The 144,179-nt window shown below is 40.8% G+C and overlaps 2 protein-coding genes and 1 pseudogene across 5 annotated transcripts; 2 read left to right on the forward strand and 1 right to left on the reverse strand.

The window, feature by feature from the left end:
- The first annotated feature begins 3,392 nt into the window (after positions 1 to 3,392).
- On the forward strand, positions 3,393 to 10,446 carry LOC117531899 (annotated as a pseudogene).
- Positions 10,447 to 13,976: 3,530 nt separating this feature from the next.
- On the reverse strand, positions 13,977 to 113,792 carry stag1a (stromal antigen 1a). 2 transcript variants are annotated; one of them, XM_034194860.1, is made up of 32 exons: positions 113,614 to 113,792; positions 37,296 to 37,495; positions 36,638 to 36,758; positions 36,362 to 36,517; positions 35,773 to 35,869; positions 34,751 to 34,827; positions 34,407 to 34,611; positions 33,539 to 33,690; positions 33,326 to 33,399; positions 32,860 to 32,983; positions 32,551 to 32,649; positions 32,261 to 32,340; positions 31,374 to 31,481; positions 31,027 to 31,141; positions 30,492 to 30,609; positions 28,616 to 28,719; positions 27,738 to 27,830; positions 27,031 to 27,324; positions 24,682 to 24,752; positions 24,334 to 24,502; positions 23,403 to 23,495; positions 21,838 to 22,012; positions 21,318 to 21,457; positions 20,910 to 21,011; positions 19,183 to 19,331; positions 17,433 to 17,561; positions 16,260 to 16,462; positions 16,018 to 16,186; positions 15,815 to 15,931; positions 15,471 to 15,585; positions 15,138 to 15,218; positions 13,990 to 14,013 (listed from the first exon to the last, which is right to left on the reverse strand). In XM_034194860.1, the coding sequence occupies exons 2-32, from the start codon at positions 37,322 to 37,324 to the stop codon at positions 13,990 to 13,992; spliced, it is 3,783 nt and encodes a 1,260-aa protein (XP_034050751.1). In that variant the 5' UTR covers positions 37,325 to 37,495; positions 113,614 to 113,792. The 2 variants fall into 2 exon arrangements, with proteins under 2 accessions (XP_034050749.1, XP_034050751.1); XM_034194858.1 differs by lacking the exon at positions 113,614 to 113,792 and having other exon boundaries at positions 13,977 to 14,013; positions 37,296 to 37,324.
- A 23,631-nt stretch (positions 113,793 to 137,423) lies between these two features.
- Positions 137,424 to 142,949, forward strand: slc35g2a (solute carrier family 35 member G2a). 3 transcript variants are annotated; one of them, XM_034195224.1, is made up of 3 exons: positions 137,424 to 137,506; positions 141,273 to 142,703; positions 142,810 to 142,949. In XM_034195224.1, the coding sequence occupies exon 2, from the start codon at positions 141,288 to 141,290 to the stop codon at positions 142,647 to 142,649; it is 1,362 nt and encodes a 453-aa protein (XP_034051115.1). In that variant the 5' UTR covers positions 137,424 to 137,506; positions 141,273 to 141,287; the 3' UTR covers positions 142,650 to 142,703; positions 142,810 to 142,949. The 3 variants fall into 3 exon arrangements, with proteins under 3 accessions (XP_034051115.1, XP_034051116.1, XP_034051114.1); XM_034195225.1 differs by lacking the exon at positions 137,424 to 137,506 and adding an exon at positions 137,771 to 137,847; XM_034195223.1 differs by lacking the exon at positions 137,424 to 137,506 and adding an exon at positions 139,154 to 139,266.
- Positions 142,950 to 144,179: the final 1,230 nt, after the last annotated feature.

A 144,179-nucleotide genomic window follows, 5' to 3' on the forward strand; every position in this document is an offset into this window, starting at 1 on the left:
CCAGGAGTTTTGCGCAAATAAAACATGGCGCAATCACTGCTGCTGTGGTCCAGACGAGCCCGCAGCGGGACTGCCGCTGGTACTGCATCAGTCACTTGTCTGTGAAGGAGAGAATCGATAGGAAACGGAAGGCGGCGCTCGCCGGCGGAGGTCAGAGGAGAATTGATGCCCAATACAAAAAGGTAATAATGTTAACGCCAACTTATCCCACCACTTCTAACTATACATGTGGTTGAAGGGAGTGAAACATGTCTTAAAGTTTCTGCGGGAATAGCTGGAGTGGCCTTGAGAATGACACTGCAAACAGGTTGCAAACCACACAACTTGCATACACACCCACTTAAGAAAAATGCACAAAGTCACAATATATAGAATAACAATATACAACGATTATTACACCAGTAATGTATGATTTGATTTATATTCGGATAAAATGTAAACATGTCAGATAATACAGTATAAAATGTATTAAATAAACATGGATACATAAATATAAAGGGTAACACAAAAAAGCGTAAAGCGCTTGTTTGCATTGTGGCCCAACTTGCAATAAAGATCTGAATTGTAAACTTAATATTATCTTGAGATATTCCTGGATTAATTCAGTTTTAGTTTATACAAAATGTATTGGTTGTTGCAAATATAGTATGCAAATAATGAATGTTTATGAGTTCAGTGGAACAAATATTTAATTCGGTGAAAGATGAAATGTTCCATTCAACGAGGCGAATTCGTGCCATTGAAGGAATGAAAAAACATTCATTTGTTAAGTAACGGTTAAAATAGATCCTTGTAATTTGATATTTTATTCATAAAAACAGAAAAGGGACTTACCTTTTGGTGTTCCACTGGTGCTTAACAGTAAACAGTAACAGTTAACAGTAAATTGGAGTCCGAAATTGCGATGATGTAATCTGTGATGCTGTGCATTGACTTGTGTACTCCCCCCCCCCCCCCCCCCAAAAAAAAAGACTTCATGTAGTTCTCAGTCCAATAAAAAAAATTCATGTCAGAAACTTGTCCAGCTTCTCATCCTAACAGCTCTTCATGCCGGTCACATGATCACAACTCTATACCACTTCAGTCTGAAGCTGTATAACTGGGGATACAAAATGCAAAAGGTGCACTATGCATAATTTCTCTAATCATAGCCAGAGAAGCCTATACGTTTTTCTGGGTGTCTTGGTGTCTTCTCCTACTATTCTTCACTATTCTGTGGAGTCTTTACTGAAATCTTGGAATGGAGTTATGCAAACTAGAAGAATTGTCTAGAATCAGGTGTGCTTATAATTCAGAGAAATAAAAGTTGTGTATCAAAGGGACTTACTACATACTACTCTTTCATCCACAAGGGGGCATTCATGAGTTTTGAATTACTCACAGAGCCCTATATAACAGAATAAATATGGATTAGGTCAGAGGTCTCAAACCTGTTCCAGAAAGGGCTAAGACAGTGCATGTTGTCTTTGCAACCACCCACTCCACCAGGTGATTTCACTGATTAACATCACTTTGAGCAGGAGGAATCAGTTAAGTGAAATTACCTGGTGGGGTGGGTGGTTGCAAAGAAAACCTGCACCTTCTCAGCTCTTTCTGGAATGAGTTTGAGACCTCTGGATTAGGTCAAGATGATTTCTATAGATATCTGCAGATTAGACACTATTCTGATCACAAGATAAAAGTAGCTTGGGGGAAAAATGACTTGGGGTTATTACAGACTTATCTGACGTTGATTAAATCTGTCACACACAATAAATTAATATCTAGATTGTACAAAGCCATTCAACTAAATAAGCAGGCCAACACAGAATATATTAAAAGGAGATGGGAAATGGAAGGTAATATGCAGATTTCAAACATAAGATGGGAGATGTTGGCTGCAATGGTCCATTACAGGATCGAACTGATGGTGTGAGTTTGGTTGGAAAAATATGGTCTTTTTTTTTTTTTTAATCACACCGATTCAGAAGAGACATCAAGGCAGTGGAGACTCGTTCTGGAGATCCTTCAGGTGCCGATCATTTCCACATTTTTTCGGACTGATCCGTTTTAAGACCTTATTGGTTACAGATATGTGAACATATTAATAATGCATTTGGATGTAAAATACCTTTATAATTGTGAAAATGTTTATTTGGGAAAGGTTAATGTTACAAACTGGGGTAAAGAGGATAAGCGATTGCTCTGGATGCGTTTGGCAGCGAGTAAGAAAGCCATAACCAGGAAGTGGCTTAAACCAGACCCTCCAACTATCAATGAGTAGATCAACATTACAAAAGAAATTTATATTATGGAAAGACTCTCATTCAAGGTTAGAATTCAAATGGACAAGTTCAACAAAACCTGGTGAAAGTGGACTGAGTATGTAAAGTCTATAAGGAGTAAGGACAGGTTTTTTTTTAATTGGATGGAAAAATAATCTCGTATGATGATTCGTTTTCCCTTTTTGAATAGAATTTAAAATTCTTCTTCTTACTTATAAGGTTTTGAATAATCAGGTCCCATCTTATCTTAGGGACCTCATAGTACCATATCACCCCAATAGAGCGCTTCGCTCTCAGACTGCAGGCTTACTTGTACGTAGTTCCTAGGGTTTTTAAGAGTAGAATGGGAGGCAGAGCCTTCAGCTTTCAGGCTCCTCTCCTGTGGAACCAGCTCCCAATTCGGATCAGGGAGACAGACACCCTCTCTACTTTTAAGATTAGGGTTAAAACTTTCCTTTTTGCTAAAGCGTATAGTTAGGGCTGGATCAGGTGACCCTGAACCATCCCTTAGTTATGCTGCTATAGACTTAGACTGCTGGGGGCTGCTATAGACTTAGACTGCTGGGGGGGTTCCCATGATGCACTGAGTGTTTCTTTCTCTTTTTGCTCTGTATGCACCACTCTGCATTTAATCATTAGTGATTGATCTCTGCTTTCTTCCACAGCATGTCTTTTTCCTGATTCTCTCCCCTCAGCCCCAACCAGTCCCAGCAGAAGACTGCCCCTCCCTGAGCCTGGTTCTGCTGGAGGTTTCTTCCTGTTAAAAGGGAGTTTTTCCTTCCCACTGTCGCCAAGTGCTTGCTCACAGGGGGTCCTTTTGACTGTTGGGGTTTTTCTGTAATTATTGTATGGCTTTTGCCTTACAATATAAAGCGCCTTGGGGCAACTGTTTGTTGTGATTTGGCGCAATATAAATAAAATTGATTTGATTTGTTTTGTTTGTTGTCAATATAATTGGAAATACATGTTAAAAATAAAGAAATACCAAGGGGCCCAATACTTTTGGAGAGCACCTTATGTACTGGCAGATAAATTGTTATATGCAGAAGTTTTGGATATGTGAAGACTTTCTGTTAACAAATTCTTAGCTCTTCTTGCTAGGTGTTGATCAATAAAATGAGTTAGAGTATGGTGGTTTTGTCTAACGTGTGTGTGTGTGTGTGTGTGTGTTTGCAGGGTAAGCTGACAGCCAGAGAGCGAGTGGAGCTGTTGTTGGACCCCAAATCCTTTGTGGAGTCAGACATGTTTGTGGAGCATCGCTGCTCTGATTTTGGAATGGAAAAGGATTCAAACAAGGTCACATACTGTGCACAGCTCAGACAGCGCTTGAGGAATAATAATCATACAAAAAAAAAGTTACTTGCTCGATTAATAAAGTATTTATCGTCCTCCTTCTTACACCTTCTCTTTGCCTCTTAGTTCCCAGGTGACAGTGTGGTGACAGGCCACGGCAGGATCAGCGGCAGACTCGTCTACGTCTTCAGTCAGGTATGACGTGCTGTTTTCATGATTTGGAAATGTGGATACTCGTCATCAATTAGTTTGACTTGTGTAATGTTTTCTGTTTCTCTCAGGACTTCACAGTGTTTGGTGGCAGTCTGTCTGGAGCTCATGCACAGAAGATCTGCAAGGTTGGTTACTTAAAGTAGGAGAAATAATATCGTAGAATTTTCACAGTTTGAAATCAATGCTTGCATGTGGAGTTCGATCCATTTTGCAGGGGCATGTGCAGGAGCTGTGCACATTGTGGGGGGGGGGCTCCCATCATGTTGTTGTCTTATTATGCCAGATTTTTTGCCAGTTACAAGAAAATTATGTCTGAGTGCTGTTTTTGGTGTCATGATTAAAACATCCTGTGCTCAGATCATGGACCAGGCCATGACTGTGGAGCCCCGGTTATTGGGTTGAACGACTGGAGGAGCCCGGATCCAGGAAGGGGTGGAATCTCTAGCTGGATATGCAGATATATTCCTGGTATGGTTTGGCCATTGTATCAAAAAATACTTAAAACTGCTTCTTAATTTGATGATCAGAAATTAAGGTATGGTTACTTATCAGACTAACTCAGTCAGCTTTGACAAAGCTGCAGTCTTTGTACCAACTGCACTGTGCATCACGTTCTATGATCCTGGGTTTTTACCATAATCTGTTTTAACTGGATGTTTGGTCAGAAGGAATCTGTAACCACGCATACTCAGAATATTACATCAGATTTTTGGAGATGCTAAATAAGAAATATTGACAGTGTGTACGCTTATTTCTTTTCCAGAGGAATGTGTGGCTTCTGGTTGTCCCTCAGATCTCCCTCATCATGGGTCCCTGTGCAGGAGGGCCGTCTACTCCCCCGCCTTGACAGACTTTACCTTCATGGTTAAGGTAGACGGCTGCACAGATGTGGTTTAAAACTTTAGTCAGTTTCAGACATGGGGTCAGATACTTTGCATTGTATTTAAATACAAATACTTTAGTTTTTTTAATTACAAATACAAATACTTTGTACTTTTTCAAATACAAATACTTTGTATTTGAGTATTACAATACAAATACTTTCTATGAACTATAACAACAAATCAACACAAAAATGAAACCGGTGACAATTTATTGTGAAAATAGCATGACCAAATACTATTGATAAGGATTGAATGTTTATCACAAATTCATATTATAATTCACAGGCAATAATCAAACTATCACAGTCTATATTCAACACAGTGTCACAGAGATTCCCAAGTTTGAAAAGTATTTGTAGAAGTATTTGGAAATACTTGGGATCGGCGATGTATTTGAAATACAAATACTTTGAATTCAAAATCAGAAAATACAAATACTCCAAAAATGTATTTAAGTATTTTCAAATACAAATACTTTTGTATTTGGCCCATGTCTGGTCAGTTTTGTGATTGTGCATTTTCAAGAGTCAAACTGAAATTGTATATTTAAAAAAAATGAACATTTCCAGTTGTTTTCTGGCGTAGTAAACATTAAAACCAGTGCTATAAACTAAATGTTGCTCCTGACTCATGTCTGCGTGTGCAGGACACATCGTATCTGTTCATCACAGGACCTGATGTTGTGAAGTCTGTCACCAACGAAGATGTGACGCAAGAGGAGCTCGGAGGAGCAAAGACGCACACCACAGTGTCCGGTCAGTTTGTGTGTAAAAGCTTCTTATCAAGTGCAAGTCTGTTTTTGTGTGGGGTCTTAAATGTTTTGCATTTCTGGGCAGGTTGGTTGTAAAACTCGTTGTTTCCTCATCTTCAGACCCAGTAATCAGAGAATGGGGATGGTGTGTATGTGTGGCAGCAGTAACTGTTTTGGCTTTTCATCTGCATTGTTTTGATTTGTTTTCATCAAATCCATTAGGAATTCTGATCCTGGATTACTGGTCATATTGATGTGTCAACCCTTCATTTGGGCCTGAGATTGGCCCTGTATTTTAAAGAGACATCAGATGGTGATATAATGTGTTTCAGGGTTGAAGAATTGTTTGACCTTTTCTTCTTAGGTGTGGCTCACCGGGCCTTTGAGAATGATGTCGAAGCTCTGCTCAATCTGCGGGAATTCTTCAGTTTCTTGCCTCTTAGCAATCAGGACCCTGCCCCTATCAGGGAGTGCCACGACTCCAGGTAACCAATCAGCTTAACCTGCTTTACAGAGCAATTGCTTCACAGCTCATGTGGAACTTTGTTCTTCTTTCAGTGATCGATTGGTACCTGCGTTGGACACCATTGTTCCGTTGGAGTCAACGAAAGCCTACGACATGTTGGATATCATTCATGCGGTAATGCGCACACATCGACTTATGGTTTGTGCAGTCATGTTTCATTTAAATTGCTAAAGTTTCTTTCTGTATCTCCATCGGTTCCAGATTGTGGATGAGAGGGACTTCTTCGAGATCATGCCCAACTTTGCAAAGAACATTGTTGTGGGATTCGCCCGGATGAATGGACGCACCGTAGGCATCGTTGGTAACCAGCCAAAAGTGGCTTCTGGTGAGGAAAAAAGTGATCGAGAATCATGGTTATGTACTTTTATTGTTTTAATTACAGTATTTCTAGTGATACCACCTTTTCATGATTTTTAATGGAGTCTGTATTTTCCCTGTGTAACAGTTGAGGGTTTGAATAGAAAATACTTACAAGTACGACTGTGCAATGTGACACTATTGTGTGGTGATAAAAAACATCTGTCATTTCATATTTTGCTCTTCTGTATTCATGTTGTGAATTACACTTGCAAAGCGCTCTCATTTTAAGCATGGGATACAGCAAGTGCACACCTTGCTTGCAGTCGGTCCCTAAAGAGCCCAAGGCTCGTATCAAGTTTCATCCCATGAAACATTGAGAAATTAAAAGTTTGTAAGTGCTTTCTCACCCTGTCCCTCCAGCGAATAGGCAGTGCTTTCTGTTTGTGTTTTGAGGGTGGCTTGAAGGGAAGCTGACGGAGGCATGGATGCTTTAACTTTTTTTTTTTAATTTTGCCATATTGCACAGTCCTAGATGATTATGTGGGTCAGTCAAACCCAGCAAGCTTGTACAGACAATACTCAAAAAACATAAATGCTGTATCTTGCATGACTCCAAACTTAAAAATGGAATTAAGATTTCACAAACTTGGATGCACTACATTAATTGAAAAAGCAATTTTGTTTCGTTTATGTAATATCTCTAGATGTCATTGACCTGATGGAGCAGCACAATTTAATCAAGTAACTGCCGGGGAAACGGGGTGCTCACTCTATCGCAAATACAGGACGAAATGTACGACGGGAAAGTCAAACCAGGATTAAAACAAGGGCTGGATGGAGATGATAAAACCTTTGTCAGTTTTACATTACTCACCTGAACTTTGTTCAGTAACAAATGGTGTGAAATATGCAACTTTAGCCACTTGAGCAGCCGAGACAGTCAAGTTCGGCATGCTTAAATTTACTTACCTGTAAACCGAAGGCGCTCCACAATCAGAAATCTATTATTTTGGTCAGTATGTTTTCTACAAACCGGGTTTTGGTAAAGTAATTAATGGTACAGTGAAGTTTTTAATGGTCTCATTGTGTGGTTTGTTCTGAGCTGGTACTTTTTCAGTATTTAATGGAAATTATTTATCTGTTTATTTTAATCTTCACAGTGGGTGAAAATAGTGAAGGTTCTTTAATCTGCTGCCTCTGATTTTGGTCTTCAGGTTGTTTGGACATTAAGCTCCTCTGTGAAGGGCGCTCGCTTTGTGCGCTTCTGTGATGCATTCAACATTCCCATCATCACCTTTGTGGATGTTCCAGGTTTTTTACCAGGTAATCCTTGTGTAACGGTCCGCCTCTCCTCCTTACAGGTTACCAGTTTCTGTATTTGACTGCTGTATTGTTTTATCTGTGGCCTGATTTGATAGATTAATATTGTCTTCCCGGGTCCAAAATTTTGGAATGGAGTCAAAATGAACGTGTTGGGGGCCTTGACCATGCTGTAGAACATTGAGTGGCAGATATTCAAACGGCACAGACTTTCTGACATTAATTTTAACTCTTAAAAACTGGTGAAATTTAGGAAATATTAGAGATAATGCAAATAATTGCAAGCAAAGAAGTTTTTTTTTTTATTCATCCACGGATGATGTGGACTGTGGCCACATTCTGGCTCAGATTTAGGACTGTATGTCAAGTGGTCAGACCTGTCAGACTCATGTAATCGCTGTGATGTTCCTGCACAGGTACAGCTCAGGAGTACGGTGGCATCATCAGACACGGCGCCAAAACTGCTGTATGCTTTTGCCGAGGCCACTGTTCCGAAAATAAACCATCATCACCAGGAAGGTGTGTGCGCATGCTTGTACACGATACCAGAATAGACGAGTAAAAGCCTATGAAATGAGGAGACTTAAGATAGACTTAGAGGGAGCTTTAGTTTGTGGTTTGAAATGTGCCAGCAGTGCAGAAAAATTAATGGTTTTGGTGCAGAAGATGTAAAGATGAGATTAAATGTCAGCCCATAGGTATGATGTGTGTTTGCGTCCCAGGCTTACGGGGGAGCCTATGACGTGATGAGCTCCAACACCTGAGAGGAGACGTGAACTACGCCTGGCCCACAGCTGAGGTTGCCGTCATGGGAGCAAAGGTAGAAACACCGTCATCTTTTCACCGACGCCTTGTCGTTGGGTTTAGTCAAAGGGCATGGCTAAAGGTACGAGACATTTCTGCGCAGTGGGGCTCGGAAACTGTGAGCAGCCACCGCAGAACCCAGTGATGTATGCAGTACTACTACTACTACTAACCCAGATAATCATACTACTACTAACCCAGATAATCATTTACACAATTCATTTGTTTTTAAATTATTTCACAGCAGCAATTAAAACCTAAACATCTTAGTCATGAAGAAGAATCAACACCGTAGATGAAGTAAAAAATAAAATTCCTTTCCAGCAAGAAGAATAATTTATGGAAAGTTGAGTGAAACAGAGATATTTCAGTTGTTTAATTTATTGAACCTGCTTCCCCTCATATTTATAGGCAGGCTGTCACAGATTAGGAACATGGATTCCGAACAGCAGCACCTAAATTTCTTTGAAGGGCCATAAATTAATATAGGAAGGACATGTTTATACGAGAACAGCTCATATATGATTTACTTCATACAATTAAATGTGTTAGAGAAAGTAACCATTGTAAAATAATATTTAAAAATAATGAAAACACCTTTTCCTCTTTTTAACAGTATTTTTTTTTTTACCTGAGACCAAAATATGGCCATCGGGTATTCCAAAGGCCTTGTTTCTGTCTGTACTCAGCATAACTCCAGTCCTATTACTACCAGGGTCTTCAAATTCACAGGGAACATTCTTGGGACACAGACCCTGGACAAGTAAACAAACAAAAAAAAAAAGGCTAACTTTGACCTATTTTAAGAGGTCAAAAGGTCACATTCTGTTTCCTGTTGTTATGCTCATACGGTCAAGGGTATTTTAGCATTGCATTATATTTACTTGTAAATAACTAACAAGTAATAATACAATAACATGCTTTTGGAGGGCGGTATGCATTTTCAGAGGCCCGACGTTCACGCCCAGTTGCCCAAAATGACAGATATATAATATCTGTCATTTTGGGCAACTGGGCGTGAACGGAGGGACTCAGAAAATGCACAGCGCACGACAACAGCATGTTATTTGCATTATTATCACTTTTACTGAGATACACAACACGTAACGCGTACATAAAAAGTTGGCTCACTTAACTTTTGACCTGTCGGATGGCATGCGCGCTGCTGTCCAAATTCAGCAGTGCGTCCTCATCAAGCTGGCTGCTTTAGCTGCTGTTCATTGTCGTACTATCCATGAGAAAATCTTCCGAATATCCATATGGGACCAAAAACACACTTCTCGCTTTTTCATCTTTTCCTCTGCGGACAGTCTCTCCCCCCCCCCCCCAAAAGAAAACCGGCACCAGTTACGGTTAAAAGAAAGTGTTATCACCCTGCATTTAGTGTGCAACACACTAAAGGTGGTTAGCAGTCTTAAATACAACCTGTCCCCAGCTCAAACACACCACGTGACGCAGCAGTGTCTGGTGTGTTAATATTCACATCTGGAAGTCTGCTCATTTCTGGGCACCTTTAGCCACTGATGAGTAAGAAGGTTATTTTTTTTTTTTTTTTTGTGCCAGGGCGCTGTTCAGATAATCTTCGGGGAAAGGTAGGGACCAGGCGCAGGCAGAGGGCCGAATATGTAGAGAAGTTTGCAAAACCCGTTTTCCTGCTGCTTCAGAGTAAATTGAATATTTTGGGGATATAACGATGAGCATGTCCGCCTGTCTGTTTTCTTCGCTTGTTAGTGCAATATGCTCAAGAACCAGTTGACTAGATTCATTCATATTTAACATAAGGGTGTACTTGAGCGATCCCCCAACAGTTTGTATTATTGGTCTGTTGGGGGGGTGATATGTCTCTCGTTAAAAAAACACACTTTTAATGAAGTTTCTCCTGGCAAACAGTGGCGTTGCCTTCATTGTTTGAAAATGGCGTTATCTGTATGATGTCAAACTTTCTGACTCGCCGCACCTTCTGCCGCAGGGTTTGTGGACGACATCATCGAACCAGCGAGCACTCGTAAGAAAATCTGCAGAGATCTGGAGGTGCTGGCCAGCAAGAAGCAGATCAACCCCTGGAAGAAACACGCAAACATCCCTCTCTGAACATGCCCACAGTTGAGTCGCCGTGGGCTTCTTGGCATTCGGATCAACAATAGCAATAAATGTGGGCCAACTGTCATAGATCTGAACATTTCTCCTCCCATCTTTTTATTCACCACTCCAGTGTTTGTAGCACTTAAACATACAACTTTTCTGAGCGCAGCCAAGCTCGTGGTTGATGCTTTTGAAACTCAAAACTGTGATCTGTTAAAAGTAGCTGTGAGGAACAGCTGGTGGAGTTGCCGCCAGTTTTAACCGTAATTTATGATGTGTTGAGCTTTACCGCCGATATGTCATCGAACATGGATGTTGAGGAAAACAGCAGGCTCACTGATTTTTCACACAAGTAGTGACCACATTGGACATTATTGTTGTACATTTGGAATGAAGAGGTGTCCAAAGGTGTGAATTGATGGCAGAGAATATAGGTGGCTGTTAAACACGTCTGTCTTCATCATGTGTTTCTGGTTGTTTCCACTCTGCCGTTCTAGGTCAAGGCAAGATGTAGAAGAACAAACAAGCTGTGCCTTTTCCCCCTGGCAGGATCTGTTCTGCTGGATGTAAAATAAAATGTTGAATCTTCTCCTGTGCAAATGTGTTTTAAATTATGCAGTTCTAAAGTTGAAAAGAATAAAGTAACATTCTTTGGTGTGCTAATACAACAGTTTGTTCACCCATTTAAGTTCCCCCTTATCACAGTTTATTGCACTTACACATTTTTCTTTTTATAGGTCAAATATGAGCCCCACCTTCTGAGAACTTTCAGCAGAGGAAAGTACCTGAGGGTTTTAGAGATCTGTCAGATACAGTGGACATGTAAACTACACACCTTTGGGCTTTTTCACATTTTAATATTTCAATGCCATGAGGGAAAACAGGCTTCTTTTAAAACAACCCTTTGAATTCAGTGAAAAAAATCATTACATGACACAAACATCAAAGCCAAAATAATGGAATGCATAAGTATGTGTACGCTTTGGAATAGTGGTTAGTGTACTTGGTTTCAGTGCGGAAGCTTCCTGGTTCAATCCCCACCTCTGCCACATTTCTCCATATAATGTAAAGTTGTGTCGGGAAGGGCTTCTGGTGTAAAACTTGTGACAATTCAACACACAGGATCCACCTTAGATTTGCTGTAGCGACCCTGAGTGCAAACAAGGGAGCAGCCGAAGGGGCTGTTAAATCTTAATATTACTATTAAAATTGAGTTTTCTTCAGACACTGATACATGAACACTTCCAGTTCAGTCAATGTTACAATGATTTTTAAAAAGTACAAATGGTATGGAACCGTTATAAATATGTCTCGGGTAAGTATGAGTAGTTCTCAAAAATGGAGTAGCCCACCCACAATAATTAGTTTATAGGCTTTTGTGGTTGTAGCAGCCTAGGTCTGCCTGCATTAACAGATCTAATCTGTTTCTTAATCACTGATGGAAATCAAGTCCAGGACCTATTCATCAACATGGATCAATGTTAATGTATCCACAAAAGTGATGATTTAGCTATACTAAAGGGTACTTATGCATTCTATTATTTTGGCTTTTTTTTTTTTTTTTTAAACCACAATGCAGCCAGTGAGCTGGATGCCATTATGTGCGAGGAATCAGTCATACAGTATTCCACTTGAGTGAGATTAGATCAGTTATACTTGGCCCAGCGTTGACCAAACCTGGTATATACATTACACATAGCAACCTATTGGTTTGGGGGGGGGGGGGGGGGAATCAAAAGGTCAAGGTCACTGGAGCGTACTTTGTAAAAAAAAAAAAAAAAATCTTGCGAGTGCAGTAACTTAACTACTTGATTGTCACCAAACCTGGTATGCATGTTAGGTAAACTGAGCCCAAGAAGCCTACTGACTTTAGGGTAAAAAAAAACAAACAAAAAAATTGTAGTCTGTATAAACCTTCTATGGAAAGTGTCAATTGTCAATTTGTGCAGGGTGCCGTGGGACAGTGCAGGCTAAGCGTTTTTGTTTTTAAAAATTTCAACGGAGTAACCTTAATTTGTTGTTTTAAAACATGGATGTGACGGGACTGAAATACTTTAAGAATAACTATTAAATATGAGCAAGCAGGTGAAACTGCAGGACACTGTTTTCCATCAGTGTACAGATTTGACAAAAGTTCTGAAACACTGGTCAATAAACGGAGTACAGATTTTATTTTATTAAAAAGATTTTAAAGGTCACAGGAAAAGAAAAAAAAAAAAAAAAACAGGCTTTTAGAGCAACTGATGTCAACTGCACTGCAGAAAGATCCCATTGTCTCTGATATTTACAGGAGGACTGCTAAGCCAGCCAACGGGAAATGTTTAAAAACGATTAAACAGTGGGTGGATTAAAAAGCTGGCTGGACACATTCAAACAAATCCATCAGACTCGTCACTGCACTGGATATGAACACGGATAACGACAAATCGTTTGCTGTGCCTGCTAACGCTTTGCAAGTGTAGAAACTTAGTTTAACCTGGAATATTGAACAAACCACAGCAGGTGACTGAACCTAAAGAGAAAATCTGTCGTAATAATACTTAAACAATTACAATCAGACCATACAGCGCTTAAAAGCTGGTATCCCATAGCAACAATCTGAGCATGGTAACCTTTAGATGTGAGTTACAGGTGGGGTTTGAATATTAGAATTTAGGCCACAATTTGGCAACAAACAAGATACATATTCCAAGAAAAAGCTGTACAAACAGATGAAACCAAAAATCACACTTGATTTAAAACATCAGTACTAAAGCTACAGGATTCAAAATATGTTTCTCTTTTAAACCTTTTATTTCAAAAAGCTGTCATTCGGAGGAGTGTGAAGAATATTTCCAAGAGGGCGGGGTGTTTGTTTGAGGTCAGGGGCGTGGCTCACTGTCACACAATCATCAAATGACAACACTCGTTTGCCTTAACATCACGCACACACACACAAGACGGTTACATCACTTCCTGTTAGTCGGCCTACAGTTGCGGAATTTTGCGTGCATGTGTGACTGTTCAGCCGTGGTCAGAGAGGAGGGAGGTGTCCGAAGATGGTCAGAAGTGCAGAGACGGAGAACATTTAGGTTTCAGGTCCTCTCTGTGCAGGATGGAACCAGACGGGTCGAAGTGCAACAGCAAACCTAAGTGGGCGGGGCTGGACAGCGTTACCAAACAGCTGTACATCTGCAGAACAGGGAATCAGGAAAGCTGGAGCACTCATGGGCCGGCTGCAGGATTACAGACCCACAATGCCCTCAGCTAAACCGGAAGAACAGGAGCAGGATGAAGCTCTGGAATAAGTGGATTGTGGAGAATCTGCATCCTCCGGCCTGCTTCACAGAGTCGAGTGGATCTACATTTAAGGATTCCAAGGAAGCTCCAACATCCACCAGAAGACCATCTTTACAAACATCTTTGCATTGTGTCTTACAGGAAGAGAAAAGTACTTCAATGTTTTTCTTCTTAAGAGTCTGACTGGCAGCTAATCTGGGTCAAATGTCCCCAAAACGCTTCTGTTCATGCCTGTGTTGATCGTGGTCTCAGGGTTTTTGCCTCTTGCACAGATCAGAACATGGGCATGGTGAAACCCTGGAACAACATGAGATACTGTCAGAGACTCCATCTCTTGCACTTAACTTCTATTTATAGCCGGAAAATCTCACATGCAGAAGGACCGCGCCAACTAACAAAGGAGGTCAGAGGTCAAAGCCCCTCATCAGTGTGCACATACATAATAAATCAAGAAAGCAGGAAAAGCATTTAGATAAAATTTTGTGGTGAAATGAACTCTGGGCTAGAGAACAGCTGTTAAGACCAAAAGTGAATTATTACTTGGCACGAAATCCAAAATTTAAAAAATTAGAGATACAGCTGTCTGATTCTTAAAGGTGCCGCCCCTTCAATTTGTTTTTAACCGTTTAAACAAAGATTTTCTTTGGCACAATATAATTTTGTTCTTTCATATTCAAGTCAAGGATTCACAATCTTATATCGCTAATATGATCAAAATTCACGTTGGACAAAAACTATTTTAGAATTTGATCCATGTGGATTAAAATACAGGGACAAGCCGCTGTGACTAACATCTTGCAGCAACGTCAGAAATGATGTAATGGTGGGGGTGGGGCTTCTCTGATCCTCCAATGGAAATCTTGGTCAGTATCATCATCATAGAATTTTGACTTTAATTATGACAGAAAGTGCCCCCCACCCCCCCCAAAAGAAAATGCGTAAAACTGAAGTAGAAATAAAACAATTGACACAGCACAAAAACGCACAGCACTATTATCTTATTCATCATTGGTAGACCAGGATACATATGACATATTCTGTAACTTGCATTTTCACATCATTCCAGAAATTATGTTGGTTAACAGTGGATTAAAATAGATTTTTTTTTTTTTTTTGCTCTTCTAGTTCTTCAATTAAGTGAAATATTTGCCGCTCCCCCACCCCTTTAACACATCAAAGAGGTGTGGCAGTTGAAAAAGATCATTTCAAATTATGACTTCCCACTTCTGAATGTATATGGAATGCAGTATTACATTTTGGGTAAATTTTAACAAGCTTTATGATGTCACAAAGGCCTTAATACTTAAAGCTAAACCCCTCCTTGGCACTCGGAGGAATTTGTGTTCCAACTGTACCTTCGAACTCGATAAATAGTGACTTCTACTGTCAACAGCTCATGACAAAGTGAAAGTTTGACTTACAGACTCGTCTTCGATCATTGCTGCAGAATCAAAGAAGTCTGGTCTTAACTCTGCTCGCTCGCGTCTGTTCCTAGATGGAGGCTAGAAAGGAAAGACAAGAGTATGACAAAAGAAAAACCCATAATCCTTTGTGTTTAAATAGTTGTTTTATCTCATCTACATGTTTTAAATTTTGATTTCTAACTCATTTTATTTATACCTTTATATTTCCTGACATTTGTGTATTAAACTTTGTTTTTATTATTTTTGCATCCTTTGGATGCTTTATTTGCATTTGCGGGCTGTAAAAGTAAAGTGATAATGATCCTGTAGCAACAAAACAATGTCACTCACCAGGTCGATGACCATCGTGTCTTCAAACTCCTCGTTCATGTCCTCCAGCTGACCTCGTGATGACATCATCACATCCTCGAAGATGGGCTCTGCGTCATCCTCCATTAGGCCACGACTGGACAAAAATACATTTAGCAGCTTTTCGGTTATCTGTGGAACATTTCAACGAATTCCTCTTTTCCCCTGTAATCTTTTTTTTTTTCTTTTAAAAAAAAAAACCAATGTGTTCTGTACGGGAAATCTTTCACAAAACATTTGTGAATTCAGCTTCAGCTAATGACATCTGTTAAAATGCCAAACCCTTTTACACAGACTGCTGGTTTAAAGCCCCCCCACAGACTTACACAGTCTGCCGGACCCCCTGATTGCTGCGTGACTTGATGTAGTTCATGCTCGTCCGGTCCTTCCTGTTCACTTCCTCCATCTTCTGCTGGCCGAGCCACGACATCTGCATCTGAGGACTGCAGACAAACACTGGAGGTCAACAAACTCTACCTTCGATTAATTTGCTTTATGAAGTTACTGAGTCCTGTGTGTGCGCACTGACTTGTGCACGTAGTCGTTCTCCGAACCGGGCTCTGAGTCCGGGTCTGGCATGTGTTCTGCCGGTCTGTTTTCTCTGAGCACTGTTGAGGTGAGCTGAGGAGTCTGCAGTGCCCCTGGTGTCTGCAGGGTGTCATTACGCATCATCCATGAGCCCTCGACACTGGTCTCTTCTGAAAACACGTGCACGGGAATGATAAACACAGCGTTTTGCAACCGTAAACACATGCTGGTTTTTGTGCTCACCCTCTATGCGTTTCTTGTGCAGTGGCGGCCGGCCCTTCTTGCTGCGGACTGAGCCAGGTTTGCTGCTGGAGCCCGAGGTGACAGACATGTGGTCTTCATCTCCTCCTGTCAGCAGGCTATTCCTGTAGGAGATCAACGGCAACCACACGTCCTCGCGACGCTCTGACATGGACTCCGACATGAACTTCTCCAGGTACGAGTGGCTGAGACACACAACATGACAGAATTATTAATACTGACAATCCTCACTCGATGAATTATGTGTGTAAATACCGTATTTTCCAAAGCATAAGTCACAGCAGAATATAGGAAGTCGCACCTTTTTTCTGGATGTTTTAAAACAGTGTTTTTCTGGAGACTAGGAACTCAGTGTAGCACCCAACAGCCTGTGCCGTTACTGAACATAAGGACTTTTAAATTACAAAAATAACCCAGAGGGACATATAAACATGCATTGGACAGCATATTGGACGTCATTTAATGTAGTTTGGACAATGTAGATGGAAACGAGTGGAGAAGTGAACAGTGGCTTTACGCAGGAACCCTCAGTGTGTGGTACAGTAATGACAGAGGTACTGCGTTTCTATAGACCTTTCCCATATAGCAGATGCTCAAAGCACTTTACAATGATGCCTCACATTTACTTCAGCAGCCAAGGTTGGTACCCATTTTTAATAACTGTCCAAGAACACAGACAGGCAACATGAACAGGATTTGAACCCAGGTCTATAAATTGACAGGCCAAAAGAACAAAATAAGTAAATTCTGGAAACACTGCAATAAAAACACGAGTACATTCGATGTTTTTTTATCAGCTCTATATTTGTAATTTTTGAGCAGTGTTGTAGTTTATATTAGCATTTATTCTTTATTACTGGTTTATTTTTAGTGCATTGATTCTTGGCAAAACACTATATAAACAGTTACTACTACTATTATCATTATTAATAATAATAAATGTATGTTGGGGGTTTTTTTGTATATAAAGTGCACTGGAATACAAATTGCAGCACCTCCCAATCTAATAAAAACAAAACAACAACAACAAAACAAGCAAATTACTTGGAAATTAAAGTTAAAATGCAAATAACTGAGATGAGAACTGCAACTTGCAGAAATCTCTAAATTACATAAAAATAATAATAAAAAAAACTTATGAAAGGAAGTACTTACACAGTCTTCTTGTCTTGGCGGATTAGTTTGGAAGAGAATTCACTCAGGACCTCCAGGAAAGCCAGATTTATAGGGGGAAACTCAGGTCCTCGAGGATTCTGGTACTTAAATGCAAACTCTATACCATCCCTGACATGAGTACAAGACAGACAAAGAAGTGGAAGACAAAAAGTAGAAAAATGTGACAGAAAATAGGAAAGACAATGAAGTACTTGTGAAAAACCTAATTTCATCTTGAGTGTTTTTGGCATCCTACAGGTCAAATCACAGAAGCAGAAACCTTTTTTCACATCTTTAAGAAGCTCAGTGCATACAATACAATACAGAAAACCATCTGCTGAACAAAGTGCTTTGATATGTACTCTTCGACAAATTATTGAAGTTAATTATGCAGTAAAACGTTTAATACATTTTACATTTTGTTTTGTAGGTAATGAACCTTGTATGATTCATTGATGCGGACAGCTGAATACAACAAATGCTGTTCATGGGCTTTTCAAAGTAGAGTTGTTCCTGTTACTCAGAAGCTTACCATAGCTTATTGTCTCTTTTTTTTTTTAAGTCAGCACAATACTTCTGTATAGAAAATGGTATGGCCCCTGATATTTAGCCAGGGAAGCCCATGCACTAATCCTCTGGGGTCCAAGGGTACTTTCTCAATGTAACCACTTTCAGTAATTTTCACTTTTTAAGGTACTTTCTTTCAGTATAATTCTCATGTGGTGCATATTAAACTGTTCAGAACAATCCCAGCTTTCAGAATACGTGAAACATACCTGTCTGGAACACTGTACAGAGAACTGATATGGCTTGAAATCTAAAAATCTGAAATGTGTTCTTTGAAAATTTTCTGATTTTGAGTGAATACACATTTTTATTCACGGAGACTAACTGTTCTCGTTTTTAAAACACTGTATAAATAAACTACAAAATAATGTGTGGTGCTGTGCAGCAGCTCAAACCACCAGGAAATGTCAATGGCAGACACATTCAAAATCAAATCAAATCAAAACTAAATGTGTTCTGTCTTCACTCTATCCAGAAATAACCCAATTGCAAATTTAAAATTGTATTCTGGCTGATGAAACCATTGTTTTACCATTTCTGAGTATTTAAATGACATCTGAATCTTCTACGGAGAGACACTGCGCTCTGGCTGCAGCCTCTGGCAGGCAGAGAGACACACACGTGTGACCTTCTCTGGCCCCTGAATCAAACATCTACACTAGGGATTGAAACAAGAGGTGAGGTGACACTCGGTAGTTTCGGAAAGTGGTTGAATGAATTCTCTGTAACAGCCTTCCAGGCTGTTTAATACACAAGTTGTCCAACATACTGTTGATTTTAATAAATATTTAACAAAAATTCTTGACACCAAAAATTGGCTACTTAATGAACTAATAACCATCTTAAAAAAATGGCAAGAATGTAGTGACACACAATACCAGCCAGTCTTGCATCTGTACATTTGCCCACCCCTTTCCCAGGCTTTGCACTTCCTTTCAAACATCTGAAACTGACAAAACACAGTGTCTGTGTGCACACACACTGCTGAGGAGCAGCCTGGCAACATGCAGAGGCAGCTGATTTAGAATGAGTTTTACACTTATTTTTTTCTATTAAAAAAAATAACTGAGTAATCCTGAGTACATTTTATTTCAAAGACAGAGTCCAGTTAGTGTCAGTTGCATGTTTTAGTATAGTTGCCCCACTATGCTGCTGATTCATCACGCGAACCCGGTGTACTTACTTGTGCAATGTAGCTACGGCCTCTCTGGTCTTGATCTGATCAAGACCAAAAGTGAGGGCGAAACGCCGAGCCAGCTCCTTGATGCCACTCACATGGGATGAGGTCCGATCCAAATGTGGACCCTGATCCTGCAGCAGCTCGTTGAACAGCTACGACACACACAAGAACCCAGTAGCAAAGTATGTAAGTGTGTGCAAGTACACGATCACACAGAAGAATGTTAAGTAAAACAACACACATGCTGCATGCTAATTTTTAAACATACAACCCCTGGAGAAAATTATGGAATCACCAGCCTCGGAGGATGTTCATTCAGTTGTTTAATTTTGTAGAAAAAAAGCAGATCACAGACATGACACAAAACTAAAGTCATTTCAAATGGCAACTTTCTGGCTTTAAGAAACACTATAAGAAATCAGGAAAAAAATTGTGGCAGTCAGTAACGGTTACTTTTTTTAGAACAAGCAGAGGGAAAAAAATATGGAATCACTCAATTCTGAGGAAAAAATTATGGAATCATGAAAAACAAAAGAACGCTCCAACACATCACTAGTATTTTGTTGCACCACCTCTGGCTTTTATAACAGCTTGCAGTCTCTGAGGCATGGACTTAGCATGTTCCTTTACCTGACATGCAGCCCCATATCATCAATGACTGTGGAAATTGACATGTTCTCTTCAGGCAGTCATCTTTATAAATCTCATTGGAACGGCACCAAACAAAAGTTCCAGCATCATCACCTTGCCCAATGCAGATTCGAGATTCATCACTGAATATGACTTTCATCCAGTCATCCACAGTCCACGACTGCTTTTCCTTAGCCCATTGTAACCTTGTTTTTTCTGTTTAGGTGTTAATGATGGCTTTCATTTAGCTTTTCTGTATGTAAATCCCATTTCCTTTAGTCATTTTCTTACAGTTCGGTCACAGACGTTGACTCCAGTTTCCTCCCATTCGTTCCTCATTTGTTTTGTTGTGCATTTTCGATTTTTGAGACATACTGCTTTAAGTTTTGTCTTGACGCTTTGATGTCTTCCTTGGTCTACCAGTATGTTTGCCTTTAACAACCTTCCCATGTTGTTTGTATTTGGTCCAGAGTTTAGACACAGCTGACTGTGAACAACCAACATCTTTTGCAACATCGCATGATGATTTACCCTCTTTTAAGAGTTTGATAATCCTCTCCTTTGTTTCAATTGACATCTCTCGTGTTGGAACCATGATTCATGTCAGTCCACTTGGTGCAACAGCTCTCCAAAGTGTGATCACTCCTTTTTAGATGCAGACTAATGAGCAGATCTGATTTGATGCAAGTGTTAGTTTTGGGGATGGAAATTTACAGGGTGATTCCTTAATTTTTTCCTCAGAATTGAGTGATTCCATATTTTTTCCCTCTGCTTGGTCTAAAAAAAGTAACCGTTACTGACTGCCACAATTATTTTTCCTGATTTCTTATAGTGTTTCTTATAGCCAGAAAGTTGCCATTTGAAATGACTTTAGTTTTGTGTCATGTCTGTGATCTGCTTTTTTTCCTACAAAATTAAACAACTGAATGAACATCCTCCGAGGCCGGTGATTCCTAAATTTTTGCCAGGGGTTGTATCTGAAGTATTTGTAAGAATCTGAGTTTGTTCGTTTATGAATAATTATGGACCAAAAACTGTTGAAGTATTTCACGGCATACTGTGTGTAACCTGCATATACCGGAAATCCGTAATCACTTCACCTGCTGTAAACTGAGGATCAGAGTCTTTGCACACAGAATCTTGTCCGTCTGCCTGGTTTTACTTAGAGTCTCCTTGATGATGTCACCATAATCATTATAGTACTGAGAAAACACAACAGAAAAAAAAATCTGTTAAAACACAATTTGGGATGATAAAATCCTCTACAGGCTCATCAGGAGATTATTGATAACTGCATTTAAAAGCTGAACTGAAAGAAATTAAACTTCCGCATCTTAAATTTGTCACTTTTTTTCTTGCATGTTGAAATAAAAGCAAAAAGATTTCTGAAACATTTAAAGTCTGCTCCTTAACCTTACGATCTGTTGAAAGCAATCTCAAACTCCTCTACAAACCACTTTGTAATTTCAGGTTAAATGTGTTCACACTAAACTGCGGTCAACAGTCACCTTCATGTAGTGCTTGAAGATGTCAGCAGCAGCTGGCATGTCGACAATGTCATAGATAATGAGTTTGCAGAAAGCTGCCAGCAGATTTCTTCTCTTGTGGAGGGCCTCGATCTTATTGGCCTCATCCTCCTCATCGCCCTCTGCAGACAGACAAAGGATTTGTGCCAAAAAAGTCTGTGGTAAAAATCAAATACACACTTGTTTGATTATATATGTTGCACCTGTAATGCCTTTCAAAAGAGCTGTCATTCAAAGATTTTATTTTCCTGTTTTATATAATGAAAGATTATTTCGTTGGAATCCAATTTTAATAACTTACAAAACACTTTTACAATCAAATTTGACTGCAAACCTCAAACATGTATGTGGTTATCAAGGGGGATTAAAAAAACTTTCTTTTATCTCTACCTGATGACACAGATTCCTGTTTATCAACCCCTCTTGCCCTTTCTAAAACAGGCGATATCGCGACTTCACAACTTCCCCACAAAACTGTAAGTGTTGTACACAAAGCTCTCACCCATGCTCTGGCTCTCGTCATCCTGGTCAATGAAGACATGGTCTAAAACAAAGTTGAGCAGTTCGTTCTGCAGAGTTCCGTCAGGGTTGAAGACTAACGGCTGCAGCCCTTCCCTACTGCCGGAAATCAGCTGGTGACTGAAGATCATCAGCAGGTCACAAAGCAGCATGAATGCCTAAAGCAGAGGCACAAATCATTTCTGTCTGTCTACTCCAGAAACACACAAAATAATCTACATAACGGTCCACAGTGTTGATGTTTGACACAGTTTGGTGGAAGATATATGTTAGTTTTGGGGGTGTTTTTGTGACTTTGCAGGCGTGCACACCCCAGGCCGTTTTGTTACCTGCAGGGCTGTGAAATGAAAATTGTAAAATCCGAGGAAAATTCGCATGGGGTCTGGGGGGTGCAGCTCCCCAGGAGCCGGGGTCTAGGGCCTTGTGGGGCCCCAGAAACCAAATTAAATTTTCATCTACTGATACATTTTCAACATCTCCTGGAAGAACAAATCTCAAAATTAGTGCATATTTAAATGATCCTCGATTCAACCTTTCATTTGAACCATCAATGATCATGTTGAAATAACAATACGACGTGGAAGTAGGACCTGGAATGATTTTCCTTTTAATTGTAAACCAAACTCAGAACAATTAAACTACATGAAATTCATGAAGACTGGAAAGACTGTTAAACCATGTCAAAAACCACAGCTAAAGATTGTAGAATATTTTAAAAATCAGGGTAAAATATCAATAACATACCTTATAGTAAAAAGCCACATATTCTTGTGTAAATTCCTGTAAATCCACTGAAAGCCACAGTGTCTTTTTCCCATGAAAAGTCTACATTAATAAAAAATAATTTACATTGTTGTGTAAATTCATGTAGCCTAAATTCATTCAAATCCACAATGTCTTTTTTTTCAATGAAAGAAAGTCTAGATTAATGAAAGAAAAAAAAAGGTACATAATCTTTTCTGAAATCCAGTTTGAACAGCACGTTTATTTTCCAGAGAGAGAAAAAAATTCTTACCAGTTTGCTTTTCCCGTTTATCTTTCAGGTGTGTTCATGAAGCCAGCAACAATTCCACGGATTCTTGTCCTTATCATACTTTTTCAAACCGTCTTTCTCGCCACCTTCGCTCTGTCTGATGTCGCTCCGTGACACAGACATGCTGCAAAATTCTTCTTTTAAAAACTTGAAAGTTCTAAAAGTGTGCGATGTCCACATGCTACATTAAGCTAAGCTTCACACAGGAGCCACACAGTGTCACCGCAGCAACCAACCAGTCCCACTTTACGACAACTGTCGTAACAGCCAGGCTTTGAGTGGCATTTTTCCTCCGCGAATCTCCGCGGATCCGAGGAAACTGATTTGTATCTGTAACACACAGATCAGTGTCTGCGGACTTATAAAACTTGCATGATGTCGTAAAAAAGAACGCTTTGCGATAAGCATTTTAAAAACTCAGTAACGATCACGATTAAAGAGTACAACACTAACACCCCCCCACCCCGCCCATGATAAAATCCGCGGAATCCCGCGGAATTTTCACAGCCCTGTACCTGTTCTTTGACTGGTGTGTTGACATTGGACAGACACTGCTGGCACACAGCAAGAAAAGACTTCACCACTCTCCTGAGCGCCAGAAGATCATCCTGTACATTGCACAATGCAAACACCATTAGCAGTGTCTCAAACAATGAGGTCTCACAGTAATCTTCATTACATAATGATGTCAGTCTGTTTTAATGTCATGCCCTGGATAATTTCACCACTTCCTCAATTCATTAAAGTGGAAGAAGCAATGTCCCTCTTTTGCCGCTGGTTGACTCACGAGAACAAAATGGGACACAGCTGACTGATTAACATGATACAGACCTGATTTATACTGCATTTTATATTCCAGTATAAACCCCTACTGATGACATAAAAATTAGGGCCTATGAGACCATGAACCAGCAAAGAAAGAAAAAATAAAAAATAAACACGCTTCTGACTGAAAAAGTTACTAGGTTAAAATGATAGAGTGGAGAACCAGTGGTGGCACAAAGGCTTTTTTTCTTGGTGGGGCATAAACATTTTGTGGGTTAAGGTAAATTTCAAGCATCCACTACACATATGTTGTTCATTCACACATACAATACACATGTAACTTTGCCGTGAATGCTGCAATGGTTTGCTAATTGTGGTGTATAGTATGCTAAGATTTGTGTTCCTGTAACAGTGTAATTTATTGAATGAGCACAGTGCATGAGCCACTTAGCACGTGATAATGTAAACAATCACAGCTGGAGTTAGAAAAACACAAAATACATAACTGTATACAGGGTTTTTCAAAGATGTCTTTTGTTTACATTTTGTTAAAGAACCCAAACACAATGCATGACTTTACACCAGACAGTAGTGTAAATAGATGATAAGATCCTGTCCCTCTGAGGTTCAGACATGGCTGTTTTAAAAACACTGGTCTGAGTAAATCATGTTTATGATCACCTTGCTAGGAGCTCCTTCAGTGATTTTGACCAGTTGCCAGAGGATGGAGTAATGGGAACACTGCAGGGCCTGGACAGCGATCTGCTCTGGCATGGAGCCCTGCTCGATACCCGCCTTCAACAGCCGGTAGCAGTTCCCAAACAAATCCCACCTTGTCAAATCATGGGCACTACATAAAAAAAAGCAAACATATTTCACACCGTGCATGCATGTATTCATCTTCAGCTTACTCTCAGTGGGTACATCATTTCTCCTATCAGCTATGATGTTGGTATTCACAGTTCAGATGGTACTGCACAGGAGCATATTCCTGTTTAACAGCTTCGCGGTTTGTTGTTATATTCTTACTTGTGGAAGGCTGTGAGTCTCTTCAGAGTAGATAAAACATTGTAGATATCGTCATCGTCAGCCTCCTCAGCCTGCAATTCATCACAACACTTGTTAGTTCGCAAACACTGAACAATATTTTTTGTGTTGGTCTCAACACAGACATGCAGCAGATTTGTTTCTGGTTTCAAGTTGCAGCAGCAGTGAAGTCTGCTGATTTATGTTCCTCAATGACTTTCACTGTGCCTAAAATGTCAGATGTGGTTTACTACACTTTCTACAAGCTTCACAAGGGATGAGAACATTTTTCTTTCCCCACTGTTTCAAGGGCAGATTGCTCATCTGAATGGGAGAATATTTAGCTTTGGACCATTGGTGGCCAGTTTAAAATGATTCATCCTTTCCTTTTTAACAGTTCGTTATGATGTGTGCTTTATCTCCTTGCCCTGCTGAAAATCCAAAGACTTCTGCCTCAAACCTGGTGTTCTGACATTTCACTCCATTTCTTCTGATTTCATCACTTTAGGTGCAAATTTTTATGATACCTAAACTACGGAATCCTCAGCAAACAGAACTAGTTACTAAGTTGTTGCTCCTCCTCTGGCTTTTATGATAGTCTGAATCCTTTCCACTGACTTTACTAATGAAAAACAAGATTCTCCTTTCCCAGCAACCTGGTTCCAACTTTCTGCTCTACGAGATGAAGGCTTGTCATGAACCAGTTTGCTTTATTTCCACCACAAATTTTTTTTAGGGATGTCCCGATCCAATCACGTGATCGGAAATCAGGCCCGATCACGTGGTTTCAGACTTGATCGAAATCGGACGTTGCATCCCGATCAGGAACCCAATATAGATTTTATCCTCATTATTTTGATCAGCGCTATTTCAGGCTCATTAATGCAGATTAATGGGCCTTTCACGCGTCAGAAGCGTCAGAGGCGTGAGACGCGTTGCTTTTTAGAGGCGTCAGAAGCGTCGCTTTAGCTCGGCTTTTGACGTGACGCTTCTGACGGGAGCGCGCATTGCCGCTTGTCGGCAGGCTTACGCGTCAAAGTTAAACCCAATCTTTTTTTTTTTTTTTTTTTTTGAACAAAAGAAAAACATAAGTTCAACCGGACAGAGGTGGGGGAAGTTACACGCGCAAAGTTTCTTTCGCAGGACTGCTGTTTGTGTGTTCACGCGCTCAGCCTGACGCCTCGATGGAATGACAAGAGCATGATGGACACTTTCCCACCGAAACTCTTGCTCAGTCATCCTTCCGTGCGCAGCAGGACCCGGTGCTGACCAAGATCTCAGGACGACGATCTGCTATCTGAAGTTGACTTTTGAACCTTCGACACTCTGAGCTGTGACATAGCTTCACGCTGTCCAATAGGAACGACGTGTCGGGCCAAAACACGGAAGACTAGTGGCAGAAACCACTGATCTGTACAAATGGTAAATGGACTACATTTATAAAGCGCTTTTCCATCTGCATCAGATGCTCAAAGCGCTTTACAATTATGCCTCACATTCACCCCGATGTCAGGGTGCTGCCATACAAGGCGCTCACTACACACCGGGAACAATAGGGGATTAAAGGCCTTTCCCAAGGGCCCTTAGTGATTTTCCAGTCAGGCGGGGATTTGAACCACAGATCAGTGCAGAAACCACGTCTCTGAAGAAAAATCCTTTGAAATGTTTTTTTGTTGTTGTTTGTTACCTCAAAATTTCTGATTACTGTTTTAAAAAAAGTTTAGAACACTTGTAATTAAAATAGCTAAATCAATAAATGGTTCTTTAGAAACCTTTCATTTGTAAATTAAAACCACCTGTTAATTCAGATTAGATAATTTCTTGTTTAACATAAGGAACCTTGGACATTTATTTTTAGACAAATAAAATAACATGAAAATTTGTACATTTTTTAAGTCTGGTAGATTATTACTTGACTGTTCAAGCTACCTCAAGGAGAAGTGCACTGTTTAAGTGATAAATAATAAAATAAGGTGATTAAAGTGAAATTATTATATATTTAGCATTTGTTCATTGTTCATTCAGTTTTTTAAAGTATCGGATCGGGACTCGGTATCGGCAGATACTCAAAATCAGATGACTTGGAACTGGATCGGGGCCAAAAAAACCTGATCGGGACATCCCTACAAATTTTCAATCACGTCGAGGCTCAGACTGTGCTCTGTGGCAAGATGCATCATCCAGACGTGTATGTGAACAGAAACATTTTCTGCAATGTGCTGACATCTTTTCCAGACTTATCTATGCTGTTGTTATTTCAAAGACGTACCCTGTTACATCACCAGTCATAAATTCACCTGCTATATTTTAAATTCATTTTTTCCAACCCCAAAGACAGCGTGCTTGTCATACCTCCTGCAGCAGCTCTTCGACAGAGTGAGCAAAGCGATCGGTCATCTCGTCGATGAGCTGTGAGCGGGCGATGTCCACGCGGTTCATGATGGTGTACTCTTCTGAACACAGGATGCTGTACGTCTTACTGCAGGCCTCCAACACATCTGTCTCGATGTGTTTCTCCACCACCAGCCGAATCTGCTTCAGCAATGCATCCAGGTGCTTCTCCATACGCCCAGCACTGTACACATCCAGGTCAAAGAATTGGGGGATTTGCAGCAGGTTGGCTACTTTCTCTGAATCCGCCTGATACTGTGGACAAAAGATGGAGAGACAGACGTCAGATGTAGAAAGGAAAATGTGCCAAACCCGAAGCTATCAATCAACAAGCAATGCTTTCTTTCTAAGTCTTAAGTGTTTTCATGGTTGCTCATCAGTCAATATTAATTACATTTTAGGTGTTAAGACAACACACTTATCCAAACTGACACACACACACACACACACACACACACACACACACACACACACACACACACACACACACACACACACACACACAGAGTCAATCACAATTCACATAATCTATCATAAACGACACATGTAACACTCCAATCAATGACTCAGACTTCAGATCAATTACCCAGCTCACTCGGTCATTGCCGCTGGCATTGCTGTTTTCTGGCACTGTGGAGGCTGCAGGCGAGAGCTTAGTAAGGTCTTACCTTGGATAAGAGCATGGGCAGAGCCATGATGAAGTGCTCTGTCAATTTGTTCTTGTCATCTATCTGAGTCTTTCTCTCCTTCGCCGTCAGAACCTGAACACACAAACATACATCTTGAGGCCAAATGCAGTAAGACTGTAATTATGGCTGGAAATTCAGCAGGAAACCAAAGAAGAACAATTCAACCATGATAGCAGACATACATGAAAATGATAGCAACATGTGAGGGGCTGTGAAACTGTACAAATATACATCAGCAGCCATTTAAAAAAGTGCTGTTGCTAAAGAGAAAATTTGTGGTATATGTGGATATGCGTGTATGCTTCATTTGTAAACGTCTGAGTCAAAGGACAGGTAAAATTGCAGCATTGTAGTACATATGAATTGTGTCCCTACTACTCTCTCATTTAAATCTAGGATATAGTACAGTAACAATTAGGTAGTATGCACTAACTGACATTAAGTACATGCCACTCTAATCTCCCTTTATTACCAGGAAGTGTTAAACTCAGTATTTTAAAACGAGTTGCAAAAAGCACCATTTGGCATCAGGGTTCAGGTTTTCATCACAACCACTCCACCACATGATTTCACTGATAACTCCTCCCCTTTAGTAAAAAACAAAAACAAAAACATGGGGAGAGTGAAAGATCATGCAATGACAATGACCTGGATTTGAAACCAGGCTGTTACATTTCCACACAACGTGATGATAGATTCAATGTTTTCCTGCAGAATGCACAGAAAACAATGTTTTCCCCAAGGAAAACAACTGATACAAGATAACAGTCAGCATGTGTTGCCTTGCCTTTGTCCCACTTCAAATTCAACTTGGATGCAACAAAACTGAGTGCTGAAAGAATGAGTTGTGTATTTACCCTTTTGCCGGTGCCTCTGCCCACAGGTGGGTGCGCCTCTGCTGCCTGTCTTATGGTGCAAACTGTCAATTCTATCAGCGCACTCTCCTGTCTGTCTGACAACACTGCAGAGAAGAAAAGAACAGCAGATAGAAAATAGAAACGTTAGGACTCTACAAGAAACAAGGAAGTACAAACAACAACAACAAAAAAAATCTAACGTTTCAAAAACCATCTCATGATATTTATTTAGCCTTTCATTGATGCTTGAGTTGACAATTTATTTTTTTGGCTTTCAGTTACCCCGGTTGCTTGGGGTCACTTCAGCAAGATTTACAGCAGATGCTCTCCTGGACATAACTCCAGTTCTACATGGAGAAACATGTTCACAGCTCTTGGTCTTCCAAATCAGTGGCCCAGCCAAGTACTAATCAGAACTTCCACTTCTGAGATCTGGCAGGATCAGGTATGCGGGGAGCCATATTGTGGCATAATTGACATTAAATATGTTTAAAAAAGTTTCATCATACTATAATTTGAGCAATAACTGTTTGTTTATTTGTTGGTTATCCTACAACTCCCAGGTCCACTGGGCAATTTCTACCAACCTTGGTGTGCAGATGAAGAAGTAAATAAATGATTCTGAAAGTACAGTCTCATGTATGCAGCATGTAGTTGAAGGTGGACCCCAGAATTAGTCTTAAGGTGGGCAAAGATCAAAGATCAATGAGATCAAAGGTCAACATTACACCCCCCGACCGATTTCCACCATACGTGGCACACGTACTTAGATGGTTTCTGTATTTGCGCAAGTGAGGTCAAACTTGCTAAAGATCAATCAGTGGACTAAAGGTCATTTTCTCTGGCTGTTTGGTGGTTTTTTCCCTCTCAGTTCAGTTGGGTGATTTCTACCAAAATTGGTACATGAATGAAGGTCAACCCCTGAATTACCAATAATGTATAGATTAAAGGTCACTGGGGCCACAGGAATTAGATTTTAACCCAATGTGGACCAAATCTGACAAAACATCAATCATTTAGGTGAATTCGAGGTCAATAAACTGTTGTGTACCAATAATTTTATCATAAACAAAGCGGCCAAGTACTTGTTGGTGGTGTACCTATTTAACAAAGCCCTGAGTGTCTTCATTCTCAAAGTACTATTGGCTGGTCGACTAGAAGAGAAAATAAAACACTGTGGTTGTATAAGGTCAGGTCGGTGGAGTTTCCTTGCCTCAAGCGGAGGAGTTTAAGTATCTCGGGGTCTTATTCACGAGTGAGGGACGGATGGAGCGTGAGCTCGATAGACAGATCGGTGCAGTGTCTGCAGTGATGCGGTCGCTGTATCGGACCGTCGTGGTGAAGAGAGAGCTGAGTAGGGGGGCAAAGCTCTCGATTTACCGATCGATCTACGTTCCGATCCTCACCTATGGTCATGAGATTTGGCTCATGACCGAAAGAACGAGATTGCGGGTACAAGCGGCCGAGATGAGTTTCCTCCGCAGGGTGGCTGGGCGCTCCCTTAGAGATAGGGTGAGGAGCTCAGTCACTCAGGAGGAGCTCGGAGTCGAGCCGCTGCTCCTCCACGTCGAAAGGAGTCAGTTGAGGTGGCTCGGGCATCTTTTCCGGATGACCCCTAGACGCCTCGCTGGAGAGGTGTTCCGGGCACGTCCCATTGGGAGGAGGCCCCGGGGAAGACCCAGGACACGCTGGAAGGATTACATCTCTTGGCTGGCTTGGGAACGCCTTGGGGTTCCCCCTGGAGGAGCTGGGGGAGGTGTGTGTGGATCGGGAGGTCTGGGCGGCTTTGCTTGAGCTGCTGCCCCCGCGACCCGACTCCGGATAAAGCGGAAGAAAATGGATGGATGGATGGATGGTTGTATTTTGTGCATCTTACCTTCCTCTCCCTGTACAGGCTCCTCCAGGAGTAGTTCAGTCATACACTCCCAGTCTTTCAGCAGCTCCTGAGAACTTTCCCACAATGAGTCTACCAGATAGGCTGCATGTTCATGAAGCTACATGTGCATACAGAGAAAGCCTTAGACAGTGAGCATATCTATAGAACTTTTCTTTGGCTGAAATCTGTAACCTTTCATACATAACCACCCAAAAACTACACCAGAGACTCAGGAACATTTTATGTAGCAGCTCTTTTCACTTCATCATTGCTTGTGTACAGTACACAGAAAGACAAAATGTTTTCAACAAACCAGACAACTTAAATGTGAAGATGCTTTTATTGGCACAGTCAGACAACACAGGAGCAACATGATGGTCAATATCAACGGTACCTTACATACACAATCACACAAAGTCTTACAGACATTATACACTTACAGACAAGGCTAAGTCAAATTAAGGATTATCATCTGTCCACTATACCTAGATGTCTCTCTGCATCACAGGTGGTAATATGTGTGTCTATGCATTACCTCACTCTCCAGAAAGAAGAGCACCAGCATTCGGATGAGATTTCCATTGGGACTGCTCCTCCCTCTGCGCTTAGCCAGTGCTTCTTCTGCCTGCGGGTCATGACGACTGAACAATCTGGCAAAGACAGAGGAGGAGAGGGAATGACAAAACCAGAGGGAAATGTAAAAACAATTATATACAAGGACAGAAAAAAATACATGGGGAAAGCATACACAGTTATTAAACAGGAAGCAACACAAGGACAGTTAATGTGTGAAATCAGTTCATTCAAAAATGGAATAAGTTCACTAGAGTTCAACACATTTCAGCATGGGCAGACAGAAAAATGGTCAGCAGATAGACTCACTTTCTATGTAGAAACTCTCCAGCGGCGACAGCCACGGGCCGGTGGGCGGAGTAAACCAAGTGGTAAACATTCTCACAGTCCTCATTGGATAAGGCGTCTTCACTGCCCCTGTGAAAGACAATTAGAACAAATTCCAATCAGCAAAAACCTTTAAAAAAATAAACTAAAGTGGATAAAGAGTTATCTACCTCAATTTTGTTGTACTTGTGCAATGACAAAGACATTCTGATTCTGAGTTTAAAGTGCAAACCAAATGTAATGCTGTGCTCAATGGAAAATGTCGCAGTAACTCGGGTCAGTGACACCGACTGTAAATGTCTGCACTACTTGCACCCAATTTATTTGAATTAATTCTGCACAAGGTCAAAGTCAAGTCTGAATTACAATCTAATCTGGTCCAGGTCATGTGGTCTGTTTTACTGTTCCAACTCTGTCAAATTAACACCCAAATGGAACCTTGCTGCCTCACCATCAGTCAGCTGTGGGGCACTGTCATTCTTGAGTCACTCTCAAAGCTAGTTTCAAGTCAAGGCTCAAGTAAGGTTGGTTGTCTTGGCTCAGGGTTCGACTTGCACTGCCAAGACTTAAATGTCACTATGAAGTGATCTTATCACACATCTGCCATCAGGTCTGTTCTCATCACGTGTCATCACAATCGCTAAGGGAAATTGATGCAGCAAGTCTTATTTTCCACAATTTGAGTCTAATGACCACTGGTCACCAAACCTCAAGACCATATGACCCCCATGCATACTAAATTGTAGATTTGCTGACATTTATGTCATTAACACATATTAAACAGTAAGAACCTACAAGAATACTGTAATATCCCAAAGCTTTACGTGTATGCATACAAACAAAGTAGAGCTGGTATCTGAATTACTCACTGCAAGATGAGTGTGACCAGTCTGATGGCCTCTACAGCCACATCATACTCCTTATCAAGAGTCATTGACACTATGCGGTCCTGTCAAAAAAACAACAACAAAAAAACCCCAAATACAATTAATCTCAGGAAGTGTCACTACGCTGCCTGTGAACACCTTTGGGAAATAATGAGTCTTGTGTGATAAACGGCAAATTTAGATAAGATAAAATATATCAGTCGTGGATAGATTATCTTTAAACGCTGGCTGTTTTTAAAAGTAGTTCCACTTCTTCATTCTTGATGTGTTACCTTGAAGCGGTTGGTGAAAAGTTCTAGCTTGGGGAAAAGTTCTCTGTTGGTGTAGAGGTTCTGCAAAGCCTTCAGGCACTTCAGACGGACCTCTCCTTGCTGAGAAAAGGAAATATATTTTATATTAAAACAAGATGCTAAAGATAAGGAGATTCTGCCATTTCTACTTTTGTATACATATAGTCTGGTGTCCTGTCTATATTAATTGGTGCGCCATAATAACAACTACCAAACCTGGACAGAAAGCAAAAAAAAAAAAAAAAATCAGAAATTTCAGCAAAACACAGATGCATATGAGATTCTGCTCACCCTATCGTGTAGTGTCCAACCAACATATTTCAGGTAACTATCATTTAGGAAAGCATCACTGTACATCTTCATCCACACTCCAATTTCCTCAATACATATAGCTCGGATCTCAGCAATCGCATCCCTATGAAACAAAGACAAAAATCAGCCCAATAATTATAAATTAGAAAGATAAACACAGTTCCAAATTGCGCAATAACAAAATATCTGATCATAAATCATTATTGCTGACATATGTGCAATAATAATGCACCACTATTATCATCCTTAAGGCACAGACAGTGAGCCTCAAGCTACACAGGTGAAGAGTCTTACTTTTATATAGTTGCCTGCTTTTAACTGTTTGTAAAAACAACTGCAACATTAACCTCGATGAGAGTCAATTAATCTGTCAGTGATTTTTTTTCCTCCACCGATTAATCGTTGCAGCTGTATCAACAATCATGGTGGCGTTTTAAAGCTGTACCTGTAGCGATGTACAAAGATGCCTTTGAAGATGGAGTTCATCATATTCTCTATCTCGTCTTGGTTTTCCTGCAGCTGCACAGAGAAAACCACCACATTAATAGGCCCAATGGTTTGAGAAAACAAATAGATTCAAGACAAAACAGTACATTAAGACCATTTGCCAATGAATAGTCACACATTAAAATCAACAGGCACATATGAAAAAGCAAACCTCCTTTCTCTTCTGTAGCAATAGTTCCAGCTTCTCATTGGCTCGTTTTCCAGCGATCTTGTTTCTCTCAGCCTCATACTGCCTCTGCGTGTTGTCTTGATGAATGCTCAAGTTCAGTGCCACGTTCACCAGTGCTGTCATGAGCTTCATCGCTATTCAGAGACAAATACACACATATAAGCTTTAGGAATAAATATTTATCATTGGTATTACTACATGCAAACAAGAGTGCTCTGAGAGCACAATATCCCTTGCTGGTAAATGCTGCTTGGGTACAAGAGGTTGGTACATTCTGATAACATTTCAAGGTATGTGATACTTGACTTCAGAATGCAGACACCAACTCATGAAACTGGCAGCGTCTAGGTTTGTTCATCAAGGGCCATAACTCTGCCAAAACATGTCAATCTTGTACAATATTACAATATGTGTATTATCAACCTATAACAAGGAATTATTCCAAGTTTCCCAAAATTCTTACTAAAAATGTGAGGAGTTGATTTCAGAATGCAGGCACCCACTCATGAAACTGACGGAGTCTAGATTTGTTAATCAAGGGCCACTCTGGTAAAATTGGCCCAACTCAAATGATATAATATGTGTATTACCACCCTATAATTAGGACTTGTACCAAGTTTTACAAAATTTCTCCTAAAAGTCACTGTGAGAGGAGTTGATTTCAGACTGCTTATACCCTTTTTGGGACGGACAGACTGACAGACAGAAATTGCCATGACATAATACCCCTTCGGGCTTTCGGCCAGCTAGGGATAATAACAAGGACTTGTGGACAGGTTCAGTAAAGTGCTGTTAACTGCAAAGATAACTGTTTTCAAAAGTTGTCTCCTCATAACGTCAGTGTCATTACCTGCTAATGTGGAAGTGTGCCTGAAGGCTCGAACTTGAGAGTCAGACAGCCCGGTGAGGAGGGAGATTACAGTGTCCATCATGTATTCATCGTAGATAATGCTGTACTGACACTGGCGGATCAAAACGCTGATGAATTCACAAAAGTTATAGCGAAACTTTTTCCACATCGGCCCTGGCATGGTGAGAGGATAATCACCACTATCCTGTTGACAAATATATGGTGACAGTCATCAGAGGGTCTGGCCTTTATGCAAAGAAACTACTAGTCTGAGTTCTAGCCAGCGATCGAAGGAAGACCATCTCTCACAAAAATGTCACACAGTTCAAATGAACAATCATTACCTCATCAAACTCCTCTGTCATTTTGCGGATGATCTCAGCATTCTGCATGTTCCTAAACATCTCAATCCTCACAGTTCCTGGTCACAGAACAAACGCGGTTTTACCAATAAAACAACAGTAAAACAATTACAGTGAAAATACTTCTTTGATTACACTGAACAGACCATTGTTACATGCTCACTGCGCCTGCTCAGTAGTGTGTAAATCTCACGTGACTAAGCGTGAACTCCCACCTCCGCTGTCAGCATGGGGGGGCGCAAAATTGCCTAACTGGTCAAAACATGTACGAGTAGCAGCTCTTGCTGCTTATTCCACAGGGCGCTGTTGTACTATGATCATCCACGATCTAAAAAAAGTGCTAAAACAGAATGAAACGGCTTAATCCAGTTTGCCTCCTAACGGGGTGGTTTATAAAGTGCAGACCTGGCCAGTCACCTCCTGCGCCCTCAGCCAGAAGTTCAGCTGCTTTCAGTACACGTTTTCACGTTTTACTGTTTCTAAATTCTTGAAAAATATTGAGTTATTGATTTCTTTTCATGATGACTGGAGCAGTACACTTTAATAGTTTTGATGAATGAATGGAACGTTGCATTTTTACAGCGTTCTGCAATCTGCCTGACAGCGCTTCCTGATGGAAAAGGCCGCTGTTTTTCCAGCTTTCCTCCCAAACACAGCTGTCATTTGTGCAAAGCATATTTGAATCAACACATTAAACGTAGTTTCACACAAGCTATTTTTACTGTTGTAATACAGAATGATTTTTACAAATAAAGCTGTGACAAAAATTTGTGCACAGGATTAAAGCCGGCCGCGCCAATTTCATCTATTAAATACTCGTATAGTCTTATTGTTCTGATTATCACATTTGGGAGACGTTTAAGAGACTTTGTCCACCGTTATTTGGGCAAGTTACAGGCATTTGTCACAGTGTTCCTCACGGGTTCTACATGAGCGACTTGCAGAAAACTCAGTGCACATGTGCCAAAGAATGTAACAACAGTCTATTGTTGCAGTAGCCGTACCTTTGCATCCCGAACACTGAATGAAAAAATTGATGAGGTCCAACAGGGCCAAGTCTCTGTCCTGTTTGTATGACTCGATCCAGTCATCCACCACAGACTGTACACATGAACACACAAATACAGGTACATTTTTAGGCATTTTCCATGACCATCTCACAATTCTTGCTGTTCAGAATCCCTGTTGTGCCACACTGGAGTGAAAATAGTCTCCAGTAGTTAAGAGTAGGCATGCAAAATAGACAAGTCTCTTGAGGTTGAACTAATCAGAGTTCTTAAATATTGTGTATCTGCTGGTACAGGCTCTGACCTGATATTTCAAGAATTTGTTTGCAAACATGCAAGCACACATTAAAATGATATTACACCCATTCAAACATATTTTTGAATAATTGCAACATTAACAGCCATAATTCACTCTCATGTGGATGTCAATCAAAAGGTTTACTTTAAAAATGCAACAAAATGTAAGGGAAATACAATTTTATTTATTTATTTAAATCAAGATGTTTGTGAAGATGTACAACACAAACAATGCAATAAGCCCATTACCAACTTTCTTCCCACTATATTCTAGTCTACGTGCACCCACCTGCATGGCGCTCTTGCCCATTTTTACCACTTCGAACAGTGTAACGGGGTCGCCTCCTTCTCCGTTATGCTGGGCCACACCATTGGCTTTGCCACGCCCTCTCACAATGCCTAAGGTCTTGTCTGTCTGTGACTTCCGGGGCTTCTTATTGGATGGCTGTGTGAAAAGAGATGTAAATTATACTGAAAGGAACAAAGACCTCAAACTCTTATTTTTTGTATAGGGATACCTGCAGGCCTGAACATAAAAGAAGCAGGTAACCACACAGACTCTTACTTGGACTTGTTTTCCAGGTCTCCCTCTCTTCTTCTTGCCTTTTGCTTCTGGATCTTCCATCTCACTAATGCTCATACTTAGGCCCACTGCTTCTGTTGCTCCAGATTCATTGGATGAGTCCCTGAGAGTGAGAAGAAATACTACTGGGGTGAAAAACTAACCTATGCAGTGAAGCTTTAAATTTAACAAAATATTTTAGCAAAACAGTAAAACACTTTGAATAGTTTGTAATCTGATCATGTGTTTTTCAAAGGCACTTCACGTACAAGGCATTCAAAGACTGCAAGACCATAGGGATCATTAAATATTGCAGTCTTACTGTTAAAAATGTAGCATGTTTGCATTTAGCGATAGAGGTGATCGTGGAGGAGAGGTGACACTCAAGAGGTTTAAGTGCTGGGCTTGTGACCAGAGGATCCTCTGTTCAAACCAGACCAGAAAAATCACTCAGGGCCCTTGGGCAAGGTCTTTAACCCCCAAGTGGCTCCCGATATGTAGTGAGTGTCTTGCATGGCAGCGCCATGACATCGGTGCATGTGAGAGAATGGGTTACTGTGATACATCACTGTAAAGTGCTTTGGCTATTAAAAAACAAAAACAAACACACACTATATAGATGCAGTCCATTTACCATTCAGTGCAGACAAACAATACTCACTGCAGGACGGGGAGCTCTGAGGTAATCATCCTGGCCTGTGTGAGATGTGCAACAGTTCAGGACTGTCAGCACAAGAGTGTCTGAGGTCCAAAGGCAACACTAAAGGCAACAGCTCTTGGAGGGAGAATGTCTGTGACGACAGGGAACAGACACTCCAGGTCCGACTGCACTCAACTCTGGCACTCAACACGCTTCAGCTCCTGCAAAACAGCAAACAGCAACAGAAAAAAGGACAATTGAAACAGGATTTCAAAAAAAAAAAAAAAAAAAAAAAAAACCAACACTTTAATGCTTGATGGAACATTAGCAGCAGATTGTGAAATTACTGAGAGCTTTATTAAGCAGTCACTTGAAATCACTAATAACTTGCAAAATAAAGTCCTGGTAAATATCTACTTGATGCCTCAGCATTAATATTCAAAAGCCAGTGTTGATTATGTCTGAATGTTACATCAAGTGTCACAACTGTAAAATTTCAATAAAAAATAATCAGCTTTTTTATTTTTAGGTCTAGCAGGAAAGGCTGTGGAGGAACAAATGGTGAGAGGAGGACACCAACTGGTCTCTTTAAGAACTACAACAATCAGATATTGTGGGCCATGTGCACCTGTTCCTAATAATAATGATATCAAATTATTTCTATAATCTGAACGTTGACCAAAATTATCAGGTCAGAGTCAGCAAGATTTAAAAATAACATTAATTTTAATTAAGCACAAAATAATCTTAAATGACAAAGTGTTATGATAAAAATTTATGCTTTATGAAAGCAGGCTGATAAATATGACAGATGTGAAACAATTCAGTAACAGTTTGGTTAAAAAAACAAAACAACAATAAAACCACATCTTTAACTGAAATAAATAAAGACTTCCACTAATTTATGGCCAAAGCAACAAGAACAACAAAAAGATCCCAAATGGCTGTGAAAATTCAACCTCAGTTAAACAACCAGCAGACAGTGCAGGTACATTTTCTTTTATAAACCTGGCAAATCAGCTGAATAAAACATTATACGTCCATTTGTTTATATGCTATTCACAGCAGACTGCACATTGTAGTGCAGTACCAAACTTAATCACAGGAGGCAGTATCATCCACAAAGTCCTCTGCCCATGGTCCATCTCCAAACTGCTTAATTAAGTTTTAACTGGGCAAAGTAGTGTTAGAAAAAAATCCCTTAAGACCAACCTAATTCACAGCTCAGTTTCAGTCCAGTTTCTGGTGAATAACAATGTGTTTAACAGGTGTAATTTCTTCAGAATGTGTGTGAGTGTATGTGTGTGTATTTGGAAGTAAGTCTGGGCAACAGTAGGGGGCAGGCTAAGAGAGTGCGTATTTAAATACTCTCTTCCACACTGTTTGGAGGAGGAACAGTATGAGCAGGAGATCCCTGTGTTTTACACACACACACACACACACACACACACACACACACACACACACACACACACACACACACACACACACACACACACACACACACACACACACACACACACACACACACACACACACACACACACACACACACACACACACACACACACAGTCATCTTTGTGTGGCTTCAGTGTTCTCAGACAGGCTGCAGCTACATGTGGGATTTCACCGTACAGGCATATTTTCAAAGTGTACTATGCTGCAGAGTCTTTGCTATCTGGAAAAAAGATAATAAAAAAAATTGAATTTTTCCATCTTAAAATTCCAAGCTAAAACTTCCTGAGGCAGTGTAGAGAGCCTGAAGGCTAAGATTTGATCCATCTGCAGCCAGTTGATTTTGGCACTTGAAATTCCAAACTGCATGTAAGCGCTCAAGGACACGAGGCTGAAATGTGCTGGCAGGGCTGCACATTACAATTGTACAGATGTAAACATTAGATACATCCCCAAACAATGCACAAATATATGAAAAAAAGACATTTTACCCAATAAAGATCATAGGTTAATATTTTTTGTCATGCTACGCATGCTGAGAAATTTTTGTGGGCATGAGCTCTGTCTGGATACAAAATAAAACATAGGTAAAAAGTGTTGTACACAAAAGCTGGAACTCCTTTTTTTTCTTAAATTAACATAATCTTTAATTCTGAATCTGCAAAACCATTTAGATTTTACAACATGATTACAGAAATGTGGATATTATGGTAAATGAATGAAATGGGACATATGTTCACAGACTGAATTAAAACTTCAAATCTCAAGGCATTACACACAAGATGCTAACAGGCTTTCCTTTTAATGAGAATAAAAACAAATAAATACAAAAGAATCAAGTCATGATGGGGGGGGGGGGGGGGAGTGAAAACGAAACCACAGCATGATTGGGTTTGAACTTGACATTTTGAGAAAAAAGACCATAAGAGCAATGCGAGATTTCTGACGTCAGTCAAGCCTGATCCGGATCACCTCCAAAAATTCAGTGGAGTCTTCCATGGCCTAATATCTATCTGTGGTGCAAATCTGGTGAGAATCCGTGAAGTTTTGACATAAGTAGTTTTGATGTAATCCTTCAAAGCCTATATAAAGTGAAATCGTGATCCAAAATCCAGATCCAGATCATCTCCAAAATTTAATGGAGTCTTCCATGGCCTAATATCTATCCGTGGTGAAAACTGTGTTGAAATCCGTGCAGTAGTTTTGACATAATCCAGCTGACAGACAGGCCGATCAACAGAGAGAGACACGCTAATAAATAAATAAACGCCAATGATTTTATTAGGTCCTTGGTGGATGTAATGGTTGAATAACAGAAATCATGCCACCTTATAAGATAAAAATGTTATGCAGTAAATAAAGTTGGAATGGAGATGCATTACTTACAGTGTACAGAATTCCTTTAAGCTGAACGGTTTCCTAACTGCTTCACCTACCAAAATGATACTACTGACCTTGTGATAGACTGTAAGTTTTAATTTGACAGTGGGATGTGATCAGAACTACACCTTCAATGATCAATCAATTATTAAATTAATCATCACTTGTTTTGATAACTGATTTATGATCATGTTAGAATTTTCTGATTTCAGCTTCTTAAGTGTGAATATTTTCCAGTTTTTTTACTCCTTTCTCTGACAGTAAACTGAATATCTTTGGGGTGCGGGGGTGGAGGAGGAGAAAGAAATAGACAATTGAGGACATTATCTTGGGTTTTAGGAAATGCTGCTCAATATTTTTCACCTTATTTATTTATTGAATTTTACTGACAACTAATGAATTAAGCAAAAGGTAATCGACAGATGAATCAATGATTAAACTAATCATTAGTTGCAGCCTAAATCAAAATGCAATACAACACACAAGCAACACTCTTAAAAAGAAAACAGGAAACGCCTGAAGTAAAATCACGTCAAAAAGCAGATATCATGATGGCAGATTAAAAATGTTAAAAGACAAATTCACTGTTTGCAATCATAAATCTCAAGATTTAAAACAGATCTGAGAATATTTAGTCCCATGTGCTTTTTTTTTTGTTAAATAAACATGCTCATATTACAGATCTGATCTGTACCATATCTATTCATTTTCTATACCCGTTTACTCCAATCAAGGGTGACGGGGGGGCTGATGCCCATTCCAGCAGTCATGGGGCGTGAGGTACACTCTGTACAGGACACCGGTCTATCACAGGGCATTTGTACCATATGTGTGCAAAAATAAATAAATACACAAAGTGCAGAGATTTCTGATGTCCGCCAATCTGGATCCGGATCACCTCCAAAATTCAGTGAAGACTTCCACACCCTAATATCTATCTGTGGTACAAATTTGATGAGAATCCGTGAAGAAGTTTTGATGTAATCCTTCAAAGTCTATATAAAGTGAAACTTAATCCAGAATCAGGATCTGGATCACCTCCAAAATTTAATGGAGTCTTCCATGGCCTAATATCTATCTGTGGTGAAAATTTCATAAAAATCTGTGCAGTAGTTTTGATGTAATCCTGCTAACTGACAGACAAACAAATAAATAAATACTGATGATTTTATTATGTCCTTGGCAGATGTATAAAGATGTTATGTTTGTGTTCATCCTCAATCCTGATTTTACACAGTGAGAAACCAGAGTTTGCAAATGTATAAAGATGTTATGTTTGTGTTCATCCTCAATCCTGATTTTACACAGTGAGAAACCAGAGTTTGCAAATCTCAGTATAAGTTGGGCATCTGCCTGACCCATCATCAGCTAACAACTAAATAATCTGTAAAGCACATCAGCTTTCCTCAATGCATTGGCACGCTCGTGTACCCTTTCGCACACAGTCTGGATCTCTCTCCCTCACACTCTCCATATCACCATCTCACACACAGACAGTAGAGAAGCTTTGACTGGAAGCTATGAAATTTGCTGTGTGTGTGTGTGTTCAAAGCCATGTCTCAACTTTAGAGTAAAGCACCGAAGAGGTGTCTTTCCTGTTCTTCCTGTTCTCCAGCAGCTCAATTGGCACGAATGTGAAATTTATTTAAACAAGAGATCTGTCCTGAAGAACCAGCAGCTCCTGCAGAAGTGGCACTGTGGCGTAGAGGGATTTGTGCCAGGAAAAGCAGGTCAAGGTCAACAGCCTCTGAACTCACATAAGATGGTTATGAGATTAAGCAATACTACAAATAATGGCAACAATTTGGTGTTGAATAATGATATGTACAAGGCCACAGACAGACACACACACAGACACATCTTGAAGCTAGTAAAATTAAAAAGAACTAGCAATTTCTACTTCTAAGAATTTGCATCTGTATTCAGTCACTGAGAATCGGAGTTTTTACACTATGTTATGCACTTTGGAGCTTAGCTAAATGGTCCTAATGCAAAAATATTTTACTGAGAGGTAATCAGAGTCATGAAATCATTGAAGAAAGTATGAATGATTTTTTTTCTCTAATGAAGGATTATTTTGCTCATTGCATATAAACTTGGTATGTTATAGGCTTCAAACTAAAATCCCCATTAATAATTTTTGGTTGGAATTTTCTGTTTTTATTATTGAGAATATGCTGAAGCCTGGGTTAATTTACTACAAGGATGCTACTACAGGGACACGTCTTTTTCCTTCGGTTCTTCACTTTGCTGAGAAATATAACCCCCAACCTTAATGTGGCTGTAATACTACTACTACTAATAATAATAAAAACACTACTACTAATAATAATAAATTTAATTTAGAACGCACTTTACATTTACAATAAATCTCAAAGTGCTGTACAGATGACATTGCTTTTATTTGTTCAATAAAAGAAGATTATTTAAGTATGAATTATTACACAAACACTTTTTTTTTAATTAAGAAGTGGTCACACAGTGAGAAAACAAAACCATGTACGAGTATAACAAGAAATTATAAAGCAATGCTAAAATACCCTCGGCCATATGAGCATAAATACAGGAAACGGAATGTCACCATTTGACCTCTTAAAATAGCTCAAGGTTAGCCATCTCTGAACTTTTCCAAGGTCTGTGTCCCAAGAATGTTCCCTGTGAATTTGAAGACCCTGGCAATAATAGGACTGGACTTATGCTGAGCAGCGACAGATGGACAGACAGACAGGCAGACGGACGGATGGGTGCAAGGCTTTCGCAATACCCGATGGCCTTATTTTGGCCTTGGGTAGAAATGCATCAAGACAGCCCTCTGAAATTGTAACTGAATCAAACAGGGAGGTGTTTACAAATTCTCAACCATAATTAAAATGTGACCACATAAAAAAGGGCATATGAATGCGCACCCCTTGGGATTTTATAGTATTGACATTTTTTATGTCTATACAATAATAAAAAAAAAAAGCCTGTCAATCCACATGTAGATTAAAAAAAAAAAAACTTACGTGGTCAAAATTAAATAAATATATTTAATTTATATATATTAAATATACATATTATTTATAGTATTATATATATATATATATATATTTATATATATATTAATATAAATGTACTACCCATTACAACTAAATAGTGTTGGAATCAGTGTGGGACATTAGTGGCCTGTGCTCCTCTCCCCATGAGATTCTGTGACCTCAATCAAATTGACTCTTCCTGCAGTTCGAAAACCTAAAATAGCTTTTCAGTCAGTGGAATAATTTTGATCAACTCTGTCATTTTCTACATTTTCTATATTACATAAAATGGAAATCTGGAGCCCATACAAAGTTAGATGGAGAGGCACGGCTGAATGACCCCTGACTCGGTGTGCTGCAGCCTGCTCACTGAAGTGAGGTGGAAACCATTAGTGACTCATGGAATGAGTTTCTGGAACGTGGCCACAATGTCAAATTTTATGTTCCCTAATTTCAGTCAGGGGCCAGATACACCTCACAGTGGATGTGAATATCCATATTCATAGTCTTAATTTAAAAATAATACAGTTCATGGTTTAAAATTGCACACATATTGTACAGTAAACTCAACTCCAGCTGAGCTCTCATTACGGTCATGAATAGGGATGGGAGATTTTATCGATATCGATGCCATTATCGATTCCGCTTATCGATCCAATTCCTTATCGCTTCCCTTATTGATACCTTTTGTGAATTTTCTGTGTACTAAAAGTAGGCTTTACAGGTTTTCTATGTCAACAACTTTTTATTGAGTCTTAAAGTAAATAAGTGTGAAATTGGTCATTGGATCCTTAAACTCTGGACATAATAAACTCTACATGGTGGATCCTTGATAGAGAGCCGCGCAGTGTTTGGAGCTGTACCACGGAACGGAGGACGAGTCTCGTTTCTTGACTGCAACAAGACAGGAGTCCCAGTCCCAGCGGATCGAAGCATTGCTTCTTTGGTTCACACGTCAAAGTGGAGTCGTGCTGCAGAAATAGTTGATTACAGACCCCCTGCAGGGTCTGTAATCAACGTAGAGGAATGATCATTTTCACCCTCAACCTCACTCCCTCAAAAACAACGGCTGCACTGAAGGACCGATAAGGGAATCGTTAAGCAAAAAGACTACTGATATCGGTGGATCAAATCATTTTTTAACGATACCCAAAAAGAACCGGTTCTCGATACCCAACCCTAGTCATGAATGCAGTACATTTGGAAAGAGTTCTTTTGTATATTCTCTTAATGTTAGAGCTGCAGTAATGATAAATTAATTGATTATTAATCAATTATGAAATTAGGTATTTTGATAATCAATTAATTAGTAATTTAGTAATTTAAAAAACATCCAAATTCACAAACAAGAACCAAAAGCCTGACCAATTAAAATATCATGATAATAAAGTTAAATGGTCAGTGTCGGACTGCAATAATTCATTAGCTTTATGTATGCATTACCTTTATCATTATCTTTATGTACATTAGCATGACACAGGTAATGGCTCAGGCAAAAATGTTTTCAATACAAAAGAGGAAGACAACATTTTTGGGTTGTCGTCCATTGTATGTGTCTTAAAAAGGCTAATCATTAACAAATATATTATGGCAGGCTTCATCTTAACGTTTTTTTGTTTTCATGATGACTGATTCTGTGGTTGGCTTTGCGACAGACTGGTGTCATGTCCAGGGTGTACCCGTTCAATTAAGGACTCTGCTTTTCTTGCAATTCTGTTTTATCTGTTTCTGTTTGTTAAGAAGTGTTTGTAAAATCTGTAAAAACCTTTAACTGTTAGAATGGTCTAAGCAGTGAGTCATCCTATGAGTCTGGTCTCCTTGAGGTTTCTTCCTCATTATCACCAGAGGGAGTTTTTCCTTACCACTGTCGCCTGTGTGCTTGCTCAGGGGGTTGGTAAGGCTAGACCTTACTTGTGTAAAGCATTGTTGTGATTTGGTGTTATAAAAATAAAATAAATTCAATTGAAATAGGCTCCAGCACCCCTGTGACCTTTCATCGGAGTAAGCAGGTATAGAAAATGGATGAATGGATGATTATGTGTTGAGTTTAACTGTCTGCCCCCCCCCCCCCCCTTTTTTTAAATTTTATTTTTAAATTGCAGATACCCATCAGTAGCTAAAGCTGGAGCCATGTGTGGCTGCTTTAAATAGGAAGGGGACTTTCTCCATGAAATATGACACAAAACTGAAATACAGTGGAGGAGCTAGAAGCTCCATGAGTGGGCAGAACAGCAACAAGACACTGGTGTGTTTGACGAGAGCCCTGTGAACCTCCTACAGGTGGCTAATATGCTGTTAGGTCACCTCCCCTCCCCCTCAAGCAAGGTGGCTCTGACTGGGGACAAGAGGTGCCCGAAGCGCAGAAAGTGTGGAACATTTTCGGGAGGGTGAATGAAGCGATATGCGTCAACAAGTCACTGTACGAGGTCTATTAGATAATAAACCGACCCATTTTTTTTTTTTTTTTACTATATGGATTTGAATGACGTGCGATTACACCAATCATGCTTGAACCCTCGTGCGCATGCGTGAGTTTTTTCACGCGTGTCGGTGACGTCATTTCCCTGTGGGCAGGCCTTGAGTGAGATGTGGTCCCGCCCTCTCGGCTGAATTCCTTTGTTTCACACGCTGCTCGAGACGGCACGCGTTGCTTTATCAAAATTTTTTCTGGACCTGTGAGGAATATCCGAGTGGACACTATCCGAGAAATTAAGCTGGTTTTCGGCGAAAAGTTTAACGACTGATGAGAGATTATGGGGTGTTTCTGTCGGTGTAAGGACTTCCCACGCAGCGGGACGTCGTGCAGCGCTTCCAGGCGCCGTCGTCGGCCTGTTTCGACCTGAAAACATCCTAATTTAAGGCTTAATTTACCCAGGACGTCGTGAGAGAACAGAGAAGATTCAGAAGAGGCCGGCATGAGGACTTTATGCGGACATTCCACTGTTTAAGGACATTTTGTAATGAAAGACGTGCGCGCAAATTCGCCGAGTCGTTTCCATGACGACTCGGCAAATCTGTGTGCGCCACGACAGGAAAAACACCTCCGAGTTGAAAACCATTTGTAAAATTCAGGCGGCTTTTGATGGCTTTCAACAAGTGAGTAACTGAGAAATTGTTTAACAGCTTGGGCATGTTCCAACTTGCCCGTTAAGGTTTCCAACAGAGGTGTTTTTCCTGTCACGACCCCCCACGGTCGGGTCCAGCCTGACATGCGACTCTGCCCGCACGTTCTTTCATTACACAATGTCCGTTAACAATGGAATGTCCGAATAAACTCCTCATGCCGACTTCTTCTGAAAGTTCTCTGTTCTCTGACAACTTCCTGGGTCAACAGAGCCTGAAATGTGGAAGTTTTCAACTTGAAATGGCGAGACGCTGCCGCCTCGAAGCGCAGATCGCCGTCAGGTGCCGTGGGCCGTCCTTACGGCGACACTACTAGACCAAAATCTCTCATCAGCCGTTAAAATTTTTACCGAAAACCAGCTGAATTTATCGAATGGTGTCCACTCAGTTGTGCCTTACAGTTTTGAAAAAAATTTGATCAAACAAAGCAGCAGTCTCTGAGCCATTCCTAAACAATGAAAAAATCGACGAGAGGGTGGGCGACTCCTCACTCACGAGTGCCCACAGGCGAATGACGTAACCGACAGGCGTGAAAAAACTCTTGCATGCCCACGAGGGTTCAAGCATGTCTGATGTAATCACACGTGATTCAAATCCATATGGTTTTTGAAAAAAATAATAAGGTCGGATACTTTTCTAATAGACCTCGTATAAACGTACAGGTGTGTACCCACTTGTATCAACATTTTATAGGGGAAACATTTGTGAGTGAATTTATCGATTCTGACAACACTGAGGGCAGTCCTATTTTACATAGATGATCAAGACTGTAAGACTAATTATGCCTCACATTTACCCATTCACACACACACACACACACACACACACACACACACACACACACACACACACACACACACACACACACACACACACACACACACACACACACACACACACACACCACACACACACACACACACACACACACAGAGATGTCAGGGTGCGGGCATGTAAGGCACTTACTACACCCCGGGAACAACTTGGGGATTACGGACCTTTTATTGATTTTCCGGTCAGGGTGGGGTTTGAACCGAGGATCCTCTTGTCTCAAGCCTAACACGGTCAAGGTGGGGTTTGAACCGAGGATCCTCTGGTCTCAAGCCCAACACTTAACCACTAGACCATGACCTCCAGTTCTCACCTATGGAGAAAACTGGACATCGTTGGTACTATGATGCTTCAGAAGATCCTTGGGTGATGCTGGAATGTCTTTATTTTCATTCACTAAACTGGTTCAAGGCCTTGACTGCCACACAAATGCTTACTTATGAAGACTCAGATGAAGACTATTACTTGCACTTTGAGGCAATGTTAGCGCTGACATTTTGCCCATGTAGCACATTTCTCTGGCCATGAATTAAGATGCAGTTGCCTCAGTGTTGTGAACATCAGCAGCTGGAGAAGGCCAAAGGGATGCCCACAATTACCTGGCTGTGGCAGATAGATGGTTACTTTCAAGAGGTGGGTATGAACCAGTTGTCTGGCTTGGTGGTACTATCCAGGACCTGAGGTGGTTTTATGGTGTGGTAGATACTGTGATATGTGGCACCAGCGCATGCTCTCAGACTTTAACCTGATACTCAACTTTATGTGGTAGGATGCTGTGCCATAAGGACTTCATGCAAACTTTTACTGTGATGCATACACACAAAACCTTTATTCACGATTCACGCAAAAAAAAAAAGGTTATTTGGAGGCGATAACAATCAGACTACAATTTACATGGACAACACATATGCATGTGACTATAACCAATAACCACTGGTTAATGAGCAGACAGCCATAAATGCTCAAGACAAAATCCAACAAGCATCTCAACTCTCTGTGGTCTGAGGAATCATTTCTACTTCTCTGTGTGTGTCTGTGTGTGTGTTTGTGCTTCAGAGAGTGAGCGCAAGACAGAAGGAGATGACGGGCAAAATATCTGAGAACCACTTAACATGCATGACATGTTCTCTGGGAGGCAGGCCGCCGTTGCTGTAGCAACCAGCGTGGGTCATAAGCCCAGCAGTGATGCCACATTTGATTGGTTGAGAAGACACCATAGTTTTTTTTTTTAAGGAGAAAGTAGGGTTTGTTATCACACCAATCAAAGCCTTAAAATATTTTATAGAATAAAACTTAAAAAAAATAAAATAAAAAAAAATTCACCCAGTATTGTTATAAAGACCCATGATTTGTAAACTGGCTTCCTCTCTCCCCGACACATCTTTTAACATAGGCTATGTATGCTCATATATGGGGCACTATATGTAAAATCAGAGGACTTTTTAAAAAATAATTTAGCAAAATTTTGGAGGTGGTTGCTTTTTTTTCATTTCCTGAGATTTAAATATAAATGTAAATTTTAAATATGAATGATCAATGTAAATAAATAAATAAAATATAATGCAATGCTAAAATACCCTCGGTCGTATAAGCATTATGTTATTCAGAATTTGCAGATGTTTAATTAATTATTAAGATCCTATTGTCTTACATACAATTTGTACATGTTCAGTAAAGCCCCTCTGTGAATCAATCAAACAATATTTACCTTTTAACGGCATCTGCAGGAGGCCTTGTGTTTGCGTGTACATGAGCTTTTGACAAGAGCTGAAGTTGTGCAAATCAAAGAATATTTGTAGATCACCCTCTGTGCATGTGCAGGTATTAATGAGACAAATTCAACTGCATAGAAAGTTAGCTTTAAGTTAGCAAAAGCTAGCGTGCACATTAATGTCTGCAAAATGTCTTGTAAATGACTCCAGAGGTGTTATCAGATTACAAAAACAGTATTTTCAGTTTTACAAGTGTTTATTTATTTAGGAGATTTTTTTAATGAAAGACGTGCGGACGGGTCCGCGCGTCGGGACGCAGTTGCCGCGACGCTCCGCCACAGGAAAAACACCTCTGTTGAAAGCCTTAAGGACAAGTTGGAACATGTCCTGCCTGTTAAACAATTTCTCATATACTCACTCCACTGAAAGCCATCAAAAGCCGCCTGGATTTTACAAATGGTTATCAACACGGAGGTGTTTTTCCTGTGCCGCTGCACCGCACCGGCTGCGTCCCGACGCGCGGATCCGTCCGCACGTCTTTCATTAAAAAAAATCTCCTTTAACAGTGGAATATCCGGATAAAATGCTGAAACCGACTTCTTCTGAAACTTCTCTGTTCTCTCACGACGTCCTGGATCAATAGAGCCTGAAATGTGGAGGTTTTCAGCTTGAACAGGCTGATGACGCCGCCTGAGAGCGCTGCGCGACGTCTCGCACCGTGGGAAGTCCTTAAAGCGACAGTATCACCTCAAAATCTCTCATCAGCCGTTAAAATTTTCACTGAAAACCAGCTTAATTTTTCGAACCGTGTCCACTTCGATGTGTCTCACAGGTTTAGAAAAAATTTTGATCAAACAACGCGCCAGTCTCTCAGCAACTTCTCAGACAAAGGAATTCCGACGAGGGGCTGGACGACTCCTCCCACAAGGAGTGCTCACAGGCGAATGACGTCACCGACAGGCGTGGAAAAACTCACGCATGCGCACGAGGGTTCAAGCATGTCTGACGTAAAAACATATGAATGAAATCCATATAGTTTTTGAAAAAAATAAAATGGACCGTTACTTTATTGACAGCCCTCGTATGACTTTCATCCAGTCATCCACAGTCCACGATTGCTTTTCCTTAGCCCACTGTAACCTTGTTTTTTTTCTGTTTAGGTGTTAATGACGGCTTTCATTTAGCTTTTCTGTATGTAAATCCCATTTCCTTTAGGCGGTTTCTTACAGTTCAGTCACAGACGTTGACTCCAGTTTCCTCCCATTCGTTCCTCATTTGTTTGGTTGTGCATTTTCGATTTTTGAGACATATTGCTTTAAGTTTTCTGTCTTGACGCTTTGATGTCTTCCTTGGTCTACCAGTATGTTTGCCTTTAACAACCTTCCCATGTTGTTTGTATTTGGTCCAGAGTTTAGACACAGCTGACTGTGAACAACCAACATCTTTTGCAACATTGCGTGATGATTTACTCTCTTTTAAGAGTTTGATAATCCTCCCCTTTGTTTCAATTGACATCTCTCGTGTTGGAGCCATGATTCATGTCAGTCCACTTGGTGCAACAGCTCTCCAAGGTGTGATCACTCCTTTTTAGATGCAGACTAACAAGCAGATCTGATTTGATGCAGGTGTTAGTTTTGGGGATGAATATTTACAGGGTGATTCCATAATTTTTTCCTCAGAATTGAGTGAGTCCATATTTTTTTCCCTCTGCTTGGTCTAAAAAAGTAACCGTTACTGACTGCCACAATTTTTTTTCTTGATTTCTTATAGTGTTTCTTAAAGCCAGAAAGTTGCCATTTGAAATGACTTTAGTTTTGTGTCATGTCTGTGATTCCAGAATTTTTGCCAGGGGTTGTATGTATATATATATATATATATATATATATATATATATATATATATATATATATATATGCATGTAAAACATTTATTAAATATAACTATGTTAAATGCAAGAAAATTTTATTTTTTGTATAGCACCTTTCAAGATAAAATCACAAAGTGCTTTACAGCGAAAAAAAAAATGGAAACACAGAAATTACAACAGCAGCAACATAAAACTAGTTAAAAGCAAGTCTGTACAAGTGGGTTTGGAGCTTCTCTTTAAAAGTTCCAAAAGAGTTCACAGAATGTAGATGCAGTGGCAGTGCGTTCCACAGTTTGGGAGCCACAACCTGAAACACACAGTCTCCTTTGGTCTTCAGCCTTGAACTAGGGACAACCAACAGGTTCTGCTCCGAGGACCAGAGACCTACTTGTTATATAAGGGTGCAAGAGTTGACTGATGAAGAGTGGCATTTGACTTTGCACAGCTCTAAATGACATCACCAATATTTGAAACTGCAGTCTGAAATGAATGGGGAGCCAACACAAAGAGGTCAGAATGGGTGTTATGTGAGACCTCTTAGATGACCTTGTAAGAAGCCTTGCAGCAGCATTCTGGACTGTTTGTAAGTGATCCAGGGAAGATTTACTGAGACTAGGGAACAGCGAATTACCGTAGACAAGATGTGATGAAATGAAAGCATGGATGATCATTTCCAGCTCAGCTTGAGACACAGTGTTTCTAAGGCGGGCAATGTTCCGTAAATGGAAGAAGTAAGATTGCACAAAACTGGTAACGTGTGTCAAAATTGAGAGCCTGGTCAAATATAACACCCGAATTTCTGTCTGCTGATTGAACAGAAGAGGAGAGAGAAACAAGGTTCTTAATCACTGAGGGAACAAACTCATCTGGAGCACAAACAACAACTTCAGTTTTTTTCTGTATTAAGTGACAGATAGTTAGCAGCCATTCTGGGTTGTTTTTTTTTTTTTTTTATGACATTACCACAGTTTTGAAGGACAGATACCTTAGTAACATTTTGAGGTGTAAACAAGATGTACAGCTGGGTGTTATCTGCTTAACAATGATATGGGACATCATCAAAAGAACATAAGATGTGTACAAATGGGAGCAAATACAATTCAAATAAAACAGGTCCCAGAATGGAACCCTGGGGCACACCAAAGGACAGCATGGCAGAAGAGGATGTATATTTAGCTGCAGCAACTGAGAAACTCCTGGTAAAGAGATAGAATGAAAACCAATCTAGTGCTGACCCAGAGATGCCCACCCATGTCCTTAGTCTCTCAATCAAAAAACGAGGCTCAACTGTGTCAAAAGCTGCAGTCACATTCAAAAGTATAAGGACCGAATAGTCACCTGCATCTCTGCACATTAAAATATCATTTGAAACTCTAAGAAGAGCTGCTTACGTAGAGTGCAAGTGCCGGAATCAAGACTGAAATTTATCAAGAATATTGCTGAGCTAAAACCTCATTAAGCTGTTAGGCCACCACTCACTCACCTATCCTCAACCGCTTACTCCAAATGAGGGTCACAGGGGGCTGGAGCCTATCCCAGCAGGGGGGGCTCCGTAAGAAGCATTTCAAGGTCCTGGAGTGGCCTGGCCAGTCTCCAGATATGAACTCAATAGAAAATCTTTGGAGCGAGCTGAAACTCCAAACCTGAAAGATCTAGAGAAGATCTGTATGGAGGAGTGGACCAAAATCCCTGCTGCAGTGTGCAAACCTGGTGAAAACCTACAGGAAACATTTGACCTCTGTAATTGCAAACAAAGGCTACTGTACCAAATATTAACATTGATTTTCACAGGTGTTCAAATACTTATTTGCAGCAGTAACATACAAATAAATTATTTTAAAAAAATCATACATTGTGATTTCTGGATTTCTTTTTTTTTTTAGATTATGTCTCTCACAGTGGATTCCAGATTTTTTTTTTTTTTTTTAGATTATGTCTCTCACAGTGGACATGCACCTAAGATAAAAATTTCAGACCCCTCCATGATTTCTAAGTGGGAGAACTTGCAAAATCGCAGGGTGTTCAAATACTTATTTTCCTCACTGTACATATTTAATCTATGTAAAAATATTTATTAAGCATAAATAGGTAAATATAAATGATAAATGTAAATCCTAAATATAAATTTTTGACTTAAATGGTCAAACCATACGTAAATTACCCATGCCCCGTCACTGTTTTGCATAAAAAGAGGTGGTGACAGTGGCTAGGGCGAAATAGACTAGAAGACCATTTTATGCAAATGCTGAGCAATGCGACACCATGACTGCTAATCAGAGTGAAGACAGCTTGACATCAGTATGACGTACATTAATTGCTCGCTAATCCAAGAAGGTGGAGTCTGCACTTGACTGTTTATTAAATGAAGCATTGTCAATTCTATTCTGAATTGATTCATTTTTTTCTCCACAAAGTACTGACAAGAATACCTTTAAAGTACCAGACCAATGAGCAGTACCTCTACAAATAGAAGTACCATTAAAACCGTGAACGATACCCATCTCTGGTCATGATATTTTGAAAGTTCAAAATTTTTGTGATTGTTGCAACATTCTAAAATGCCACTATGATCACCGGTTGTACACTATGACATGACCCAATTGGATATCAGACTGTTTTTTAAGTCACTGTAGTAACCAGTCAGATCCCAGAAATTGGAGGTCGGCTTAAGATTCACAAATAACAATAAATATATTACAATGCTATTCTAAATCAGAGCATGAAGGTATGGATGAAATGCAATAAACAGGGTTTGTGCATCATTTCCTAGGTCAAAGTCAAGCACTTTTCAAGAACTTTCAACATCCATTTTCAAGCATTTCCAGCACCTTACAGCTACAGTAAATTACTATCTCCATGGGTGCCAGTGGATATTTATTTATGTTTGACTGAACATTTTAGTGGATATCTTGGGGTGGACAAACACAGATGCGAAGCATCTGTCTATTGTGAGGTACTTAAAATATTGTTTTACAAGGACATTTTCATACAAACACAATCGAGACAAACAGTATGTGAGAAGAGACCTTTGAAAGAACGAGAGCCTGACCGATATATCGGCCGGCCGATATTATCGGCCGATATAAGCCCTTTTCAAAGTACTCACTATTGGCCGAAAGTTTGCAGATAGAACGCCGATGATTTCTCATAAACAGAACAGTTACTGAAATAATGTTTGTGTCGGCAATGTAAGATGTCCTTGCACCATTTGTCCAGTAGATGGAGCTCTGACTCCATTCAACTGAGAGCTCCTTACACCCCTGATTAAAATGTGTTCATCATGTGCTTCATTGCGTCAGTCGCGCTTTTTATTAAGCCCACGTTGTGTAGACCTTATTTCTAGCATGAAAAACTTTCATTTACTGCTAAGAGGTTGAAACATTCAGATTCACTGGTCGTCCGGAAGGGTTCTGGGAATTACTGCTGCTCACCATTAACCCTCTGGGGCCGACGCCATCGTATACGATGGCTGGGACCAAGCTTTACTAAATTGTAAATAACTTTTTAATGCCATGAGACAGAAACTTACTTTTTTTTTTTGCTGAAAAGTTAACTCTACAGACTTACCGTTGGCCATCTTGGTACTCCTCACAGAAGATGTGTGATGACGTGCGCAATGTGAGTGTCCAATCGGAATTGGTTCTCCGTCACATGGTTTTCCAAAATCCAATCGTAGGGCAGATTTACCTCACGTGATATGGCAAAGATCATTTTCAGGAGTGACATCTTACTAGTTGGCCAGTCTGAATAGCCCCCTAACTGCTCCAATTGCATTTTTGCATTTTTTGAACTTGAAAATTCTTCTCTGTTATAAAGTTAATCAATATGAGGACAAAGCTTCAGCTTCTAGCTCATACCATTTTTGTTAAGAGTCCAAAAAATAACATTTTATTCATTTAAAAAAATAATAATATCGGCTGATTTATCGGCTATCGGGAAATCAGCCGATTTATCGATTATCGGCATTTTTTCATCCAAATATCGTTATCGGCATCAAAAAATCCATATCGGTCGGGCTCTAGAAAGAACTGGTGATATAACAAAATTGTACTCAACGTCATCATGTAAGACAAAAAAAAAAATCGGAATGATACTAAAATGAAATGGGTTTGTCAACTGCAGTGGACTATATCTGTCCAGGTTTGCTCTCTTCAAATTTGGAAGGATACAGTAACATTTCTTTTATAAGACACTGACGGAGTTGGAGTCAAACAATGTCACCACGATGAAGGATAATCATCATGGTACCATTGTTGACTCCAAATCCTTATTCACCAGTGAGATATTAAAGACATGTCATCTACAGTCTGTGGTGCACAGTCTTCTTTTCTGTCATTTATTATAAATGTTTTAAAACAAGACAAAAGACCTTAGAAATGCCCTGTTAAAGAAAAACAAGTGTTAAAACTGACAGTGCTTAAACTTGAATTTTTACTTTTCTTAAACTACTTGAGGAGTGTTCGAGTTTTAGAGCATGATACTGTTCACATTTAATGTCTCTGAAAAGTGATTCCAGAGCTGGAAGCAGCTTGTTTTTCCACTTTGGAGTTTTCTCATCACCCATTCATTCAAACACATGACGTGATTAAAAATGTGCACTCTGGTTGGCTATAGCCTCTTTTTTATCAGCGCCGCTACATTCAGAATTAGAGCAGCAGCATTTATCGATTATATGTTTGGATTACATCTCAATTTCAACTACTAAAATATCATCTGTCACCCGGCCACACAGCACTGGGATTTAATGAGCCTTTTCAGAAAAATGATGTGTTCAAGCTGCCTCCGCAAATCCAGGAATATTGTGCTCAGAATGGCAAGCTGAGCAGACATTAACAAAGCATACGATTCAAGTAATTAAGGATTTAGTGGCTTTGACACTTAAACGCGACTGATCTGTGACTCATTTTTGGCTAGCATTGATTTTTATTTGCCAACAATAACGTTACATCACAGGCAGTTCTCTTAACTCAACTGCTAGCGAAACAATATGAAACGATCCTCCATAGGACTCAGATCGGCTAATGCAGGGTTCAAGTAGACACGGAGCTATAATTCTGTTTCTGCTGCAGCGTTTTTTCTCATCCTTGAAATTTAACAGCGGCTGTGCCAACACTGCATCCTCAGAAGCAACGGCATTACGGGCAGTAGAAAAACTAGTATCACATTTTCAAAGTTTAGTTTTGGCTTAGTTTAGTTTTCTGGTACAGAAAGCTTCAAGTTCTCGTGACAGCCTTAATCTGAAGACTTAACTTTGGTTGTTCAAAAGGGATTTCCAGACAGAAACACTTGCCACAGTCAGAAACGGGAAATTTGCCGTGACTCATTCAACACTTTCGTATTCTGAGATGAGAAAAGTGTTTTGAGTCCTGCTTGCATTTTTAACCAATCAGAATGCAGCTCTGTCACACCTGCACAAAACAATGGCATAGACTGTGTTGGATACAAGAGAGAAAAAATATATTAATTTGCAAATGGAAATCATATATTTACAAGAATTTATATATTTCACAAGACGGACATGACAGAAAGTAAATATAAATTGGCAAGGTACATTACATTTTCAAGCACTTCATCCAAAATTCAAGCATTTTTCAAACCATGAAAACACAACAAGCATTTTCAAGGTTTTCAAGCACCCGTATGAACCCTGAATAAAAAAATGAACAAAAATTTAAACAACAAACATTACTTTCACTGCATTGCTGGATTATATTGACTTCTAATTCACTGTAGACAGTATAAACCCAAAATATTTCATGTTTTGTGTGGTCACTTCATTTAACTCATTCGATGCCATTGACTCTAAAACGCGTCTTTTCCAATAGTAACGCCCCGCGCCAAAGACGCGTCATCGAGCCACTTCCTTTTCTTCTCTTTTCTTTTCTTGTAGTATGTTTGTTGTTGACATGGACATAGAACTCAATTTTCTATGGGTCTTTAGAAAACACTCAAATGCTGAAGAAATCCTGGCACTGGGATGTTCTGAACTTTGAAAATGGCTGGCACTCAATGAGTTAATTTTAATATATACATGGAAATCGGAAAATCCGTGCTCGCTGAACAGACAGACAATTTGAATCCGAGAGCCGGACAGAAATTTGCCGCTAACCGCAGGCAGAACACTAGAACACCTCTCCCCTCCTCCCGCTCGGCAGTAGACAAAGCAGAGAGCAAACAACAGCAGGTGAGAGGATTGACAGTGGCTCTTCTCCGGTATCGGAAAATGTCACAGGTTGGATCGGTATTTTCTGATACGTGAATTACGTCGGTATCAGAACCAAATACCAATCTGGGATCGGATCAGTCCCATCCTGATTTCAAACCCTTCAGCTAAGTATGCAGGCTGTCAAATATGGCAAACATGAAAGCATTTTTATGGAAAAATTATAAATACAAAGATGGCATAAAAGCAGAGCTATTAAAAATGCATACATTTCTACATTAAAGTGAGGTCACAGTCTATGTATTTATGGGTATGACTGTACAACATCAACTAAAGTGCTCTGAGTCAGACTGCTTTTATTCATGTGATCAGAGCTGATCTCGGAGTGGTGTGAACATCTACAGTTATGTTTGGATGTTTACATACACTCGTCATGGGCCTGAAAGTCATTTTCATTTGTAGATCAGAGAAGATCCAAAATATTTTCTTGTTTTTTAAAGTCATTAATGATGTATGCTCTATAGGCATGGGTATCGAGAACCGGTTCTTTTCGGGTATCGTTAAGAAATGATTCGATCCACTGACATCAATAGCCTTTTTGCTTAACGATTCCCTTATTGGTCCTTCAGAGCAGCCGTTGTTTTTGAGGGCATATGTCAAGAAAATGAGCATTTCTCTAAGTCGATTACAGACCCTGCAGCCGGTCTGTAATCAACTGTTTCTGCAGCGCAGATCTGCTTTGGACCTTAAACCAATGAAGCAATGCTCCAATCCACTGCTTCGCTGGCTCTTTGCTTCACTCCTCTTCAGAAGCAGCAACTCCGCTTCTTAACCCCTCTCAAAGCCATTAAAATATGTCAATCATGAGTCACTTTTGTGCGGCTTAAGGTGACTAACTGGGACTCCTCCGTTCCGTTGCACCAATCTGCCACCCAGAATAAATAACTTCAAAGCGAATCACCGTTTAAATCAAATGACACCTCTTTCCAAACGTTATAATACAAACAATAAACTGCAATTGATCATAATGCTTTTTTTCCTCCCAAAATGAGACATCCTGCGCTGACATGCAGCAGCCAAGGACTGTATGGCTGCAGACCTGCAGACTCCAGCAGCCGTCTGAGTTCAGTTCAAATCATTAATGTCTGAAAGGAAATGCTTTTGACAAAAACTACAGATTTAGTTTATTTCTATTCATGTCCAGAAATCAAGGATCCAGTGACCAATTTTATATTTATTTACTTTAAGATTCAATAAAATGTTGCTGACATAGAAAACCTGTAAAGCTTACTTGTAGTACACAGAAAATTCACAGGAGGTATTGATAAGGGAACTGATAAGGAATCAGATCGATAAGCGGAATCAATAATGATATCAATATCTATAAAATGTTATCAACACCCATCCCTAATGCTGTACAATCATTCCATCCTGGCAAAAGAACAGTTCAAGGACATCATTAAAAGCCCAAAATTACCACGACATTCAGGCCCATGATGAGTGTATGTAAACATGTGGCTACAACAGTCAAATCTATTTTTGGTCAACCTGCATATGTGGTTCTAGACCTGATTCTGATCTGCAGTTACAATTAACCTCTAACAATGTGACTGCAGTGGTTATGTGCATATGTGGCAGAGGCAGGGACAGAATTCAGTGACTTTTACTACTTTTATATACAGTGGTCAAATACTTCCATATTCATTCATTTGTGGTGTAAATTTAAAATGTGACTGTGTATCACTACACATTAAATGCATACTTTTGCTTACACTTACCTTTCTGGGAATGAGTTACACTGTGATTTATAATGTCAATATTTCAATTGCTATAGTGTTTTCACTTATGAAAACCTAAGATGATTACTAGTTTTAGAGACTCATGCTCAGTCTATTTCCAAGTGCTGCTGTTTCAAGTATTTAAAATCTCAGCAAACATACACGCACACCTTCCTGCTGCCGTGGTCCCTTCAGACCGATCTTACCAACAAGTATAATCTGTACTTTATCTGGTATAATTGGCCATTATCTCTAGAGATGGAGTGTTGTGAGCCCACACTGCCAACACAGAAAGCTGGAGAGAAACACAAGAATGGAGCACTAATAACATAAGAAAATAATAAGAAAAAAGACTTTGACAAGGACAGTTTCCCAGGTAGTTACTGTATCTATGGCTGAAGCTTGCTTTCTATTTTAGTTTCTGCAGTTGGTGTTGCAAGATATATGCAGTGGGTCCTTAAACAGATGTGCAGAGATTCCTACAATTCAGACTTCCCAGCAGAGCCACTCATGAGAGGTGCATTTAAAATGACACAGTAATTATATTCAGATAAAAGACAAAGTGTGGTAATAAAAAAAGGGTGACAGTTTAAATCTTAGCTAATGCCATGAAAGAATCCATTGTTCCTCTATGAAAACAGCTTGCAACACTGTAAATATTCAAAACTCTAAAGACGTGACAGATTTATGTGACCTTGGTTCGCACCAGTCTATTCAGTGATAATAATGTAAAAAATGTGGTGTTGGTGTGAAAAAGAAAGTTGGGAAGCCAGCATCAAGCAGGGCTGGGTAAGATGGGGAAAAAATCTTAACACCATAGCTTTTTTCCCCCCTATCAGTCGATACTGATATATATTATGACATAAATCAAAGCACTATTTCTAAAAAAAGATTCCTTCGAAATGTGAAGATATAAGGTTAATTTTAGGGCTGAAACGATTAGTCAAGTAACTCGAATAATTCGATTACAAAAAATGTTTGAGGCAATTTCTGTGCCTCAAAGCTTCGCTTACTGTTGTAGTACATATGCCAGGCCTGTGTGTGGGGCTGTAAAGTCCCCAGAAAAACACAGAAGACGACTAGATATAACCCGTGTAAGCACTAATCAAATAAGCACAATAGATAAAGCTTTCCAATGCAACACACAGAGTGAAATAAAGCCTTTTAGGAGAAAGACGGTCTACGCTGATCTTCTGAAATAGCTTACTGTGCATTTAAAGCGAAGCAGTGTGTTTGTTTTTTAAAAAAACACCATTTCGTCTGCTGCCTGCTCTCCGCTCTATGTGGGGAGTGGCTATTCGCACGGCGATCAGCTGCTGTCTCTCTCTGCCCGGTGTGAGTGGCTCAGCACTGACCTCACACAGCTCCATCCCCGGACACACTGACAGTCTCTGGAAGAAGTCCACTCTTCCTTCTGTGTCTTGCTCAGACTCACACTGAGTGTTTCGCTTTTTAATTTTCACTTTTTTGGGCAACACACAACACTTCACAAACACGGTAACTCAAATAAAATAATAATAATAATAATAATAATAATAATACAAACTGACTGCGAGGCTTGTATGTTCAACCTCCAGCTGAAATGCATTGACTGAACAGCAGAAAAAGAGGGATAAAACAAAAAAAATCACGCACGGGGAGGTGATGGTCTAGTGGTTAAGTCGTCAGGCTTGAAATCCCAGCATGACTGGAAAATCACCAAGGTCTTTAATCCCCTATTGCTCCTGGTGTGTAGCGAGTACCTTGTATGGCAGCACCCTCACATCAGGGTGAATGTAAGGCATTACTGTAAAGCGCTTTGAGCGTCTGATTGCAGATGCATAAGTGGTATACAACCCCTGGCAAAAATTATGGAATCACCGGCCTCGGAGGATGTTCATTCAGTTGTTTAATTTTGTAGAAAAAAAGCAGATCACAGACATGACACAAAACTAAAGTCATTTCAAATGGCAACTTTCTGGTTTTAAGAAACACTATAAGAAATCAAGAAAAAAATTTGTGGCAGTCAATAACGGTTACTTTTTTTAGACCAAGCAGAGGGAAAAAAATATGGACTCACTCAATTCTGAGGAATAAATTATGGAATCACCCTGTAAATTTTCATCCCCAAAACTAACACCTGCATCAAATCAGATCTGCTCGTTAGTCTGCATCTAAAAAGGAGTGATCACACCTTGGAGAGCTGTTGCACCAAGTGGACTGACATAAATCATGGCTCCAACACAAGAGATGTCAATTGAAACAAAGGAGAGGATTATCAAACTCTTAAAAGAGGGTAAATCATCACGCAATGTTGCAAAAGATGTTGGTTGTTCACAGTCAGCTGTGTCTAAACTCTGGACCAAATACAAACAACATGGGAAGGTTGTTAAAGGCAAACATACTGGTAGACCAAGGAAGACATCAAAGCGTCAAGACACAAAACTTAAAGCAATATGTCTCAAAAAATCAAAAATGCACAACAAAACAAATGAGGAATGAATGGGAGGAAACTGGAGTCAACGTCTGTGACCAAACTATAAGAAACCGCCTAAAGGAAATGGGATTTACATACAGAAAAGCTAAACGAAAGCCACCATTAACACCTAAACAGAAAAAAACAAGGTTACAATGGGCTAAGGAAAAGCAATCGTGGACTCTGGATGACTGGATGAAAGTCATATTCAGTGATGAATCTCGAATCTGCATTGGGCAAGGTGATGATGCTGGAACTTTTGTTTGGTGCCGTTCCAATGAGATTTATAAAGATGACTGCCTGAAGAGAACATGTAAATTTCCACCGTCATTGATGATATTGGGCTGCATGTCAGGTAAAGGCACTGGGGAGATGGCTGTCATTACATCATCAATAAATGCACAACTTTACGTTGATATTTTGGACACTTTTCTTATCCCATCAATTGAAAGGATGTTTGGGGATGATGAAATCATTTTTCAAGATGATAATGCATCTTGCCATAGAGCAAAAACTGTGAAAACATTCCTTGCAAAAAGACACACAGGGTCAATGTCATGGCCTGCAAATAGTCCGGATCTTAATCCAATTCTCTGCTCCCCTCCACAGCATGTCTTTTTCCTGGTTCTCTCCCTCAGCCCCAACCAGTCCCAGCAAAAGACTGCCCCTCCCTGAGCCTGGTTCTGCTGGAGGTTTCTTCCTGTTAAAAGGGAGTTTGTCCTTCCCACTGTCGCCAAGTGCTTGCTCACAGGGGGTCGTTTTTGACAGTTGGGGTTTTTCTGTAATTATTGTATGGCTTTGCCTTACAATATGAAGCGCCTTGGGGCAACTGTTTGTTGTGATTTGGCGCTATATAAATGAAACTGATTTGATTTGATTTGAATTGAAAATCTTTGGTGGAAGTTGAAGAAAATGGTCCATGACAAGGCTCCAACCTGCAAAGCTGATCTGGCAACAGCAATCAGAGAAAGTTGGAGCCAGATTGATGAAGAGTACTGTTTGTCACTCATTAAGTCTATGCCTCAGAGACTGCAAGCTGTTATAAAAGCCAGAGGTGGTGCAACAAAATACTAGTGATGTGTTGGAGCGTTCTTTTTGTTTTTCATGAGTCCATAATTTTTTCCTCAGAATTGAGTGATTCCATATTTTTTTCCCTCTGCTTGGTCTAAAAAGTAACCATTACTGACTGCCACAAATTTTTTTTCCTGATTTCTTATAGTGTTTCTTAAAGCCAGAAAGTTGCCATTTGAAATGACTTTAGTTTTGTGTCATGTCTGTGATCTGCTTTTTTCTACAAAATTAAACAACTGAATGAAGATCCTCCGAGGCCGGTGATTCCAAAATTTTTGCCAGGGGCTGTATAAATGCAGTCCATTTACCATTTACGCAGGGACCCAGTTCACCAACCTCAAAAAAAAAAAAAAAAAAAAAAAAACTTAAAATGGTTAAATTTTACAAGGGAAGGGATGGGGAAAACAAAAAACACAACGCCACATCACATTGCCATTTCAGCAAAATGTCAAGACTTTGGCCCAACTTTGGCTGAGCTCCTGACACCAGGAAAGATCCAAAACCTGTAAAGCTGTGAAAAAATAAATGATTACCTAGGAAAACAGAAAGAGATACACTAAATTTGACAATCTCTGTGATGACACAGTGACACTGTGCCACTGCTTAGAGAGAGCCCTAGACTGTTGATGTTGTTAAAAACACAAAAGTACTTTTTATCCAATTACTCAATTGATCGCCAGAATAACTGATAGAATACTCGATTACTAAACTAATCGATAGCTGCAGCCCTAGTTAATTTAGGCCAATTTTTTTTTTTTTTAATCAGAAGACATACAGTACAAATACACCATAAGAATTTAGTGTACTGTATAATAGAGGTCTCTATTATACAATAAACTAAATCCTTTATTCAAAAGCTTCAAGTGTTACAGGGGAACAGAAAATGGACAACTACATTATTTGGCCAACTCCAAATAAATAATAGCTTATACAAAATAAAAGGAAAAAAGTCTAAATTATGTTCAGTTATGTTTATGTTCATGGCTACGACACTGCACACACGCTGATTGGCTGATTTCCGGTCTGATATTTTCCCATAGCAGACCATTACCATGACAATCAGTCCGGATCGCGTTCAAGATTTGCAACTTTACAATTTTCACGGCGTGAAACAAAACAAAACAAAAAGCGAACAAAGAAATTATGAGTGCTGGAGTGGACCATTCTCTGAGCAAATGTTGTTATACTGACAAGTTTGAAAAAGAGGAATTAAGAGCAAACGAGCTCGAAGTGGACATGCAAAATAAAGACCAACAAGATGAAAACACAGGTCCGAACAGCCATATAATAAACAAATTATTAATCTCACTTGCTTGGACTGTATGGGAATATTGGACCTCTGTGTTTTTTGCACGAACTGAGTGCAACGAGGTCCGTACTGTCAAGACCTCGGTCTGATATTTTCCCATATAAACCCCTCGCTCGGTTAAGAATCCTTCATTATTTAATCCACGTGTTAAAAATGATAGACACAGGTATAAACAACAAAGATTTGCACCCTGAGTATCGGTTAGGCTGCTTATGCTGCATTCACATTAGCTGTAAGCGACAGACAGTAAGGTGTTGTTTAATCTTTAATGAGGAAGAAAGATGTACGAGAGACCCATTTTTAATCAAGTAAATGCGAATAATTTGTAAATTACATCTATAACTTTACAAAAAGTTAACGTTTTAAAGTTATCTTCCTTTTTTAATATAACACTGTGCAACATGCGAAAACTCTGGTGTATCTTTCAATGAAGTAAATTGACAGTGTCATTAGCACTGAAAAATGCTAATGATTAATTACATAGTGTGATCCCTGCTGTCACTTTCTGACCCACCCCACCCGCTCCCACAATATTTTCTAAATGAGCTTATCCATAACCACCTGACCCATGAATCACTAGGAATCAGTATCATATTTGAAATTGCTTTTTGGTGCACCACTCTACTATGAGATAAATATTAACAATGGCTCCAATGTTGACTTGAATGACCTGTTTGGTGATTAATTAAGGCATTTTCACTCCTCAGAGTATAACTGTGCAGTACATCCATGTACTTTAGATTAAAGAAAAGAGGTGAAGCATCTTGCAAATGAAACAAGAACTTCTGTTGACTTGGCCTCTACCTGGATGACTAAGAATCTTCAGTCAGACTCAAACAGATGTCTGTGATATTAGCAAGGAGCTGCAAAATTCACAGCTTACCCCTGTGGCAATGATTGTCCCTCACAACATGAATGAATGAATGAATGAATGCATGAAAACTGTTTATTTCGAACATTTGATACAACAACAATTACAAGATAGATCAGTAAAGACAACAACAAAAAAGTTCCTACTGTGTACCTAAAATGTTTGAAAAGGGGTAGGGTGAAGCATCAGCTTATTTATCCCTACCCCTCCTTCCCACAACCAGTAATACCCTTTGCCACATATACACATAGATTCCTACACACCTAAACCGATATATATATCTATCTATCTATCTATCTATCTATATGTATATATATATATATATATATATATATATATATATATACACACATATATATATACATACACACATACACATATATACATATCAACATACATACACATATACACACATATATACACATATACATATATATACACATACATATACACAAACATAAATATACACCTACACATACCTACTTACATACAAAATACTATATATTTACAAGCCGAAGCAAAAAACAAAAACACCCTAACCCTCATTACCCTTCCTCCTCCCTATACCTAGAAAAAAACATATTTTTGTACCGCTGTTTGAACTGGTTCATGCTTGGACATTGCTTGAGCCCCACTCCCAATCTGTTCCACATCCTCACCCCACAGACAGAAATACAGAAACCTTTTAATGTTGTTCGTGCCCACTGATGCTTTAAATTAAATTTCCCCCTCAGACTGTAATCCCCTGATCTGTTAAAAAACATATTTTTAATATTTGCTGGAAGTAAATCGTTTATTGCTTTATACACAATTTGTACTGTTTGAAAATGAACCAAGTCTGTGAATTTTAAGAATTTGGATTGTAAAAATAGTGGATTTGTATGATCTCTATAGCCAGTATTATGAATAATTCTTATAGCTCTTTTCTGCATTACTGATAGTGATTGTGTTGTACCTTTATAAGTATTACCCCATACCTCTGCACAGTACTGTAAATATGGTAAAACCAGTGAGCAGTAAAGAATGCGGAGTGAGTTGTGGTCCAGAATATGTTTCGCTTTGTTTAGAACTGAAATGCTTCTTGACAGTTTACTTTGTATATGTTTTATATGAGTCTTCCAGTTTATCTTATCTATTATCACCCCCAGAAACTTATTTTCATGTACCCTTTCAATATCTACCCCCTCGACTTGTAACTGAACCTGTATGTCTGTATTACAATAGCCAAATAACATGTATTTTGTTTTACTTAAGTTTAATGATAATTTGTTTCTGTCAAACCATATTTTCAATTTTCCCATTTCTATACTGATCCACCTCAGTAACTCCTGCAAATCCCCCCCTGAACAAAAAATGCTTGTGTCATCTGCAAATAATACTAATTTTAATATTTTGGAAACATTGACAATATCATTTATATAAATTAGAAACAGTTTTGGACCCAATACTGACCCCTGTGGGTCAGAAGGAAAGACATGACTTGAAGAGACACAGACCAAAGTGATGCATCTCTGTTACAGCAGCAGGCTCACAGTAAGGCACACAGAGCTGAAATATTAGCATTATAGCAGTATTGTTAGTATGTGCTAATAAAAAAAGGTATAAGTACTGTACACATCAAAATACGAGTCCACTGTTAATGGTTCATTTAATTTATGTACAATTACTGTGTGCAAGTTATTCCTTAGATCTGGGTTGTCTTCTCATTGCGGTCTCATGAAAACGCTAAAACTCAGTTCTAGTCAAACCTGAAAAACTTGATGAATTATGCTTATCAAAATATTTTCTTAATCTATGCTTTCAGACATTTTATTGCAGTTTCTGACTTTTTGGGGAGAGGGGGGCGTGAAAGTCTTGTTTTCACATTGCTGTTTTTACCGTCACAATCGAAAACCTGCTAAGGTAGGCTGTAAACTGACTGTGGGGAATGAACTGTTGCATTGCATTTAGAGTGCAGTTTGGTTCCATACGTTTAGTGCCATTGCACTCTGCGCGCACTCACTCACTCACGCACACACACACACACACACACACACACACGCTGCGCTGTCTGGAGGCTGGTAGTAGGAAGTTAGAATGAAAAGCTGGACTAATTTCTGATGTGATTTTTTTTTCGCTGCACTCAGGATGTACACAGTCTTTTTTTTTTTTTTATAGTACATGTGCGCACAAGCGCCGACCAGGTTGTGTGAGCGAGTGCGTGCAGGACGACACAAGCAAGACGACGATTTGAATGAGCTAACTGACAGTGCTAATTCTTGTAACACACACACACACACACAAAATCCACTCTGCTGTAAGCCGTCTGGATGCATGAAGAGCTGTTCACATGAAAAGCTGAAAGCTGACATGATTTTTGGCTGGACTGAGGAACTACACAAAGTTTTTTTTTTATTATTATGGAAGTCCGAAGCCAGTGCACAGCATCACCGGACTACACGTCACTTTAGCAGCACTGGAACACCAAAATTTAAGTCCCTTTTCTGTTGTTTATAAATTAATAAAATATCAAATGACAAGTATCTATTTTAGCCGTTATATAAAACAAATAATGAATGTTTTTACATTCTTTCAATGGAACGGATATTTAATTCACCTCATAAAATATTCGTACCACTGAACTCATAAACATTCATTTTTTTGTATAATATACCCTGCACATGTCCAAACCATCTCAATCTTACCTCTCTGACTTTGTCTCCAAACTGTCCCACCTGTGCTGTCCCTCTGATATGTTCCTAATCCTGTCCATTCTCGTCACTCCCAAAAAGAATTGCAGCATCTTGCCACCGTCTCTAAGCTGTACAACCAAGGATGGGTATTGATAAGACTGTATCGATATTGTTGCCATTATCGATTCGGCTTATTGATCCAATTCCTCATCGATTAAATCTGTAGTTTTTCTAAAAAGCATTTCCTTTCAGCAATTAATGACAGAAATCTAACTCCATACCTCTGAGGTGAACTCTTGCAAACAGCTGTGCTGTAAGTCAACATCAATGTAATTCATACAGAATGCTGGATGTCTCATTTTGGGAGGAAAAAACATTTTAGTCTGTTGTAGTTTGTTGTCTGTATTACAGCATTTGGAAAAAAGGTGTCATCTGATTTAAAACTGTGATTTGCTTTGAAGTGACTTGGCATAAAGTGGCGCAGTGTTTGGAGCTGTGCAAACGTAACGGAGGACGATTCTCGTTTCTTGCCCGCAACAAGAAAAGAGTCCCTGTTAGTGACTTTAATCCGCACAAAAGTGACTCATGATTGACATTTTTAAAGTGGCTTTGAGAGGGGTTAATAAGCGGACTTGCCACTTCTGAAAATCAGTGAAGCAGAGAACCAACAAAGCAGCTGGTCGGAGCACTGCTTCACTGCTTCAAGCTTTAAGCGGAGCCACTGCAGAAGCGGTTGATTACAGACCAGCTGCAGGGTCTGCAATCAACGTAGAGAAATTACCATTTTCTCAATAAAACACCTTAAAAAACAATGGTCACTCTGAAGGGCCTTTAAAGGAATCATTAAGCAAAAAGGCTATTGATGTCAGTGGATCTAATCATTTCTTAACAATTCTTAAAAAGAAGCGGTTCTTAATACCCAACTAGGGCTGAAGCGATTACTCGAATAACTCGATTACAAAAAATGATCGAGGCAAATTCTGTGCCTCAAAGCTTTGTTTAAACTTTGTAGTACATATGCCAGGCCTGTGTGTGGCGCTGTAATGTCCCCAGAAAAACAACAGAAGAAGACTAGAGCATGCGCTCAGGCTGTGTAACAGCTAATAATTTAGCCCTTAAAGCTACCGCTTTCCAATGCGACACAGAGTAAAATAAAGCCTTTTAAGAGAAAGAGGGTCCACACTGATCATCTGAAATAGACTTCCTGCGCATTTAAAGTGAAGCAGTGTGTTTGTCTATTATTAAAAAACACACGGTCTGCTTGACGTGGTGAGTGACTATTGACCCGACGGCCAGGTACCCACAGTCGAAGCCGGCTGCTATTCAGACTCACACTAAGTGTTTCGCTTTTTCTGGGCAACACACAATGCTTCACAAACACGGTAAAAAAAACAAAAAAAACAGTAACTGCGAGGCTTGCATGTTCAACCTCCTGCTGAAATGCATCTGCTGAATCACAGAGAAACAGGGATTAAAAAAAATAAATAAAAATAACAATAATAATAATGTAGGGATCCAGTCCACCAACCTTAAAAAAAAAAAAAAACACAACTCAATGGTTACATTTTACAAGTTGGGGGGAAAAAACAGAACAGAAAGCCACATCCCATTGCCATTTCAGCAAAATATCAAGACTTTGGCACAGGGACATTGTGCCATTGCTTAGGGAGAACCCTGGACTATTGATGTTGTTTAAAAACGCAAAAGTACTTTTTATCCGATTACTCGATTAATCCCCAGAATAATCGATAGAATACTCGATTACAAAAATAATCGATAGCTGCAGCCCTATACCCAACCCTACACACAACATAGCTGGTCTCACTACTGTCTTGTAAACCTTACCCTTTACTCTTGCAGATATTCTTTGATCACAGATTACACCTGCCACCTTTCTCCACCCACTCCACCCTGCCTGCACGCTCTTCTTCACATCTTTATCACACTGTCCATTAATTTGGACAGCTGACCCCAAGTATGTAAACTCATCTACTCATTTCACCACTTCTCCTCCTTGTAACCGCACTATTCCACTGTACTCCCTCTCATTCACACACATGTACTGTCTTACTCCTACTGATTTTCATTCCCCTTCTCTCCAGAGCATATCTCCACCTTTCCAGACTAGACTCAACCTGCTCTCTTCTCTCACGACAGATCACAATGTCATCTACAAACATCATGGTCCATGGGGACCACTGTCTGAGCTCATCCGTCAACTTGTCCATTACCACTGCAAATAAGAAAGGACTCAGAGTTGATCCTTGGTGTAATCCCACCTACACCTTGAATAAGTCTGTCATTCCTAGTCACATCTCACCTCTGTCACACTATCCATGTATATGTCCTGCACTACTCTCACATACTTTTCTGCCACAGACTTTCTCATACAATACCACAACTCATAAGCTGTCATAAGCTTTCTCTAAATCCACAAACACACAATGTAACTCCTTCTGGCCTTCTCTGTACTTCTCCATCAGTATTCTCAGCATTTGTAGAGCTCTTTCTCAGCATGAAATAATATTGCTGCTCACAGATCCACAGATCTTCACCTGTTTTCTAAGCCTAGCTTCTACTACTCTTTGCCATAACTTCATGCTGTGGCTGGAAAACATTATGCCTCTGTAGTTACTGCAGCACTGCACATTAGCCTTGTTCTTAAAAATAGGAACCAGTACACCTCATCTCCATTCCTCAGGCATGGTCTCACTTTCCAAGATTTTGCTAAACAATCTGGACAGAAACTCCACTGCCATCTCTCCAAGACATTTCCATGCCTCTTCCACTGGAATGTCATGTGGACCAACTGCCTTTCCATTCTTCATCCTCTTCATAGCTGCTCTCACGTCATCCTCACTAATCCCTTGCACTTCCTGATTTACTCTCGTCACATCATCCAGCCTTTTCTCTCTCATTTTCTACATTCATCAGCTTCTCAAAATATTACCTCCGCCTTCTCGACACACTACTGTGGAGAATAAATATTCATCTGTAAAGTATAATCTACTGACACAAACATGCTCCAAAAGACACACTTTATCAGGAGGCATTGAAAACAGCCTTCTGTATTAACACCATATATTACACGAAATGTGCAGCAGAGCTATGCAGCACTATGACTGACAGACAAAACAAAACTGCTAGTTTGTCTTCCGTCTCTGACCACTACTTTCTTAATTACTTGGCTGACATGTCTAGTTAAAACTAATGAGCATTATGCTCTATATAACTTGGTAAGCACCATTTAGTGACCCTTGTGAAGGCCCCTGGGGAGACTTATGTTGTGATTTGGCACATCACAAATGATTAGGCACATTAATTTGGTTTTCTCTGTACAACGGAAGCAAACGCCTGCAGAACATCTATACAAATGAGGTTAGCGCAATAACATATGTAACAAAGACCTTAATAAATTAATTTCTTCCACAGCAGCCATTTAACAAAAATTGTTTGTCTTCACGATTCCATCTTATGGAGAATCTGACCCAAATTAATTTCAGCTGTTGTCACTAAACCATGTTATATATCCATCTCCCTCAGGAGATTGCAATCTCATGGAATTACATTTACCACTGCACTTTATGACAGCACTTTGATGTAAGGAACGAGAGGCTGAGTGAGGAGTCTCTGTTCTTTTTCATCTCATGTTTAACCATCACAGAGGTACCAGGAGTGAATGCTAGGTGCTCAAAAGTAGCACAGCAAGGTTTGTGTGCATTTAAAAGGCTTTTATTAATGAAGAGCTTGGAGAACCTGACCATAAGTACAAATTAACCGAATCTATTCAAAATATAGTAGGTAAACAGAGAGTGCACCATGTGCATCAAGAGCTCAGGAAAGGCTTTATACGAGGTCTGTCCAAAAAGTAACGGACCTTTTTATTTTTTTCAAAAACCATATGGATTTGAATCACGTGTGATTGCATCAGCCAAGCTTGAATCTTCGTGCACATGCGTGAGTTTTTTCACGCCTGTCGGTTGCATCATTCGCCTGTGAGCAGGCTTTGTGTGAGCAGTGGTCCACCCCCCTCGTCGGATTTTTATTGCAAGTAAAATGTCTGAACGATTTGGAGCTTTGCTGCATCAATTTTTTCCAGAAACTGTGAGAGACAGCCAGGTGGAAACCATTCAGAAAATTCAGATGGCTTTCAGGGACGATTTTATGGGGATCACACAGATTAAGGAGTGCTCCAGCCGGTTTAAAAACCGCCCACAGCGTCTGAGAGCGCGGCGCACTCCGAGCGGCGATCGACAGGCTGAAACCCCGCTGAAACAACCAGATCATTTCCAAAGTGAAGGCTTTGTTGATCCGGGACATCATCTGACTACCACAGAACTAGGAAGAAGATGTGGACATCAGCACTTTTTCGGCACATTCCACAGTTACAGGAGTTTTTGTCATGGAAAGAGAAGCAGAGGAATGCGCCACAGAGCCGCGAATGGCGTGGACAAAAGCACCTCCGTGTTGGTCTCACAGGACGGCTTTCAGATGGCTTTCAGTGGCTTTTCAGTCGTGTGACTATCCGAGAAATTGTGGATGAGCTGGACATGCCAGAACATGTCCTGTGAGGCTTCATCACGGCGTTGCTTTGCGCCATGCGGCTCCGTCCCGACGCGTGAATCCCTCCGCTCCTCTTTCCATGACAAAAACTCTTGTAACAGTGGAATGTGCCGAAAAAGTGCTGATGTCCATGTATTCTGCCATTTCTGTGGAAGTCAGACAACGTCCCGGATCAACAAAGCCAGCAGGGTTTCAGCCTGTCGATCAGCGCTCGGAGTGCGCCGTGCTCTCAGACGCTGTGGGCGGTCTTTAAACTGGCTGGAGCACTCCTTAATCTGTGTAATCCCCATAAAATCGTCCCTGAAAGCCATCTGAATTTTCCGAATGGTGTCCACCTGGAGGTTTCTCACTGTTTCTGGAAAAATTTGATGCAACAAAGCTCCAAATCATTGAGACATTTTATTCGCAATAAAAATCCGACGAGAGGGGTGGACCACTGCTCACACAAAGCCTGTTCACAGGCGAATGACGCAACCGACAGGCGTGAAAAAACTCACGCATGAGCACGAAGGTTCAAGCTTGGCTGATGCAATCACACGTGATTCAAATCCATATAGTTTTTGAAAAAAATAAAAAGGTCCGTTACTTTTTGGACAGACCTCGTATGCTTTGACCACTCTAACTGCATGCATTTGTTCTGAGGTGTTGAAGTAGTGTTTCCCCTAGAATTTATTCTTCTTCTTTTAGACCCAGTGGTACTTACTGACCTCCCACTCACAAGTTGCATTGTGTGCAAAAATGTGAGGCACTCAAACATGCAAAACAAAGTTAAGCGATATGCTCATTATTTATGTAATGCTATCACAATCCTGTAAAGCTTGATCATTAGTGGAGGAAAAAAGAAATACAGAAGTATTTTTCATCTTAAAGAAAACCTCTACACCACCAACTGCAAAGGTGCAAACAATATATTTGGGTGTGAGCAAAATTTAATGTGCATATTGATTGTGAGATTCCCCAAGACATCAGTGACAAATAGGATGCATGTGCACCCACTTTTTTCTTCAAACTTTTCCCAACAGTATTATGGACCTGGCGGGCCACCGGGCTGAAATTACTGACAAGTATTAACTGGGGGTTCACAAATCACAAAAGCCACACTTCAGATTGGATATGGTTTTTAAATCATGTATCAACTCATTCAGACCAGGAAAAAAAGCCAAATAGCATTTTGCTTTCAATTTTTAAAAACTACTTCATGAGCAACACAAACAACAAACTTCTCCCCGTGGTTTTGAGTGAAAACAAGGTGCACAATGTTTTACACAAAAAAGTAAGTCTCTTCAGCTGCTTGGTTGATTCAGGGTCACCACAGCAGATCCGAGGTCGATTTGCATGTTGATTTGGCACACGTTTAAAGCCCTGGTCCCACCAAATAATGAATAGTGAATAATGAGCCACACAGCATGTTTTTTTTAGGGCACTAATTTCAAGTAGTTCAAAATTTAGCAACAACAGCGTGGGGCAGTTTGTGTACGAGTTGCTACGAGGACAAACAAGGATTTTAGAGGCATGTGCATGGAGAGGACGAGGCTGTTAAAAGCCCATTATCCGAGCATCTGCCAACTACGAGGACCGGAGAGAATATTTTGGACAGGCTCAGCCTTCTTGCGCACTACAATTCCACCTGCTTTGTGCACCGGACACTGTATATAAAATTATTTTGTAGTGGATTAATCATTTTCTATCAGAGCTTGGATGATGAAAACACCTCTAATCACTTCTGGAATCACAGTGGACATTTGGAGCTTTTTTCCTGTCTCTCTCTCTCTCTCATTTTTGCACTGAGGTGGAGAATGTATTTGAAACAGCTTAAAAGGTTATTATTTGTAATGTTTTTATTGTAATAGCTTAGTAAAACATTTGCATGTTCATTCCTTCTATATAGTCAGCTGTAAAAGTATGTTTATGACAGATTTAACATCTTGTTATAATGGATCAAATGACCTCTGCTGTGTGTGCGTACTGATCCAATGACTCGTGCTCAAAATGAGCATTTAGGCAGAACGCCAGCTCACAAAAGTGATTTTGCAGTCAATAACGGACAGACACAAAGATAAAATTGGATCACGGTGTCAACTGACTGTGTGTTTAAAGCCGCGGAAGAAATAAAGCCAACAAAACTGTGGATGTAACGGAAGCCAGGGAGAAGGAGCGCAGAGGTGACTGTCCAGGAACGCAGAATGCCACGCGCAAAAGAGCGATTTTGCAGACATTAACGGGCGAACACAAAGTTGAAAGCTGGATCACGGTGTCAAAATGACTGTATACGCTGTGGAAGAAATAAAGCCATCAAGAGGAAGCACAGAGGCGACTGTCCAGGAGCCCGTGGTTCAGTTCTAGCTGGTCTGGTGCATTTAATGACTCTGGAACACAGATGAACAGCAATCTGTAGCTCGGCGCACACCGGCCAGACTGAGCAGGAGCGTTTTTTGGACTGCTTTTAAAAAATGTGACATCTTGAATGGAAGCTGTGAACTGAAAACCCACATTTTAACCCTCTGGGATCCGAGGACATTTTTTTGGACAGTTCACTCGCCTGGCATAAAATGTTTTATTACTGCTGTTAACAGCTCTCCCTGCATCCCACAATCAAGTTTTATGTCTCTTGTTTTCAGGACAACCTGTACTTTCAGAATATATATCAGGGTTCTAGCTAGCGCAAACTTGTGTTACAGCCGGTTACTTTATAATTATGGACCGTTACGCTTATTTTGGACCGTTACGATTTTCAATACAGTGTCTGTAATCAACCGTTTCTGCAGCGCGACTCCAGTTTGAAGCGTAACGGGATGCTTAATTTCCAATGTTTTTGTACAGTTTTCCATCTAATAGGAGGGGGAGGTGATGGTCTAGTGGTTCAGCATTGGGCTTGAGACCAGAGGATTCTCGATTCAAATCCCAGCCTGACCAGAAAATCACTAAGGGCCCTTGGACAAGGTCCTTTAACCCCGAGTTTTTCCAGGTGTGTAGTGGGCACCTTGCATGGAAAAGGTTCATGCACACGTCAGTGTCATTGAATGGCCATGGAGCTATGGAGCTGTAGAAGCATAAATCAGGCTTTAGGATTTTAAAGGTACCACTCCGCAGCAAACTTAGAAAAAATAGTGACTCTACCAAATGTAATGATTTTAATGCACATAATGCTCAGTGCTTATTTAAGGCAGGTGTTTATTTTTACAGATAAAGTTTTGACCCAGCCATTAAAGAAGGCAGGCCCCTATTCAAGGTCAGGCATTTAATCAAGGAAATACAAAGCGTAATTGGTGCTGGGATTCCTTGTGGATCACCCGGCACCTCCTAACTGTATCTAATCCGCTACAAACATATAACTGATTTCTCTCTCTCTCTCTCTCTTTCTATTATATATATATATATATATATATATATATATATATATATATATATATATATATAAAAGACAGAGAGAGCGGGAGGGGATTTTGTCAGTTTTATACACACAGCGGATCTCAATTATAAGGATCAAAATTTGGTGTTCCACCTGAACACATGATATGCGAGTTTTACTGTACTGAAATACATTGCAAAAAGGAAGTTTTGAGTCCATAATTTGATACCCACATAATGCATTGGTTATCATGTATGAAAATATGCAAATTAGCTAATAAATAATTCAAGAATATTTTGTGAATGATACAGTATGCAAAGGTTTGGGCACCCTTGATAATTTAAATTTTCTAATTTTCATGATTTTCCTTTATAAATCATTGGCTGTCTTGATCAGAAATTTCAGTTAAATATATAGCAGACCAACGCACTGATATTTGAAAGGAAGTTTCTAGTGTTTACAGAAAGTGTGCAATAATTAGTTAAAATTAGGCAGGTGCATAAATTTGGGCACTCTTGTCATTTTATTGATTTGAATACATTTAGCACTAACTACTGGAACACAAAATTGGTTTGGTAAGCTCACTGACCCTTGACCTCCTTACACAGGTGAATCCAATCATGAGAAAGGGTATTTAAGGTGGCCATTTGCAAATGTTTCCCTTCTTTGCTGTGCTGTGGACTGATGAAACTAAAATTTAGTTATGTGGACTTCACAAGGGATGGTATGCATTACCCGAAAAAAGAACACAGCATTCCAAGAAAAACACTTGCTACCTATAGTAAAATTTGGAGGTGGTTCCAGCATGCTGTGTGGCTGTGTGGCCAGCGCAGGTACTGGGAATCTTGTTAAAGTTAAGGGTCACATGGACTCCAGTCAATATCAGCAGATTCTTGAGAACAATGTTCATGAATAAGTAACAAAGTTGAAGTTGCACCGGGGCTGGATCTTTCAACAAGACGACAACCCTAAACACTGCTCAAAATCTACTAAGGCATTCATGCAGAGGAACAAGTACAATGTTTTGGAATGGCCAGCTCAGTCCCCAGACCTGAATATTATTGAAAATCTGTGGTGCAGGGCCGTGAAATGAAAATTGTGAAATCCAAGGAAAATTTGCAGGGGGGGGGGGGTTACAGCTCCCCAGGAGCTGGGGTCTAGGGCCCTGTGGGACCCCAGAATTACATTTTTATCTAATGATACTTTTTCTGTATCTCCTGGAAGAACAAATCTCAAAATTAGTGGATATTTAAATGATCCTATATTCAACCTTTTATTTGACCTGTCAATGACGATGTTGAAATAACATAATATGATATGGAAGTAGGACCTGGAATGATTTTCCTTTTAACTGTAAACCAAATTATGCATTAACTCAGAACAATTAAACTACATGAAATTTATGTAGACTGAAAAGACTGTTACAGCATTTCAAAAACCACAGTTAAAGCTTGTAGAATATTTGGAAAATCATGGTTAAAATATTAATAACATACCTTATAGTAAAAAGTGACATATTCTTGTGTAAATTCATGCAGCCTAAATCCATTCAAAGCCACAATATCTTTTTTACAATGAAAGAAAGTCTAGATTAGTGAAAAAAGTCACATAATCAAACATAATTTGTCTAAAATCCTGTTTGAACAGCAGAATGTTTATTTTCCAGGAAGAAAAAAATTCTTACCGTGTTTCCTGAGAGGGCACAGTTCACTTTTCCCGTTTCTTTTATCTTTCAGGTGTGTTGATGAAGCCAGTGACAATTCCACGGATTCTTGTCCTTATAAGACTTTTTCAAACAGTCTTTCTTGCCATCTTCTCTCTGTGCGACGTCGGTCCGTGACACAGACATGCTGCACAAATCTTCTTTTAAAAACTTGAAAACTCAAAGTTTGGGAAGTCCACATGCTACGTTTAGCTTAAGCGGCGCACAGGAGCCACACAGCGTCACCGCAGCAACCAACCAGTCCTGCTTTACGACAACTGTCGTAACAGCTACGCTTTCAGTGGCATTTTTCCTCAGCGAAACTCCACGGATCCGAGGAAACTGATGTGTATCTGTAACACACAGATCAGTGTCCGCGGACTTATAAAACTTACACGATGTCGTAAAAAAAGAGAACGCTTTGCGATAAGCATTTTAAAAACTCAGTGATGTTCACGATTAAAGAGTACATCACTAACACCACCCCCCCCCCCCACCCCCCACCCCCCCCCCACCCCCCGATGAAATCCGTGGAATCCCGCAGAGTTTTCACAGCCCTGGTGGTGTGATTTTAAAGTAGACCTGAATTGAAATAAATGCAGTCAGATCTTTGGACCAAAAAATGACTTATATTTACACATAAGATCCTTCTGAATATAGTAAAGTAAATCTGCAAGCCCAGATTTGTCATTCAACGGAGAAATCTTCATTTAAAAATGACAAATTTACAGCTAAAATTTAGCCCTCCGCAAAACTGTCATCACATCCGGGATGCTGCCGAGACGTCAGGGAGAAGACCCTATCCCAGCATGCATTGCACGCACCAACTGTAATTTGTGGATTTACGTCAGTTTGCATCTGCACCTTTTTCTTGTCTTATACGGACGGATCTACTTTTTTTAAAACTTCATATTGTCTTGCGGCATGTTTGGTGAGTACACATTTCTTTTATTTGTGCTTGAAAATTATTTTGGGGGACTTTTTCATACGCCCGTTTGATTGAGTGGTGTCGCATTGAAAATCTACTGTCTTTCGCCTCCGGTGTTACCGTCGCGGGGTACGGAGGCGGGACCCACAAAGAATTCAAGTCCTTAAAAAGATATAAACCTCTCTCAGCGGCCACGGAGCTCTGCGGCTCCGATTACCGAGACGTGCGGCGCTGCGGATTTTGCCGCAAGAAGTCTGTCCTTGCGAGCAACAGGTGTCACCGGGCGCTCCGCATCAAAACGGCGAGCGTAGTCTCTGGACTTGTGCCAGGTTGGGTGCACCTCCATTCAGTAGACAGAGAGGCGGTGTCGGCTGCACAGCAGACATGGGGGTGTGAGTGGCCTGCTTCGGCGTTTACCGAGCCCTCAGACTCTGTAAGCGCATTGGAGGCAGAGAGCGAGGCGTCGGGAAAGAACGTCGCCCACTGTTGATGTCGCCGCTGATCTGAGCATGCAGAGCTGTATCTCACATTCATTGCAGCTTACTTTTGGATGCTGAAACCAGGATGTGTATAACAGTAACATTACTAACAGATAAAATCAATTTCAATGCGGGATTGGACTGAAGGCGCGAGCGCTCTGTCTTCGGCCGGACGTCACTGCAATGACCCGGATGTACAAACAGTTTTCGCTAAGGGCCAAATTTTAGCTGCAAATTTGTCTTTTTTAAATTAAGATTTCTCCGCTGAATTACAAATTTGAGCTTGCAGATTTACTTTACTGCATTCATAAGGGTCTTATAAATACATATCAGCTATTTCTTTCTGAGATCTGACCACATTTATTTCAATGCAGGTCTACTTTAAGCGGACTGTCCATGCTCGGAAACCAACAAACCTGAGATGTCTTGTAAAGAAGAATGGTCCAGAATACCTTCAACCAGAATCCAGACTCTCAAATGGAAGCTATAGGAAGCAGTTAGAGGCTGTTACTTCTGCAAAAGGAGGATCTACTAAATATTGATTTATTTTTTCTGAATTATTGCACACTTTTTGTAAATCCCATAAGCTTCATTTCACTTCTCAAATATAACTGTGTTTGTCTGCTATATGATATATTTAACTGAAACTGCTGATCCAAACAACCAATGATTTATAAAGGAAAATCACGGAAATCATCGGGTTGCCCAAACTTTTACATACAACTGTAGCATGCAAAATGGACATTGGAGGATATTTCCAGTACAGCATTATATATGACTGATTGAAAATGTGTTTCTTATTAAAGACCATTTAATGGACCTATAACCACGGAAAACGCTTTGTCGTACAGTACTTCCAGGTTCAACCTCTCTCCTGTCTGCCAACTTTGCAATTACTCCACAGTTCTCGCACATGCTAAGCCACTGGGGGCCGGTCTATAGGGATCGCCTATGATCCGATAGACCACTTTTCATAACTTTTTATTGATCTGAATATTGACATCAAATTAATGGATATTTCTGCAGTATTTTTCATTGGTATTAAAATATTTCCAGTCTGGTGGAAGTTCTCACTGGCCTGCCAGCCCACCAGGCCTATAATAAAGCAGGAGAAACACCAGATTATGAAGACAAGTTTATGAAGACAAGGACAATGGAAGTGTCAGCAGCGCATTCAACTCTGTTTTTCATCATGTTGCTATTAATAACCCAGCCACAGAATAGACTTCATTAGATTGCTTTGTGAAACTAGAGTGTCACCTCGAGGTTCAATTCCTGTTCTTGACGATCTTTGCCTCACCACCAATTCTAGTGCACAGGAGAAGGTCACATTGGGCTCTCTCTCTCTCTGTCTCTCTCTCTCTAACAGGCTCATTCAGAGCACAGTCACTCTGTTCAGGAGTCAGATGAATTCACACTACCACTAAACCCTCATACACTACACTACACTAATACACAAAAAATTTTATATTAAAAATATACAAGAACGAAAGGTAAAACGCTATAAAAATAAAATACTTTGAATAACTAAAGGCCCTTGAATGTTTCCTTTAAATATCACATAACATTATTGAATCCCCTGGGGCACAAAGAAGCAAAATACACAAGGATATTTGTAATTGTATAAACCACCTGGTTTCAAAGTTTTTTCTGCCCTGCAGACATCTTGTCGGTGTTTTAAAGCTCCATAAACTAAAACAAATATCCCTTAATCAAAGCAGACAGCTTTATGTGCAGGTCTAAGATGGGAATATAAAGAGCCACATTAGTTGCATCTGTGATTTCTTGTTCTGTATCAACTCTGCTGTTTAATATAAGCTTTTCAAGGTGTTTTTTTTTATTAAATGCTGCATAAATGTTTTTTCAGTCTTAAATTATTACTCCACTCATTTTCCTTTAGAAAACAACTAATACGAAATGGATAGGTTATAAACATAAATAAATGAATGGATAGGTATTAACGGTCAAAACTATGTCAACAAAACAAGATGAAATTAAATGCAAAACTAAATCTTAACTTCTCAAGTGAACAGTATGTTTAATATCCAAATACAAAAAGCTGCACATGAACCTGCTAAAATAAAACAGAGTGGATTATCAAACAATATGGGACTGATGATCAATCATAGGTAAACCAAAATAATCAAATCCAGACATCAGTGCCATTGTTAAAACCAGCATTCACTTATGTCAGATGAAGACAAAATTTTTGTTATTCAAAAAAAAAAAAAAAAGTCAGTTAGCGCTGTGTGATAATGGAAAAAACTGACAACTTTTTCCTGCAGCATATAAAGAGTAGCGTCAATTTGTTTTTATCAGTTAACCACAAACAGCAACACATCCAGGTACAGGTACTGTCAAAATAAAACTAGTTAAGCTATCAAATTTACATAAGTTTACAATTTATGATGATATGTTTCATTTAAAGCCTAATTTACGTTTCTGCAGCTCTGTAACTCTGTGTCATGGAATGACGTGCGAGACAGTTATAAAGTTCTCCGTTGCTGGATTATGCTTTATTCTGGAATAATCTGACCCTCAATAAGCTTTTCTTTCCACAATCATCCCCTCCAATTCAAAGGTAAGATGTACAATTTCCTCTTTTTCGGACTCTGTGTTGTAAATTTGTGGACTTTTCTGCCAAATGTATGTGATCCCAAAATTTAATCAGCGTGCACACTGCAAAAACTATTAAAATATGAGAGAAACGAGTGAAAACAGCAAAAACTATTAAAATATGAGAGAAACGAGTGAAAACAGCAAAGTCTCAAATCACAGCCTTTTGCGGGTCTGATCTGACAGCTGCACGTCCAAGTCCGAGTACGCTGTGAAAAAAAAAAAAAAACATCGGGCTTTTAATCACAGAAATGATTCCTGTCCCACATGCGAGTGGTTTTTAATGGAAGTACATTGCAATCGGACGGGACATTTTATCCGATGTGAGAGAAAATCCGTTAAACAAAATCCGCTACAATATACACTGTGTTTATTACATGGAAAACAATACAAAAACATTGGGACTTTTTTGTACGGTGACTGTGAATATCCAGTTCATACAATGACGGTTTAGGTGAGTTTTACTGTACATGGGACTGAACAATAAATTAACCTACCTCGCAAAGCTTTGATGATGAAGTTGCTTCCATCCCACACAGCTGACTTTATTTTCCCAAATACGGATCTGAAGGGAATCTGTACATCTTGAAGCCCTCGTTCTGTCTATTTGTGCATGCAAGCCAGCATTTTCAGTGAATAAATAGATGAAATAGCTGGATTTACATGCAGATAGATTAACAGCCAACACTATTTTGGCCCCAAAATGGCACGAGGAGTCACATGACTTTTTTTTTTTTTCCTTGTTTCTTCATGTCGCTACTCTCTGAATAAAGGGACTCTAGGATGTCATTCAAGAACAATCAGGGTGACTTTGTAGGGCAATTTTTCTTTCTAGAAAAATAAAAAAAAATAAAGGCAGAAAAAGTACCTTTGTTTGAACACTTTGTTTATGTCATTTCAAATACAAAAAATAAAAATGTCTAAAATTATCTTCCTTAAACTCAAACTGAAAGCAAATCTGTATAACTTGATATACCTTAATTATTTCCAGTTTTCTTCAGTCAAGTCAGGGGATGGACATATGAATATTTACAAGTCATTGAATATGTGTTAGACTTTATTTACATAAATTATGAAGAAATACACTCAACAAAAATATAAACGCAACACTTTTGGTTTTGCTCCCATTTTGTATGAGATGAACTTAAAGATCTAAAACTTTTTCCACATATACAATATCACCATTTCCGTCAAATATTGTTCACAAACCAGTCTAAATCTGTGATAGTGAGCACTTCTTTGCTGAGATAATCCATCCCACCTCACAGGTGTACCATATCAAGATGCTGATTAGACACCATGATTAGTGCACAGGTGTGCCTTAGACTGCCCACAATAAAAGGCCACTCTGAAAGGTGCAGTTTTATCACACAGCACAATGCCACAGATGTCGCAAGATTTGAGGGAGCGTGCAATTGGCATGCTGACAGCAGGAATGTCAACCAGAGCTGTTGCTCGTGTATTGAATGTTCATTTCTCTACCATAAGCCGTCTCCAAAGGCGTTTCAGAGAATTTGGCAGTACATCCAACCAGCCTCACAACCGCAGACCACGTGTAACCACACCAGCCCAGGACCTCCACATCCAGCATGTTCACCTCCAAGATCGTCTGAGACAAGCCACTTGGACAGCTGCTGAAACAATCGGTTTGCATAACCAAAGAATTTCTGCACAAACTGTCAGAAGCCGTCTCAGGGAAGCTCATCTGCATGCTCGTCGTCCTCATCAGGGTCTCGACCTGACTCCATTCGTCGTCGTAACCGACTTGAGTGGGCAAATGCTCACATTCGCTGGCGTTTGGCACGTTGGAGAGGTGTTCTCTTCACGGATGAATCCCGGTTCACGCTGTCCAGGGTAAATGGCAGATAGCGTGTGTGGCGTCGTGTGGGTGAGCGGTTTTCTGATGTCAATGTTGTGGATCGAGTGGCCCATGATGGAGATGGGGTTATGGTATGGGCAGGCGTCTGTTATGGACGAAGAACACAGGTGCATTTTATTGATGGCATTTTGAATGCACAGAGACTGGTACCCCCCCCCCCCCCCCCCCCCCCCCCCCATAAAACAAAACTGCACCTTTCAGAGTGGCCTTTTATTGTGGACAGTCTAAGGCACACCTGTGCACTAATCATGGTGTCTAATCAGCATCTTGATATGGCACACCTGTGAGGTGGGATGGATTATCTCAGCAAAGGAGAAGTGCTCACTATCACAGATTTAGACTGGTTTGTGAACAATATTTGAGGGAAATGGTGATATTGTGTATGTGGAAAAAGTTTTAGATCTTTGAGTTCATCTCATACAAAATGGGAGCAAAACCAAAAGTGTTGCATTTATATTTTTGTTGAGTGTACAAACATTATGACACTCTATGGTAAATCTCTGTGGAGTAGACAGTTCTCAAAAACTGAGTGACTGTGCAAGAAGAGTGAGGAAAGCCACCAAGACACCCAGACAACCCAGAAGAAGTTATAGGCTTCTCTGGCTGTGATTGGAGAAAGTGTGAATAGTGCATGTTTTGCATTTTCTATCCCCAGTTATACAGCTTCGTGATGAAGTAGTATAGAGGAGGATTTTCTTTCACCAGAACATCAAATCTAGGCTTGCATCTCAGATGTACCTTCTGGCAAATTGTAGCTGAACTTTCAGGTTTCTTTCTACACAGCAATAACAAAGCCGAAAACCTATTGTGCAACCCTATTCTGGGCCAATTTAAATTTTACACTAGCCTGATGTAGAATTTGTTCAATATTCATTAGCCCTTTTGGCAACTGACCATTTATTACAAACCTAAAGTAATCCAACATGTCTGAAAGCATCACAATTCATTACTAGAAAAGCTGAACAGACATTGTATCACCCTCCCATTTAAAGTTAGCTACATTCAAATATTCTGAATTTCTTCACATGTACTGATCAAGGACATCCTGAACATTCTGCCTGCAAAAATTAGAAACCAATGACACTGCACTAAATATCAGTAACTGAATTAGATAAATTGCCCAGCCATTTAATGAATAGCTATAATGACAGAGAGCAGAGAGAGAGAGACACACACAGACAGAGAGAGAGAGGCAGAGTGCACTCCAAAACACACAGCCAACATCCAGTCGACACTACAACTCTGAATGAGCTACTCAACTTGTGAAGCTGGAAGGCTTTCAATGCTGCAAAGGTGTGATAAGTAAATCATACCAACTTAAATATTTCACTCATCCCAGACCATTCTGCTTGACATACCAGCTACATTATTACTAAAACGCTTCAGCTGGGAGCTCAGCTATCAGATAAGGCAGACTTATTTGAGATGCTGGTATTCGACTGTAACAGTCAGGCTGTTTCACAGCTCAGATCTGCAAAACACATTAGAGGAGGAAAGGCGGGAGGGTTAAAGGGAAGAGGGGATCAAATAAAAGGGACAAATATGGATAGTAGTGTGATCATCTTTCAGATGTGTGGAAAAAGACTTCCAAAAAAAGAGAACACCAGACCAACATGCAGTGAAGAAAAAGGTTTTTGCTCATCAGCCATTAAAGAAAATGGACCCTGACCAATATGGACTTTTTTTTTTTTTTTTAGATATCACAGATACAAATACAGTGCATCCGTAAAGCATTCACAGCGCTTTACTTTTTCCACATTTTTGTTTTTATGTTATAGCCTTATTACAAAATGGATGAAATACATTTTTTTCCTCAAAATTCTACACATAATACCCCATAATGCACACACACACACACACACACTCATCTTCAACCGCTTAACCCAATCAAGGGTCATGGGGGGCTGGAGCCTATCCCAGCAGTCATAGAGCGCGAGACAGGATTGTCCTGAGGCACAAATCTGGGGAACAGCATAGAAACATTTTTCCTGCTTTGAAGGTCCCAATGAGCACAGTGGTCTCCATCATCCGTAAATGGAAGAAGTGCAGATCTGCCAGGACTCTTCCTAGAGCTGGCCACTTGAGTGATCTCCATCGAGTGATCAGGGGAGAAGGTCCTTAGTCAGGGAGGTGAACAAGAACCCAATGGTCACCCTGTCAGAGCTCCAGCATTCCTCTGTGGAGACAGGAGAACCTTCCAGAAGGACAACCATCTATGCAGCAATCCACCAATCAGGCCTGTATGGGAGAATGGCTGGACGGAAGCCACTCCTTAGTAAAAGGCACATGGCAGCCCACCTGGAGTTTGCCAAAAGGCAAGGACTCTCAGAGCATGAGAAATTCTCTGGTCTGATTGGCATGAATGTCAGTCGTCATGTTTGGAGGAAACCAAGCACCATCCCTACAGTGAAGCATGGTGGTCGGAATGTTTTTCAAAAGCAGGAACTGGGAGACTAGTCAGGATCGAGGGAAAGATGATTGCAACAATGACCAGAGACATCCAGAATGAAAACCTGCTCCAGAGTGCTCCTGACCTCAGATTGGGGCGACGGTTCATCTTTCACCAGGACAATGACCCTAAGCACACAGCCAAGATATCAAAGGAGTGGCTTCAGGCCAACTCTGTGAATGTCCTTGAGTTTTCCAGCCAGATCCCAGACCTGAATCTGACTGAACAACTCTGGAGAGATATGAAAATGGCAGTGCACCTACGCTCCCTATCCAACTTGATGGCGCTTGAGAGGTGCTACAAAGAGGAATGAGCAAAACAGCCCAAAAATAGGTGCGCCAAGCTTGTGGCATATTTAAAAAGAATTGAGGCTGTAACTGCTGCCAAAGGTGCATCAACAATGTACTGAGCAAAGGGTATGAATACCTATGTACATGCGATTTCTTAGTTTATATATATATATATATATATATATATATATATACACACACACACACAAGCAAAAAACCTTTTTCAAAAACTACTGCAAAAACTACTTTTTCCATGGTGTCATTATGGGGTGTTGTGAGTAGAATTTTGAGGGGAAAAATTAATTTATTCCATTTTGAAAAAAGGCTGTTCCATAAAATGTGGAAATAGTAAAGTGTTCTGAATACTTTCTGGATGCACTGTATGTATATAAAAAACACTTATGAAAAAGAAACACAAATGAGGCTGTATGTGTTACAGTTTAAACAAGAACTTCTTTATAAATAACTAAATATAACCAGCAATCATCCCATGTATGTCACACTGTCTTCATTTGGATTGGCAGTCGTCATGTCACATTGCTCAGCATTTGCATCAAAACTTCTCTGCAATTTCGGCCCTGTCCAGCTGGTGGCATAGCGACCATTTGTCTCTTGTCGCTGTAAAAAGCCCATTCTGATTGAAAATGAATGCCAGCTGGTTGCCTTTCCTCTATGTATTGTAAGCAGCATGACCAAGGGACCAATGGGGGTCCTCGCCACATTTGACAGCATTGTAAACAATGCTATTGGCGTGCCCTCAGGTGTTCAAAGTACACAGTCATTAAATGTGATTCATGACATCATTTCCAAAAGCCAAAGTGTTTTTCTACATTATTTATTTGGTTAAAAAAAAAAAAATTCATACCGTCAAAAATAGCACCAGTAGCGATACACTGGTGAAAGGCTCATATCGGCTGATATTAGCGGTCAAGCATTACATTGGTTGGGCTCCACTAAACAATGTTCACAAAAATGTTCCCTCTCAGAAACAAGGAGATGCTATCTGCTGAAGAATGGGGTTTATTTTGTTTAAAAAAAAAAAAAAGGCATTTAGAGGCGCCACGTGCTTAACGTGCATGCCACAGTATGTGATTTGCAGCATCCCCTGGTTCGAATCATAACCAGGTGAAGCTTTTGCAGTGCATCTCTCACCATCTCTGACCTTCTGTTTTCTGTCTCTCCACTGTCATAAAGGCAGGAATGCCCCAAAATATATTTTAAAAAGGGCATTAAAACTTTGTTCATAATTTTTTTAAAACATTTTGTTTTGTCGTCACAATATGGAACAAAATGTAGAACAAGACAAAAAAGTAAAATGAGAATTAAAGGATGGATAGAATATGTAGCTTGGGATGGTACCAAAACTTTCCAACGGTCCTGCAAATTAGTGATTACTGACCCAAAACTCTGCTCTAAAAATGTGTTTCAAACACTGTTCCAGAGTGTGAATGAAAAGGAAGGCACTGCGTGTTGTGCTGCCACCTGCTAAACACTGGCACATGCTGGGTGGTTCTTGAATATGCATTCATAATCAATTTAAAATGTCATATTTAAGGGCTGGAGTAAGTGCAGGATCTGTGCGTGCACTTGCACGCATGTTAAGGTGCCCTGACACTTGCATGACTTTGATCCATGCACTTGCACGCACTTCATCGTGATGATCCCACCCGCTGTGTTTCCAGCTGGACGCCATGCTTTGTTCCACTGGATGCCACGCGTTGTGCGCTGGACGCTGCATATATAAAAATAATTATTTTGCAGTGGATTAATCATTTTCTCTCCGAATTGGCTGTTGAAAATGCCTCTAAATGCTTCCAGAATCAAAGAGAACTGCTGTAGCGCAGAGTTAAGGCCAACTGACACGAGTATGCCTTTGCTTCATGACACATCACGACCTGTGTTGTGATGTGTCGTGCTGGAGAGAAAACTTGTCTTTAACTGGTGCAGACAGGACGTGAGAGGGGCGCTGGTGCGTGCTATTGCGCACAGAGAATTTTGAAATGTTCAAAAAAATAAATAAATCTTTCACTCACAAATGTCCTGGTATGTGGCGCGATCTAATCTCCAACACAATGTGCAGCTCGTCAAGTGGAGTAAACAAAAAGTGAACAGAGCGAGTGGTGGTGTCTGTGATTCAGGAAGTGATTAGAGCCGTTTTCAATGGACAATGTGCAGAAAAAAAAAAAAAAAGATTAATCCGCCACAAAATAATTATTTTATATACACAGCGTCCAGTGCAGAGCATGTGGCAGCCGGTAGAACAAAGAACGGCGTCCAGCTGTGAACACAGCGGGTGGGATCGTCACAACGACATTCGTGCTATTGCATGAGTCTCAGGCATGCTCGTGTCAATGCACCTTTATGCTCTCGGGCGCGCGAGCTTAATGATTTGGAGAACCGCTCTGATGCGGTGCGCTGACACAATCACTCACAGACACACGCAGTGTTTTTGAATTGTTTGCGTAATGTTCACGTGAAGTTCACGTAATTAATGTGTGCTGGAAATTTTGAACATTTCAAAATTTTCTTTGCGCACTTGCACAAAGCTGCACACAGTTTACAAAGAGTTTGAGACGAGTTTACTGTAGTGCAAGGCAGAGTGCGTGCAAGTGCGTGGATCAGTCATGCAAGTGTCAGAGAGCCTTTACTGGTGTATAGTTTCTGAGTTAGCTACTTGTTAAATTTGTTGTTAGGTAGTCATGGGTCTACCAGACATTCAAAATCCGGCATTTGGACTATTGTGATGCAAATTAAAATTTTAAAACAAAAGAGTGTTAACTTTAAAATATTGAATAAACTCATGATGAACTGTGGTCATCTAGTTAACCCAGATTACATTTATACCACAGAAGATATTACCCGCCCAATATACAGAATCACTGACAGTCATTCACATTCCTGTACACACGTGTGTGTGTGTGTGTGAGCGCACACAGCCATCTGTTATTTCCACAGATGCTCATTCTCTAGTGTACACAAAGCCAGACCTTCACAAAGAGGAGGGGATGGGAAGTACGCTGTGTGAACTGTGTAATGTCATTAAAATCTGGTATGAGCAATAGATTTTTTTTTCTTCATTTCTTAAGCACTACCTTTTCCACTAAAGCACAAATGGATAAAAAAACAAGACAACACTGCTGAAGAGAATATGCATGGTTTCCCCTTATCTGTGCAATGGCTGCCTGTTCGGCTACTGCAAAATAGAGCCGCAAGACCACAGAGGGAGCAAATGTGAGGAGGTGAAAGAGACAGAGCATCATAGAAGAAGAAAGCATGGAAAAGGGAGCATATGAATAAGAAAAAGATATTCATTTGTCCCAGACTGTGCTCCCTCTTCTACCTTGGCCCTGATTTTCAGTGTGCCTCTATTTACTTCTATGGGGGTGGGGGCAGCATGCTCACAGCGTGTGCATGCTCTCGCTCTCTCCCTCTCCCTCTCACACACACACACACACACACACACACACACACACACACACACACACACACACACAGAACCTGAGTGCAGGCTATTACTCCTCACGCCCATCATTGCTTTTTAATGATTTAACGGCACAATGATTACTTCACAGGAGCAGGAGAAGCCAGCTAATCTGAGCAGGCAGAAGTCAAAGCAAAATAATAGTTATGTAGCTGTAATCATAGAAGCAGTAACTAGCCAGGCACAAGGTGGTGAGGAAACCAGTGAAACAGTGAGCTTTGATTCAAGCAAATGGCTGACACATACCTGCACTTTAAGGAGGTAGTATACGAGGTCTGTGAGAAAAGAATCCGACCTTTTTATTTTATGCAAAAAATATATGGATTTGATTCATATGGTTTTTACGTCAGCCAAGCTTGAACCTTCGTGCGCATGCGTGAGTTTTTCCACGCCTGTCGGTTGCGTCATTTGCCTGTGGGCAGGCTTTGAGTGAGCACTGGTCCACCCCTCTCGTCGTTGTTTCATTGCGAGGAAATGGCGGAATGATTTTGGCTTTTTTTCCCATCATAATTTTTTCAGAAACCGTTAGAGACAGGCAGCTGGAAACCATTCGAAAAAATGTATCTGGCTTTCGGTGAAAATTTTACAGGCTTCACAGAGAATAAGGAGTGTTACTACAGCTTTAAGGACTGCCCACAATGGCGCACGGCGCGCCGCGTTCCGAGCCGCCATCGAGAGGCAGAAACCACATCATTTCTAAACGGATCGCTGTGTGGAGCCAGAACCGTCGTGTGCAATTTCTCTGGTTATCACAAGAGCTAGACATCAGCCATTTTCCAGCAGATTTCACTTTTAACAAGAGATTTTGTCATGGAAAGCCGCGCGGAGGCTTCGCGCGTCACGACCGATTCGCTGATCAAGCGAGACAAAGGAACACCTCCGTTTCGGAGTGTTAAAGGACAAGTTGGGACATGCCTATCTCTGCTTTCAGTGCTTACCAGTCGAGTGAGTATAAGAGAAATTGTGGAGAGCTGGGCATGTCCCAACCTGTCCTCTAACACTCCGAAACGGACCTCGTATGCAAATGCTAGCCAGGTACTTGACACAAATGGCAAGACAAAGAGAAATCACATAAGAAAGTTATGTGAATGTTTTATAGGGCTCAAAATAGTACGTGCACGTGCTAGTTTGTGCACGTATTATTCGAGCAGTGCACGTAATTTTATATTGCACTTGCACTGGTGCAAGTAACTTTATCCAAGTTTTATCAACTATAAGCACCAGTAAAATGAACCAATAAAGGAATAAATAAGGGAAAAAAAATTCCAGTATGTTGTCTTCGTCTTCCCTGCGTTTTATGACTCAGACACACGGAGCGAGTTGCTGTGCTTCACTTGTTGTGTTCGCGCGCGCACATGTAAACAAAGACAAGAAAAAAACTGGCTGGCTGTGGTTTCTCTCTCTCTCTCTCCCTCTCTCCCTCTCCCTCCCTCAAAGTCTGTCATCATTGTGTTATAAACCAGTCACCATTTGTTTTATTATACATCTGTGTAGTTAATAAAATTATCTTCACGGACGATTAGTTTGCGCGTGCATGTGAAAAAAAAAAAAGTGGCTGCCGCTGCAGTTCCTTTACAGAACCCAGGAGATGTCACTTAAAGTGATATTTTTTTTCTGGCCATGATAATTCGTGCACACGTTTTCCTTTAATTGAGCACACAAATTAATAAAACATGCTCTCAAATTAATAAAACGTGTGCACGTTTTCCTGGCCGTGATAATTTGTGCACACGTTTTCCTTTAACTGAGCCCTCGAATTAATAAAACGTGCGCACGTTTTCCTTTCGTTCAAAATGAACTTCATAATATGGCCTAAATTGTCATCCTCACAACGCTTCGCCCTCAGCATCCTTTTTAATGTGCTTAAACTCCAGATGATGTCATGCTGGGCAGCTGGAGTTCTCTGTATGTCCTTGTGCGCCCAAACCATGATGATATACCCTGACCAGATCTATTTCTAATGGGGAAATGTATCCCACTGTCTGCTGGTTTGTTGACTAATAGCCAACATTTATGTGTCAAGACAATATTGAGTGCACGTTTTACAAATTGTGGCCATGTTTAAGTAGATTGTGCCCTTGTTTTACTCAAACGATATAATAAAACGTGCGCACGATATAATAAAACGTGCGCGCATTCTCTCCACATGCAAAACATTTTGCGATGACACTTCCAGGGCTCCGTAGTTCCTCGCTCTCTCTCTCCTGAAACTCTGTCATAATCGTGTTATAAACCAGTCACCATTTGTTTTGTGTAGTTAATGAATAAAATAATCTTCACGCACGATTCATTTGTGCGCACGTGAAAAAACAAGAAAAAACTGAGGGGAGAGCAGCAGCAGCGGCAAACTCTCCCCAGAGTGGAATCAAGAGTCTGACACATCAAAGGAGGAGTTTTAAGGTTGATATAAAACTGACTTTTGGTTGTGCAAGTAACTTTTTTTGGTGCAAGTAATTTTTTTTGTTACTAGCACCAGTGCAAGTAGGTTAAAAAATGTATTTTGACCCCTGTTTTAGCTGACAAAGACCCCATTAATTCACAGCAATAAATTATTTTTTGACAAAAAGGTGGAAAATTTAACATTAGATATGCACTCAGAGGTTGCACAGACTAGATCAGGGGTCACCAACCCTGTTCCTGGAAGGCCCCTGCCCTGCATGCTTTCCAAGTCTACCTACTCAAGTCACACCAGATTTTTTTTGCCTGGGAGTGGAACACGGGGAGTTAAAGCCCCCTGACACTTGCACGACTTTGATCCACGGACTTGCACGCACATTGTCATGATGATCCCACCCACTGTGTTCCCAGCTGGATACCGTGCTTTGTTCCACTGGATGCCACGCGTTGTGTGCTGGACACTGCATATATAAAATAATTATTTTGTAGCGGATTAATCATTTTCTCTTCAAGTTGGCTGTTGAAAACTCTAATCGCTTCCGGAATCACAGAGGGCTGCTCCAGCAGCAGCTTTTCTCTTGCGCGCCCTGAACGAGGTGGAGAAAGCATTTGAAACCATCTAAAGAGGTAATTATTTGTCATGTTTACATTGTCATAGCTTGACAGCACAGTTGCATGTTCATTCCATCTTGTGTGCAGCTGTAAAAGTATGTGTATGACAGATTTAACATCTCATTATAATCATTCAGATGAGCTGCACTCTGATGCAGTGTGCTGACGCAATCACTCGCACTCACGCAGTGTTTTTGAATTGTTTGCGTAATGTTCACTTGAAGTTCACATCATTCATGTGTGATGGAGATTTTGAACATTTCAAAATTTTCTTTGCGCACTTGCACTAAGCTGTGCACAATTTACAACGGTTTACAGCGAGTTTAAGATGTGTTTACTCTCATGCATGGCAGAGTGCGTGCAAGTGCATGGATCAAAGTCATGCAAGTATCAGTGGGACTTTAGAAAACATGCAGGGCAGGTGCCCTCCAGGAACAGGGTTGGTGAGTAGATGATGAGTCGGGTTTACTACTCTGTCATGGGGCCTTAAGATTAATATACAAATAATGAATGCGTATGAGTTCAATGGTATGGTCCATCTTTCACCGAATTAAATATTTGTTCCATTGAATGAATGAAAAAAACATTATTTGTTTTATATAACAGCTAAAAGAGAGCCTTGTCATTTGATATTTTATTAATTTATAAACAGAACTTACGGCATTAGTGGATTTGTTTTTATTGTATTAGAAGAATTAGCACAGTCAATTAGCCAGTTCAAATCATCACCCGTCAGCAAAACAATTTCCGCCATGTTCAGCTAAATGCCATCCTTGGTAGTATGAGCGTGCAGTGATCAGGGAGTGCAATAGCACATTTCATATAGAACCAAAATTGCACGTTAAAAAGGACTATTGCACGGTAAATGAACCACAATGGGAAATGGTACGAATAATCCATGTCACGTGACAAACAAAGCACCAATCAAATAACAAAGGTCTACTCAGCCATTATATAATGTCAACTAGCCACTGATCACAAAAATATGACATCCGATATGCCACACTGTAGTATCAGCAGTGCTCAGTCTCACTTGCTCCCACTCTGTGAGCCCTCCCCCCCGGTTGTGTTTAAGAGGCCAGGTGAAGGAGCAGGACCACCACTCCTTGGGACTGAGGGATCGCCACCTTACACTTCCTACCATTGTGTACATGCGCACAGTTACTTCGTGATATTCAACCTAGCAACACGTGGTGGGGTGATTCTTAGACTACGGGCACTTATCATGTCCTTTGATTATATTGTATGAAAAACAGAAAAAAGGGGAAATTTCACACTTTTATAGTTATCTTTACAATGAAAGTGTGTTAAGAAATTTGTTCTAGTAGTCTATGATGACTTTTTTACCTTTTTTCAGCATCATTATATGCAAATATTGCCGTTTTGTGCTTGTCCCACACCCAGACTTTTGATCTTCAATGATAAAAATGAATGGTAAAGAAACGTTTTTTCTAATGTTTTAAAATATCTCTGAATAAAATATCAGTAAAATAATCAAAACATAATTGGGGTATTCAATATCATACAACTGTTGTGATTTTTTTAAACAAAATGTAGTTGTCCCACACTATTGCCGTAATTTCCACCACAACACTGTAATGTCCCTTTAAACAGTTTGTATGAAAGATTGTTTGGGTAGTTTCTATGGAGATAAACAGTGACATCAGAGCACATGTATATAGCGCCAAATCACAACAAACAGTTGCCCCAAGGCGCTTTATATTGTAAGGCAATGGTGTGGTGGAAATTACATTTACCAGGCCAATAGTGCCCGTAGTTAAAGAATCACCCGGTGACAAAAAGTAAAAAATGTGGATGAAAGCATCACAACAGCAAGGAAAGGGCTTAAAGACAGTTTTACACAGGAAAACCCAATAGGATGCACCACACAATAAACATGTAATATGGATGTAAAATGGTGACCAGGTGTGTCAGCTCAGTTAATGGCAGATAACAGACTGACGGCTAAGTTAGAAAAAGGACAAATTTCCAAGCAACAAAAACTTCATTAAGTCTAACCAGACATCTCTTGCCTGCCTGTGAATAAGGTGAGTTTTGCAAAAAATATATGTTCAGTCACACACATAGGACAAGTTGAATTGCGAATTTTCGGAAAATCGATGAACATGTTTGTGGAGCTCTCAGATGACATTAAATGAAAATATCTCAAAAACTTCCAGTACTTAAGCTTTAGGATGTGCTTATTAATTAACTGCATGTCTTATGAAAATAAAGATATTGTTGACAAATACTGCATTTGAATGCATTCACGTTCATGTGTAGTGTCCGCAGACAATCAAAAAAGCACCTGCTTGTGATCACATAGAAAAAAAAATTTGTTGCGCCTTGTGGTCTGAAATTCTCATTCCCAAGACAGCAGACTATCATTTCACCACAAAATTAGTGCTCTGAGATGGTATTATTAAATTGACCTGGTTGCACCAAATGTGGTACACCTGATAGTGTACAAGGCAAATATATAAAGGAAGCATATATTATATTCTCTACATTTGACAAAAGTTTGCAAAAAGTTGCAAAACTTTATGAGACATCCGTGAGATATAATGATGGACACAGCAGTGAAACAGGATCACCCAATAAGATAAAGTTAATTGGTGATGAAGATCGTGTGAAATCCCGTGATCTGCCTGGTCGGAGAGTGAGTTCACTGCCGAGTGTTATGTACATGGGCATCTGAATTATTTATTATTTTCACATGGACCTGGAAAAAATTATGATTTATCTGTGTTAAACTAAAGGGTGCCATTACTTATGCAACCCATCATTTTGGCTTAAATATTTAACTTCATTTGTGTATTTAAAAGTTTTTATATACAGAAGCCTGTTTTGTTTTTTAAATTTGAAGTCATGTCAAAATTAAGATATGTAACAGTACAACAGTATACAAGCAACACCTGAGTACCAAATATCACAATGATTTAAGAGATAGAATTTTAACTGGGGTATTTTTCACTTTTTAGATGGCAATGCTATTATATCATATCACACATTCAACGAAGAGCCAACCCCACTGGGCCGCACCGCATTACCCCAGACTGCCCTTTTCTCCTCCTTTCTCTCATGGGGACGGGATGGCCATCGAGCATGCACACTTCAGGTGTGGTTACAGTAGACTCCCTGTCTCCCCGTGTCCTACCTCCATGTATTACCCACCCACATTGAGGTCGCAGCCAGGGAGTGTCATTCTTGAATGGTGGGGACAGTAAGCTCCCGCAGTGCCTGGCTCTCTGGCCTCAAGCTGCCCTAAGAACTCCCAGAGCCCCTGGACAGTACAATCACCTCTTTTGCTAAAGACCTCAGATCAAATGACATGACACTCTGAATTTAAGCATATTACTAAGTGGAGGAAAACAAACTAAGCACGTTTCCCTCAGTAACAGCAAGCAAAGACGGAAGAGCCCATTGCCAAATCCCTGTCTGACAGGTAGTTGTGGGTGGTGGTGTATGCTACTGTGAAAAGTACTTATTACTTACTTAAAAGTATAATGGGTTATGGCTGTAAGAAAAGAATTTAACAGGTGTTTTGAACAACCCAGTCTCACTCACAGCATGCCGTGACTTAGCAGCACGAAATATATATTACTCTATTGGTTTGTGATATTGTCACAAAAAGTGCTAAATGTTCATAGTGGGAGCACGGATATATTCAAATACATTCCGTGATGGCTGCACAAAATGAAAAGTGAAGCGGGGCATCTTTGGGGGGGGGGGGGGGGGGGGGGGGGGGTTATGGTCAGAGTTAGGGGAAGAATTAGGGTTAGGTTATGGTTAAGGTTAGGGTTGGGGGTAGGGTTAGTAAGAGTTTTAAAAAAAAAACCCTCATGAGAATTTGAACAATTTCGTGACGGGAGCATGGGAAAAAAAAACGTGATCATGGGCTGGTTTTGAATTACCAGAGCAAAGGGGAAAAAAAGATGCTGTATAGACCTGGTTATAGCCCCAGAAGCGCTGTAGTGCTGATAAGAGCTGCACTGAAATATTCACTGATCTCAAAATTATAGGACTTTTGCCATTATTTTTCATTATTTCACATTGGAGGTGGGAGAGGGGTTCCACCTTAGCATATTTAGAAAAACAAAGAAGTGTGTTCTGTATTATCACAGAGTTAACAGTATTGTGCAATTCATATTATGGCGCATTATAACACCGGTGATGACTATGACCCTGGCGTACCACCAACACTTGCTAGGTATTTCAACAGATCACGTCATACTATTGGTGCCATCAAGTAAAATATGTCATATGTCCTTGTCAAGTTCCATCAAGTTTAAAGTTGCTGCTTTATCAGTCAGGCAAGATCCGCGTCATTTTGCCTCCTTCGCAGGCTGTTCCAGGTCCGGTGGTGATGCACCGTTGTTAATTTCACAGACTGGCTATGCTGCAACATATTGACGCCTCGCTGCAGACACCAGTCTAAGCCAACACATTATCTGCCATTTCTTGTTTCGCATCCATATGACTATGATAGAAGGCTGCACAAACAGCAAGCAGAGTTGGCGGAAAACATTTATTTTGTGCCCCTAAGGCAACTAGTAACAAAATCTGAGGTAGTAAAATTGGGATGCATAACTTAATGTTTCCTTTCAGACAGAATTCAGCAGTATGAAAGGACAATTTCAAGACGACCTGCTATCAGTGTGACTTTCAGGCAGAAATGCTGGGCACGAAGCCCAGGCATTTATGTCCAAAACCAGGAACTGTTCCTAAAGAATTCCAATACAAGAAGTCTAAAAACAACAGACAAAAACCGCATCTTGAGCAAAGGAGCCAGTCAAAGGTAAGAACCATCAGTATGCTGGATGTTTCAAATAATACTAAAATAAAAAATATAAATTATTCTGACTCATTCTTTATAACTTTATAATTATTATGACTTTGGTAGTTGTGCTAGACAGTGACAATTTTGTAATTTTACCTCTGTACACTACCACAATGGACTTTAAGTCAAATGTGTGCATGTTGTGATTTGTTCAACACCTTTACCCTTTAAGATGAGTGATCGTGAAAGGAGACCAGTGAGTTAAGTCACCAAGACACCCAGACAACTCTGAAAGAGAACAGTCTTCTGTGGCTGTGATTGGAGACACTGCATAGTGCAAGGCATACCTAGAGATGTGATGTCTAATGTGACCACCCCCTAACAATGCTAGATTCCAACATCGACATACATTAGTGTAGTTGAGGAAGGGTTTTTTGTGTTGAGTTTGCTTGTTAGAATGTAACTCCTGCATGTGTGATTATAAAATAACACAAGGTCAACAGGGGAAGAAGGAGTGAGGTTTAAGGACAGATAATCTTTTGCTGCAAGTCAGTGTGAGCCAGGAAACCCATTAATCCCTACACACTGAAAGAGCAGATGAGGTTTGAAAAATACAAACACAGACCAACACTGTAGGAAAGTAAACAAGACTAAAGCAACAGCTGTGAAGTGAGAAAATCCAGTCAATAGCACATTCAATTGCAAGAAATCTCTTAGATTCTTATGAAATCAGTGTGTTGACTTCTCAGTGATATCATCAGGGAATAACAGATTTAGCCATTTAACAGCTCTGTAGCTGAATCCTTGTCCCTTATAAATGTGGGCACCACACCAGTAGTGATGCAATTCCTATACTATTCACACAATCTGAACGCAACAACCCCCACAAAGTTGGCAGGTTGCACCACCAAGTCATATTCATTAGTTGTATTCTGTCATCTGTAATACACATATTAAGGTGGTCCTCTATAGTATGCCAAAAATAAGAGTGTGACTTTCTTAAGGTGCTTCCTGACAAAATTGTTCATCTTGATGAGAAATGTTTTGTGCAAAACTTTATTTCAATATGACTATTCTAACCACTGCCGCACACGGGGAGGAAATTGCAATGGCTGAGCATATTAGCACAAACTTTTGAAGCTACCTTTGTGCATGATTAGTGGAGTCAAACTCATGAGTGAATACGCAAATAGTCCAACAGTTTAAGAACAATGTTTCTCAATGTTCAATTGGAAGGAATTTAGGGATTCCATCATCTACAGTCCATAATATAATCAGAAGATTCACAGAATCTGGAGAACTTTCTACACATAAGCAGCAAGGCATAAAAACCAACACTGAATGCCCATGAGCTTCGATCCCTCAGGCAGCACTGCATTAAAAACTGACATCATTGTGTAAAGGATCTTGCCGTGCGGGTTCAGGAACACTTCAGAAAACCATTGTCAGTTAACACAGTTCGTCGCTACATCTACAAGTGCAAGTTAAAACTCTACCATGCAAAGCAAAAGCCATACATCAACATCCAGAAACGCCGCCGCCTTCTCTGGGCCCGAGCTCATTTGAAATGAACAGATGCAAAGTGGAAAAGTGTGATGTGGTCTGATGAGTCCACATTTCAAACTGTTTTTGGAAATCATGGATGTCGTGTGCTCCAGACAAAAGAGGAAAGAGACCATCCAGATTGTTACCAGCGCAAAGTTCAAAAGCCAGCATCTGTGATGGTATGGGGGGTGTGTTAGTGCCCATGTCATGGGCAACTTACACATCTGTGATGGCACCATCAATGCTGAAAGGTACATCCAGGTTTTGGAGCAACACATGCTGCCATCCAAGCAACGTCTTTTTCAGGGACGTCCCTGCTTATTTCAGGGACATCAATGCCAAGCCACATTCTGCATGTGTTACAACAGCGTGGCTTCGTAGTAAAAGAGTGTGGGTACTAGACTGGCCTGCCTACAGTCCAGACCTGTCGCCCACTGAAAATGTGTGGCGCATTATGAAGCGCAAAATACGGCAACAGAGACCCCGGACTGTTGAACAACTGAAGTTATACATCAAGCAAGAATGGGAAAGAATTCCACCTACAAAGCTTTAACAATCAGTGTCCTCAGTTCCCAAATGCTTATTGAGTGTTGTTAGAAGGAAAGGTGATGTAACATAGTGGTAAACACACCACTGTCCCAGCATTTTTGAAAATATTTGCACAAAAACAATATAGTTTATCAGTTTGAACATTAAATATCTTGTCTTTGTGGCGTATTCAATTGAATATAGGTTGAAGAGGATTTGCAAATTGTATTCTGTTTTTATTTACATTTTACACATCATTCCAACTTCATTGGAATTGGGGTAGTAGATTATTGCAAATACCTTGCTTCAAAAAGTGCCAAGTAGTCACAGAAAAAAATGCATCATAATTGTTTTAAAAATTCATTGCATCCCTCCCTCTGCCTCCTTCATAATCAATTCTTGAGGTAGCTGAATGCCCTATGCTGTTCTGCTCAGGTCTGAATGACCTGGTGGCCACAGTGGTGCCCAACTTGGTACATATATCTTTCTTGCCAAGTCCAGAAAAATAAATAAATTCTTCTGAGATATTGACACCAGTTTGACTGCCAAGAGTTACACAGAGATGAGCCGAGAGACTCCACAAAAAAGGCAGTGCTCCAAATGTGGCCAGGTGACAGCTAATTGGGAAAATCAGCAGGGGTACGTTGTTACTCAGTCCGTTAAGGTAAATTAGTATGACAGTAGTAGTAAATAAGTACAACTGTAATTATATGTAGACACTTTAAAGTGCAAAAAAAAGAGGATAAGTACTAACTACAACCTTTACACCCAATTTCATTGTCCATCCGAATGTTTTGCTGTAGTCATTGTGATTTTCCAATTATATAGACATCACCCAATCCTACAAAAAGATGTACCTTTTTAAAGGAAGGAAAATATTTGTGTTTCCCGTCTTCTTTCCTGCAACATTTTGTATGCCATCTTAATCTTTTAAGACATCCAAATCACTTCCAGATAATTGACAGTGTTGTCAGCTATCTTAGTGAGTTGCTGATTAGAAAAATGTGCTCTGTGGTAGCAGTAGGGCATGGCTTGGGCTATAATTGAGAAAGGTCAGCACAGAAGGTGTGTATCTTTGCCCATTTGTGTTGCTTGACTGCGAGTTCAGTCGTGAATAATTTTGCTCATCTCAGTTCACAAAAAAATAGAACGCCTGTATCTTTTTTCTTTTTTTTTAACTAACTAAAAGTATGAGTACAACTATAAGCCTAAATTGTATTATTTTTTTCTCAACAATTTCCTCAGTTTTCAAGGATCATGAGTTCACTTTCACAATCACTTTGGTGTCCTTCACCGTTTCCACTCTGGTTTCTTTTCATTTTAGCAATTTCCAGAGCTTCCTTGATAGTCAGTAGCTCAAACAACACTGAGGCAGAAAACTGATGTGCATGTTGACGTGCAAGCCAAAAACTGCACAGCCTAGCTATTGTCACATTTCTGCTTTACAGTAAGATGCCATATCATGTATATCAAGTAAAACTGTACAAAGCTTATAGTTATTATCTATATTATAATAGCCACGGCCTCTGTGCACGCGCATGTGTGTGCATGTATATGTGTATGGCTTTGATCACACAAAAACCAGGGAGGCTGACATTTGCTGTTTGGTATGCTTATGTATTTTGGGTCAACGATGAATGCTGCGAAACAGAAAGTTGATAGGACAAATATTTTTGGAGAAATTAACAACTGGTTAACCAGTAAAAGGACATTGTGCTGCAATGCACAATGGGAGATTGGGGCTTTGAGGTTTTAAATGTTGTTATTGGGTTCATGTTAGCTTAACAGTGTTGTTAATGTTATTGATTTATTGCATTTTTGTAGTTCAATTGGTTCACAGACAAATTGTGGACAGCTGACATTTGCTGTTTGGTATGCTTATGTATTTTGGGTCAAGGATGAAAGCTGAAAAAACGGAACGCTGTTAGGACTAATATTTTTGGAGAAGCTACGGATATTAGCTAACAACACTGAACAAGGGATGTTGCTAACTACTTTCTGGACTCACATGCCATTCCAGCAGAGGGCGATAAGTCATCTTTACATTAAAAGTGTGAGTGCAGTGAGTGATTTTATTTAGTGAGCTCAATGCGAGTACATAATATAATTGTAAATAGGGCTGAAATGACTAGTCGAGTAACTTGAATAATTTGATTACAAAATATGATCAAGGCAAATTCTGTGCCTCAAAGCTACGTTTAACATTGTAGTACATATGCCAGGCCTGTGTGTTGCACTGTAACATCCCCAGAAAAAAACAGAAGACTAGAGCATACACACAAGCCGTGTAAGCGCTAATCAATTTAGCGCAAAAGCTACATCTTTCCAAGGCGGCAGAGTAAAATAAAGCCTTTTAGGAGAAAGACGGTCCACGCTAATCATCTGAAATAGCTTACCGAGCATTTGAAGCGAAGCTGTGTGTTTCTGTTTTTTAAAAAAAAAAACACTGTTTTGTCCGCTGGCTGCTCTCCACTTTACGTGGCGAGTGACTATTCGCGCGGCGGCCAGCTGCTGTCTCTCTCTGCCCCCGTGTGAAGGGCTCTCAGCACTCCTCTCACACTGGGTGAGTCACAGCGCCGTCCCTGGCCACACTGACAAACAGTCTCTGGAAGAAGTCCACTCTTTCTTCTGTGTTTTTCTTTTTAATTTTCGCTTTTTTTGGGCAACACACAATGCTTCACAAACACAGTAACTTAAATGAAATAATAATAAAAAAAAGCAGTGACTGCAAGGTTTGCATGTTCAACCTCCAGCTAAAATGCATCTGCTGAATCGCAGAGAAAGAGGGATTAAAAAAAATCATGCAGGGACCAAGTCCACCAACCTTAAAAAATAATAATAATAAAATAAAAAATAAAAATGGTTAAATTTTAAAAATTGGGGAAAACAAAAAACAGAAAGCCACATCCCATTGCCATTTCAGCAAAATGTCTAAAGACTTTGGCCCGACTTTGAGATCCTGACACCGGGAAAGATCCAAAACTTGTAAAGATGTGAAAATATAAATACCCAGGAAAACAGAAAGGGATACACTAAATTTGACAATCTGTGTAATGGTGCAGCAACTTTGTGTCATTGCTTAAGGAGAGCCCCGGACTGTTGATGTTGTTTAAAAACGCAAAAGTACTTTCTATCAGATTACTCGATTAATCGCTAGAATAATCAAAAGAATATTCGATTACTAAAATAATCAATAGCTGCCGCCCTAATTGTAAATACGTTAAAAATACAAGGATGACACAAGAAAGTGAAAACGCTTATTTCCATTGTGGCCCATTTAAAAATCAAATGACAAACTAGAAGTAAAAATGAAATAATAATAATAACTGTGTATATGATAACAAGAACCTAAACAATTTAAAAAATACATTAATACAGTAAATTAACATAAAAAAAATTACATAATTAACAGGAAATAAACAAGGTTGAGTTCCTCTTCTAAAAACTGTTGAGGTCTGAGGTTCTAAAAAAACATTCTGGAATCACACACCATTCCAACTCATTATACAAGCTTTGCTTAATTTATTACCACCACTGAAAAATATCAACTACCTATTTTATAAACACTACCCAATCTAGAGCCACTGGATACTCGTGGGCAACAACATGTTAGATAACATATATTTTATCATGTTCCCTTTTTGTGATGGTTTTATCACCTAGCACAACAATACACTGCCACAGCTGAAGCTTCAGACCTACAACTGGATAACAACTCTTACAAATCGCACTTCAAATGTCACACTGTTTCAAAATACTTCCTCCTTTCTCACAATTCAAACCTATAGTTAATTGTTTTGGATTTTATCATATTTTCTTCCATGCCAACAAAGATCTGGTACAATATGACAGCTTTGAGCTTGCGTGGCCAACATTTCTGTTTTATGACCACTTAATTTCACTCTCAACACTCTGAGAATTGATTTGGCAGAGAAAGTAAATCAATACAAAGAACAAGGATATACAAAGAACACTGACAGTTTAGATACACACACTGCCACAGTGCAAGTTTGGCTTCTCTGTGTTTTACAAATTATTATTACACGCACGCGCGCGCACACACACACACATACATATATATGCATACACACACACATAGTGGCTTTCAAAACTATTCAGCCCCTTGGTATTTCACACATTTTAATTTGTTTATGGAATTTCAAATACAAAAAGTAAATCAGGCTTCCCAATATAAAAATTTCTACAATTATCTTCCTTAGACTCAAACTGAATGTAAATCTCTACAACTTGATATAAATTCATTAAAAATATAAAAGCCAAGATGATGGGTTGTAAAAGTAATCAGCCCCTTTGGAATAATACTTGTAAATAATCAATTTAATTGCGAGTTTTCTTCAGACAAGTCAGGGGATGGATACATGGACATTTTGAAGTCACTGAATATGCCTTGAACTTTATTTATATCAGTTATGAAGAAATACAAACAGCATGGCACTCTATGGTAAATCTGTGTGGAGTCGATAGTTCTCAAAAACTGAGTGACTGTGCGAGGAGAAGAGTGAGGAAAGACACCAAGACAACCCAAAAAATGTTTTAGGCTTCTGTGGCTGTGATTGGAGAAATGGTGCATAGTGCATGTTTTGCATTTTGTATCCCCAGTTCCAGCTTCATGATTAAGTGGTACAGAGGAGGGTTTTCTTTCACCAAAACAAATCTAGGCTTGCATCTCAGTTGTACCTTCTGGCAAATTGTAGCTGAACTTTCAGGTCTTCTTTTTAATAAACCCTCCTCTGTGCCACTTCATCATGGGTCTTGCCATCCTGGCCCCCATGCTATGAAATAGAGAGAGACTGAAACGTTGATGATCTGTGTGAATAAGAAGTGTTGGGTATTTACTGCGAAGGAGAGTGTTAATGTACTTTTAAAACTTACACTGTGGCTCTATGGTGAGCTCAGCAGCAGCGCTGACTGCCTGCATGAATTGAGAAGAAATGTGCACTGATTTTGCAAATAAGGTTTAATTTATCTATTTTAAAAAGTGCCTCGATCAGACCCAATTCCGATCCCTTTGATAAGAACGGGGCATCCCTACTGATGATTAGCTTGTTTGAGGCAATCCACAAAGCTCTGAAATTTTTCTACAGGTTGAAAAATATTTGAGAAACAAAACCAAAATTTTGTGGTGGTTTCCCCATGTATCACCATTTAGAAAATTAATAATAACCACCGCAAACAAGAAACCAGGCTTGGTTGTATTAGCAATCATAGGCCCTTGTCCACACAGAAACTGAGCTTTCCCTATACAATCTTTTTCTTTGTGATTTTCAAAAAGGTTTCCGAAAACACAGCACTGAATCAATGGAAATGCTGTAGAATATATGCCAGGCCTGTATGTGGCACTGTAATGCTCTCTCAAAAACAGAGAATACGTGTGCTCATAAAACGTATGCCCTATAAACAAACCAAGTTACAATGTAGCAGCAGAAGGGAGAAACTTTCAAAGCCATACAATGAGTGAATATAAAGTCTTAATCTGACCTGTTGCATCTTTTCAACCAGATTCATCATCACAGCCTGCCGAAAATTTATCCACATGAGACGCCATTGTTTTGGAAGATAACGTCTGGAAACTTTAGTTCCTTATCATGGAAGCTGCTTGTGAATAAACACAGTGTGGAGGTGTTTTTTAAAAAGTCCCTCTGTATTTGTTTGTCCTCTTGGTTTTTGCAGGGCTGGTAAAAGAAAAAAAAAAAAAAAAAAAAAAAAAAACTTTTTTTTCTTAAAGTTATGGGAAAAAAAAAAAAAAATATATATATATATATATATATATATATATATATATACATACACATACACACACACACACACAGGCACTCAACAAAAATATAAACGCAACACTTTTGGTGTTGCTCCCATTTTGTATGAGATGAACTCAAAGATCTAAAACTTTTTCCGCACACACAATATCACCATTTCCCTCAAATATTGTTCACAAACCAGTCTAAATCTGTGATAGTGAGCACTTCTCCTTTGCTGAGATAATCCATCCCACCTCACTGTGTGGCGTCGTGTGGGTGAGCGGTTTTCTGATGTCAATGTTGTGGATCGAGTGGCCCATGATGGAGGTGGGGTTATGGTATGGGCAGGCGTCTGTTATGGACGAAGAACACAGATGCATTTTATTGATGGCATTTTGAATGCACAGAGATACCGTGACGAGATCCTGAGGCCCATTGTTGTGCCATACATCCAAGAACATCACCTCATGTTGCAGCAGGATAATGCACGGCCCCATGTTGCAAAGATCTGTACACAATTCTTGGAAGCTGAAAATGTCCCAGTTCTTGCATGGCCGGCATACTCACCGGACATGTCACCCATTGAGCATGTTTGGGATGCTCTGGACCGGCGTATACGACAGCGTGTACCAGTTCCTGCCAATATCCAGCAACTTCGCACAGCCATTGAAGAGGAGTGGACCAACATTCCACAGGCCACAATTGACAACCTGATCAACTCTATGCGAAGGAGATGTGTTGCACTGCATGAGGCAAATGGTGGTCACACCAGATACTGACTGGTACCCCCCACCCCAATAAAACAAAACTGCACCTTTCAGAGTGGCCTTTTATTGTGGACAGTCTAAGGCACACCTGTGCACTAATCATGGTGTCTAATCAGCATCTTGATATGGCACACCTGTGAGGTGGGATGGATTATCTCAGCAAAGGAGAAGTGCTCACTATCACAGATTTAGACTGGTTTGTGAACAATATTTGAGGGAAATGGTGATATTGTATATGTGGAAAAAGTTTTAGATCTTTGAGTTCATCTCATACAAAATGGGAGTAAAACCAAAAGTGTTGCGTTTATATTTTTGTTGAGTGTATATATATATATATATATTTTTTTTTTTTTTTTTTTTACAGTGGTTTAAATCAGCCGATTTAAATGATACCAGCCCTGGGACTTAGTTCAACATGACAATACAGTTGTATGGATTTTAAGAACAAAATTGAAAAAATTAACACTTGTACTTCCAAATGTTTTCTGCTATTATGCTCAGAAAGATGATAATCAAAATGCCTTTTCAAGAAAACACAATACATAATAGATTTTTTTTTTGTTTACGCATATTAATAAGAGCTGATGACAGCAATATTTTTTTCTTCATTCCTTTTTGGTGTGCTTAGACCTACCAAAAGCTGTACAACAATACAGACAGTAAACACCATTCAAATGTTGTCAGATCAACCTAAACCCATTACGCAATCCCTGGAGTTGTGTCATTGCATGAACTGTACCACAGCAGAACTGTGAGATATCTGACCTAAAGAGGGGGTTTCCACTTGCAGAATTCATCAAGATCTAATAAAACAAACATATTATTATTTAAAAAAAAAATGTATCAGACACAGGTTCTGCATGCATGCTGATGTCAGTGAAATGTCTTGTAAATCACTCCAGAGGTGTTATCTGGTTACAAAGACAGCGGTTTTGGATTTAGAAGGGTTTATTTCTCGCTAGCTTTTACATGAGAAATGCTAGATTAGCACAGAAACACAGCAGTGTCGGAGCATTTTTCACCATGTTGGATTAGCAGCCAGAGAGAGACCAGCCAGCAGATGTCACTGTGCATCTCTACTCTGATTGGCTGTCACCGTGTAATTCCCAGCATCCCTTCCACAAGTCGGGGGAAGCCCCACGTGACCAATGACAACACTATCATAAACTGTATGTGTTGCTACCATAATTAATTCAAGGCCATCTGTTGTTTTGAAATTTCCCCTTCAGTGGAACTTTTTTTTTCTAGACGTGAATTTTGATCATACTGGCAATGTCATATTATGAATCCCCTATCTAAATGCTAATAAATAAAATTATAGTGGTGCCCATGAAAATTCTTTTGAATGCCTTAATTCTTAAAAAGCTCTGTAGCGCTTATACCTTTAAGGTGTCCACCACTCTAGCGTTTCAGTCACAAATATTTGGAGTCAATTTTAATTAATTTAAATGTCATTTGTCACAATCATCAACACGTGTGTCAAATCCCAATGGGGATCTGTACTGGCTCTACTGTGGTGACTCTGAATAAACGGAGTCAGACAAGACAGAGAACGAGAACCAGTGGTCAGCTCACAGCAGCCCGACATTTAAAAATCTTGTGATTCAAGGGTTGTAACTGCACACAAAAACTCACACAAGACAGGGACAGACAATAAGGCTTGCCTGATCGTCCAGGGCAAGAAAAGTGCCATGCTCTGGGGGAAAAAAAATAAAAAAATCAACTACCCCACTTGTCCGATTGACTCAGTGTAAAAAATAAACAGTATAAAACATTTTTACAGAGCTGATACACCACGACATGGCTGATGAAAGAAATTGTGAGTCTCTGTGACACATCATGCTACTTTCTCATCTTTGCTGAGATGCAAGGTTGGGTAGGATTACTTTGAAATGTAATCCAAAAGTAATCAGATTACAAGTAATCCAAATGTATGTACATGTATTCTTTCAAAGTAATCCTACCCAACCTTGGCTGAGAGTATAAAAGGTTCCACACTGGACAGCTCTTGGGGGGGGGGGCAACAGAGGGTGTTCCAAAATTGCATAACAGATGACAATTTAAAATGGGTAGGTGGCAGTAAGAACAGCAAAGCCACGGCAAACATACACAGTCTTAGAGTATGCACCCCATCCCGAAAAATTATGGGGGAAAAAAATGGGCGCCATTTAGTGACTTCTGGTGCATCTTGAGTGTAAATTTTTCTTGTCCTTATGTGTTGATTATTTGAAAAGCACTTTTACTATAACCAATAATAAGCATTTAACTGGGCTTCAGTTCAACACTCCGTCTGTCTCTCACACACACTCTCAACCTCATCTGTCGGTTTAGACAAATAATCAATGTATTTAATGATCACAGACATATAACCGCTATAGGTTCTTCAGGCTGTCCTTCAGTGTGTTATTATTACTCGGTTAGGCTAATGTGGGACCCCATAGGGGACCCCTATGCTGTGATCTAGATCCCCTATGCTGATTAAATCACAGCATAGGGGGCTCTTCTGGGTTTTTTCTTTATTCAAGGACATATCACACGTATAACATACCAGTTAGCAACAGACAGTGGCCCTCAAAATGCAAGAAATAGTGTTTTAAAGGATTATAAATTTCAAAATTTTCAGGGTGAGGGATGGGGATGCCCCCGGACCCTCCTACAATACTTGTGCGTACAACACTCGTCGCACGGCTATGCCCCGCTAAGTTCTTCCCTATGCTGTGAAAAAATCCTGATGAGAAACCTGACCTGGATATCTAATGCTTTGGATTGTGTCTTGTTTTGGTTTCAGCCTGTGACAGTTGTTTTGAATACAGCTTCAAAAAGTGCTTTGTGCAAGAAAAACACTGGTTGCACAGTTTAAAGCAGATGTCTGCTACCGCACCTTGATCTCTAACGGTATCAATTGATAACTAAGTGTCACAGCTTAGTTGGTACGTAAAGTATTGATTCATAGCTTTAAAGGACTTCAGCTGTGTGATGGTAGAGAATGTGCGCAAAACACAGATTACGTTGTATACAGTTTGTCACAGGTTTGAAAGCAAGAGAAGACATAGTTTTTCAAAAGGTACGAGTCTCAGCTATGCAGCGTCTGCCTGCACCTCATGGGAGCACGCATAAAACAGAAACTAGAGGACATTAAATTGACTTTTAGGGCAAAGTGAAGTACATTACCAAATTATCAATTCTCCCTATCGCATATAGGAAAATTTTACCCACAGTGCAATGCTTCGTCAACAACCAGGTTTTTTCCCCAGACAAATGTCTAGGCCCATTGTTTAAGCTGCTTGATGACGACATTTTATTTTTTAATTTACTTTTTTATTATTATTTTTACATGCATCTAGGAGAAAGCCAAGCAAATTTATCTGATTTCGCAAGAGTATGGCCATGAAGACTTGGAGAGGAAGCAACTTCACGTTAGGAACCTCAACAGGACAGCTGTGGTGTGGACCTGAGACTTTAAAGCAATTTGCACTGCTTGCTGTTGACAATGTCTATGTTTACCAGCTTACTGACTGTGGTTGGACAAATGAAAGCATCAAAAGCAAAGTTCACAATGGCAATCAGCTGATTAATGACCATCACGTGGAACTTTGACATACGCAAGGTTATAAAGCACTATGAAGCAGGAAGCAGCATCAGACACCACAACAATATCCTCTGATTATTGTGCACTTAAGAAGTAAAATCAGCAGGATGCAGTTGTGTTGCAAGGCATGTATTTATTTTTTGTTACGTAGTTTTTCCAGTCTGGTTTACACTTATTGAATGTATTTCTTAACACTGGCTGTGCCAGTTAGAGCACAACCAGACAAACACTGACTAAATGTCTTCAACATAAGGTAAATACTATGAGCAAGTGTCGCGAAGCTCACTCATGGTACAGGGCATCCTAAACAGGAACTGCCAAAATTCAAGTCCACAGTAAAACAGGAAATGTTCATATTAGGGATGTGAATCGTACAACAACTCACGATTCGATTCCGATTGTTGGGGTGCCGATTCGATTCTGAATCGATTTTCAATTGAAAGAACTCTGAGAAATAGTTATATTACTTAAAAAAGTGTTTATGTTTAAGAAAATGCAGCTTTACAAGGTTAATTAAGTGATTCTAGATGTAAATTTACTTATCTGCTTTGCTCGTTCAGAGTTGGCTGGCAGTTTAGTGAAGCGCTGGTCAGTAGTCGGCAGAGACCGCTGCTCCACTTCTTTTAGCTCCGGGTGATGGCGTAGCATGTGGGCTTGTGGATTTGAAGTGTTTCCGAAGTACTTGACTTTCATTTTGCAGATTTTGCACACTGCATAAGTCATGTCAAGCTCCTTCTTACGCAGCAAATAATAAAATCCAAAATGTGCTCAAACATTTGCCTTCAGTAAAGATGGTGCTGGCTGAATTAGCTCTTCGTCCGCCATGCTAAGCTGCAGCTCACGAATGTTTGACGCACGCCAGACCCTCCCCTCGCAAGGACGCTGTAGTACGGAGGCCGTTGCCTGACAAAGAGTTCGTAATAAATAAGAATCACGATTCGGACGTGAATCAATTTTTTCCGGCACCCCTAGTTCAAATGTCAAACACTTCCTGAATTGACAGACCAGATCCCATGGAATCTCGCGGGAACTCAGTGGCAAGCTCACACTCAAACAGGAAGTGCCGAATTCTCAGTCACAGCGAAACAGGATATGTTGAACACTTCCTGCCATGGGTGGAGCTAGAGTGGAGGCCGGGGTTTCATTGGACTCCCCTGAAATCTGATTGGACACAGACGATTGACATGTCACGGCACCACACGTCTGTTTGAAAGACCTGCATTTTCAAATCAGTGAATCACAATGACTGCTAGGTTCCTCCTGTCCAGTAGTTTGTGCTGTGTACCACAAAAAGTTCTAATCCACCTTAGTAGAAAAAGAAAATTGTGTGAGCATTGCTCACTGGCAAGTTGAGTAAAGAGTTTGGCACTTATTTAATATGAACTATAGACATCTAATCACACCAAACTTAACCAACCGTATTTCATGTCAGAAATGAGGTCCAGGTTGTTAAAAGTAGCATTTGTCCTTTAATTCAGGTTGCCATGTCTGTCTGTTAGCTGTTTAAGACTACAAACAGACAACAGCTGGTTCATGCTCAGTTGGCTTATTAGTGCAACAGATAACTGAAACAATCCTTCAAATGGTGATACAAGCATCAAATTCAGTACAAATACCACTGGAGCAAAATTAATGGAGCAACTTTAACTTTTGACCCCTGTACAAACTGAAACTGACCTTTGTCACCATTCTTATTTATCATTCTTATCACTTATCGTGTTTCCAGCCCCTGACTTGTCTAAAGAAAACTGGCAATAAAACTGATTAATATTTACAGGTTTTATCAAGTTTTAGAGATTTGCTTTCAGTTTGAGGAAGATAATTTTTCTTTATTTTTTGTTTTTCTTGCATTTAAAATGGCATAAACAAATTAAAATGTGTGAAATTCCAAGTGTTCCAATACTTTTGGAGGGCACGGTATCCTAACCTTATGAGGAGTGCAAAATGAGTGTGGTATTATTACTGTTTTGTTTAAGAATGTTTAACTTTCACTGTTGCTGCACTTTGTGTCAAATCATAGTCATATCGTATATCATATTGATATGAAAATTCAGTAAGGTATATCTTCTATTATACATTCCAAATCTAAGGTGGAACTCTACTTGTGTATACTAAGGTACACCTAAATATCTTTAAAGAAAAAAAAAAAGAGAGAGAGAGAGAGAGTCGAGCCACTTTGGTGTCTGGTCATGAGAACCAGGGATGGTAGGTTGAAAAGCTTTTTTTATCCCATGGGAACTCTCCCTACCCACCTAAGCGGCTCAAGAATATGGACAGCATGTATATAAGTGACATTTACATGACAATTTATATGACAATATTGAGATACGATAATTTGGCCATATTGTACAGCCCTACTTTCAACTAGCTGAAAACTTTGAATATTAATTTACATCTATGAGGTCTGTGAGAAAAGTATCGGACCTTTTTATTTTTTTCAAAAACCATATGGATTTGAATCACGTGTGATTGCGTCAGCCAAGCTTGAACCTTCGTGCGCATGCGTGAGTTTTTTCATGCCTGTCGGTTGCATCATTCGCCTGTGAGCAGGCTTTGTGTGAGCACTGGTCCACCCCTCTCGTCGGATTTTTATTGCGAATAAATGTCTGAACGATTTGGAGCTTTGCTGCATCAATTTTTTTCCAGAAACTGAGAGAGACCTCCAGGTGGACACCGTTCGGAAAATTAATATGGCTTTCAGGGACGATTTTATGGGGATTATACAGATTAAAAGGTCCGATAAAAAGGTCCGATACTTTTCTAACAGACCTCGTACATTAAAAAAATGCTTAAAGTGGCAGGGGGTTAAGAGGGCTGTAACTAGGCTAAAAAGGTGGGAGTATGGGGGGCAGAGCCCCTCCAGAGGCTAAAAGGCAAAATAAGGATAATTTTTAAAAAGACGGGGGGTCTGAAAGGTTTTAGTCATGCTGAAAGCTGAAAGGTTTCAGAGCCCCTTCAGAGGCTAAAAGGCAAAATACGGACAATTTTTAAAAAGGCGGGGGGTCTGAAAGGTTTTTGTCATGCTCATGCTCCCAAGAACAATTTTACTGAAAAAAGTCTGAAGGACCTAAAGGACATGGTTAGATGGTGAGGAGCTTTTCCAGGCATGTGAGAGGCAAATAAAGAAAAATGCTTAAAAAGGCGGGGGTTCTGGGGGGAGCTCTGCCCCCCCAGAAACTGAAAGGTTTTTGCTATCCTAATGCTCTGCTGAAGCATTTACTCTTAAGTCTGAAGGACCTAAATGACATGGTGAGATTCTGACGAGCTTCGCTCATTCATGTCCACGACATATGCATATTAATGATGTGACCCCTACGGTAGCCCGGATGTGACTATATTGGTAGGAAGAATCACTGTGTTGCAATCCCTCTAAATGCACTTAAATTTAGAAGCTAAAACACAAGGTTTAACAAAGGTCAGGTTTGCGCATGTGCTTTATAAAAGTGCTCACTGTTCCATTCATGACACATGGATAATGTTTCAATGTCCCACAATAGAGGTTTTGTTATTTTTGGTGTCAGACATTTATTTTAATAAGGTCACACTTTATACAGTGTCATTTTAATTAATTCTAATAAATCTGTGAATTCAGACTTTGTGAGTTCTTTTTTAAATGAGTGTAGCAAATGTTTATAAAGGGGGAGAAAATAATCTAAACAAGAAAATCATAATTCTCATTTTATCCAGAATCAATTTCTAATTACAATATATATGATAATATTAACTTTCATATAGAGATGGATTGTTATTCATGATTGAATTTTTCCCATTATCAAAACTCTTCAGATGCAAATACAAAAAGAATGATCATCCCCACCTTTAAACATTTCAGAAAGTCTTTAAGTAGAGTTTTTAGCGGTGGGAAAAATGTGCAGGATAAAGTGAATATGACTTGTGGAATATGGACTGGAATCACTGAGTGATCACGAGAGACAAGTTGGCAGGCTTCAAGTAGCAATCCAAAGATCACATGGCTGACTGTAAACAATGCAGTTATGCAATAATCTGATTCTTGTACACACTGCTGGTAGACACTCCTGACCTGGGTCCCGCGCGCACAGGTCACTGAGGAAGAGAGGAGGGACTGGGAAGCCTGTTTAAACCTGTAGGGCTGCCTGCTGGAGCCCATCCCCCTAATGTGACTCATGTTTCCCCGCTCAGTGTTTGCCTTTTTCCCGCACAGAAGGGGGCGGGAAGGGGAAAGAAGCGCCATCACAAGATGCCACCAGCAACTATATACATTTAAAAAAAACACATCCACATATTGTCATTCATAAAACAAGCAACATGTTTACAAATGGCGTTTAAAAAAAATCACTAAGACTCACAAAACTTGAAAACAAGAGGGAGCTGGGACGCTGATGTTGACACTGAAAAGTAGCAACTAGTCAAATCTCACGTCGCACATGTTAGGTAGTGCAATGAGTAAAATAAACATGTTGATGGCAACAAAGTCGACAACAATGTAGAGAGAAGCATTTGCCAAGGAAGGTGCGTTCACGGCAGGAGGGCAATACTGTACGATTGTACCAGGGCTGAGAGAAAGTGATGCTGTGAAATCGTGCACTTGAGCACGAAAACACGTCACACCGCATGGCTCTTTATTTGTTGACAACTCCGGACGGAAGGAGAGAGCGCGCGCGCTGCGACAACCGCTCGCGCCTTTTCCAGCAGCAAGTTGTCTCGAGCGAAAAACATTTTTTCCCCCAGCGGGCTAGCTTTCAAAGCTAATAGCACCGCTAGGCTACAATGTAAGTGAGGAAGAGAGAGAAAGCACATTCGCCTCCGTTAGCCGCTAGCGCCCATCCCCCAACCAGCCTGCCTTCCCCTCGTCTGCGTCCACCATCTTTAATCTGTGCTCCGTCTCCATTCCCACCGCACAAAACACGGCAACAAAAAAACACCCCACAAAGCCACTCACCTTTAACGACCATCGCCGAATCGGTTATCGCCTTCCAGGGTAATAAATCTATTTTCGCCCTAATACCGTGTGTATTTTATTATTGAAAATTGGCCGTGCAAGTGGAACCGCGCCTTGAGAGAAGAGCAGCAATCCTAAACCGCCATCTGGTGGTATTTTCCTCTCCGTGATGCAGCGGGAGCGGCGCAGCCTCAGACCGAGACACAGCTGCCCCCTGGCGGACACACAGCGTCGCGGCGGCCGGGGCGCGCCTCAAGGTTTGCTGCGCGGGAACGCGCACCGGTGGGGGGGGCTTTCTCAGACAGGCTATTCTTTTATTCTCTACATTATTTAAAGATAAAACATGCACAAACACTCGTAGAGTGTAAAAGCTGAACAGGTAAGCTGTATTTATTGTCACAGGTGTTATGGGTAAGTGCAGTAACAGAGCATATGTAAAATGTCATCTCCCTGTGAATTAAGACAAATGCATTTTTAAACATAAATTAACCTGCGATTTCTCTGTAAATTCAAGACAGCTGCACATTATAGCTTTCTATTATAATGCAGTTGCTACTATGTGTCAAAGTGCAATCATTTGTTATTTGTCTGAGGCTAGATACGCGATAATTGTATACGTAAGGCGCTAAAAGGCTATATATCGGATGCATTTTGTATTGAGAAAAAAAAATGCTGTATATCGTATAATACATATCTGTGACATTCTCATCTGCTTATAACAATGGTGACTGGAAAAAATAAATAAATAAATTCCCACAACGGGATTCAAACCAGTGTCTCTTGGGAAAATAACTCTCGGGTAATTGCAGATCTGGCTACATCGCCCATATGCACACTGAAAGTTGCGTTTAATCCTTCTCTTCTTCTCGTAGATCCAGCCTGTTGTGTGTGGAAGTCCATTGTATACACGGCAGTCGTATATGTGGCTTCTTCCTTGTCATCATCCCCGATCCGATATTTTAGACCAGTATCGGTGTGATATTATCCAAAATTACTGGGTCGGATATCTGAGATAATTAAAAATAAAGAGTCAGATTTCAGTCTTCTGTTGCACATCTGCGTCATATTATGGGCTACGTAGAATTTCATTTTGGAGAGTAAAATATTTGTTTCACATTTTGATTTGATGTTTTGTTAGACAGCTAAGGTTAGTAAAATAAATCCAGACGAATGTATTTATTAGCACATTAATGAGCTTAAGATAGGGGAAATGATATCAGATTGGTATCGGTATCAGCAGACACTGAAGGTTCTGGTATCTGTATCATATTAGACATGAAATAGTGGTATCATGCCACCCATCATCCAGTAAAAATATGTGAGCTCTGTTACACATAAATATGCATAATATAGTGTTTTTCTGTCATCCCCAGTCACACAATGATGACAGTTGTTAGCTTGGCTTGTTAGTTGACTCTGACGTGAAGGTAGGCACTGGTGGGCAGAGTACACAATGTGCCCAGCGTTTAGCAGATGGCTGATAAACTACATGTAAATTCATCTGCAGCTGTTGTAATTTTTTTCATAATCCATAGCAGGTGGGAGACACACCCATGAGATATTACAATGTCAAAACAAAATTGCATTTTCAATTCATGGGGTGCTTCATAGTAAACCGCTGTCTGATCATATCATCCTCATTACTTGCTGTTTTAATATGGTGAGTTACAAAATAGGAGCATTTATTGTTTTTGAGTTATTGCTTACACAAGGTGGCTAGGATGGATTAACCCACCCACTTATCGACCTACAGTGCCATGCAAGTCATAAACTTTACCAGGATCAGGGAAGAACATGGCTGTGATGTAATGTGGTGAAGTATAATGTAATATTTAATAAATTATAATATTAATTTGTACAACATAATACTCGTATAAGTTATTGCTCAGGGTTCAGACCTGGACATATCAAATAGTGATTATCCATGTGGCACTACATGTTGCACATACATAGCAGGTTGATTAAATACATAATAGAATAATAGATAAATTATATTATAAACATAATATTTTGCAATATAAAAGGCTGTTGTTCCAGCACTGACTTGCAGATATAAGCCTATCATAACCCTAATCCCGACATTGTCCCTAACCACTGAATTTAACTCCAACTAGACAAGTTGTATAATATATCATGTTTTATAATCCCAAATCAGAAAAAGTTAGGACAGCATGGAAAATGCTAATTTAAAAACCCACAACACAGTAATTTTTATCTGAGGCCAAAATATGGCCATTGGGTATTGCGAAGACTTTGTGTCCATCCGTTTGTCTGACTGTGCTCAACATGTCTATTCCTGTTACTGCCAGACTCTTCAAATTCACAGGGAGCATTGTTGGGACACAGACCTTAGACAAGTTCAAACATGGCTAACCTTGACCTATTCTAAGAGTTCCAAAGGTCACATTCTTTCTTCACACTCTTTCATTGATTACATTCTCATATGGCCGAGGGTATTTTAGCATAGCGTTATATTTACATTTACTTGTACTTCTATTTTATTGCAGAAATTACAGACACAAGATATTTCATGTTTCTTGTGGTCAACGTCATTTGATTTACTAATATAGATCAATTCCTGCATGTCAGGCCTTCAACACATTCCAAAAAAGGTTGGGAGAGGGACAATTTAGGGGTAGTAATGAGGTAGTAATAATAATAATAATAATAATAATCATTATTATTATTATTATTATTATTATTATTATTATTATTATTATTATATTAATAATATTAATTCAAACAGGTGATGTCAACAGGTGATTGTAGTCATGATTCGGTACAAAAGCATACTACCTGTGTCTCCAGTTTGTCAACTAATATGTGAGAAAATCATAGAAATTTAAAAAACAATGTTTCACAAAAAAGATTGGAAGGATTTGCATACTTCTCCCTCTACAGTACATTATTATATGGTAAGTGATTTTGCCAACTTCTGATTGGCCCATTCGCCACTTTCTGAGCTGTACCACAAGCCGAGTTGACCGCTGGTGGAGCCGAGTACACCTCGCATGCAGCGTAGCACTAGCTAATCGAGCGACGCCTTCTATCTATGGGGGGAGGTGATGGTCTAGTGGTTAAGGTGTTGGGCTGAGTCCAGAAGATCATGGGTTCAAATCCCCACCTGATTGAAAAATCACTAAGGGCCCTTGGGCAAGGCCTTTAATCCCCTATTGCTCCCGGTGTGTAGTGAGCACCTGACCAGGTCCGTATAATCATGGGTTTCCTTCATCAACAGTCTATAATTGTATATAATATCATAAAAATGATTCAAGGAATCTGGAGGAATTTCAGCACATAAAGGGCAAATGCACAAGCTGTAGCTGAACACCCATGATCTCTGAACCCTCAGATGACACTGCATCAAGAAATGGCATTCATCTATAGCTGATATAACCCCATATTCAAGGAAATACTTTGGGCATCCTTTGTTAAGCAGTACAATACAGAGTTTCATTCACAAATGCCGCTTCAAACTTTACTGTCCTAAAAAGAAGCCTTATGTTAATCTTGTTCAGAAGCAGCATAGTCTTATCTAGGCTCAGAGGCATCTGGGATGGACTATCACACAGTGGAACTGTGTACAAAACTGTGTACATCTGTATTCCAGGTGCTTCTTTCTCTTTTTAAAGAATAGATGCAGTGTGTTCCAGATCAAAGACATAAAGGACCATCCAAACTATCATCAGCAAGAAGTCCAAAAGCCAGTGTCTGTCATGGTATGAGATTGTGTCAGTGTCCTTAGCAAAGACGATGTCCACGTATACGATAGCAGCATTAATGCAGAAAAGTCCCATATTTTTCCAGAGTATAAATCAGGGTTTTTTTTTAACTAGATTGGGAGGTCCTGTGATTACTCCATTGCAAATTATATACAGAAAAATCACATTTCTTATTAATCGTAATAATTTTAATGACTATTTATAGGAATTTCCCAGGAATCAAAGCATGAAACAAAATAAACTCTAAGAATAAAAGATTAAATGCCACTAATAAAAAGGTACATTAAAACAATGCTCAAAAATCACAAATTAAAGAGTAAATAATACAGGAAAAAGGTGTGACTTTCCTCCAGTGTGACTTGCACTCTGGTGCAATTTATATGGGGGGTTTGCTTTTCAAGAAGCATTTAAAAAAAACCAAAAAAAAACAGGTGCATGCGACTTATACTCCGGTGACTTATGCTCCATAAAACACCATATATTTTTTAGAGCAACATGTGCTTCCCTTAAAAGGAGACATTTTCGAGGGAGGTGACAATCTGCACACATTGCAAAGGCATGGATGTGGAAGAAGAAGGTACGGGTACTGGACTTGCCCCTCTGCTGTCCTGACCTGTCCCCAATAGAAAATATGTGGAGAATTTTGAAATGAAAAATGCATCAACAATGACCCTGTACTAATGCACACTTGAAGACATGTTTGCAGGAAGAATGGGACAAAGTAACAACTGAAATGCTTTATCGCTTGGTATCCTCAATGCCAAAATGTCTTTTAAGTGTTGTGAGAAGGAATGGCAATGTTACAAAGTGGTAAATACTTTAGCATCACCAACTTATTTTTTGGAACGTGTTGCAGGCCTTAAATGCAAAAATAGATCTATATTAATAAATTAAATGAAGTTGACCACACAAAACATGAAATTTATTGGGTTCATACCGTCTACAAGGAAATAAAACACAAAGTAAATGTAAGAATCACTTCATTTTGTTTGTTTTAATTTGCATTTTCCATACATCCCAACTTTTTCTGATTTGACAGGGTTATTTTAATTATATCACATCCACATATCTGCTTTTTGTGCTATTATAATACAGTTATTAATGGTCTTTACCTTAATAGGATTATATTTCTTAACAACTGACTATTTCACACTGTGTAGAAATGATAACAGATTTTAATTCCAGTAATATTTTGCAGGTGGCAACAGGTTAAGCAAAGTTTTTTTGTTTTGTTTTTGTTTTGTTTTTTTTTTTGTTTTGTTTTTTGCTTCAAAATGACCATTCAATGAATGACTACTGACCTGGTTGTCTGCCCTCAATACTGTGTCTGTCTATGTGTATTTGTCATTCTGGGGATAGAAATGACGAAAGCAATAGATATGATGGGGGAAGAAAACAAAAGAATAACACAATTCCACGCTGTTTATGTGATTTGTCCACCTGAAAAAGTTTAAGCCTGAAGTGGGCCTGCGTCAATTACAGAAGCCGGATGCACTCGCATTACTCACTGTTGTTCACTGTGCTGAAGAGAGAGACAGTGCGTTTAATTCCACTTGAGAGCTGTTGAGTAGATATCAGGGACCTGCATCACACACGTGTTTGTGTGGGTGATTAAAACAGCGAAAGGTGGATACAAATTCTTCTGTGTGCACGTTTGCTGCATCTCTGGATTCCAACCAGGCAGCGGCTGTGCAAAGGACCCCCATACAAATCATTGTATTTTTTTTTTCTGGTGGACACACTGTTGTTTGCCATAGCAACACCACATCATGCCCATAAAAGCTACACGTTGATGTCTCTCCACTAAGGATTATTTCAGAGACATGCATATTTATTAAACAATAATATCCTCTTATATTTGGTGGAAATGAAGTCCAAGACATCCAGTGACTTGGAAATGTTCATGTATTCAAGTTCAAGTGTTCAAGTATTGTCAAGATTAATTTTCACTGTGAGTTTAAATGGCATAATTTTAGAAGTTTTAATATAAAGAAACCTGAAAATTTTCTTTCTTTCTTTCTTTCTTTCTTTCTTTCTTTCTTTCTTTCTTTCTTTCTTTCTTTCTTTCTTTCTTTCTTTCTTTCTTTCTTTCTTTTTTAACATCATAAAAAAATTCAAAGATGTAAAAGTCCAAAGGTACACAAACGTTTTGGCCGCACTGTAAAACAGGTAGCTCAAGAAGACATGGTGCTGACCTGCCAATATGTAGACCTGAGTTTGATTCCCGGTCAGCCTACCCATCCGTGTCCTTGGATAAGACATTTTCTTTTCTTTTATTTTACTGGGTACCGGCACTATTGGGCCTCAGGGCCTATATACGGTGCGTTCTGAAAGTATTCAAAGCGCTTCACTTTTTCCCCATTTTGTTATGTTACAGCCTTATTCCAAAATGGATGAAATTTTTTTTTGTTTTCCCCTAAAAAAAAAGTCTATACACAATACCCCATAATGACAAAGTGATTTTTTTTTTTTTTTTTTGCAAATCCATTAAAAATAAAAAACTAAGAAATCATGTATATGTAAGTATTCACAGCCTTTGCCATGATGCTCAAAATTGAGCTCAGGTGCCTCCTGTTTCCAGTGATCATCCTTCAGATGTTTCTACAGCTCACCTGGGGTAAATTCAGTTGATTGGACATGATTTGGAAAGGCACACACCTGTCTACATAAGAGGTCCCACACTTGACAGAGCATGTCAGAGCACAAACCAAGCATGAAGTCAAAGGAATTGTCTGTGGACCTCCAAGACAGGACTGTCTCAAGGCACAAGTCTAGGGAAGGGTACAGAAACATGTCTGCTGCTTTGAAGGTTCCAATGAGCACAGTGACCTCCAAAAGTTTGAATCCACCAGGACTCTTCCTAGAGCTGGCCGTCCGTCTAAACTGAGTGATCAGGCGAGAAGGGCCTTAGTCAGTGAGCCCGATGGTCATTCTGTCAGAGCTCCAGCATTCCACTGTGGAGAGAGGAGAACCTTCCAGAAGGACAACCATCTCTGCAGCAATCCACCATCCAGGCCTGTATGGTAGATGACCAGACGGAAACCACTCCTTAGTAAAAGGCACATGGCAGCCCGACTGGAGTTTGCCAAAAGACACCTGAAGGACTCTCAGACCATGAGAAACAAAATTCTTTGGTCTGAAAGATTGAACTATTTGGCTTGAATGCCAGGTGTCATGTTTGGAGGAAACCAGGCACCATCCCTACAGCGAAGCATGGTGGTGGCAGCATCTTGCTGTGAGGATGTTTTTCAGTGGCAGGAAGTTGGAGACTAGTCAGGATTGAGGGAAAGATGAATGCAGCAATGTACAGAGACATCCTGGATGAAAACCTGCTCCAGAGCGCTCTTCACCTCAGACTGGGGACAGTGACCCTTAGCACACAGCCAAGATATCAAAAGAGTGGCTTCAGGACAACTCTGTCAATGTCCTTGAGTGGCCCAGACCTGAATGCGATTGAATATCTCTGGAGAGATCTGAAAATGGCTGTGCACTGACGCTCCCCATCCAACCTGATGGAGCTTGAGAGGTGCTGCAAAGAGGAATGGGCAAAACTGCCCAAAGATAGGTGCACCAAGCTTGTGGCATCATATTCAAGAAGACTTGAGGCTGTAATTGCTGCCAAAGGTGCATCGACAAATTATTGAGCAAAGGGTGTACTTATTTATGTACATGTGATTTCTTAGGTTTTTTTTATTTTTAATAAATTTGCAAAAATGTAAAAAAACAAAACAAAACAAACAAAACTTTTTTGTCATGTTGTCATTATGGGGTGTTAAGTGTTGTGTGGGCCGCTGAAGAGGAGGTACTGCTGGCCCACCACCACCAGAGGGCACCCTGCCTGGAGTGCGGGCTCCAGGCACCAGAGGGCGCTGCCGCCTCACAGGAGCAGCCGGGGTGACAGCTGACACTCATCACCTGTGACAGCTGTCACCACTCATCTGATCTGCATCGGTATATCAGCAAGACGTCATCTCCACCTCTTTGCCGAGATATCGTTCTACCTGAAAGGTAATATCCTCAGCCTGACTGCTTGATAGAAAGCCCTTTTTGTGATTTTTGTGAGTGATAACAGACTTTTTCTCCAACGAGAGGTGGAGGTAGCTTCCCTGCCGTGCAGATTGCTGGGTGCAGACGCACCCACGTTTAATTGTGTTTTTGTTCCTCGCCAGCAGTACCAGGTCCGACACGCGGAGGCAGTGGCCACCTGGGAGTTCAGGACTTGGCGGCTCCAGTATTCCTGGGGTCTGGTGGCGGAGGAAATCGTGTGGTTCCGGTTCTGCTTTGGACAGGCGTCTCCTATCTTCGAGCCTGCCCACACGACACCTTGTAATTTGACCTCTGATCTATTGTGTAATCTGTTGTGTTTGTTGTGCACGTTCGCAACAGTAAAGTGTTGTTATTTGACCTATTCCATTGTCCGTTCATTTGCGCCCCCTGTTGTGGGTCCGTGTACTTACACTTTCCCAACAGTTAAGTTGAATTTTGAGGGGGAAAATGAATGTACTCCATTTTGGAATAAGGCTATAACATAACAAAATTGTTGTGAAAGTGTAGGAACACGGACCCACAACAGGGGGCGCAAATGAACGGACAATGGAGGAAGTCAAATAACAACACTTTACTGTTGTGAAAAAAGCACAACAAACACAACAGATTACAACAATAGACAAAGAAGTCAATTCACAAAATGTGTCACGTGGGCAGGCTCGAAGATAAGAGACGTCTGTTCAAAGCAGAACCGGAACCACACGATTTCCTCCGCCACCGAACCCCGGGAATACTGGAGCCGCCAAGTCCCGAACTCCCAGGTGGCCACTGCCTCCGCGTGTCGGATCTGGTACTGCTGGCGAGGAACAAAAACAGTTAAATGTGGGTGCGTTTGCACCCAGCAACCCGTATGGCGGGAAAACCACCTCCACCTCTCGTCGGAAGAATGTCTGCTATTTAACGCACAAAAGTAACAAAGTGTTAATGTCGAAAAAAGACAACACAGTCGGCTGAGTACGGTACCTTCAAGGTAGAGCGATATCTCGGCAAAGAGGTGGAGATGTCGTCCTGCTGATATACCACTGCTGATCAGATGATTGGTGACAGCTGTCGTAGGCGATAAGTGACAGCTGTCACCCCGGCTGCTCCTGTGAGGCGGCAGCGCCCTCTGGTGCCTGGAGCTCGCACTCCAGACAGGGCGCCCTCTGGTGGTGGTGGGCCAGCAGTACCTCCTCTTCAGCGGCCCACACAACAGGACCCCCCCCCTCAACGGGCGCCTCCTGGCGCCCGACCAGGCTTGTCCGGGTGGTGGCGGTAGAAATCGGCCAGGAGGGCCGGGTCCAGGATGAAGCTCCTCTTCACCCAGGAGCGTTCTTCGGGTCCGTACCCCTCCCAGTCCACCAAATACTGGAAGTCCCGGCCCATCCTACGGACATCCAAGAGCCAGTCCAAGCCGGCTCGCCATCGATGATCCGGGCAGGAGGCGGCGCCGGACCCGGAGCACAGAGGGGTGAGGTGTGATGCGGCTTTATCCGGGACACATGGAAAACAGGATGGATCCGCAGTGAGGCCGGAAGCTGAAGCCTCAGGACTGATGGCCTTAAGGATTCTGAAGGGACCGATGTAACGGTCCTGTAGTTTGGGGGAGTCCACTTTCAGGGGAATGTCCTTTGTGGACAACCACACCTCCTGCCCTGGCCGATACGCAGGGGCCGGGGTCCGCCGACGGTCTGCATGGGCTTTTGCCCTCGTCCGGGCCTTTAGCAAAGCAGAACGGGCGGCGCGCCACACCCGACGGCACTTCCGCAGGTGGGCCTGGACCGAGGGCACACCGACCTCTCCCTCAACCACCGGAAACAACGGGGGCTGATACCCCAGACACACCTCAAAAGGGGAGAGGCCGGTGGCTGAAGACACCTGGCTGTTATGGGCATACTCGATCCAGGCCAAATGGGTACTCCAGGCCGCCGGGTGCGCGGCCGTCACGCAGCACAGGGCCTGTTCCACCTCCTGATTGACCTGTTCTGCTTGCCCGTTGGTCTGAGGATGATACCCGGACGAGAGACTCACCATGGCCCCCAGTTCCCGGCAGAAGCTCCTCCAGACTTGCGAGGAGAACTGGGGACCGCGATCGGAGACGATGTCTGTTGGAATCCCATGCAGCCGGACAACGTGGTGGACCAGGAGGTCCGCTGTCTCCTGGGCAGTCGGGAGCTTCGGGAGGGCCACGAAGTGGGCCGCCTTGGAGAATCAGTCCACTATCGTGAGGATGGTGGTGTTGCCCTGGGACGGCGGGAGGCCCGTGACAAAATCCAGGCCGATGTGGGACCAGGGGCGATGAGGCACAGGCAGTGGCTGGAGCAGTCCCGATGCCCTGCGGTGGTCAGCCTTGCCCCTGGCGCAGGTGGTGCAGGCCTGGATATAATCCCGGACTCCAGGGATGCCCACCAGAAGCGCTGCCGGACAACTGCCACGGTCCTACGCACCCCTGGATGACAGGAGAACTTGGAGCCGTGACAGAAGTCCAGGACTGCAGCCCTGGCCTCTGGTGGGACGTAAAGTTTGTTCTTCGGCCCAGTTCCGGGATCCGGGATCCGGGCTCCGTGCCAGGGCCTCCCGGACGGTTTTCTCTACGTCCCAGGTGAGGGTGGCCACGATAGCGGACTCCGGGATGATAGGTTCCGGTGGATCCGACAACTCCGTTTTGACTTTGTCTTCATGCACCCGGGACAAGGCATCCGATCTCTGGCTTTTGGTCCCGGGACGGTAGGTGATCCGGAAGTCAAAACGGCCGAAGAACAGTGACCAGCGGGCTTGCCTGGGGTTCAGCCGCTTGGCGGTCCTGATATACTCCAGGTTCCGGTGGTCAGTGAAAACCGTGAATGGCACGGACGTTCCCTCCAGCAGATGTCTCCACTCTTCAAGAGCCTCTTTCACCGCAAGGAGTTCTCGATTGCCGACGTCATAGTTCCATTCGGCCGGGGTCAACCTGCGGGAAAAATAGGCACACGGGTGAAGGACCTTATCGGCCTTTCCGCTCTGGGATAGCACGGCTCCTATCCCTGAGTCCGAGGCGTCCACTTCAACCACAAACTGACGACTAGGATCGGGTTGCACCAGAACAGGTGCAGACGAGAAGCGCCGTTTCAACTCCTTGAACGCGGCATCGCACCGATCCGACCAGGTGAAGGGGACTTTTGGAGAGGTCAGGGCTGTCAGGGGGCTAACTACCTGACTGTAGCCCTTAATGAACCTCCTGTAGAAATTTGCAAAGCCGAGGAACTGTTGCAGCTTCCTACGGCTGGTGGGTTGGGGCCAGTCTCTCACCGCCGCAACCTTGGCCGGATCAGGAGCGACGGAGTTGGGGGAGATGATAAACCCCAGGAAGGACAAAGAGGTGCGGTGAAACTCACACTTCTCGCCCTTCACAAACAGCCGGTTCTCCAACAACCGCTGCAGGACCTGACGTACATGCCGGACATGAGTCTCAGGATCCGGAGAAAAGATGAGTATATTGTCTAGATATACGAAGACGAATCGGTGCAGGAAATCCCGCAAGACATCATTAACTAATGCTTGGAACGTCGCGGGGGCGTTTGTGAGGCCGAACGGCATGACCAGGTACTCAAAGTGACCTAAGGGGGTGTTAAATGCCGTCTTCCACTCGTCTCCCTTCCGGATCCGAACCAGGTGATACGCATTTCTAAGATCTAGCTTAGTGAATATCTGGGCTCCATGCAGGGGCGTGAACACTGAATCCAACAACGGCAACGGGTATCGATTACGAGCCGTGATTTCGTTCAGCCCCCTATAATCAATGCATGGACGAAGTCCGCCGTCTTTTTTACCCACAAAAAAGAAACCTGCACCCATCGGGGAGGTGGAATTCCGGATCAACCCGGCGGCTAAAGAGTCCCGGATGTAGGTCTCCATTGATTCGCGCTCAGGTCGTGAGAGGTTGTACAGCCTGCTGGACGGGAACTCAACGCCTGGAACCAATTCAATGGCACAATCGTACGGACGGTGGGGGGGAAGGGTGAGCGCCAGATCCTTACTGAACACATCCACAAGGTCATGGTACTCCACCGGCACCGTCCCAAGATTGGGCGGGACTCTGACCTCCTCCTTAGCCTGGGAACCGGGAGGAACCGAGGAACCTAAACATACCTGATGGCAGGTTTTGCTCCACTGAACCACTACCCCGGACGGCCAATCGATCCGGGGATTGTGTTTTAACATCCAAGGGAACCCGAGAATCACACGGGAGGTGGCAGGAGTCACAAAAAACTCGATCTCCTCCCGGTGGTTCCCTGACACCACCAGAGTTACTGGTGGTGTCTTATGTGTGATTAGAGGGAGTAGGGAGCCATCTAGTGCCCGCACCTGCACAGGCGAGGTAAGTGCCACCAGAGGGAGCCCTGCCTCCCTGGCCCATCTGCTGTCTAGCAGATTCCCTTCAGAGCCCGTGTCCACCAGTGCTGGGGCCTTCAGGGTTAAATCCTCATAAAGGATTGTAACTGGGAGTCGTGTGGCAATATGGGTATGTCCCACGTGAATGTTTTGGCCCACCCCAACCCAGTTTCTAGGGGCGGGCGTTGGTGTTTAACCGCTCGGGGCAGTTCCTCACTTGATGCTCTATTGAGCCACAAACAAAGCACGCTCCGCGGACCAGCCTCCTCTGTCTATCTGGTGGCCTAAATGTGGCCCTGCTCGTGTCCATAGCTTCATCAGCAGGGGGAGCTGTAACCACACGGAGCGTAGAGGCCGTGGAGCGTGGGGAGGGCGGAACTCGGTCGGAACCGGAAGGGAGAGGGACGGCGCGTGCCCGGCCACGCCCTTCGTCTCGTTCCCGACGGCGTTCTTCTAACCGATTGTCTAATCGTATAACGAGATCAATAAGCCCGTCTAAATCCCGCGGTTCGTCCTTGGCCACCAGGTGCTCCTTCAGGACCAACGACAGTCCGTTTACGAAGGCGGCACGGAGGGCAGTGCTATTCCAGCCGGACCTGGCAGCCGCGATGCGGAAGTCGACTGCATAAGCAGCTGCGCTCCGGCGCCCCTGTCTCATTGACAGCAGCACAGCTGAAGCGGTCTCTCCTCTATTTGGGTGATCGAACACTGTTCTGAACTCCCTCACAAACCCATCATATGTCAGAAGGAGCCGTGAATTTTGCTCCCAGAGCACTGTAGCCCAAGCGCGTGCCTCACCGCGAAGCAGGTTAATCACATAAGCTATCTTACTAGCATCAGTCGCGTACATGACGGGACGTTGTGCGAAGACGAGCGAACACTGCATAAGAAAGTCCGCGCACGTCTCCACACAACCCCCGTACGGCTCTGGAGGGCTTATGTATGCTTCAGGGGAAGGTGGGAGGGGTCGTTGAACGACCTGTGGAACGTCACTGTTGCGCACAGGATCGACAGGAGGGGGAGCCGCAGCAGCGCCCTGAGGGCGCGCTTCCACCTGCGCGGTGAGAGCCTCCACCCTGCGGTTAAGGAGGACGTTCTGCTCGGTCATTAGATCCAACCGAGCCGTAAAAGCGGTGAGGATTCGCTGCAACTCACCGATCATGCCTCCTGCAGACGCCTGTGCGCCCTGCTCTTCCATTGGCCGTTCAACAGCCGGTTGACGCTCCTCGGGGTCCATGACGTTGGCCGAGATATCCTGTTGTGAAAGTGTAGGAACACGGACCCACAACAGGGGGCGCAAATGAACGGACAATGGAGGAAGTCAAATAACAACACTTTACTGTTGTGAAAAAAGCACAACAAACACAACAGATTACAACAATAGACAAAGAAGTCAATTCACAAAATGTGTCACGTGGGCAGGCTCGAAGATAAGAGACGTCTGTCCAAAGCAGAACCGGAACCACACGATTTCCTCCGCCACCGAGCCCCGGGAATACTGGAGCCGCCAAGTCCCGAACTCCCAGGTGGCCACTGCCTCCGCGTGTCGGATCTGGTACTGCTGGCGAGGAACAAAAACAGTTAAATGTGGGTGCGTTTGCACCCAGCAACCCGTATGGCGGGGAAAACCACCTCCACCTCTCGTCGGAAGAATGTCTGCTATTTAACGCACAAAAGTAACAAAGTGTTAATGTCGAAAAAAGACAACACAGTCGGCTGAGTACGGTACCTTCAAGGTAGAGCGATATCTCGGCAAAGAGGTGGAGATGTCGTCCTGCTGATATACCACTGCTGATCAGATGATTGGTGACAGCTGTCGTAGGCGATAAGTGACAGCTGTCACCCCGACTGCTCCTGTGAGGCGGCAGCACCCTCTGGTGCCTGGAGCCCGCACTCCAGACAGGGCGCCCTCTGGTGGTGGTGGGCCAGCAGTACCTCCTCTTCAGCGGCCCACACAACAAAAATGTGGAAAAAGTGAGGCGCTGTGAATACTTTGCAAATGCAGTGTACAACCCCCTCCAAACGTATTGGAACAGCAAAGCCAATTCCTTTGTTTTTGCTGTTCACTGAAGACATTTGCGTTTAAGATCAAAAGATGAATATGAGACAAGAGTTCAGAATTTCAGCTTTTATTTCCTCGTATTTCCATTTAGATGTGTTACACAACAACTTCAGACGTATCACCTTTTGTATTAGATTACAAAATGTTTAAGTGAGCAAAAGTAAAGGAAAAAATAATCTTCATCTTCGAATCTTCAAACATTAAATAGCTCTGCATTACTAGTGTAGGTTTTAGCCTTGGGTTTAACCTATAGAGACCGCATTTCTTGTTAAAGACAATAAACCAACATGAAGACCAGAGAGCTGTCTCTGAGAGAAAAGCAAACCATTTTGAAGCTGAGAAAAGAAGGAAAATTGATGTCTTCTAATACAAAAGGTGATATGTCCTACGTTGCGTAACACAGAAACAGAGAGACTTACATTCTTTTTGTAATCAACAGATCCTCCGGAAGGCTGAAATTATTTTGTCCATGTCAGGTCAAGTTCTTTTAGGAGAGTTTTCCCTGCTTCTTTTAGGACGGCATTATGCATCCCCGGTGTGTAGAACAACCGGTTTTTAAAGTCGTTTATACCTTCGGCGATTCGACTTTTAAGTGCCCCGTAGGTCTGCCATGTTTTTATTTATTTATCTATTCTTGCTATTCATTTTAACTTCTTAAGTCTGCTTTATTTGTTTTTAATTAGTTTTATTGTTGTTATATATTGTTATTGTATTTTATTTTTTCTTAAATGGACTGCTCAAATGAAATTGCCCCTTGTGGGATTAATAAAGTTGTTGACTGATTGACATCTAAATGTAAATACCAGGAAATAAAAGCTGAATTTCTGAATTCTGGTCTCATATTCATCTTTAGATATTAAATCCAAATGTCTTCAGTGCACAACAAAACAACAGGAATTTGCCTTGCTGTTCCATTACCTTTGAAGGAGCCTGTAGCGTGTACTTCTAGACATAAAAATCAATGAGATATTTTCTAAGAATTTCCACTTAGAGTTGAGACCAGACCCTATTGAATATAATGAAAGTTATTCATAAGTATCATATCCCTTAAGAGAGCTCCAAAGGTTAAAAAAAAAAGCTGTTAGGAACCAGGAGGAGGACTTTCAAGACGTTTAAGCACTTCTTAGGCAAATGAGAAAACAGTGGAAGGACAAAAAGGTAGGAGAAATATTCTCAGCTGAATGAGTCAGTTAATGAAATGCTGCAACGCAAAGGGACAATATTTCTGTCTTATTCTCATTAGAGATGTGTTCATATACGTACCACAGCGTGAAAATATTTGGCAAGTGGAAAAATGCAGCAGTGAGAACTTTGTTTTGTCACAATCTTCCAGCAGTAGAGCAGTTTAAATATTATTAACTGCATAAAAAGTGCTCAGGGAGCATGGCAATGCCACCATATCAAATTATCGGGCATATACACAAAACAAAATAATACATGGTATTTGAAATAGTCACGTTCACTAACAATGAGTTTATGAACTAATTTCTCTCTTTTCTTTTTTTAAAACTCATTTTCCTTCATATTAGCACAGGGCCTTGACAACTTGGCCCTGAATGTTGACCGATTCTCTTCTAAATCAAACCACTTTTTCCCACCCACGAGACAAATGCAGCTGCCAAATTTGAACAAAAACAGATCAGGAGTTCTTAAGCCATCTTACAAAACAAGTAATAAATACAAACATAGCAGCAGTTTAGTTGCATGTCACAGCATCTCTAACAACAAAAACAAACTGATGCCTCTTTGATATACAAGGCAAAATGTGTGCTACTGCTGCCTCTTATACATAATTCAGTTTCAATAGACTTTTACATATAAATTTATAACTGTGCCCATTAGACTGCATTTGGGATGAGCTGGAGTCTCTCCTCAATTAGAGCTGCCTTATTACACAATCCAGACAACAAATTGCACAAAGTGCCCTTCTTGAGAAACCATCTGGCTCCTTACCCTTTGAGATTGCCTTGCCTTTGAGGTCATTTTTGTTTATAATCAGTGTTTTGCAGTCTCCTTTATTTATTTATTTATTTTCCTTACTGGTGACATACATAAAACAATTCAACTCACAGCACCCCATAATGACAACATGAAAGATAAAGAATTGATTTTATATTAACCCATCTTTTCAATGCACAAAAGCATTCTATCGAGGTTGTCGTGATGTATGATGCAATGCTTTCATTACGTAGCTCTTACGTCTGCACGCAGCCGTTGTGCAGACATCGCACCCCGATTTAACATGTGCACATGCACAAAGACATACTTGAGCAACATGCGCTTGCATGCTGGTTCACGGCGGTTCTCCAGAATATAAAAACTTTTCCTGGGGTTGTAACCATGGAAACAGAGGCTGTCTCGCTCTGCAAGAATGAAGGAACCCTATTTAGACTCTCAAGTTAAACACAGATTATCACACCAACAGCGAGTTCAGCTGACAAACATCTCAATTTGTGGGGAAACAGTATTGAAGGGGCTCCGATGACATTTTGGTGACATTTGTTTGTGCCCATTTCAAAGCTTATTTATTTTCTGACATATTCTGCTTTATTCTTTGCTCATATCTGGAGGGCTTCTGACTGTGTGCAGCTGAGACTGTGTGCAACTGCTTGTTCTGTTTCTCGTTTCCATTGACCTTGCTAGCAGTGTTTTTGCTCTGGAGGCCTTTTTTTTTTTTTCCATTTTCAGCTCTATCATCCCATGTCCTCCTCCTCTTTCTGCTCCTCTCTTTTCATTTCCACCACTGTGGCTGATGTATTACCCTTACAGTCAATCACAATCTCCCTCATAAACCTGGCAGTTATTGGCCCTCATGTCCACATCTGTCAGTGTTGCTACAATGGAACACACATACTGATGGTGGTCCACCTAATCTGGGGTCTTGTTTCCATTGCACCAGGGCAACATCCTCATTTTATCCCCACCCTGACCCCTACAGAGATTTTCCACTGCCTTGATTGTGACTCTCATTTCTGGTGTGGCACTCTGGTGATGAATGTGTCCTTTCTGCAGTCTGCAGTTCACTTGCTTCTGTTCTCATCAGCTCCTCCTGTAATGAGAACAGCCACAGAGACACCCAAGGACACAAGCTTTGAATAATGGCATCCTGCTTATAGATCATAAACACACAAAACCTACCGTGCACGCAGAAAGTATTTACAGTGCATCACTTTTCCTACATTTTGTTATATTACAGCCATATTCCAAAACTGAGTACATTTTTTTTCATCAAAATTCTACACACAACACCCCATAATGACAACATGAAAAAAAGTTTTTTTTTTTTTTGCAAATTTATTTAAAAATATTTTTAAATAAAGAAATTACATAAAGATAAGTATTTACATCCCTTGCTCAATACTTTGTTGATGCACCTTTGGCAGTAATTACAGCCTCAATTCTTCTTGAATATGATGCCACTAGCTTGGTGCACCTATCTTTGGCCAGTTTTGCCTATTCTTCTTTGCAGCACCTCTTAAGCTCCATCGTAGGAGCGTTTTGATGAGACAAAGACTGAACTCTTTAGCGTGAATGCCAGTCTTCATCATGCAGTGGGGTTGTTTTTCAGCAGCAGGAATTGGGAGACTAGTCAGGAGTGAGGGTAAGATGAATGCAGCAATGTACAGAGACATCCTGGAAGAAAACCTGCTCCAGAGCACTCTTGACCTCAGACTGGGGCAACGGTTCATCTTTCAGCAGGACAATGACCCTAAGCACACAGTCAAGATATCAAAGGAGTAGCTTCAGGACAACTCTGTGAATGTCCTTGAGTGGCCCAGACAGAGCCCAGACCTGAATCTGATTGAACATCTCTGGAGAGATCTGAAAATGGCTGTGCACCGACGCTCCCCATCCAACCTGATGATGCTTGAGAGGTGCTGCAAAGAGGAATGGACAAAACTGCAGAAAGGTAGATTTGCTGTCGATTTTGCAAGTTTTCCCACCTACAAAGAATGGAGAGGTCTGTAATTTTTTATTGTAGGTGCTCTTCAGCTGTGAGAGACAGAATCTGAAAACAAAATAAAAATCAGAAAATCACACTGTATCATTTTTAAATAATTAATTTGCATTTTATTGCATGAAATAAATATTTGATCACCTACCAACCAGCAAGAATTTTGGCTCTCACAGACCTGTTAGTTTTCTTTAAAAAGTCCTCCTATTCTGCACTCTTTACCTGTATTAATTGCACCTGTTTGAACTTATACCTGTATAAAAAGCATCTGTCCACACACTCAATCACATTCCAACCTGTCCACCATGGCCAAAACCAAAGAGCTGTCAGAGGACACCAGGGACAAAATTGTAGACCTGGGAAAACTTGCAAAATTGACAGTGGCTTAAATATTTATTAGCCTCACTGTGCATACATGTGATTTCTTAGTTGTTTTATTTTTAATAAATTTGCAAAAAAAAAAAAAAAATTGCAAAAAAACCAAAAACTTTTCACATTGTCATTATGGGGTATTGTGTTTAGAATTTTGAGGAAAAAAATGAATTTCATCCATTTTGGAATAAGGCTGTAACATAAAATGTGGAAAAAGTGAAACGTGGTGAATAATTTCCGGGTTCACTGTATATAGTAAAAACACAATGAGACCTAATTGAAAATGTATTCTCTGAGAATGTGCCACACTCAAACAACACTGAATGAACTGGATCCAGTCAACAGAGACTAACATAACAGATAAAGTTGCAGCAGATAGCAAAAGAGTGATAAAGCCAAATTTAGTACAATGCTTATTGACTTTTTCCCTTTTTGCTGCCACTCTGCTCTTCACGATGTTCTATAATTCATCCCAATGAGGTGGAGCGAAAGAAGCAAACACTGAAGAAGCCTCTTGATTCTGACACAGTTGTGCTTATATTCCTGAAAAAAGTCTATCCACCCCTCTCCATCTTCCTCTCCAGTATTTCTTACTGACTTTCCTTCTTCCTTGCTCTCTTTGTCCCTGTTGTCAGTTCAGGTCTGCTTCTCGTAGCATGTTCTTATCACAGCAAGTCACCAACTGCTCCCTGCTGGCAGCTCCTTTGAATCTCGATAGGAACGGACTCCCAGAACCAGGCTGCAGAGGAGCTGATGGGATTTATCAGTGCCCTTAAACAGCTAAACCCTATGTGCTCTTATTTGCTGTCACCATGGAAACCTGAGACATTCCGCTCCTTCCTCAGAGAAATAACCCAAAGGATGTGCATGATGAAGGACAGAAAGATAGAAAGAAAAGTAAAAATTGTATTTTTTGGCTCCGTATATTGTTAAAATTGTTCATAACTGTTCATCAGCCAAACATATTTGTTGCCATACATCCTGATTAAAAGCTTTCAAACTCAATTTTCCTCCATTGCACATATTCTATTTTATCAAACAGTATGTCAGGTCTTGGAGCATGCTGCTGCACATCACCACATCCACCACACTAAAAAACCATCTTGGTTCCTGAATGACGTTCACCCAGACAACAGAGCCACTCCCACGTGGGTGTGAAACATGGTCGTCTCCTTGGCCTTTTTCAGTTGCTGGGGTCCTCACTTACGTGTTGGATCATGCCCAGAGAAAGGCACCACATGGCCAAAATATGATAGCTGATGCTCCTTCACAATGCAAATGAGACTCCTCATCTAAATCGCCTTAAGTAACCATTTGTTTGACACAAAGTCATCAGAATCCTCCAAAGAGATAGAGTACCAAAAACATCTAGTCACTGGTTAGCATCCAAATCTTGCAATCATGCATTAAGACATGAAGCACAAGAAGCCTAAAGACTTGGCTCTCCAAGCTCCTCCCAGGCATCTCTCGATGTCAAATACCAAAGACAGAGAGACATGAATGTCACTGCAGAAACACAATGTCTCCACAAGTTGAACACTTACACAGCATATAGATGCACTTCTGACGATGGAGTCCAGGAAATCCTTGAAAGCCTGGATTCCACAAAGATCACAGCATCATCTCTGAAGTCAAGGTCAGCAAACCTTTCCACCATCGACAAAGGCATCTAAGCCACTGATTTCCACAATCCAACTAAACATTAAACAGCATAGGAACCAGAACACATGCCTGCTGAACACCAGATTTCACGTTTTTGCTTGAGACTTGGAAAGCATGCAGTGAACTGTGTCCTACAAAATATAAAAATGGAGGCCCTGTATGGTTACACACCACTTTAAATTTCCAAGTGTTAGGAATTCTTTACAAGCACTAATTTTGGAATGACTGTATATTTGTGCATGAAGAAACCTAACATTTAATTAGTGAAGTCGATTCATGGTATAATTAATAATTTGTTTTCCTGCTCATATGCTACATGGTAATAGTAATATACTGCTATTGACCATGCATATTGTATAATTTCAAAGTGGCAGCCACATAGTGTAGCAGGGCTTCTTATTAAAAAGCCCAGGACCATCCAACCGACTTGCAACTGCACAGCCGGCTCCCACTGGCAAAGGTTAATACCACTAAACACAGAGTGGAACACACAAGTGTTTAGCTGGCAAAATGTCAAAGCAATTACTGTCAGGTTATTGAATCATGAAGGTGTGCAATCTTGTTTTTATGACTCAAACAGTGACTGCGAAACAAATCTTGTGGAACAGAACCAGCTTTCACAGACTCCAAGTGCAGAATGGTTTAATTTAGACAGAACGCAAGGGCAATACAAAGAGTCATCAGCCAAAAAAAAGGCAAAAAGGAGAAGAAGAAGCAGACATGGGCAAAGCAGACACAAAAATCCATAAAATGTCAAGCAAGAGTAGTACAGCAGAAATAATGTTCACAGTAAAAAACATCCTGACAAATGCAAAAACCAGGTTTGATCAACAACTGGTAGGTGATTTGAGTGCCCTGGGGAAGGGGACTGGGGAGCAGAGTGGACTGTGGAATCGAAATCCTTTAAACCAGTGGTCCCCAAATATCATCATGTGACCCATTTCCATCTCTCTCTTCTCTGCCACAAGCTGATTAGTTCATTCAGGTAGCCAATCAAGTACTAACAGACAGCTGAATGAGCTAATCAGCTTGCAGCAGAGCAGAGAGAGATGGACCTTTGGACCCCCAAAACACCCTTCTTGGTGAGTGGCTCCAAACACACAAGCATGCCGACGAGGTGGGCGTCATCCTTCAAAGTAGCTTCAAGGATGTCTACAGATAGCACACAGGACTGTCCCTTCAATCCGCAAACCTACCAGTCCGCCAGGTACTGGAATTGGCGGCATCAATAGATCTGAAGATATTGCCGTATTTAATGATTCAGGAGCTGTTTGGCGACTGTCCTGGAAAAGATAACCAGAAGAAACATTTAATTAGATTCTTATGTAAGTCCCTTCGGCTGCTCCCTTGTTTGCACTCTGGGTCGCCACAGCAAATCCAAGGTGGATCTGCATGTTGAATTGGCACAGGTTTTACGCCGGATGCCCTTCCTGACGCAACTCCACATTACATTGAGAAATGTGGCAGGGGTGGGATTTGAACCAGGAACCTTCTGCACTGAAACCAAGTGCATTAACCACTTGGCCACCACCCCCTATTTAACTAGATTCTTATCCGGTCACAAAAAGGCATGTCAGAATCCTAACTCTGTGTAATACCATGCCCTTCTAGAATGCCAAAACTCCCAAGCACACAGTCATGATAGTTTCATCCAGCTGAGCGGCAGAGGGTGGTCCAGGCAATGGGATTTGACAGCACACTTTTGAAAATTGATATATGATAACCAGAGTGGTGATATTACTGTCTGTGGTAGACAAGTTTGTAATAAGAATCCATGTTGATATGAAATAAATTTACAATGAACTGGAACTTGTTCCAAGTATATTCTCCATCTCATTTAGTCAATCAAGTTATATGGGACCATTGGCATAACTAGATTATGTAAATATAGCAATTCAGTTTTTGAGCCAGAACACCGCTGACAAATGCCAGAATTCTCTTGGAAGAAGTCAGAGACTCTGCTCCCCAGTCTGGACAGCACTCACGGTACTTATGTACAGGCCGGCCGTGATGTCCACCAAGTTGTTGGGGATCTCATAAAGAGCAGTCTGGTCAATGGAATACAACCCTTTGAGAGAAAAAAAAACAAACAAAAAACAAAGGCTGCAAAGAACCACTGCTGATATTCACTCTTGTGTTCAATGAGTACTCTCAGAAGATGTAGCACAGCTAAGGGAGAACTTTATAAAATTATTTAACATAACATGTCCAACATTTGTTAAAAATGAGATTTATGGCAAATGATGCAAGTATCAAAGGTGTGTAGCACACTCAGAGATTTGATTGCGAACACTATAACGTGATTGGAAGTGTAAAAATAAAGTGAACTCATCTTTTACTTACTTACTTATGTAGAATTAGTTCCTCCAACTCCTATTGGAATACTGATTTCTTGCTCCATCACTATGACTTTTGCATCAGTCTTTCCCTCTTTCTTTTACTACCTTCTGTCACCATTGCAAAGATGCTTTGGGATGTCACTCATCTGTCATCGTAAGGATGTGTCCCTGCATCTTAGAAGTCTGTGTTCTTGGACAGTTAGGCTGAGTGGTCTTTGGGTTGTTCTTTGGAGAGGACTTGTTCTTTAGTTATCCTGTCTCCCCATGCCACACCTGGATTTTTCGAGAGACATCTCTGATGAAACATGTCAAGCCTGCCAGCAGTTTTCTCTCTCTCATTTACCACATTTCCCCAACATATATTGTGCAAGTGGTATGACAAGATAACTATCGAATACAGTTTTACTTTTGAGGCTAATGTGCTTGGATGCCCAGGTTTTCTGCAGTCTTTGGAAAACACTGTTTGCCTGTTGAGATCTACCCGAGTATGTGAAACTTGACGCTTCTTCCATGAGTTGATGGTTGATTGACATATTGCTTGGATGGTCTAGTGGTTAAGCGTTGGGCTTAAGACCAGAGGATCCTCGGTTCAAATCCCAGCCTGACCAGAAAATCACTAAGGGCCCTTATAGGTCCTTAATTCCCAAGTTGCTCCTGGTGTGCAGTGAGCGCCTTGCATGGCAGCACCCTGACATTGGTGTGTGAATGGGTGAATGTGAGGCATAATTATAAAATGCTTTGAGCATCTGATGCAGATGGAAAAGCTCTCTACATAAATGCAGTCCATTTATGGTCTTCTTTGACTGACATCACTTTGGTCTTTGCCACTAACCCTCAGGTTATTGCCTGAACTAATCCTTCAAGATCCAGTTAAACAGTTGATTGTGAGAAATAATTAGTTTTATAGAGAACTTGTTTTTCATTTGAAAGATTTATCACCTGCGAAAGCATCTTTTCTTGTATATTTTTAAAATACACATAAACCTTCTCTTCAAACTCAACCCAAAAACCTTCATCCATTATTCAAACAGCTTTCTCTCACACACAATGCGGTGTGATAACCAACGAGTGAGGGCGCGCTGGTGTTTGGTGGATTTTACGCATGCTCAGACACCCTCCTCCTCCTCCTCCCTTTGTTTTTGGTGGACCATCTTCATCAGTACTTGGAGCGATGGACCAGAAGAATCACAGATTTCCTTCCTCATTTTGAAATAAGCGGAGGTTGAGGCACCTTTGAGGAGCAAAAAAGAAAAAAAAAAAAGAAGAAGAAGAATAAAAAGGAGAGGAGCGAGTGGCCAAAAAGATGTGACGGGAGGATTGATCTGTTTCCACATGGACTGAGGCTGAGAGAGGGGGAAGTTCTCACTGGTTTCCCGGAAAGCAGGTCAGTTGAGAAGAGATTTAACGATCGCACCACATTAATTAAAGAAAAGTCCCCCAGTTTATTCATTTGGGAACGCGCGAACCGCTTTGTGCCAAAAGGCGGGCGCAGCGCGCAAACGAGTGCGCGCCTTTGCCTCCATTCAAGAATTCGTCATGCACGGCGTGGGTCACGGGTCGGACTGTCATTGTAAGACACGACATGACGATGACTTCTACGCGATGTCTGTGGAGTTTTGACACAGGGCGGAACCTCACAGTGCGTTCGGGCGGATGTGAGCCCGGGTGGCGCGCCGGTGGGAATCGAACTATAAACCCTGCTGCGGTGTGGGTGTGAGACGTTAGGTGTTGGAACAGATGCAAGGATACACACGAGATATTCGTGCGTGGTGAGTTCCATCAGCAGAACACCTTGAGGGGAGACACATAGGCTTGATCTTTATTTATTCTGTGCATGCAATATTCATCCTGCAGGCTGACACATGAATAATACATTCAGCATCTTCACTATGAACACACCAGCGGTCAGAAAACTGATCCGATTAATAGTGCATGTTAAAGATCTAAATATGGTACAGCTTTTAAAGGCATCAAAACAAGGACTATGCTTCTTTTCCTTTTTTGCACCAGATTTACTGTAAAGACAGTTTTCTCCTGATCACATGGGGCTGAATTGCTGCCAAGATCACAATGTGCAGGTTTTTGTTTTTGTTTTTTTGTCTGTCTGGGCTTATTATATTATCTTGTAAGGTGTGAAATGGGCTTTTCAGACTAACAGCAGAGCTTGCAGCAGTAGCAGCAGCAGCATTGCAGAGGCTGCATCATCCACAAGAGAAGATTACACACTGAGAAAATCCAGACAGGAACATCCTGATCTCTGTGTGGAGCAGCAGATGGAACCTTCAGGAAGAGTGTCTCAAATGTCATCCTCATGCCCTTATTTGTGCAGTGACCCGATGACATCTAACATTTAAAAGAAAGTCACAGTTCATCAGGTATTTGAACTGACATGTTTCACCTTCTCCTTATGTCAGAGGTTTGAGGCAGAGGAACATTTTTATTTATTTATTTTTTCATTTTCAAGTGTAGGTTAACCTCAAGGTTAATGTGAAATGATTCTGAAGTTATAAAGCGGCACCTGACTCCTAGCTGGAATATTTGATTTAAAGAGGGCGATTGCAAATGATGCGATCTCCATTTGTGGGGAGGTCAAAGGTCAATTATGCAGCCACTAATCCAAATTCATCACTCCTAGTGCTGAGAATGTGAGAAACAGCCATACGCTGCCAAAAATGGCAGCTTCCAAAAAGGTTCTGCTCCACTCTGCAGTCAGGACAATAGACTAGAAAAAAATCCTCAGTGCTGCTTTTACACTCTGATTTGACATTGCGTGTTTTGTTATGCATCTTCCTTTTGTTTAACAAATTCTTGGATTTAAAAGTGCAAATTGCATCTTGGATTCGCAGCAGTTATGAAGCAATTAAGAGAGTTGTTACTGTGGCAAGCACCATATGCCCCTGTGAGTATACAGATGATGTTGCCCAGAGAAATAAATGTTGCACACGGCGGTAATGCAGCAGTGTGTTTGCACTACAGCACCTGCATGGCCATATTGCTATGCTGCAGAGAGCTGTAACGATGTCGGTTAGCAGGTAGTCATCCGTGGAGCGCGACCTTGAAGAGAAACATTACAGAGATGGGGAAATGGTGTGAAATTAAAACAGCAGTCAGAGGTGGCATAGAGGAGGAAGATTAATAGTCATGGTGAGGATTTTTTTTTTTTTCCTTTTTTCATTTTACTGCCTGACATATAATTAAAAGTGGACATTTTTAAAGCAGAGGCCTTTTATTTTGGGTGAGTGAGGTTGCACCCATGGTCAGCTAGATGTCAAAATATGAAGTAATGATTCTTTCACTTTGAAACACTGAATCAGTTTCTGATGCTGTTGTTTCATGTTCGTGTTATTACCTCCGTCAATGAAGTTGGAGGAGGTTATGTTCTCGCCCCTGTTTGTTTGTGAACAGCCCACAGTTTTTCATTTATCATTATGAAACTTTTACTGAAGATTCATATCCTGATAGTCAAGAACTGAATCAGTTTTCAAGGTCGTAGGTCAAAGGGCAAAGTCAGAAAAAATGTTGGAAAATTGGAAAAACGCCCTGTATTTAATATTAAACTTTAGTGTTTGAAACATTTTCACAACACTCAAGCAAGCATTTATTTGCTGTTCCAAATGTTTCAAAAGAGTGAATAATTTGAATCAGGAATCGGTAAAGATTACTTAATTGACTGCTCAAATTTTCTTGTAAAGTAAATCACTTTGTCTTCACAAAATGATTTACTTTGTTTCTTTAATTTCCAACATTTTGATACAAAGATTCATTTTCTGAAGCAGTTGTTTAGTGTTTTGAAGCAGTTTTTTTTTTTTTTTTTTTTTTTTTTGCAGGATTTTTTTAATATTTTATTTTATTTTAATTCCGTCCTTGAAACATTCCAACAATCATTTTCAGAAGCAAAAATATTATTTAGTGAATCTTTTTCACATTGTGAAGCTGTTGGTTCATTTAGCTTCAAGCATTTTAAAATAAAGAAATGTCTGACATAATTGTTTTTAGTGCCTGTGTATGTACAGTATGTGTGTGTGTGTGTGTGTGTGTGTCTGTCTGTCTGTCTGTTTGTGTTTCCGTACTTGACAATACCTGCAATGGAGTGTAACTGATGAACTGATCGACAGAAATTCATGACTGGGTCACTAGTCCAATTGATATTTTGGTAATAAAATATTTGGTAATAAAATATATAAAATTTATATACATATCTTCCATCCATTTTCTATACCCGCTTACCCCAATTAAGGATCATGTGGGGGATTGGAGCCTATCCCAGCAGTCATAGGGCATGAGGCAGGGTACACCCTGGACAGGACGCCAGTCTTTTGCAAGACTATATTTGAAAAATTTATATATATATATATATATGATTTTTTTTAAATAAATTATTTGATAAAAATGGTTTTGCCCATTTTTGTGGGGCCAAATTTTTCATAATTTATTTTATTTTAAATATAATAATTACAATATGTTAACATTATTCAGAAAACACAAAGAAAAGTAAAGAATGGTAAATGGACTGCATTTATATAGTGCTTTTCCATCTGAATCAGACGATCAAACGCTTTACAATTATGCCTCACATTCACCCCGATGTCAGGGTGCTGCCATACAAAGCGCTCATTACATACCGGGAGCAATAGGGGATTAAGGACCTTACCTAAGGGCCCTTAGTGATGTTCCAGTCAGGCGGGGATTTGAACCGAGGATCTTCTGGTCTCAAGCCCAACACCTTAACCCATCACCTTAATATTTCACGAGTAGTTTAAACCCGTATTCCAAAGGCGAGCAAAAGTCAAACGAACCTTATGTAACTGTCATTTCCACCTTGTACCAGCTGATGTTGTGGGGAAGCGTAAAAGAAGCAGTAAGAGCCATGTCATTATGGTGATGTGTGATGCTGCTAATATGGACATAATGTGAAATTTCAAGACTCAGAAATAACAAACCAGCGGGCAAAGCTGGTGGTCTCTGTGGAACACATGGGGAGATGTGAGTCACTGCTATTTATATCACGGATATTAAAGATATATGAGATATCAAGCAACATCCAAGAGAGAGATGATGGTTGGGTAGGTGGAGGCGAGGGGGGAGTGGATGTGCTGGGGTGTATGAAAAACATATGTGACTCTAACGTTGCTCTTTCTCTTCCCTCACAGGTGTCTAGTTTTAAAATGGAGTCCACTCACCTCCTGGGCAACTCGAAGAAGAGGGTAAAGATCCACCCACAAACAGTCACAGCCAAATATGCCACACGCACCCCTTACTCCCCTCAGCCTGGAGTACACACGCACTTCCCCCAGCCCGGAGACGAAGGCTATGATGAGGCTCCGTCTTTTGAGGACTTTGGTTCTTTCCTGGAGGAGACGTCTGACAAAAAACAGTTGACGGAAAGCAAGAAGTGGCCTCTGACGCTGTTCGGCTCCACAGATAAAGATAAGGAGATGCCCAGCAAACCTCAGGCCGCAGGGGGAGGAGATGGAAGTGACGTGGGAGTCCGAGCTGCAAAGGGGTCTGGAAGAGGCGTAGGGGAGCAACTGGCCAGTTTCGGGGAGGCGTCTGTGTCTGCGTCTCGGCTCACCTGGGTGGGACTCCTCTGCGCCGCCGTCGTTCACGGCTGTTTGATCATTCTAACCCGTTTGGCCTCTGAACACTTCGGCCTCTGCCCCTTGTTTCTGCTCTTGGTTCGCTCCATCATCCAGCTCCTCTCTGTGGGTGTACCTCTACAGAGGGGTGAGAACCCTTTTGGCCCAGAGGGTTTTCGTCTACGTCTGCTGTGTTACGGAATAGCCTACTCCCTCTCCCTCTGCTGTACCTACTCTTCCTTAACCTTCATCACACCAGGAATTACTACAACAACCTGGCGCCTGGTGACTACCGCGCTGTCAGCTACTCTGGCCTTCCTGCTCCTGGAGGAAAAGCTGGGATTGGCTGACGGAATCACCATAGCTGCAGGTCTGTGCGGTTTGGGGCTTGTTTTGCTTCCCACAGCAGATGAGAACGAGTCCAATTCACCAACTGACCCAGTGGTGTTCTGGAGGGGTGCATTTGGCTGGTCTCTTTCTGCGCTGGCGGGGTTGTGGATGGCTCTGGCACTGGTCACCTATCGGTCCCTGAAGGAGCGGGTGGGACTCGGCACCGCCCTCTTTACCATAAGCTGGACTGGATGTGTGCTGGCCTCAGGTTCCTTTGCCCTGCTCCAGGAGGCCTGGTCCTGGCCTGTGAGTGTCTCAGCTTGGGGTGTGGTCCTGGGGCTTGTTGCCTGCTCGGTAGCAGCTTTTCTTGGGATGACACATGCCCTCACTCGACTTCACCCAGCTCTGGTCTCCGCGTCTCAAAGCTTGGAGATACCCGTTGCCATGGTGCTGCACCTGGCCATGCTGCCACTTGTGCCCACGGCCCCTGAGGTTGTCGGGAACATAATGGTGGTTCTGAGCGTCGGTTGGCTGGTGGCACTGAAGCTGCTCCCCTCTCGTGGTGGTGGGAGGCACCAGAGGGAGGAATATGAAGAGATTTTGGACTCCCCCATTAAATAGGAACTTTTCCTCATCACACTTACTGTATGTCTCTCAATCTGCACACCCTTGCTTTCAATGTTGGGTAGGATTACTTTGAAAGAATACATTTGGATTACTTGTAATCTGATTACTTTTGGATTACATTTCAAAGTAATCCTACCCAACCTTGCTTGCTTTATGTTACATGTACATAAAAGACTGCTCAGTGTCTATCGAAGAATGATCTATTTTGTATTGTTAGCTTTTTTGGAAAGTGCCAACATTGTGTTGTCTGTTATAGTGACTACGTGATGTGAAATTAAACACTCTGATTAACACACCTTTTATGTAATGCTGATTTTCTTCCTTAGGCGTGTGCTAATATTGGCGCACCTTATAAAATGTACAATAGCAGTGACTTCTACCCAAGACCCAACCTTCAGGACTCAGAAAGGAAACTAATGTCAAATTGATAAATCTTGCAGTTCCTTGAATGGCCATTTAAGCTTGGCTCCAAAAGGGAGTCCCTCCATATAGTCACCTCTGTTAAAATGTCCAACTTTACAGCAGAAATAAATATGTTTACAGCCTGGAACAAACAAATGGTTTTCATGAATAAAGAAAATGATGGAGCGAGAAGGCTGGATGATGTGGAGAACGTAAATCAGGAAGTGCAACTGATTGGTATGGATGAAGTGAGGATAGCTATGAAGATGACGAAGAGTGGAACGGCAGTTGGTCTGAGATTTTAACCACATTGTTTAATAAAATCTTGGAAAGTAAGAGCATGACTGAGGAGTGGAGAAGAAGTGTGCTGGTTCTGACATTTAAGAACGAGAGTGATGGCCATCGCTGCAGTAACTACAGAGACATAAAATTAATTAGCCACAGCATGAAGTTATGTGAAAGACCAGTGGATGCTTGGCTGTGAAAAGAGGTGATCTGTGAGCAGCCATATGGTTTCATGCCAAAAAAAGAGCACTAGAAATGCAATGATTGCACAGAGCGTGCTGACAGAGAACTATAGAGAAGGCCAGAAGGAGTTGAATTGTGTGTTTGTGGATTTTGCGAAAGTTTATGATTGGGTGTAAAGAGAAAGTATTGTATGAGGAAGTATGTGAGGGTGGTGCAGGATATGTACAAGGACAGTATGACAGCAGTGAGATGTGCAATATGAATGACAGATGTATTCGAAGTGGAGGTGAGATTACATCAAGGATCAACTCAGAGCCTTTTCTTGTTTGAAAAGGTGATGGACAGGTTTATGGACAAGATCAGGCAGTTCATGGACTATGATGTTTGTAGATGACATCATGATCTGTAGTGAGAGTAGAGAGCAAGTTGAGTCTAGCTTGGAGAGGTGGAGGTAAGCTCTAGAGAGAGGGGGAATGAAAGTTGGAGCAAGACAGAGTACATGATTGTGTGAGAGAGGGTGTGGTGGAGTGGTGAGGTGGTGAAGGTAAGCGAGTTTAAATACTTAGGGTCACCTGACCAAAGTAATGTAGTAGAGCGGTGAAGAAAAGAGTGCAGGGAAGAGTGGATAGAGAAAGGTGGCAAGAATGATTTGTG

The sequence above is a fragment of the Thalassophryne amazonica genome, chromosome 19 (genome assembly GCF_902500255.1).
Source record: "Thalassophryne amazonica chromosome 19, fThaAma1.1, whole genome shotgun sequence".
NCBI classification, from domain to species: domain Eukaryota; kingdom Metazoa; phylum Chordata; class Actinopteri; order Batrachoidiformes; family Batrachoididae; genus Thalassophryne; species Thalassophryne amazonica.

What these genes read in the sequence shown, in the direction of transcription:
- stag1a (XM_034194858.1), bottom strand. Translation starts at nt 37,324, where the DNA reads ATGATTACCTCAGAGCTCCCCGTCCTGCA. An exon ending in GCACACTTCCACATTAGCAG is followed by an intron (nt 33,691 to 34,406) that starts GTAATGACACTG and finishes GTCTCTGAATAG; the next exon opens with CGATGAAGCTCATGACAGCA. An exon ending in GCAGAGGCACCGGCAAAAGG is followed by an intron (nt 27,831 to 28,615) that starts GTAAATACACAA and finishes TTGTGTGTTCAG; the next exon opens with GTTCTGACGGCGAAGGAGAG.